At 37.6% G+C, this 102,601-nt stretch overlaps 4 protein-coding genes and 1 long non-coding RNA gene across 7 annotated transcripts; 4 read left to right on the top strand and 1 right to left on the bottom strand.

Annotated features, from left to right (window-relative positions):
* Window positions 1-7,077: 7,077 nt before the first annotated feature.
* LOC145767276 (uncharacterized) lies at window positions 7,078-9,607 on the top strand. 2 transcript variants are annotated; one of them, XR_014288754.1, is made up of 3 exons: window positions 7,078-7,387; window positions 8,151-8,285; window positions 8,559-9,607. It is a non-coding gene; the product is annotated as an uncharacterized LOC145767276 (long non-coding RNA). The 2 variants fall into 2 exon arrangements; XR_014288753.1 differs by having other exon boundaries at window positions 7,079-7,387; window positions 8,699-9,607.
* A 4,321-nt stretch (window positions 9,608-13,928) lies between these two features.
* On the top strand, window positions 13,929-14,531 carry LOC145765991 (uncharacterized). Its single transcript, XM_082577644.1, has one exon. It carries the CDS (start codon window positions 13,929-13,931, stop codon window positions 14,529-14,531), a length of 603 nt encoding a protein of 200 aa, XP_082433770.1.
* Window positions 14,532-16,881: 2,350 nt separating this feature from the next.
* Window positions 16,882-18,733, bottom strand: LOC145765990 (uncharacterized). The gene is made up of 4 exons (XM_082577643.1): window positions 18,560-18,733; window positions 18,080-18,238; window positions 17,507-17,787; window positions 16,882-17,188 (listed from the first exon to the last, which is right to left on the bottom strand). The coding sequence occupies exons 1-4, from the start codon at window positions 18,731-18,733 to the stop codon at window positions 16,882-16,884; spliced, it is 921 nt and encodes a 306-aa protein (XP_082433769.1).
* A 9,185-nt stretch (window positions 18,734-27,918) lies between these two features.
* LOC145765989 (uncharacterized) lies at window positions 27,919-29,845 on the top strand. The gene is made up of 3 exons (XM_082577642.1): window positions 27,919-27,957; window positions 28,244-28,439; window positions 29,315-29,845. The coding sequence occupies exons 2-3, from the start codon at window positions 28,356-28,358 to the stop codon at window positions 29,843-29,845; spliced, it is 615 nt and encodes a 204-aa protein (XP_082433768.1). The 5' UTR covers window positions 27,919-27,957; window positions 28,244-28,355.
* A 3,361-nt stretch (window positions 29,846-33,206) lies between these two features.
* LOC145767362 (uncharacterized) lies at window positions 33,207-93,236 on the top strand. 2 transcript variants are annotated; one of them, XM_082579174.1, is made up of 14 exons: window positions 33,207-33,260; window positions 40,877-40,952; window positions 55,074-55,174; window positions 57,746-57,855; window positions 57,981-58,080; window positions 60,498-60,522; window positions 60,675-60,734; window positions 70,184-72,931; window positions 73,188-73,331; window positions 74,763-74,882; window positions 75,201-75,306; window positions 75,393-75,498; window positions 92,045-92,216; window positions 92,432-93,236. In XM_082579174.1, exons 2-14 carry the CDS (start codon window positions 40,914-40,916, stop codon window positions 92,666-92,668), a joined length of 4,068 nt encoding a protein of 1,355 aa, XP_082435300.1. In that variant the 5' UTR covers window positions 33,207-33,260; window positions 40,877-40,913; the 3' UTR covers window positions 92,669-93,236. The 2 variants fall into 2 exon arrangements, with proteins under 2 accessions (XP_082435300.1, XP_082435301.1); XM_082579175.1 differs by lacking the exons at window positions 33,207-33,260; window positions 40,877-40,952; window positions 55,074-55,174; ... (1 more) ...; window positions 60,498-60,522; window positions 60,675-60,734 and having other exon boundaries at window positions 58,064-58,080; window positions 92,432-93,232.
* Window positions 93,237-102,601: the final 9,365 nt, after the last annotated feature.

The raw sequence follows: 102,601 nt of genomic DNA, 5'->3' as shown, positions 1-102,601 counted from the left end.
GGTCAAGGTAGACAAAAACGTTTTGAAGGGAACTTGCTAAGCGTGACCTTTTAGCCCTGAAAATATACTTTGAAAACTCAATGGACCGCGAGGAGTAAAGAGAAAGTGTTTGCTCTCGCAGATAGGCCACACCCTCAACATGACATGAGGATCAATTCATGGCCTGCATAGTCAAAGTTAATTGATGATGATGATGATGTATCGTTGTACTGGTTTAGCAATGGTATAGAATAAACTGGTAAAGATACACCTTTGCTCCAATAGCATATATAGATTAATACAGTATAAATTTTTGCGTCTGATATTTCAGGAAAAATATGTTTTTGTCGATTTGTGATGGGTGTGATACATTTAGTAACAGCAGAATAGCAGATATGCACATAGACCTTCTGAGCATTGCTAAAAACCAGCTTTCTTGCTTCAAGTTATGCCGATTTTGAAGGTTATGGCATTTAACTCCTTGGACACAGGTGGTAGATGACCGAAATCATTTTGAAAGTTGTTTTAGGCCTAAAAGCCACTTTAAAAACATCTGGTTTTTGATATGAAAAAGATTTCTCTTTACTCTACCTTACATCTAGACACTGTTAGAATCCATATTTTCATTGCTCATGTGGTTCCGGTAGAGTTTATCCAAATTTCCAAATTTTGTAATATTTTGCACTATGGATTTTTTCTAGTGGTAATAGGCTACAGTACATTTTTAAATATTTTGCCTTGGGATTTTTTTTTATAGGGGGGGTGTTGATGCATTCTACTGTGCACCTGTCTGGCACCGTAAGTCCAATGACAGTCTCTAAGCGGCCTCCCCCACAAGTAATTTCTACTACAGCTATTAAGCACCAGAAGTGCATTGGCTTCCAGTATTGTATCGTACTCGCTTCAAAATATGTCTATTAATTTATAAAGTTTTCGATGGTTTTGCTCCGAACTATCTGGACACTTTGCTTGTTCATTATAAAGCTGCCAGAATTTTGCGTTCTCAACATCAATTGCTCTTGTGCAACCCTTCATGTAAGACACAATATGGAAATCGCACCTTCCCAGTTGTTGCTGCCAGTTGCTGGAATTGTTTTCCTATTTGTTTAAAAGAAGCTGAAAATTTGTATGAATTCAAAACTCGCTTGAAAACGTTCTAATTCACTGAATATTATGACTGAAAGTAGGTACCGTATTAATTATCACCATTGTCATGTACAGCGCCCAGGAGCATAGTTTGACTGTGGATGTGGCGCTACATAAATATTGTTATTATTAATATTATTAAGTGAAACCAATGTATTTACCACGTTACAGACACTGCCTCATTGAATGCTCAATTTGTGTTGCGACGATGCTGCCCTATTCCTCAACGTATTAGAGAATCTACTACACATAAACTTGCTTAGGCTAGTTTGTTGATAGGATCTGGTGAGATCTAGATGGCTACAGGGACTTCTATTGTACAACACGACTACTTACAAGTCAAATCTATATACTCAAGCCTCAAATCCTAATTCTTACATTGGCCAATGTAGTCGAAGTAATGGTGAGTATGGGCTACCGTACTCAATTCGTGGGATTCTAATAATTTTCTATAAATTGTTCTTCAAATTCGTAGCCTACATATATTTTGTTCCCTTTTTTGCATTAATTTACTTTTTATAATTTTTATCATTGCTTGTCCAACTAAACAACCTGATTTTCTCTAATATGATCGCGTAGGCATCAAACTTGGGTATTATAAAACAGTTAAACAACTCTAGGAAATGTTGTGTTGCAAGTATGAGCTTTCATGCCACCAACAAATATTCTTACACAATGGCAGCCTATTTGTTTTCTCTTGCCAAAGTTCAGTTAATCAGTAACATACTGTCAGAAAGAGACCACGGCAAAACAAACTAATGCAATAACGAAAGTTTATATCTCTGCTGCAAATAATGCTTTTAAGAGGAACTTTTCATAGGATTCAACTTGGTTGATTAATGACAACCCCTTCAGACATGTAGGCTGTGGCTATTACGTCATATAGTCTAAAAATTAGTAGCAAACAACTGCACAAACAGATCAAGTCCTGACGAGGTGTTAAACAGAATACGAGAAACCTGTTTTGCTTATCTACAATACTTTGTTTCAACCAGATCGATAATTATTTCTATTTCAAGCGCTTAAGTATTATTTGAGTTTGTAATAGTAGCCTACTCAATTTTTGTTCATTTAATTTTTATTTTTCTATGTTCAGAGATGGCGAACCACTGACCCGCGGGTCACGAAGTGACCCACCACTAGCATTTCAGTGACCCACTAGAATTTTCAAAAATTCTAAGAAAGTGTTAAGTGACGAAAGTTCTGCATTTGTAAATAAGTCATGCATTGTTCTAATTCTAGTAACTATAGGCTACTACACTATAGGCAGTGGCTCCGAGAGCGGGGGGGAAGTCGGGCTACTTTCCCCCCTAGCATAACATTGTAAAGGAAAAACGAGTAGTTTTTCGTTTTGTCACTTTTGAGGGGGCCCATTTTTACTACTAAAATAAAAACTGATCAACCTAAAAATAAACAAATTTTTGAATGAAATGCGTAGTTACAAGTATTTTTCGATCATTGTAGATGCTTCTTTAGATGTTTCTTATCAAGAACAAACCATTCTCGTATTGAGTCCGGCTATGTTAAACTGCTTCAACGCATGAAATCTGTTGCTGTTAAGATTGCTGATCTCTGTATCACTGAACGTTTTATCTTGTTCTAACTTGAAAACTAGTGCTGCTTTGGCTAAGCGTGTATTATGTTTGCTTGACCAACTGTACCTTGACGTGAAAAACTGCGTTTGCCAGGCATATAATGATGGATCCAACATATTTGGAAAAGTGTCCAAGCAAGATTGAAGGAAGTAAACCCTTCTTGCCTATTTTCTGCTTAAGGATGTCATTGCTTAAATGCACTAGAGTTGGAGTTCATGGTGTGCAGTGTTGTCCAAATATTATATCTGTTTTGAGTAGTCTAATTGATCGACTATAAGCTTATGTCATTTTCAATTGCAGCCAAGCCAGATAGGAAATTTTAAAGAAAGTTATTCCATTTACAAGCAGCCTACCTGAGCAGTTTCAAACCTGTGCTTCTCTGCATTATGTAGATCACAGTCCTAAGCGAGATTCACTCTACTAAACTATTTATGCAGAGATAAAGAGCTGTGCAATGTTTTTCGGCCCCAAATGAGGCCCACACGACGACGACGAATGGACAATAAGCTGATGGATTTAATGAAGTTAAAGGAAGATGTAATCGAAGTTACTGAAAGCTGGAAAGAGTTGACTACTCGCAAGCTTAAGTTGTTATAGGAACTATGAATTTAAAAAAAATATTTTTCTGGTGACGGAACGCTCCAACAACTCCGCTTCACCAGCTCAATCTTACAAACGAAATTTATTCTACTGTACGCTATGTTGCAAAGGATTCGCTAGCTGTTGGTAGTATATTCACAAATGTATCAACAAACTCAAAAATATCGATAAGTTTGAAGTCCTATGGAAATATCATTGTATGTCTGATGTGTAGTTGCGGGCATGTGGAACAAATTTAAACAAGTTGTACAACAATGACATTTTGGATAAGTTGGTAGGCTACTTTTGAAAGAAAGCTACCCAGCAAACTTGAGCTGCAAACCGGAACGCATCACCTCAGGCTCATGATATCTGATCAAGGAAATCAGTGATTGCAACTTTCGAAACACTTTTCCAAATATTTTTGTTGCTTTGAAAATTTGTTATGTAAACCAGTACCTCCAACGGTTGCAAGTTGAAAACGTGGTTTTAGCACACAGAAATTTGTAAGATTTGTTTATGCTCCACCACGACTCAAAACCGAGTGAACAGTTTATGCATATTGTGCATCAAATTAGACTTTTCAAAATCTTTATTATTTGATGCTGTGATCCGTAACTTTGCATTGCAAAAGGTTCAAAATGGATTGAATGCTTTTTGAGCTATTTTCATTGCCCGCTCTTTGTCTGTGTGTTTACAATTCTTCCTCTATCTACTGTAAGTTATACTAAAATAACCACCTACAACAATTTCGATTCACAACATGACTGAAGCAGATGCAGTGACGCAGACATGTTAAAGGAGGAGACGTTATCACCGACCCAAAAGCGATTCCTTTCAGGATTCCACACAACAAACAGACAAGAATTCATCAGCAAATACGTCCACACTGCCCAAACACCAGAGAGTTTGCACAAACTACTGCATTCTTTGAATATGGTGCATTTTTTTTGGAAGTGTCTTTATTTGGGGCCAGAGAATCGTTTTGGTACGGGACCTAAATTATCCTCCCAACGGCCATGACCAAAGACACCATGTATGAGGTGTGCATGTGAACATCATATAACTTCACTGCAATTCTTTCAAGAGAAAAGATTGAGCAACAATGGCAATTTTGCTGCAAGTGTAGTCGAGTGATTTTTGTTGATTTTCAGATTGAAAGAAGTTTTTTCATATCAATATATACTCTGTTTAAAATCGAAACTTTAAAGGAATTCAATTTCACGATAAGGAGAGTAGCCAAGTTCGGCTTAAGACACATGATGCAAGGCATGATACAAATTCGTCACTTTTATATTTGCTGAAAAATGTTTTTTAGGGCCCACTTTTAGTATTGTTTCCCAACCAGTCATGATTTCTCTCGGAGGCCCTGACTATAGGTACTAAAATTCGCCATTCCTGCATTCGGGCTAATCACCGGCAGGCTAAATGAACAATAGACTACAGTTTTAGACATTTATGACTTCAAAAACGTATTTATGACGCTTTGTGTATACTAGGCTAGTCCCTTGATACTTCATTTAGCACTGAGCGTGGTTGAAAATAGTGACTCCTTTGCAAACATGATTCGCAATAGCTTTGTTAACGATGTTCGGTTTCACATATTCATGCGAGTCCTTGTTTTCACACATGAATTTCATAAAATCGAGTAGCCTACAGGAATCGTCTCAGCTCAGATATAGCCTAAGTGCTGTAGGCTATGTGTTTTTAGGTTGCATCTTTCGCAGAAACAGATAAAACCAAGCAACCACACGGCATTTAACATGATATATTGAACTGAACACAAACTATAGACTACGAACGTTTTCGGCCATACACATGTTAGCCCTTTTCAGGTAACGAAAAAATAACTGATTTTACATCTACATTGAAATAAATAACTGCAATGGAATGCAATACAAATACAAAGCTTGTTTACCAAAGTATTGACAAGTTTTCTTCGCTGTTGTAGTAGAAACAAAGCACATGGAAGACAAAATGCACCATCCAATTTTGCACTGTAGCCTACGTCAGCCATTTGTATATTCAGTACAGTGGCGGATCCAAAACGTAATTTATGGGTGGGCCTAGGAAATATCTTGGTGGGCCTTCACCAATAATGTCACGGTGGGCCAGCTTACAAAAACGTAGTGTTACCGCTTACCGGAGCGTCTACACAAGGCGGAGTCTCCTAGGTTTCGAGTTAAAAAAGTTGATACGTCATTATAATCCGAACTGTCAATGAGTTGGAGCATGGATTATCTCAAGCGCGTTTAAATCCTGTTTGTTGCGGAGAAAAGTCTCTCAACGCTGCAGGACATGGAAGGCAGTGTTATGATGGTCTTTAAAACACTGTTCATGTTTGGAAAAATGTCAGCAAGGCAGCTGTCCAGTACTTTCATTAGGGATTTTATATTACGGGATACGAAACCTCATCCGTTTTTTTCCTTATCCCAACACTAGAAGGGCTAGTTTCAGGATACTTCCTTTTAGTGATTAGCAGTAAGCTAGCGTGCAGCGTATCTGCAAGTGAGAAGTAACCAAAAGATTGTTGCTGTGGTACTTCAATTTGGAGAAGTTAAAGGAAATAAGTTGTTAACTATACAAATTTGTTAAAGTGCTTTTGAGAAGTACGTTAGCCCAAGGCAGGCTTATAGTTTGGTTGGCTTTGGACTTTGCTAAAACAAGTTATAATGTCTGCATTGAATCTATGGCCACCTTTTGCTTATGGACTGTAGCATTCACTAGTAAAGCCTAACACGTTAATTTGGTGTGGGATATATCATATAGGTATCAACTGTGGCAACAATTTGTTGGTGTGACTATTGCACTTCAAACCAGTTCACAGTTTAGCAGTGGAGACTATTTTCAAACTTTTCTTTAGTCTTATAGTCTGCTCTATATTTTAGTCAGTCAGTGACAGTAGTCAATTAGTTATAATAATGATGACATTGAAGGTATGTTGGTATTTGTTAAACCTTAGATGTCATGTCATGTAGGTAATAAATATTATTAGATGTCATGTAATGTAGGTAATAAATATTATTCATTTGTTCAAATAATAATAATATTTATTTGCATCAGACAAAGCTGTCCATATCCAAAACAACGAAATAATACACAAACTGCAAACATCGAACAACAACAACGAAAAACAACGAATAATACACAAACTGCAAATGCACAAAATCTCACTAAATATGCTATCAACTGTTACAAGTTTACAGACAATGGTACGGTAGTGTTACAAGTTAGAAGAACTGAAAGTATTCAGAACGATAAAAGCAATCAGATGACATGGCAGCCATCAAAACTAAATAATAGAATACATAGAATTATTATACTGAAGACGGTAATTTGATTTACGATGGCAGTCGGACCTCATCAAGGAGGCAACAATAGAGTTAGACGATACTTCACATCTTCCAACAAAAGAAAAAACATATTTCCGAAGGAATGCATCAAATGTTATGATGTTGCACAAGACTTGATGTTCATTGTTCACGTACGCTATAATGTTAAGGCAAATTGTGTAAAATTCTAAATTCTATTGTGTAAAAATTGTAAAGTGTAAAAATTGTAAAAGTGTAAAATTCTAAAATTGTGTAAAATTCTAAATAAAGCAGAAATCCTGTTATTAGCAGAATGAAAACTAAGTGGATTGCCCATATACTTTTTAATTGTTTTATTTATGTAAAATCTGTCACTTGTCTCAAATAAAACAGTTTTTATACCAGAAAATGCTTCACACATAAAACCTAGGCAAGGTATTGATGTCATAGGTAATTCTGTAGTTTTAACGTACCGTACTAATCATTCTTATACTTTTAGTACTATTTATGTATAACTATATAATGCATTTGACCATTAATTCATAAAATGGTTAACACTTGCTATGTACCCGGATGTACAACTGGATGTAAATCAAGTAGCGAGGTTAAAACTTCTCTGTTCAAATTTCCCAATGATGTTGAACTGAGGAAAAATGGGTGCGAGCAATACCATGAAAAAATTGGAAGTTGATTGATTGATTTTGATATTCCAACTTCTTGCTTTGAACACATTTTGGAACACTCATGCAAGCCATGTTTTTCTGACACATGCTCTCAGTAAGTCAAAAAGTATGTTTACAGTATTTTTTGTTAATCTAAGTAACTGAAGTTACTTTGTTTTATTTCGTTTTGTTAATCGTAAACTAAAATTTTGACTTGTGCAGATAAAATTGATTTATCACATCTTGATACAGCTTCGGTAGAGAGTTTGTCTTGTTAAACCATAGGCATACGAAGCCGAGCAACGTTATCAAGTTTAGCATATTTAAAGATTATTATATTTACAAAAACACAAAACTACGCAACAATTAAATATCGAACGTTTTCGACATCACAAGATGTCCTCTTCAGGAATAACATACATACAACTTTATGTATGTTATTCCTGAAGTTGTATGTATGTTATTCCTGAAAAGGACATCTTGTAATGTCGAAAACGTTCGATATTTAATTGTTGCGTAGTTTTGTGTTTTTGTAAATATAATAATCTCTAAATATGCTAAACTTGATAACGTTGCTCGGCTTCGTATGCCTATGGTTCAATATATATCTTGGTTAAATACACAAACCGTTTTATTGCATGAGATTCTTGAATACTAAACCATAACACAATTGGATAATCGCATGTATCATAAAAAATTTGACAATTGGACTATGCAATTATCCGGTTTTGTCTATTTTATATTGTAATCTAATATGCTTGTTTGCAATATAAAGAAATATGCTTGCTTATCAATTTTGCATGACTGTCATTTACATTAACTTCAGTGTTCTTGAAAGTTGCAATGTATTAACTCTTAAACATATGACACATTTTAAGACATTTTCCATGAATCAACTAGTCGAGGATTGGAATTTTATGCTGAGGATCACCCATCTTTTCTTGAAACCGCTCGATTTATCAAAATGGTGGAGAATTTGTGGAAAGTGATGTTTGTGAAACATCAGTTTAAAGGTTATAGCAACTTCACATAAATATTATATAACATTTTGCTGCAAAGGCACACATGAAGAAGTATATTTGTTTATTCTTAATTGTTTAATTATTTGTGGAGACTGAAGCTTTCTGGCATGTTACCTCCAAAATTTGTATGACTGATTACAAAGAAAAAATATACATATTAGAACACATTATCTTCATAAAGTACTGTCATTACCCAAAGATTATGCTTATGCCGAAATTAGTTGAAGCTTCTTAGATAGATACTACATTTACTCAATGTTTCAGGTAATAAAATACAAGATGATGCTGTCTTTACTTCAACAAGAAGCTTTGCTAGCTGGAGCCAAATTGTCATCCTTAAATTTCCCAGCGATTACAGCAACAAAAGTTGCATTGTCAGTAACTTGGCTGGTTGATTTTGTTAGGATTGTGACATTAGATGACCTATCCACATCTGACATGAATGTGGCATACTATGTTGCTGGGTATATTGACAGAAGCATTTGTCCTCGTAGGAAATGTAATGCTTGCAAGGAACTTCTTGTTGCCGGTCAAGATGACACTTTAGTGGAAGAAAGCAATGAGTGTTGCAAGCTTCTTGCTTTAGCTGATCGTGGTGGTTTATCCAAGCCAACAGAACTATGTTTTATTGTAACCTCTCTTGCAGTGCACCATTATTATGCTGTGTTATTAGAGTGTTAGAGTGGAAAATTAAAAGGAATTTAAAAGGAGGACTGTTCACTATTGGAAATCAACGTAATATTTTTGTTTCCGCTATCATGGAATGCGCAGTGTCTCAGTTTAATTACCTTCTTGTCATCGTATCTTTAAAGTGTGATTCTGGTCATGCAAGCTTTAAAATGATTGTAGAAACTGCTTTCAATTGTGTCGCAAAGAATGAACTTAACATTTTGAAGACATTAAAAAAGATTTGGTTGCTAGTTCATCGCGAAAAATTCAAAAACTACCTTCAAAAAACTAACTGTAAGCAATCATTAAATATATATTGAGAAGAGGTTGCTTGGTTGTAGAAGAACCATATTTATTATACATTGTGTAATTGTTTACTTATGTTATGTACATGACAATGTTTGATATGTGAATATTGTTTATAATGCTCTGATATGTGAAATGTATGCAACATAGCTTTATATAGCCTGTAGCATACAATATGCATAGGCCTATGTCAGTTTATTAATAAATGTCATATAAGCGTTTTGATACATTTATTACTTTATTAGAACGTTGTTGCCATTCTTTAGTGACAATACATTCATATGTTCAAAATTGATGGTGCTGTTCGATGTGACTGCGTATCTACTTAAATTGTGCAGTGACCCTTCTAGTGTTGGCGGATAAGCGGAGTTTCGCGTCCCGTAATATAAAGTCCCTAACTTTCATTAATACAGGAAAGTTTTCCCGATCCATTTTCCGTCTGATGTGTTGAATGAATACAGCATGCTCAGCATCTGCGATCTCAATGCCATACAGTGCATACAGACCATTTAGAATGTTTTTTTCGCCAAAAATGGAAGATCCAGGTGCGAAAGAGGCCGCTGCTCTCATTAATCTATACGTGTCTTCCATAAAGCGGCAGTTTAACTCCGTTTATCTGCCTGTCAAGAATACAGTTCCAAGAATACAGTTCCTTAAATCCTCTTTGCTCTTGACAGCCGACGTTTTTCCCAACGTTGTGGCGACAACAGACTTGTGAAACTTCGAAGGTAGCTTGCTTTCACGAGAAGCAACCACGTCCCAGTTAGTTCTCATGTTTTACCATCAGTTCTTCTGTCAGTTTGAGCACGTCACCAAAGTCACGTTTCGAATCCTCGCGAAAAGTTGCATATGTAGCTTTCAGTGTGAAATAGTGATACTACAGCCAATTCAGTCCACTTGTGTTCTAGTGTTAAGCATTAATATTTTTTTGCATGAATCTGATTTTGGGTGGGCCCATTGTCAATCTGGGTGGGCCTGTAGCCTACCAATCAGGCCCACCCGGTAGATCTGCCCCTGATTCAGTGTATAATTGTATCGCACAGGTACAAATAACACAATATACTTCGAGACTTTCCTTGTCTGTATCAAACTACAGGAATACATGTAAGCTTCATCGAATTCCAGTGTAATTCAGCATAAAGTAGGCTATTTATCCCACATTAGCCTATCCACTAATAAATCAACACACTTTCACAATTCCGTTGCCTGTTCTCACTTCAACCATGGGAAGCACAAGTTGCAAATGCGGACAGGAGCAAACAATGCAACATCAACTCGAATGCCCTGACCTAAAAGCAAGGTGCTCTGCACAGGATTTGGCCGAGTTCAACGATAGAGCAAGAGTTTGCGTGATGCTCTGGGCTGCCTACGGCCGTGTGACACACGATGAAGAAAATCTTTTATCACGAGAACTGCGTTTATATTTACAAGATTGATTATATAGAATTATCCAGAAGGTAGATTGCAAGAAAGATTAACTTTTACGTAACACTGGATCCGAGAAAATACGGAATAAACAACTTACGTCACACTCGCTAGCGCAACACAAGGCATTATGACGCAGCAATAACCAAAGTTTAGGACTTTACTATTGTAGGCTACTTTCTTTCATTTGTCTTCCAGAAACCTCTTATTCAGAACAATCTGGAAGGTTTCAGCTAATCCTGTGATCGTATGTACACTAACATCTTTTCCAAAATGTGGACCTTTTCGGCTCAAAGGGGGGTTCCCGGGAACCCCGAAACCCCCCTGGCTACGGGCCTGAGTCCGAGGATAAAGATTCCAAACCAACCAGAGATAACCAACCAACCAACCGGCTTTACGTTTCGCACTTGGCGCTATAAGACAACGTATTTCTCCGCAGTCGAGTGTAGCAATGACTCATCGATGCTGATATAATATTATGAAACTTGCGTAACTACACGCCTGAGTGCATAAATGATGTCATCGTCTTGCTTGAGTAACAGAGGTACATGGCTTATGATAAATACTAAATAGTGTCTGCCTTCTGAAGTTGTAAGTGCTTTGTTTTTGGGGTCAGGCTATGACCTTCTTGTTGTGTGCGACGCGAACACAACAGGTGCGGTAGTTAATTGCGCCGGTGACGTCACGATTTTCCTAATCCACCCGGCAGGACTGAGCAACTGTTAAAGCACGCCAACTTGAAGAAATCACTCGGTTTCCAATGACTGCTTCGCAGCAATGAAGTTTATACGGTTTTTCTGTCAAGAAATAACACAACATAAGACACTAGTCACAATTCAGCAAGCACAACAGTCGAACTGATAAACGTACCAAATTTGTTGACAAACAGTTCTCAATCCACTGTACGGTACACAAGTTCCACAGGTTGGCCAATGACGCACTGAATAAATAAATTCGCGATGTTACCTTACACAATTGTTACGTAGGCTACCGTACCGTACAACCATTACGCTAGGTCAATAATCATTAAAAAACAAAGAAACGTGGCAATTCACTTGGCCTAGTTAAGATCGGTTTACGAGAATTAATTTCCATTAGGCTGACAAATTATTGGTCAATAATTCAGTAGTAAACATAAATCCACAATTCACGACACAAATCAATCAATCATACAATTCAGAATAATGAACGTACCGGTAGTATGACCGGATCAGTAATGCCAAATGATGCACTTGTACGCGAAGGATCCTATAGTGATTGACTCTGCAATATTTAAGTTTGAAGTATTAGCCTAACAACAATTTACGCACATCAGAGATACGTTACGTTTGTTTACGGTAGACAGTCAACATTCAGCTACAAAAAACATTATTACATCACAAGTACGCTCACCAGTAAGTTGAACTTTGAGATAGCAAGCTGCAAATATGGAATTCAGCCTACACGCAAATAAGTATTACCATAGCAGTTGTCAAACTTAAGTCCTGTAGAAGTACATAACAGAGAAGCAGCTAACAAAGCATAAACATCACTCAATCAATTTTCATTCACAACTACAGTAGCTAACAAGTTCGGCTGGCTGGCAAACTAGCAGCAAAAACGAAAACGTCTCGAAAGTTCTATAGACAATCTCGTGGTGAGTGTTGCCATTTGCAAAGAGCGATAACATAACAATGAAGGGGAAACGACGCTAGGTGGCGAATACACAAATTAACGGGAGTAATGCGGTAAAACGAAAGGCAGGCCTATCAAGGACCTGTTGAAAATCTAACACTTCTTTTTTAGAGGCCTTGTACATGTGCAATTGGAGGTAATGACTGGATGTGATTAATTAAATCTGACAGTAAGCAGAAACTGTGATGTTGTAAGCGACCTGCAATGTTTGTGTGGTCGCGTACCCTGAGCTTGAAGTGAATACACTTTTGCATCAATAGAGTGAGATAGAGAGAAACCTTTTATTTTGTCTGTTGCAAGAATAGTACGGTACAATTATACACAATACGCATACGCACTAAAATAATACCATAGCAAACTAGATACCACAACAGACAGGAAGCAGCAAAACACTACCATACATCAGTCATCGAGTCAGCTGCTTCCCTGTTCTTAATGTGACAAATCTCAAGCATGGGCAATAGAGCGCGTAAGTGTGACGTCATCACGTAGCAACGCCGCCATCTTGGTTCCAAACAACTTTTATCAGCCATTGCAGCAGTATACCGGCTGATCTTCTTTCGTTTGCTATCGTCGTTAACAGAAGCATGGTTCAATGTTTTGTGCCTGATTGCAATCATCAATCCCAAAGGGATAACTGCAACAAATTTTTTCGTTTTCCAAGCAACGAAAAGGAGAAAAAACGCTGGGTGCAACTGATAAGGCGCAAGGACAAAGAGCCTACCACTTCTTCTAGGGTGTGTAGTTGCCATTTTCGTGACAGTGATCGGAAAAATGGGCCTGAAATTTTTGAAAGGAATAAGAACAAGTTGTTTCCTTTAGAAATAAACCCTAGTAAAAAGATTAGATTAGTAGAAGAAGCACAAGCAGCACCCTCTAACATCACCTTGGACCCAGACAATGTTGTTCCAGGTAGGCGTTACCATCTAGGTTAGACTGTTCTGTTTTTTTATGATGCGACAAGCAAAATAAGCTAGTGAAAGAAATTATGAACAAGGTTTATTAAATGTCGTGATACAAGGCTGGGTAATGTCATTTTTAGTATACGGTACCCTACCATATTTTGTTTTTTTTCTTGATTTTACACTTCAGCATGTTATGCTACTTAAGATTATTTTTTCTTGTAGAATCCAGTGAAAATGTTTCCCCTCAAATAGGATCAAGCAGTGCAAGTATCGTATTACAGATCGAAAATGAACAGCTGACAAAAGAATTAAAAGAGGCTAAGAAAAATCTTGAATATAGCAAATTTCACTTCACTGTTAAGAATCATTCACAGAAAGTGTTATGCATGGAGACAGGTCTGCCAACAAGAGAAGTTTTTGATATTGTGGTGCAATATGTGAAACGTTTTGAATGTTCGATTGTGTATTTCAGTGGATGGAAGGTTGTGTCTATATAATATCTATAGAAGATCAAATTTTTATTACTTTAATGAAATTAAGACAAAACTATACCAACTTACATTTGAGCGAACTATTTAATTGCAGTAGCGCAACAATTACCAACATCACTTTAACCTTTATTCATGTTTTATATAAATTGTTGTATAAAGATGTTATGACCACAGTGCCATCAAGGATGAAAAATAAAACTTCTCTTCCAGGTGCCTTCATTTTATTTGGAAACTGCAAAATGGTGATTGACTGCACTGACATTGAAATTGCCAGTCCTGCATTAATGTCTGATCAGAAGCTGACATATTCTAATTACAGGGGCATGAATTCCTTTAAAGTGTTGTTAGGTGTAGCACCAAATGCCGTAATCACCTATGTCAGTGATTTGTATCCTGGGTCAACTTCAGATAAAGCAGTGGTGCAAAAATGTGGGATCCTTCATCATTTTGTTGCAGGTGATTTAATACTTGCTGACAAAGGCTTTTTAATCCAAAACATTGTACCTGATGGAGTATCTGTTAATATTCCTCCATTTCTCAAACATGGCAAGCTAACAGAAAGTGAAATTAAAATTACAAAATGTATTGCTAGATGCCGTATTCATGTTGAACGAGCAAATGCTCGTATCAAAGAATTTAAAATTTTGAAGTTCATACCAGCCCATCTTAGATGTTATGCTGACATTGTAGTTAAGCTGTGTGCTGCTATTGTAAATTTGCAATATCCCTTGATCCAAGAAGTGAAGGACTCATTGGATTTCGAGTAACCTCTGGTTTTATTGTTTATTACTTGCCTGTGTAATTCTGTGTGTGCCTCCATCCATTGAAAGTGTTTGCGTTTAAGTGTTGTAGAATAACTGTCAGTATTGTATTCCTTTCGTATTGATTACCAATCATAATTTGCAATATCCCTTGATCCAAGAAGTGAAGGACTCATTGGATTTCAAGTAACCTCTGGTTTGATTGTTTATTACTTGCCTGTGTAATTCTGTGTGTGCCTCCATCCATTGAAAGTGTTTGCGTTTAAGTGTTGTAGAATAACTGTCAGTATTGTATTCCTTTCGTATTGATTACCAATCATAGTGTTTGTAGGTTCTTACTTACAGACATAGCTGAGCAACAGGTGCTTAGCTATGTCTGTTAACAATACTTTGTATCTATGTATTTTTGCTTAGCAACAACTTGCTAGTTTGTAGTCTTTCCCCTGTACATGTATTTTTCTCACTTTTTGTTTTTTTCTCATGTAATTCCATATAGATGTGTAACATGTGTGCACATCTGAAGTAAATACATAAATATTGCATCTCTCTTAACTATGTGATGTTACCATTGACATGTAGGCCTACTGTTGTAGTCATATTATTCTAGCTTACAGGCATAGTGTGTTTGCCAAACCTGCTTTTTTGCAAACTATTTCTACGTTCTGTTTGAGTTTTAACCAAAACGTTTTACAGATACTGTGATAATGTACTTTTTTATTTTCTATACTGTATGTGTGACTGCTGTATGGCACACTTTCCTTTATGTATGGCTTGCTTAATTTGCATGCTTTTGTATTACCTGGTTTCATAAATGGCCTAAATGATGTGATGTTTTTATTGCATTGATAACCCTTTATCAATTTTGCTCGTGGAAACAGCTGACTGTTTAACATTATTGATACCTTCAATTCCGCAGAACAATGCAATTTTTCAGTTAGAAATTGTAATGTGGTAACTAGGAAGTCACAGTCATGGACAAGTCTGACACCAAACATACTATATACTTCACAAAATGTAACACGAAGCCTACCAATTGTACCATTGCTTCTTATCTCAGAGTAACACTTGCACCAAGAATAACACGCCATAAGTGTTTTATCAGTTAAAAATAATAGACAAGTTTGATGAAGTTTTTTAGGATTATAAATGCCAAACCAAACATTTGTTACAAATCCGGTTTAACAAATGTGGCATCATATCTTTCTTCATTAACGTACCTATGACAAAATTGACAGTGCAAGCTGCAATAAAAGACATAACCTACCACCATGTCAGTGATAAAAACTTGAAAGGTGTACATGGTAAGGTAGTAACATAGATCGCTATGTGTAGTAAGATACAAGTCTGTAGATGTCATTTAACCAAAATCAAAAAATAAACAAAAAACACATATAATGAACAAGTATAGGTACCTAAAGATGTAATACAGTGAGTTTTGCTTGTATCAGCATGATGGTTAATTATTTCACAATTGTAGATTGAACACTCTCATTTTGGGATAATGCTGTGGTAATAGAGGGTTTATTAAACAGGTGTGCCTATCAAGGGTCTGCTACTATTCGGTGAGTCCGATTCGGTTAGTCCGATTCGGTGAGTTCCTAACCTCTAACCCTAAAACGGCAATGATAATTAGGCTACGGTACCCGATAATTTAAAAAAAAAATTGAAAAAATCCCCCATTAAGGGATCGGACTCACCGAATCGGACTCACCAAAACGGGCCATTCCGGCCTATTAAGCATGGTACGATCTTCTGCCACTGCTACACATTCAAGTATTCCGGACCAAATTGGGCTTAATAAGTGAGTGGGCCTAATAACTATAGGCTTAACAAGTAAGCACTATTACGATACTACAAAACTGCCAAGTAGAGAAAATTACATGAAATACAATTACCATCCACTAAAAACCTCAACAGGCTGTTCACCCTTATTGAGATCATCACAAAACAAGCAAAAAAGCACACATAATAAACAAATACTCTTTGAGGCGTTAATAAAGGACTGTTACAATACTACAAAAATGCCAAGTAGAAAAAATTACATGAAATACAATTACCATTCACTAAAAACCTCAACAGGCTGTTTACCCTTATTGAGATCATAAAACAAGCAAAAAAGCACACATAATAAACAAATACTCTTTGAGGCGTTAATAAAGGACTACAGTATTACAATACTACAAAAATGCCAAGTAGAGAAAATTACATGAAATACAATTACCATTCATTGAAAACCTCAACAGGCTGTTTCACCCTTATTGAGATCATCACAAAACAAACAAAAAAGCACACATAATAAACAAATACTATTCGAGGCGTTAATGGGAATACAATAGTCAGTTAGTCACCCTACATCTCAACAACCGGTTAAAAATGTTGGAATCATGTGGGTCTTGTAGAAATCATGCAATTTGGCAATATTATGCTCCCATCTGGGATCACGATTAATTTCTAGCACCACGCATTGAAGAGGGGTCCAGACAACAAAATAACACGACGACCTTCTGGTAATACATAACTGCCCTTGTATTTGGTGCCAGTACTGATGATTCCCCTTGAGTGAATAATTTCCAGCAGAATCTTTCAATAGATAAAAATCTGCACATTTTGTTGCGTCATCGATCTTTGAATTTCTGAATTTGTAAGGACACTTATCACTTAACCTCAACAATATGACTGTTGCTGACTAAACCATCAGGTGAAGCACCCAAGAAGCCTGACTTATGAAGCCACAGACCCGAGGGGTTGACTTCCACCTTCATTATTTCTTGCATTGCATCTATTGCATCTTTCTCATGGTTGATGCCCCAGTTAATCGCTTGCACTCTGCTGAGGTCATATTGATTAAATATCCTTTTTATGAGAGATGGTGTCACACGTTTGGCATTCAATACTATTCCAAAGTTGCTGGCTGTCAATCTTCCCTTTCTCAGCTGGTGCCAAGATGAATTGTCCCTTTGACCTATTGTGAGAGAGTTCACCTTGATGATAGCCTATCTTCTTCTGATACTGGAAGTTGATCTAACAAGTAGTCTGTTTGACAACTACTTTCCACAAACTGCTTTGAAAGAATTATGTCTTCTACAGTTGGTATAAACAACTTTTCAACTTGGGGTTCTGGGGACATTAACCAAGCTAAACCAGTGAACTGTCCATATTTTTTGAGGTTAGAAAATAGCCAATTAGTATCTTCTGCTGTTGTCTCTCTGCTTATCGCTGTGTACTCCCTTGAAGGTGGGTACATTTCCTGTACACTTTTAACCTGAAATTATATTTCAAAAAAGTGAGATTTGGCTTACGGTAGTGACAATTATTCAAATGACAAAGGTGTTAATAGCCATTTATGCATTGTCTGTTAACTACATTATTGTGATTATTTGTAATGCTATCTTGTTTTGCATGTTCAGTAGTAAATATGGAGCTATTGGTCTGATGCAAATAAACAATAATACTACTGTTAATCTCAATACGGCTTCGAGTTCCTAAGCCTGCTACTTTACAACTTAGCTCACACAATTTTACCAGGAATAGAGTTTTCATCCACCGGTACTTACATCTGTTACTGCTTTTGGCTTTTTCCAAGAACATTCTGTATCAGTGCAACTTATGTTGTGAATGGCATGTATCATTAAAGCAGCACTATGGCTGCATTTATATCCGCCCCGTGGACACTCGCATGATGTGGATACAATTACATCTTCTGATAGTTGAACCTGCAACACAAGGATTTTCTGCTTAGACCTAATAAAATGCAGTTAGGTTTATATGTGAATAAAAAAATAACAGTTAACCTCTTGTTATTAAATGTCGTCAGCTGCGTGTTATTTTTTTATTCACTTGTTGATTCATTCATATCAGTTTGTATCCTCTGGGGATCCTTCTTTTGTATCATGGGCCAATCCTATAGATGTTTGCTGGTACACCCCTTCATTTTCTTTGAAGGTTTATATGTGTTTGGGTATTTGCAATAAATTCTGTGTTTGTTTCAACGTGATGTAATGTCAATAAATGATACCGGTAAGTCAAGTACTTACCGAAGCTTTATAAACCTTGTCTTTCATGCTGGCATGTACACTTCCTCTGAGACAACCTTCAAAAAAGTCTATAGACTGGACATGATTTGATTTATAGTGATTTTCTCCACGGTTTATAGATTTAGGTTCATCAGAAAAATACGTTACAAGAGAAGTAATAGAAAACTTAACCATTTTAATCGAGTAACTAGCAAACGAAACCTCAACTAGTAGCGAGTTCTGTAGCGTTGTTAAGGTAAGAATTTATAGTTTGGAACCAGCAAGCGCGTTGCTAGGGATGTGTGACGTCACAGCTTTCGCTCTCTATTACGCTGATACAAGATAGGTTGATGTTTAGTAAAAATGAAAAAAAAAAGAAGTCATGTGCTGCTGCGATCCTTTAGTGTCCAGGGGTTTTATTCAAATTTAAACATTATTTTGGGTGTTTACAAATAATAGAAAAAAAAAACTTTTGAAATCAAAAAACTCTTGTAGCAAGGCCGTTTAAACTTCAGTGCAACCAATAAGAGTTTAAGCCAATAAATAGCAGTGGAGTATATTCAGGGTGTTCAAGGTGTTCACTGAACACCCCAAGAAATCCAGAAAAAAAGAAAATTTCCATCGGTTGTCGATGTTCTTTACTTTCATGATATTCTAACATCTTGCTGCATGCTGATTGCTTTCTTTTCAATTGCAAAACCCGTCCCCTTCTAATTTTAAAACTCCAACGTTTGAGGTCATTGCCTTTAATTTTTTTCGGTCATTACCTTTAAGCTGGGTGTGCACTGACAGCTTGGCGAGTGCTATTTAAAATAAACAATTAAGAAAAATGACGTCACAAGACAGCGAAACCAGCAATGGTTTTAGTTCAGCCAGGGTGTTCACTCGCTGATCTGAACACCTTGGCTCGTCATTGGGGGAATCCCAGGCAATAGCAAGTTTTAGCTTGTTGGATTAGAGTTTGAGGTGATCAGAGTTGTAAACAAGATAAGATAAAATGTTTTTTATGCACCAAGTGCCAGTAAATTAGGACTAGCTTGTCTGAATCTGCAACATAGCTTATGGCAACAGCCAATATCATTGATGCAGCATTATAAAACAAACTTTCACCTGTTTGTTTTTAATTCGCTTGTACATTTCTCAAGGTGTTGCGACCGTGCCTAATCCTTGCATGAAGTAGCCTAAATCATTTCCATCTCGAGCACGTTTAACTTTCGCGTTTTTTCAGACTCCTGCTGTGTTACGGCAAGTAGGCTAATATTATTCGTTTTGATGGTCGGAAATAAAAACTGAACTGAAGTATGTGACTTTAGAAATGCAACTTAATATTTGATATTAATAAGTCTTTCATTCAATAGGTGCTGTCAAATAAATATCTATTTTGTATTCTTCTCCATTCCGACATTATTTTTGTCAGTTCTGTTCATGTTCAGAATTTGTGCTGAAAATGCTCTCAGAACGCACCAAATTCAATGTTATTTTTAAAAATTTTCTGGGGGAGGCCCCCCAGACTCCCTGCTGTTGCTTTGCCGTCACTGAACACCCTGTCAAAGTGGTCACGGTACGCCACTGATAAATAGTAGCCTACAAACAAAACATTTTCTGGACAGTAGTAGGCCTACAAAATAATTACCATTCAAAAAAGGTATAGGCTTATTGTTCTAAAATAAAAGCAATGGCTGAGTTAATGTGACCTGTTAAGCTTCATGAAACTAGCTCAAATTGATACAGAGTTAAATGAAGAAGTGTAGCCTAATGGCCAGTAATGGGCATGGTAGAGCAGGAAGTTGCGAAGAATCAAGAGTTATTGAAGGAGATGACTTACAGAGTGAACAAGATTTGAACTCAACTGAACTGAAGATGACAATGATTGTTGCAAATGGATGCAACTTAATTTGTACCATGAACAATTTGTACCGTCAGTTCGTAGGCCTTGAAAAAAATCGAGAGAAAAAAATAAAAAAGCCGAAGTCGCTGATCGCACTTTCCGCAAACATTTTAAAATTTTCCGCAAACAGACAAAAACTCTTAGGATCATTACCAGAAGTTTTTAAATGTTTGCGGAAACTCCGATCAACCTTAACCCCTCCCCCTTTTAAAATGTTTGCGGAAACTCCGATCAACACTAACCCTAACCCTTTTAAAATGTTTACGGAAACTGCGATCAGCGACTTCGGCAAACTCTTAGGATCATTAGGGGAAGGAAAGGTAATTTGATACACTTTTAACATTTTTGCCTGTTAACTGAAAATTACGTGACACAAACGATTGGTTTTAAGCTGAAATGAAAGTCTGATCCCTTACACACTTTTTAAAAACATTTTCACTTTTCTATTTTTGTTACTTTTTTTTAATTGAAATTTTAAAAACATCACTCAAATGTATCAATTTATCTTCCACGGAAGGTAAATTGATACACCCGGAAGGTAATTTGATGCAGTAAAGCTAACACAGAAATCCCCTTTGACAGCAAAGCAATAAATGAAAATTTAATATGTGGTTGGCTTGCTTGGGTGCAAGGAGACCTGTTGAGGCTCATGTGTACGGCAAAGCTTCTGCTGCAGTATGGACATGGGAAGGATGATTGGCTGGAGTTCTTATTCAAGGGAGGTGCTATGCGCTGTTCTCATTTTTTGACAGTAGATTGCGTGTAGGCCTACAAAAGCCTATATAATAGTTGTTTCCCAAAGTAGCAGGTCTAGTTAATAAAGAACAACTTTATTAAATCAACTAGATCAATGACAACATTTATAACAGTCACAAAAATAAATTTAACATGCTGTATCAATTTACCTTCTCCACATGTATCAATTTACCTTTTTCAAGAAAAGTTATAAAATTCTGATTTTTGTATGCTTGGATGCCTTGCATAGCATTGCAGAAAAAACGTGACATGCCCTTGAAGCCTTATCAATGAACTGTCAAATGAGTTTGGTTTCATCTTTCAGGAACTTTTCTTTAATTTTCCAGACGGAAATAATCATGAGTTACATAAAAATTTACGAAAATATTCAAAAAACACACTTTTACAATTTTATGCCACAAAAGCACGAGTTTGATGCTTGGTGCAATTTTTGTAGGCATTATTTTCACATATCTTCCACCTAATGACAATATTTTTGACTAATATTTTTTTTAAATTTCTGTAGGGGGGTGTATTAAATTACCTTCCGTATCAAATTACCTTCCCTTCCCCTACCGGAAATTTTAAAATGTTCGCAGGAACTGCGGAAAAAAGGAAACTGCGATCAGCGATGTTCTATTTTTTTCTCTCGATCTTTTCAGTTTGTTTGTTTGCAGATACCGATACTCCGATACCCTAACCCTTTTAAAATATTTGCGGAAACTGCAATCAGCGACTTCGGCTTTTATTAATTTTTTCTCTCGATCTTTTCAAAGTACGAACTGACGATACGAATTGTTCATGGTACGAATTAGGTTGCACCGTTGCAAACTGTATAGCCTAAATTGCAAACTCGTTTTTAGGAACAATATCCGTGTAGAATCAAGGTTAACATGACGTCACAAAACGGACGCAACTACTACATAAGGGGTGAAAAAAAGGATGCTGAAAAGCGGCGGAATGAAGGTGATAAGGCGGAATGGATATGGATTTTTTGACAATTTTACTGTGTTTTTACAATAAAAACATTAAACCAACGTCGAGTGTTGAATATAACTACCTAGAATGACATAAAATTTATCAAATTGCATCAATTCAACCAAAAATTTACCCAATTTCACTTTAAAAATATGAAACGTTTCCAACTAAATGTGTTGTAACTATCTAATTTCTGCTCGCATTTTAATTTTTACAATAAAAGTACCAATCTAACGCAACTGCAAAGAGTATGTCTTGCTTTATGCACGTGGAAAGTTTCAGGCTTATATCTTATTATACAAAACGGGCAATCGTCGTTCAAACGTAACCGCTGGGCGACACTTTTTTCCAATGCGTTGTAAAGGCGAATCGATCCTTATTCAGTATAAGCCACCCCCTGCTTGCAGTGATCGGTAAATAGTGCTTCCACTAAACTTGCTGTAGTTTTCTCGTAACTGCTCGGATTTTAACAATTTTACCATCGCTGGAAAGCAGGATCATACATATATACGAATCAATTAAACAGTAGCACAAAATAAGTACTAGCTTTATCTTGTGATAACTTAAACTTCACAAACTTGTATCGATTCTCAGCAACTTAATTTTTACAATAAATCATTAAATCTTTGCAAACTAAAAGAATATTGTTCCAGACAATTGTTCACCTAATCAAACGTCATATAAAAACCGTTCAAGTCTACTGAATATTACGTCATGGAAGTTGCTAGAAAATGTGCCAAAATTGCACCATCGTTCGTAGACTTGTGTCAAACCTGTTTAAACCTGTTTCAGTTTGAAACCTGTTTAAACATGAAACATGGCATCAGCCTCTTGAACACCTGTTTGAATGACTTCATAATTGTCTTTCACTATTGCGTCACAGTACTGCATACGTGAATTTGAGATATTGATATCTATTCTGGTCATTCGTGAAATGGTTGCTTGAGAGTTAGTCGCACATTTAACTGTTTGCTTAGTGCTTGCTAGCTGGACAAAAATTCCGTCTTTATCTAAGTAGTTTGTATTGTAGTGACAGTTTTTAGAGGTGTACGCGTTGCATCCCGATTTCGATAGCCGCGGGCTAATTTTACAGGAATACACTTTTTGAAAAGACGTTTCGAAGAAGTGTTTCTTTTTCGGTCACTACATACAGACGAACGGATCCGGAAACTTTATGTTACAATTTTCCCACGAAGAGATTATGGTTTACCGCTGTGACCAAATATGTCTTGCTTTATGCACGTGGAAAGTTTCAGGTTTATATCTTATCTATAAAACGGGCAATCGTCGTTCAAACGTAGCCGCTCTGCGACACTTTTTTCCAATGCATTGTAAAGGCGAATCGATCCTTATTCAGTATAAGCCCCCCCCCCCCCCCTGTTTGCTGTGAACGGTAAATAATGCTTCTACTAAACTTGCTGTAGTTTCCTCGTTTCTGCTCGGATTTTAACAATTTTGCCATCGTTGGAAAGTAGGCTACAATTGTATGTCTACCCGAATCAATTCAATGCAAGCACAAAGTAAGTAGCCTACCGGTACTGTACTAACTTTATCTTGTGATAACTGAAACTTCACCAACTTGTACCGATTCTCAGCAATTTAATTTTTACAATAAAATCATTAATCTTTTGCAAATGGAAAGAGTAGCCTATGTCTTGCTTTATGCACCTCAAAAGTTTCAGATTTATATCTAATCTACCAAACGAGCAATCGTCGTTCAAACTTAACCGCCCAGAAAATCTTTTTTTCAATGCATTGCAAAGACGAATCGATCCTTATTCAGTAAGCTATACGCCACCCCCTGTTTGCAGTGATCGGTAAATAGTGCATCCACTAAACTTGCTGTAGTTTTCTCGTTTCTGCTCGGATTTTAACAACTTTGCCATCGTTGCAAAGCACGATCATACATCTACACGAATCAATTGGCTACAAATCCAAATAATTTTAAAATTTAAAATTGATCAAGCTTCCATAAGGTTTTAATGCTGCAAGCTGCAAGCGATCAAGCTGCCATAGCAGACACATATGTTTTGTTTGTGTGGGTAGGAAGCAGTAGCATAGCCAGGAATTTTGAAAGGGAGGGGGGGCTTTTGATGATCGACGGGCGAAGGCCGACGGCGTGTTTAACAATGGCGACATCCAGCGGCAGAGGGTTTGGGGAGCCTCCCCCATAAAATTTTGAAAAATTAATTTGAATTTGCTGCATTCTGACAGCATTTTGAACAAAAATGTCCGATGGCATGGCAAAAGGATAAGATGATGTTTTCTTAGGCATTTTTTGGTAATAGAGCTAAGTCGCTATGTTTTCTTGTTGCGAATTCCTGGTTGAGATATTTGAATGTTTGGTATTGGCAAAACTCGCTCTTTTAATGCAGTTTCGTTTAAAACTAGGCAAACGTTGTTTTAGAGATATAAAGACTGAAAGCATCATTTTCAATATCGTGACATCACACTCGTGCTAAAGGGGGGGTTGTAACCCCCAAACCCCCCTCCCCTTGGCTACAGAACTGGTAGGAAGGCTATGAGCTACCCTTAAAACAATCCCAATTCGAAGGGTTTAAATTGTGTTGCGTGTTCTTTGAACAGGACGAATGACAAAAACGGCTAGCATCTTGCTCTTTTCCTAGATGTGAGATGTATCAGTGTTGTCCAAATACGAAAGACGATTGCTCGCTTTATAGACAAGACATAAACCTGAACTTTTCAGTTGCATAAAGCAAGACCTACCCTTTCCATTTGCAAAAGATTAATGATTTTATTGTAAAAATTAAACAGGGATATCTAGAGAAGGGGATATGAAGGCTAGCAGCGATTGCCTTATTCTCATGACACTACCAGGGCGGTAGTTTGTAGTGCTTTAAACATGTGGTTCTTATTAAAATCGCAAAAAGTTTTGTAGTGCACCTGGTACAATGAGCTACAGAAGACAGTTAGCAAATGTTACGTAGAGCATATTTAAAGAATACTTGTTTACAAAGACAGTTGAAAAGTTACCAGTAAGCTGTTTTTTTTTTTAACAAAGCCTTTGCAGTAGGCTAGATGTAAAGAAAGCATATGGGTAGTTGAATTAACAAGCAACCATGAGCATGCTGTGAATATCCAGGCCTGATGCTAATAGCGCAATGCAAGTTATCATAACAAGATTTATTAAACTACTATCGGTGCCAATTGTCATTTTACGATAAACACAGATTATTTACGATAAACGAAATCCCTTCTATTGTCAGACGTAATAAAAGCCTTCGTATCCCCTTCTTTAGATATCCCTGAAATTAAATTGCTGAGAATCGTTACAAGTTGGTAAAGTTTAAGTTATCACAAGATAAAGTTAGTACTTACTTTGTGCTTGTGTTTAATTGATTCGGGTAGATATATATTTGTACTTTCCAACGATGGCAAAATTGTTAAAATCCGAGCAGAAATGAGAAAGCTACAACACTTTCAGTGGAAGGACTATTTACCGATCACTGCAAACAGGGGTAGCTTATACTGAATAAGGATCGATTCGCCTTTACAATGCATTGGAAAAAAGCTTCGCTGGGCGGTTAAGTTTGAACGACGATTGCTTGTTTGGTAGATGAGATATTAATCTAAAACTTTCCAGGTGCATAAAGCAAGACATGGTCTTTCCATCTGCAAAAGATTAATAATTTTATTGTAAAAATTAAATTGCTGAGAATCGGTACAAATTGGTGAAGTTTACGTTATTACAAGATAAAGATAGTACTTGTTCTGGATTTGTAGCTAATTGATTCGTATAGATATATGGTCTTGCTTTGCAACGATGACAAAATTGTTGAAATCCGAGCAGAAACGAGAAAACTACAGCAAGTTTAGTAGAAGCATTATTTACTGTTCACTACAAACAGGGGGTGGCTTGTAGCCTACTGAATAAGGATCGATTCGCCTTTACAATGCATTGGAAAAAAGTGTCGCAGAGCGGCTACGTTTGAACGACAATTGCCCGTTTTATAGATAAGATATAAACCTGAAACTTTTCAGGTGCATAAAGCAAGACATATTCTTTTAGTTTGCAAAGATTTAATGATTTTATTGTAAAAATTAAGTTGCTGAGTATCGTTACAAGTTGGTGAAGTTTAAGTTATCACAAGATAAAGCTATACTTATTTTGTGCTACTGTTTAATTGATTCGTGTAGATGTATGATCGTGCTTTCCAACGATGGTAAAATTGTTAAAATCCGAGCAGTTACGAAAAAACTACAGCAAGTTTAGTGGAAGCATTATTTGTCGATCACTGCAAACAGGAGGTGGCTTATACTGAATAAGGATCGATTCGCCTTTACAATGCATTGGAAAAAAGTGTCGCTCAGCGGTTACGTTTGAACGACGATTGCCCGTTTTGTAGATAAGATATAAGCCTGAAACTTTCTACGTGCATAAAGCAAGACATACTCTTTGCAGTTGCGTTAGATTGGTACTTTTATTGTAAAAATTAAAATGCGAGCAGAAATTAGATAGCTACAACACATTTTGTTTGAGATAATTATTAAAATAAAGTTCAACCAGCCTCATGTTTAAAAAGAATATATATTTCGCTACATAATGAGCATTTTCAGTTCTTATTCAAATAGAATCAACAAATACAACACATTTAGTTCATAGACATCTTATTATAACTAGACCGCGCATCGTCACTTCTCTCGTTTACGATTTTTGAAGAAAGCAGGTTCAGACGTCAGCCATTATTAGTGTACCTATTCCGCGCGTTTGCCAATGCTTTTGTAGGGACCCGTAATGAATTTTCATTGTTTTGAATTCAATTCAATTTATTTTTCCTTGTCAGAATGCAAAAGAAATGATATTGTGAAAAAGAAATACAGGAACAAAACCAACAAAAGGAAAAGGTGGCAAAACTATAATGGTTTAAGACGTGCATGAAAGGATCTAATATTGCGGTATATGAATCGATAAATATACAGTAGTTAAGCACGGCCACCAAACCTGATACTTTAAAACAAGTAGAAGTAGATGAGTTAATTAGTTAAGAATCAGTCGCCTCCTCGTTCCTGAAACAACTGGAGCGCCAATTCTTAAAGCAATGAGAACACGACTGAACACAACTTAACTTTCTACAAAATGTAATTCTCCTATAATATTTGCGTTTCTTAAAAAACTCAGTTGTTGTGAACAAATAATTGACAAAACAAATAGTTTTCTATGCAACAACACAACCGCAGCTTTTACCAGGATTCTGTTCAATAGAGATTGATGGCTTTCGATTTTCTCCGTTGTAGCAAAACGTTGCATTATGACGTAAATTCGTGTGATTTCATCAATAATAACTTTTAAAGAAATAGCTTCAGTTTCAAGTTGCTGTGAAATAACAACTAATAAATATCTCCGCAATTCACCTAGTATGACGAAATCTTTATATGATTTCACCTTTGCTGTTCTACAATCGCAAACATATTGTTGGAATTTGTTAATTTTAAATTACGTAATTGCTTGCTTTTTCTTTTATTTTGAAAGTGCTTTATATACCTCCGCACAAACAAGTTTTACATATAATATAGTAGGCCTATAGTATAGTATGACAATTACGATAATTCTTACGTTTCAAATTCAAAAATCTATTCATTCTAAAAAAACGCTAGTTCAAAAATTAGTGTTTCAAATTCTGGGGTTAATAAAATTTCATTAAAAACCTTAAACCCCTGGACTTTGGATATGGCGTGCTGTGCATAATGGATGTAGCAAACGAAGAAAATACAATTCAGATGATAAAAAGAGTAGCAGTGAAGGCAGCGAGGATGAAGAATCAATAGCGAAGAGAACATTTCCGCGTTCATTTCACAGGTATGGAAATATTGTGATACTTTTAGCGAGCTATGAGAAAATAGAAAATACTAGTATTGTAACGATAACACTGGTTGGTTGGTTTTGAATCTTTATCCTCGGACTGACACTGACTAATTTCTTTTCCTTCTAGGCGGAGATTTTTGTAATTTTTTTGTTATATTTTGGACAAAAATTGTGGCGCTTTTCTTATAAAAAAACAAAACAAATGTGAAATCGGGCTTTCAATATATAGCCTAGCTACTACATTAGCCTATAACGTATCATGCTATTTTACGTTGCTTAGATTTCCAACCAATGAAGAACGAAGAAAATTATGGATTGCGAACGTCAAGCGTGCCAATTGGACACCTTCTAAACACACATTTATTTGTTCTGATCATTTCAAGGAAGAGTTCATGTATCGCTGTGGTGAGCGAGTGACTTTACGAGACAACGCTGTCCCCACTCGTTTTAAGGCATTTCCAAAGCATTTGAACAAGGTAATCATTTGAAAAACGTACGAAAAGTTAACTGCCGCAATGGGCTTAAATAAAAACACGACTATTATTATTATGATTATGCGCACTGTTGGCCAATGATAGGCTATTTTTGAATTTAGTTCCTGTTTTCAAATAGCCTATAGCCAACCTTGTATTTTGTATCTGCTTAATGAAGACAGACGCTTAGGCCTATGTGCATTGCGACTTGTAGGCTATGCAAGACGCATAAACATAACTCCAAATAAATAAAATTATTTGTAGAGTGACATATTGTGAATTTTAATTGGTTATATAGGCTACCATGAGATCGCATAAGCTCTGTCGAGTAGAGGGGTTCAAGCAGACGTAATCCTAATCTGCCACCATTGAGACATGGAACATTGGGGGGCCGAGTAGTTAAAATATCAGACTTGTCTGGCTGTAGACACCAGGAGGTCTGGGTTCGAAACCTGAGTCTGTCTGATGTGCTCTAAGAAGAGCGAAACCGGTCACGGAATCCTTGTTCACTTGAAATAATGTGATTTGAAAGCTGGGATGCTTAGACATGATAATATTTTCATAAAAAATTACGATTGGTATGCTTGTAAATTTTATGCTTATAAAATTAAAACGATGTAACTTCAAAACTTTTTTTGAAAAATGAGACTTGGTTTTAATAAACGTTATGCTTATACAACTTTAAAATCAATGCAAGCTACTTTGCTTTAAGCTGCACATGCTGTGGAGTTCCCAGTACGGTAGCCTACCGCTATTTGCTGTTTCCAATAGCTTTTATGTCTGCTTTGTTGTTGCTTTTTTTTCTTGAGAGTTAAATATTGTATTGTTGAGACATGATTACCCTGCAGTTTAGGCAAGCTAAAATATGTCTTTTGTAGGTGACCAAAACAAGACCTTCGCCTTCGAAACGGAGGAAGAGTATATTACCTTTAATGGTCCGCGATACTGGAGAAGATCTTCCTAATGCCTATGAGGTTGTCCAGCATGATCACAGATACTTCATACAGGACTCACCACGGAAACTAAAAAAATTAACCAACGAAGCAAACGAGAGATGCAATGAGCTTCAGAAGAAATTGAAAGTATCAAATCAAAAGACTAGACGACTGCAAGTTAAAGTTTCATCTTTAAAAGAACTTACATCATTGCTTCGAGACAAAAACATGATTTCTTTACGTTGTACGGATGCATTGCATCATTCTCTTTCCGGAGTATCTCGTGATATTGTGAAGGGAATGTTTTCAGGGAAAACTGGAAAAGGTTTCAAGTACTCCAGTGAATTGCCATCGTTTGCCTTAACATTACAATTTTATTCTGCTAAGCCATATGAATATGTGAGGCAAACATTCAATTTAGTATTACCGCACCAGTCCCAAATCAGGAAATGGTATGGCAAAAGTCGCTGCTGAACCTGGATTTGTAAAACCTGCATTTGATGCAATTAGTGAAAAAGTAAAACATGCACACGAAAACCACAGGTCCGTTATATGTTCATTGGTACTAGATGAAATGGCTATTAAAAAGCATGTTGCCTGGGATGGGAAAAGATTCAGAGGTTTCGTTGATATGGGAACTGGCATCACTGATGATGACTCTCTGCCACATGCAACTGATGTTTTAGTCCTCATGGCTGTTGCCATAAATGATTGCTGGAAAGTACCCTGTGCGTATTTCTTTGTAAATGGTCTTAACGCGGTTGAGCGCGCTAATGTAGTAAAAATCTGCATTGAAAGACTTCATGCTGCTGGTGCTAAAGTCGTTTCTGTTACTTGTGATGGACCTCATTACCACTTAACTATGTTTTCAGAACTGGGTGCATCTTTAGATCTCACTAAACTGAAAGTTTCGTTTACACACCCTTGTTGTCCTCAGCAAAATATTTACACTATGCTTGATGTTTGTCACATGTTAAAGTTGGTCCGAAATACATTTGCAGACTGGAAAATGCTACTAGATGGTGAAGGTCACAAGATTAAGTGGCAATACATTGTAGATCTGCAGAGACTTCAAGAAGAAGAGGGTTTGAGACTCGCAAACAAGCTCACGAAAACACATAACTTATACAATATTGGCAACAAAAAATGAAAGTAAACTTAGCATCACAAGTGCTAAGCAGTAGCGTTGCCGATGCTTTGCAATACTGCACAGAACATTTACTTCTGAAGCAATTTCAAGGAAGTGAAGCTACCGTAAAGTTTATTCGCATTTTGATACTTTATTTGACATGCTGAACTCCCGCAATCCTATAGCAAAAGGTTTTAAATCGCCTTTGCGCAAAGGAAACAAAAACATCTGGATTCCATTTTTTAATGAGTGTTTCAATTACATCCTGCAATTGAAACGTGCAGACGGTACTCCGTTGTGCAATTCTCGTCGAAAAACAGGTTTCTTAGGTTTCCTAATTTGTATTGAAGCAGTGAAAGGTCTTTTTGCAGATTTGGTTGGGGACAACGAGCTACCCTTAAAATATCTATTGACTTATAAGTTCAGCCAGGACCACTTGGAACTTTTCTTTGATGCAGTTCGATCAGCAGGTGGTTGCAACAACAATCCAACGTGCCAGCAATTCACTGCTGCTTTCAAGCGACTCCTAGTAAGAAGTCATATTAAAGGTGGAAAAGGAAACTGTGTCAGTCAAGAGGATACTGACATTCTGTATTGCTTGACTGACACATGCAATACAGACCAGGGAGAACTGTCTTTAACCACAACATCTTTGGTGAAAAAGTACGATCTGCAGAAGAGAACACCCGCTCAAATGGATCATGATTATGCTGACATTCCAAACATTTCCGTTTTGTCAGTTTACAAAAAAGCTGCAATTTCGTACATTGCTGGTTATGCTGCCAAAATGTGCGCAAAGATAACGTTATGTGCAAGGTGCCGCTTTGAACTGAGTTCACACACTTTACCTGTTCAACCCAGCTTCTTATCGTTTAAAGATAGAAGTGGACTTTTTAAACCTTCTTTCAGTGTTGTATATATTTGTGAGGAAACTGAATTATGCATTAAACGGTTACTAACTACCACAGCTGGGAGATTACCTCTTCGTTCAGGCATTGTGGAAGCTATTGCGGTAGCTGTGCTTGGAAATATAAATCATTCTAAGTTATTCTCACGGATCATGTGTTTGAATGCACCGTTACCGATAATCACATTTTTACGCTAGTCAAAACTGTGTCCAAATGTTATTTAAAAATTAGGTTTTACCACATTGGTAAGGAAACCTGCAAGCAAATACAAGGCAAATTGGTTCGTAAAACGCTTAACAAAACAGTGCTTTTCAAACACCAATAAACCACTTCCTTTCGACATCACATCAGTATTGGTGAATATTTAATTTGTTTTGATTTTGTTGAGCTATAGGCCTACGTTATAGCCGCTATAATATAGCGTATCATTCGCTTAGGTTTGATGTAATAAACTGTTTGTTGCTATTTTTACAATAGGCTAATCATCAGCTCAGCTGTAACGCCAAATTGAATACGGTAAGAGTTCTGCTGAACTGCTGGAAATGATGCATTCAGTGTATCGTATACGTGCTCTCGCATCGCAGTGTTTTTGCTTTATATTATAGACTGTATAATTCTGTGCAATTTAACACATGCTTTTATTCATTTCATAGATGAATAAAACCTCTATTACACCAAAGTTCTAAATTATAGTTAACAAGTTAGTTTTCTGCAGAAGCGCAACCAGCTCAGAAATGTTATCGTTTACAGCGCAGCTTTCACGCGAGTTTGAGACACTAACAATGGCCGCCGCCTTTTTTCAATTTCTTCAATCGAAATACGAGAAGCGCAGTCTAGTTATAATAAGATGTCTGTGATTTAGTTGGAAACGTTTCATATTTTTATTTTTTAAGTTTAATTGGGTAAATTTTCAGTTGAATTGATGCAATTTGGTAAATTTTATGTCATTGTAGGTAGTTATATTCAACACTCGACGTTGGTTTAATGTTTTTATTGTAAAAACACAGTAAAGTTGTCAAAAAATCCATATCCATTCCGCCCTATCACCTTCTTTCCGCCGCTTTTTTACCTTCCTTTTTTTACCCTCCCAATAATAATAGTTGCGTCCGTTTTGTGACGTCTTATTGACCAGGGAGGCGGAAGCGGATTCTATAGGCTACTTTCACCCAATATCCTATAGAGTGGTGAGAACACTGGAACGGCAATCGAAGGGGCGCCGGTTCGACACCGCTCAAGAGCATGCGGCTGTGTCTTTGGCAGGATACTTAAAGATGTGCCTGAAGGTGGACACGAAGATTGGCTTCCTTGCCTTCCTGTCCACTTAATCTAAATCTTCAACTACCGGGTTTAAGCCTGGATACGACAACAACAACCCAATATCCTATATTATATCACTTACAAATTGTTTGTCCAAGTAAGCATACGGAGTCATTCAATGCCAAATGAATTATATTGTCCGCCCCTTTAGCTCAGTGGTCATGTACCCGGCTCAAGTTTGACTCGGGGTGTGCGGCTGTGCGCTTGAGCAACACATTTTCAGGACTGCTCTTCATTCTACGGCAGCCAGTAAATGGAATAATTCCCTGTCAACAACTCTTGAACAATTGGAAAACTTTACTCTGCCAATCTCGGCAACCGGCCCTGTGTCAAGAGCCTCTACAAGTATCCAAACTACCAGGAACAACCAATCAAGGTTTTGCCAGTATGAGGATAAAGGTTCAAAACGAACCAACATCATGTGTTGTGGATTTTGATGAATTTTGGCATACTTGTAGGTGTCACAGCAATAATTTTGACATCCGGAATGACCCATGGCCTACAGAATCCTCGATTAAAGTTAGAAAGGGTTAAGGTAAGGGTTTGAGTTAGGAATAAGATTGGCTGTGGCTATATTTACACTATATAGTGTAACAATAGCCTCAATAGTGTTGCCAGATAAGGAATTCTGCCCTAATTTGAGAAAAGTTTAAAGCTGTTGACAGGGATATCTAAAGAAGGGGATACGAAGGCTTTTATTACGTCTGACAATAGAAGGGCTTTCGTTTGTCGTAAATAATCTGTGTTTATCGTAAAATGACAATTGGCACCGATAGTAGTTTAATAAATCTTGTTATGATAACTTGCATTGCGCTATTAGCATCAGGCCTGGATATTCACAGCATGCTCATGGTTGCTTGTTAATTCAACTACCCATATGCTTTCTTTACATCTAGCCTACTGCAAAGGCTTTGTTAAAAAAAAACCAGCTTACTGGTAACTTTTCAACTGTCTTTGTAAACAAGTATTCTTTAAATATGCTCTACGTAACATTTGCTAACTGTCTTCTGTAGCTCATTGTACCAGGTGCACTACAAAACTTTCTGCGATTTTAATAAGAACCACATGTTTAAAGCACTACAAACTACCGCCCTGGTAGTGTCATGAGAATAAGGCAATCGCTGCTAGCCTTCATATCCCCTTCTCTAGATATCCCTGGCTGTTGAAAACAAAAACTTGTATTGTATATATAAATTTTTTTAGTCCTTGGAAGATCAAAACCCTAATCTTATTCCTAACTCTAATCCTTACCTTAACCCTTCCTAACTTTAATCTTAACTCTGGCAACACCTGATTGTGAAAAAATAGCCACTTCCATTAAGATTAGGGTTTTGATCTTTGCCCAAAACTAAAAAAAAATTTTCAAAATACAAGTTTTTGTTTTCAACAACTTTAAACTTTTCTCAAATTAGGGCAGAATTCCTTTTCTGGCAACACTATTGAGGCTATTATTACACAGGGGTCGATCTTAACTTTTTTTTTCACTAGGCCACCGGACTAGTTGCTCTCCGTTTTCACTAGCCCGCACGATTTTTCACTAGTCCGACCAGTTTGTACGATTTTTCACTAGGAGCATCAGTTCGTACCTTGAAAAGATCAAGAAAAAAATTAAAAAAAGCCGAAGTCGCTGATTGCAGTTTCCGCAATCATTTTAAAATTTTCTCCCTGAAAAGATCGAGAGAAAAAATAGCTCAAAACCGAAGTCCACTGATCGCAGTTTCCGCAAAAATTTTTCCGCAGTTTTCGTTAACTCTTACCCTAATTCTAACCATGGAGTAATCTATGCTTTAACCCTAACCCTCGCTGATCGCAGTTTCCGCAAACATTTTCCGCAGTTTCCGCTAACCTTTACCCTAACCATAGAGTAATTGTGACTTGCGTTACGTCAGAGCTCTCGGGCGCCGAGGCGTCCGCTACATAGTCTATGCTCTAACCCTCGCTGATCGCAGTTTCCGCAAACGTTTTTCCGCAGTTTCCGCTTACCCTAACTCTAACCATGGAGCAATCTATGCTCTAACCCTCGCTGATCGCAGTTTCCGCAAACATTTTTCTTGTTTAAGGAAACTCCAATCAGCGACTTAGGCTTTGTGCTATTAAACTACGATCAGCGACTTCGGCTTTTTTTAATTTTTTCTCTTGATCTTTTCAGGGTACGAACTGACTGTACGAATGGTTCAAGGTACGAACTAGGTTGCACCCACGTTGAATCAGCATTTGATCACGATATATCAACAACAAAAAACGTTAATTTCGCTAACTGTTGCTTGCTGGGATGCTGGCTTCGTGCTGGCGACCTGCAGGGTTGCCAACCTGTCTTCACCAAAAAAAGCCAGACCTAGTCACAAAAAAAGCCAGCAAAAAACAGCTGAAAAAGCCAATTAGTATTCATTAAACACACACCAGGGATACCTAAACAACCGGGATGCGAAACTCCGTTTGACCGCTTAACAACAGTAGGGCTAACGCCAAACGGCGATGCAGCTGTTTTTAAGCGTATATCTGATGCAGAACTTTCTGCAGTTTCTGTTTAAAACATGCTAGAAACACTAATACTGGCATTACATAGACTGGAAGCAATATTGGTTGACTACATTTTCTTTTACACGATCAAACTATTACAAACACAATAATTCAAAAGTCAAATAAGGATGAAAAATCACTTCTTAGAAAATTAAAAACACATAATAACAAATCGAATACCAAAACCTAGAGGTTTAAGCGGCAGTTTTGTTGGAGCTGGCACTCGTAACTTTTCGAAGCTTTCTAGCCATCATTGCTGGTGCTTCATGTTTTGGTTCATAGAGCCGTTTGAGTTCGTTTTTGGCAAAACAGTTACAAACTATCTCCAAAATTAGTCCAAAATTACAATGTTATCCTACGCAGTTACGGCGTAGCATAGCACAATAATGGGAAGACTCATGTGCAACATTTTTCACTGCTGCTATATGCCGAGCGCTGATTAGCAACTGACATCATTTTGGATTTGGCCAAGTTACAGTTCCTAAAACTGCAATGAGTAGTCTTACCAGTACAGAATCTTACCAGCCCACTACCTGCTTCGGTATTGAATTTGTGCTGGTCAAGTAGGCTACTAACTAGCTTGTTCGACCTAATCTGCTGTAGCTTTTAATTTATTCTTGTGATCTTCCAGTACAGCAGTGAATAGGAACAACGAAACGTGAACTGCTGTCTAGCATCTGCTTACTGTTGACAAAATCACATGTCACCGCGAAGTGCGCACTCCACGACATGAAGATAGCCCTACTGTTGTTACGATCAAAGTGGATAATCCGTTAGTTTCGCATCCCGGTTTGTTTAGGTATCCCTGACACACACACATAAAAAGTGCACAACCAAACAGTGTCCCACCAAACTTTGACTTCAGCGGCAACGCAGAAACCTAGTTAATGAAAAGACAAGCAACTAGAAAATTTTCTAGTTTCGGCTTCAAAACGAAATTCGGTCGGACACTACAACCAAATATAAGGTAGAAATTACTGCTCGAATTGATGCAGACCGAATTTTTTTCCTAAAAAAAATCGCGAAAGATAAAATTAAGCCAAAAAAAGCCAAAATTATGTTGACTTTTTATTAATTTGACAAAAAAATCGATAAAACATGAAAAAAATAAGCCTTGGAAGCGAGTTGCAAAACAGCCAGATTCTCAAAATCTGGCTTCAAAAAAGCCGAATTGGCAACTTTGGCGTGCTCACTACTACCACGTGTCTAGGGAAAATGCGAGAAAAAGTAGTCACGTGCTCAGTTGACCGACTTTGCAGCCTTCTTCATGCAATTTCGCCTCTGGCAAGCAAATTTCTGCAGTATTTCAGAGTGAGAGTGACCAGTGCCGGATTAACCATTAGGCAAAGTAGGCACGTGCCTACAAGGCCAGTCAAAAATCCAGGCCACTTTAAAATCAGTAAAAATTTAGTCATGTTTTTAAAATACTGTAATTATTTTCTAAACTAATAAGTATATATTCATCTTAATAGCTCTGTTTTTCCAGATGAATTGAAGGTTGCAAAAATCGTAATTTCGCAAAAATTTTCCATAGACTAGTGTTATGGTGCAATTGAAGCTGTGACTTGTGAACCGTTTCTTATCGGACGTTTTATGCTTCTTAGAAGAAAAAATGTAAGTTGTTAGTTCATTATTGATATGAACTTTCTCGGAATGGCCCGTTTCGGCGAGTCCGATTCGGCGAGTCCGATTCGACTAGGCCGATTCGGCGAGTTCCCTATTCGGCGAGAGCCTTTTTCGGCGAGTGCCCTATTCGGCGAGTTTTTGAAATTTTTAAAAGGAAATTATCGGGTACCGTAGCCTAATTACAATTGCCGTTTTTACATCGTTTTAACGTCGCTAAACGTTGAAATCGTGCAGAAAGGAATAAAAATAAAATGTTTGAACTATTAAATTAAAATTCGTCATGTCAGTTCAGTTATTTTTGACCATCATATCAAAAACAATACACGTCAACATAGCAAAGGTAGAAGCGACAATGCACGTCAACATAGCAAAGGTGTAGAAAAAGGTAGAAGCGACAAAACGCGAACGTTAAAACGTGCTTGTGACCGAAGTAAGTTATTGAGTTGAAAGAAATTTGGCAAGGTTGCATCACCTTCAGAAAAATTTAAGATATAAAGGAAAAATAAAACAAAGAAAATGTTACAAAAAAAAAGAAAAAAAATAACGTTTATGTCTATAAGTTAGTACTTTTGAATAGTTAAAATCATAGGCGCCTAACTATTTTTTTGGCCGTGGGGGCGAAAGCGTGTTTCATCAGCAGCAACGTAAATTCAGCGAAATGTCACGCAGATTGATGACGTAATTATGTCGTCACACTAGGATTGCTTATATTGCCACACTCGGAGTTATCGCTACGTTCGACCTACCGTTAATTATTACTATATAAACAAAGCTCGACCAAAACACATGCTATGCGTCTGCGTTGGCTAGCGGTTGATGGACTGCGACTCTTTAAGCTAAGCGCAACATAAAGTTTAGCAACGAACTAGATTTATTAGCATGAAACAAGAGACGAAAAGGTTTACTAAAAGGTATACTGTAAATAAAATGAAAATACTAACTTAATCATATGCTTGAAAATATACCTGTTGAAAGCAAAATCATTCATGTTTACATCAATTCAACAGCACGTCACCTTTAATAAATTTAAAAGTTGCTGACATCCGTAAACAGCCCTTGAAAAATAGTTACAGAGAGACGTTTGATTAAGTTTTCGACTTGACATTGCTCCCTTTTCACTACAATATCGCAACTTATGGCTGACCAGCTTTCAAGTTTCAATTCGCTGTAATATGCCAGTTTTCGTGTTGCAGATGAAACAAAAGATGCGCATTGCGCATATTCCCCGCCTTTGATCGGGTTTCTATGGCAACGGACGTGTGTGCGCCATGCAGTTTGCGCGAGTCCGTTGTTGTGTTGATTATGCCGCTTGTGCGACTGTGGGCAGTGCGGTTTGTACCAGCCCTTGTTACGTTGGTTAGTGGTAACCTCGGGCCGAGACTTCAAGTTCATTTTCACAGCAACCGATTCACTGCCGCGACAATTCTCTGCAGAGGTTTCGACTTTCGAAAGCGACAGCGAGGCTGTTTGCAAGCGCATTAAGTTAAACGCACGCTGCGTTAACGTAGCAAATTATGTTGTTTTTGGGTGCATTCAACATCTGATGACATTAAATCGACGCAAAATGGTAGATTTTTGCTATGTCACAGGCAGCAAAATCAGTCATTTGTACATTGATTCAACGTCTGCAGACGTTAAATCAACGTAAAAATGACAGCTTTTTTTGTCTGGGGTGTGATTGTAGCATCGCTACTCGTTCTAGTGATTATTTATTGCGAAGCTGTTGCGGTTTGCATTTAAAAATGTTTTCCTGCTGCCGATCGCTAGTTCATCTATTGTTTTATGTATCAATGCCGCATAAAAAGTTGCTCCCACGCGGAAATATGCGTGGGGGCCTGGCCCCCACGGCTTAGGCGCCTATGGTTAAAATGATTAGTTTGGATCAACAAATGTGTGACGTACACTCCTACAGCTTAGATTGAAAGGAAATTATCGGGTAGGCTACCGTAGCCTAGTTATCCCGACCAGCAAAAATTTGTTCCAAGAACCCAGTTAGCCTAACAGTTCATATTTACATTGTAGTAACAGAATGAAAAGGCTAACCAAATGTGTGGCCTATCGTTTTAACGTCGCTAAACATTGAAATCGTGTAGAAAAGGGTGCTTTTGCTGACTAGGATACGTTGAAACGGAGAAACATTTACAGAAGCCCTACGATACGTTGCATTTTTAAGATAATGTATTCAGACGTTGAATCAATGTACAAATGAAATGTTATGCTAAATGGGTTCTTGGAACAAATCGTAGGGCTTCTGTGAATGTTTCTCAGTTTCAAAGTATCCTAGTCAGCAAAAGCTCCCTTTTCTACACGATTTCAACGTTTAGTGACGTTAACACGATAGGCCACACATTTGTTTAGCCTTTTCATTCTGTTATTATTGTAAAAATGAACTGTGTTCTTGGAACAATTTTTTGCTGGTCGGGGTAACTAGGCTACGGTACCCGATAATTTCCTTTCAATCCAAGCTGTAGGCCACACATTTGTTGGTGCAAACTATTCATTTTAACTATTCAAAAGTACTAACTTATAGACATAAACATGATCTTTTTTCTTTTTTTTTGTAACATTTTCTTTGTTTTATTTTTCCTTCATATCTTAAATTTTTCTGAAGGTGTTGCGACCGTGCCAAATTTCTTTCAACTCAATAACTTACTTCGGTCACAAGCACGTTTTAACGTTCGCGTTTTGTCGCTTCTACCTTTTTCTACACCTTTGCTATGTTGACGTGTATTGTTTTTGATATCATAATCAGAAAGAAAAACAACTGAGCTGACATGACGAATTCAAGAACGTTTTAACGTTCGCGTTTTATCGCTTCTACCTTTTTCTACACCTTTGCTATGTTGACGTGTATTGTTTTTCATATGATGGTCAGAAATAAAAACAACTGAACTGACATGACGAATTTTAATTTAATAGTTCAAACATTTTATTTTTATTCCTTTCTGCACGATTTCAACGTTTAGCGACGTTAAAACGATGTAAAAACGGCAATTATAATTAGGCTACGGTACCCGATAATTTCCTTTCAAAAATTTCAAAAACTCGCCGAATAGGGCACTCGCCGAAAAGGGCTCTCGCCGAATAGGGAACTCGCCGAATCGGACTAGTCGAATCGGACTCGCCGAATCGGACTCGCCGAATAGTAGCAGACCCGAACTTTCTAGCCTAATGTTGTGATTTAGAGCAGGGTGGTCTAACCCAAACGCAATGCAAAAATCGTAATTTCGCAAAAATTTTCCATAGACTAGTTTTGTGGTGCAATTGAAGGTGTGACTTGTGAACCGTTTCTTATCGGACGTTTTATGCTTCTAAGAAGAAAAAATGTAAGTTGTTAGTTCATTATTGATATGAACTTTCTAGCCTAATGTTGTGATTTAGAGCAGGGTGGTCTAACCCAAACGCAGGCCGCATGCGGCCCGCGGACATATTTTGTGCTGCCCGCAGAGCACTTTTGATGCACAAGAAACCATTGGGTACCACAAGTTTCAAAGTGCTCTCCAGGAAATCTCTGGGGATGCTACTCAGAATGGCAGCACACGAAATGAAGCAGGTGCATTGGCCAAACACATGAACAGTTGAACACCCTTGAAGTTGCCCTAATGTGCATACTTTGGAACAATATTTTGCAGCGCTTCAATACTAGTAGCAAGTTGCTTCAAAGTTTCACTATCAAACTGACACTAGCCATTGGTCTGCTGAAGCTTGGATAAATTCTTGGATGAGTGCAGAGAGAATTTTGACTGTTATGAGCAGCAGGCACGTGATCGCTGTGGCAGCAGCATATATAAATCTGAAAGTCGGCGAGCACCAAAGCGGCAGAAGCATGTCAGTGATGGAGCTGCTACAGATGATGTGGAAGGAATGACGGCCAGAAAAAATTTACAATCAACAGTACACTATGTAGTGTAAATATAGCCACAGCCTAATTTTAAAGTATTTGGTAGTTAGATTTAGTTATAGTTTAGTCTGTCTTCATTTTGATCATATCATATTTTCTTGCAGGAAAATTGTCAAATAATGCCTTAAAGCTTTCCAAAAAATGAATAACTTTCACAAATTGACACTTGCTATCAAATCAGTAAGTAATTATTTGAATTTAACAAAAAATATTTAAAGTCTGTACTGGTAATCTTATGATAGAGACTTCTTGCTACGGTATGCAGATGAAATCAGTTAAACGTATATTAGGGTGTGACAGCCGCCCCGACCTTTTCAGAATTTGCCTACCTTTTTTTTGGTGGTGAGGTTTTACCTGTATAACATTCCTGTAAAGTTTCAAAAGAAATGGTCAAGGTTTAGAGGTGGCCCGTGGCCACTAAAGTTTTTGGGGGGTGCGTGATGCATTTTTAGGGGTGTTTTTGCTATATCTCGGCTCCTAGACATGATAGAAGGTCGTGCTATAGCTCAATCGATGCAGAATAAGCAAATTTGTATTAGACTTGTGAAGAAACTATTTGCCTAAAATGTGTAGTTTTTGAGTTATTTGAGAAAAACCCGTTTTTTGTAAAAAATTTGTGAAAAATTGTTACATATGAATTGAATGTTTTACCATTTTCACTTTTTTTCTTAGGAACACCTGGAGAAGTACAGAAGCTGTAACTCTTCAAAGTTTAAACTTAAGTATATAACCTCATGTTTTGCTTTGTTAGAAGCATAGAAACTGAACACTAACATGGTGTTTAGGCTACTGTTTATGCAATTTCTATGGTGGTAAGTGCTAATTTATATTATATGCTATGTCAAAGTTTAAAGATCCAAGGTATTATTTGCTTGACACAATTCCTGGTGAAGAAAATAAGGTCATTACTGGTTTATGACTCCCTACTTGTAGTCAGGTCCTGCTGTGCTTTCTTGCTCATCATTCCACTACAACAAATACCTTGAGAAATGCTGCTAACGAAGCTGTTAAAGCAGTACTACCCTTTTACGAACATGCAAATGATGCAAGAATACCTCACTTGCAATCTCATTAGATGGCGGAGGAAGTGATTAAGCTGTTTAATGAAAGCTATCCTAAAAAGAGAAACCAAGTACAGGATGGACGATTTACAGCAACAGAGAATTAAGGATTACAAAGAGAAACTAAACTCCACAATAAAGTTATGGCCAAAGAATGTGTTAGAACTTGAGTAATAAAGAAGACAAAGCATTTTTACTGAGTATGATGACAGACAGGGTTGCAAGTATGAGCAGTGTTGATATGGTTCTCACTACCACAGAAAGGAATGTCAATGAAAGTAAGGAGTCGGAGAAAAAAGGAATGTTTAAGACGAGAAGCAGCTGAAAAGCCATTTCATATTGTTGAGGATGATGTAGAGTAGACAACTAGACATTGAGGATCAAGATGATTATGAAGAGATAGCTCACTGCTCCCAACAGGCCACACAAAAGGACTGTGAAGACTGGTACAGCAGCATTCTGGCCACATGATGACCTCAATTCTTCCACAGTAGTGGAAGCAGCTGTACGTAACCGCATCAGCCCTCCATCTTAAGCAGCACTTACACAGTCTTACATTACCGCTACATGAGGTGATGTTTCCAAAGTTAATCTCAGCTACAGAACAGCTTACAGGTAGGAAAGTTAACATTGCATTTAATTGTAGTGTTTGTTAATAAATGACTTCATTCACTACATCTGTTATCTTGCTTCAAAGGTACAAGTTGCAGTCAGTGGTTACGATAGCTTCAAAGATAAAAGAATCGTGGTCTCCTCATTCAACTTGTTGTATATTCATATGTGCCATGGTGGCTAACCGCTTCTGTGTCAACTTCTGCTCCTTGCAACGACCTAGAACTTATCAACAACCTCCTTGAGCATAAAGAAATCGAAAGCAGTATGGCCAAAGCAGCTCTTAAAGCTCTAAAGGGGCACATGTGGTATCTTAGTGAAGAACCTATACCCCTTACCCTTTTCGATAGCAGTGTGTCTGACAAGACAAGGCAAAAAATTGTTCAAAAACTGACAAGCTTCGAAGATCCTGGACATTCTTTGAAAAGAGAAGGAAGTGATTTTGGCAAACCCTCCCTTCCTTCCGTTCCTACAAAACCAACAGATGACTTGAGCTCCTTTGTTGGAGAAGATTCTTGGAGCTTCTTCAGAACCTTGAGGATTGATACGACCTTTTTAAGTGTTGGTGTTGTCGATTGGTGCCAGAATGGCAGCTACTGTGAAGCAAGGAAACGGGTTTCAAATCTTTGTGTTGTTAATGATGCAGCAGAAAGGGGTGTCAAACTGTGCCAAGACTTTATTGACACTACTAAGACACAAGTTTCATTTCAAAATGTTCTTCAAGTAGTTGAGAACAGCAGAAATTCTATGCCCAATCAGCGTAAACAAAAGTTACATCCATCTCGGAGTTGGTTTCTTACATTGTGATTTTTATCATCGCTGTTCCTCGCTCTCAAATGTATTTTGTGATTTCGTTTAACATTAAGTAAACATGTGAGTTCATCATTTCATTGATTTTCCATGTGTTTTAACCCAAGAAGAAAAGATGCTATGAACATTTTTCTCACAAATATGCAAAAAACGGGTTTTTCTCAATAACTCAAAAACTACACATTTTAGACTGAACATTTGTTCACAAGTCTGATATAAACTTGCTTATTCTGCATCGATTGAGCTATAGCATGACCTTCTATCATGTCTATGAGCTGAGATATAGCAAAAACACCCCTAAAATGCATCGCTCACCCCCCAAAAACTTTAGTGGCCACGGGCCACCTCTAAACCTTGACCAATTTTTTTGAAACTTTACAGGAATGTTATACAGGTAAAACCTCACCACCAAAAAAAGGTAGGCTCTGTGAAACCAAGTTTCAAAAATCATGGGGCGGCTGTCACACCCTAACGTATATATATAGTATATACTACTTAAACATTTTATTTGAATAAGATAAGATTTAGATTCTATTTGAATAAGACCTTCTGATGGTCCGTTAGGTGAAACAATTTGTAAAGGCTTCAGATAGTAATAACTATATTTGATTTACTACTTAAACATATCAATCGTTTTATTGCATCATAATTCAAAATGCCAAACAAAAACTATCAGTTTAATGTATCCCACTTAAAGGAATATATCGATGGTCGAAAACCAAAAAGTTGTAACTGCATTTTTACACTTTGGAGTAAAAGGCCAAAAAAACATTTTTTTATTTCTTTTATAAATTTTGTTAATGCTTTTGCTTTGAGCATTAATATCTGTAACCATAGTAGTAGATAGCCCCTTAAAACTCATGTTTTTTTCTGGCAGCCATCGTGGCCTACTGAGAGCTCCTTCTCGGTGGCCAAATCTGTGTGCTTGGAGGCCAAAATACAAATATCGATAGCACAAGTAAATAGAATTAAACTTGCAATGATGCCAAAATAATCACTTGGTGTTGTTGAAGTCTGGGCGATGTACTGCTATAGAATCGTTGTACCACGCAATAACTGCTTTATCGGGATTGTAATCCGGTATTGCGGGACCATCTAACGACACTAAATTGTTTCAACTGCTCGCTGCTCAGTAAATTGTTTCAACTACATATATACCGCCTTTCATAAAATCCAACCATTTATACCCTCATGATGTCACCATTGAAGGTGTGAAGTCACTAACCCACAGCGGAAATATTTCTCAACTCTGAAGACACGTGTTTTCCCCTCGGATGTCAACTAACCTATCCAGACAACAAAATCCGTCATTTTTACATTGAATCTACGTTTGCGGTCATTAAATCACGGTAAAAATGACGAATTTTGTTGTCTGGGTAGTTCTCCTTTTTAACAACGATTCAATGTCCGACAACGTTGAATCGACATAAAAACGACAATATTGCAAGCCGATGTAAATTAGCACTTCGGATTAACACTTTGTTAAACTAAACGTCGGGAATTACAAACAAAACTTATAGCTGGTGATCGCAGCTGGATATTTTCCATACAATAGCAAATGTTTCCACACAATACAACAGTGGTGATTATGACGCGCTGAGCTAATTCTGCGTCACTCTTTGATACTAGTATGATACTACATATTTTCAACAGTTAATCCACAATCTATTGCGAAACTAAATAATTAGCTAGAAGAAACCAGCGGTCAAATTGGCCGACTGAGGAAGTAGTACCGGCGGCCATTCAAGCACTACTTAGCGGCCATGGCCGCCGGCTGCTTTAAAGTGCAACTGCACGATGACTTTGACCGCACTTTATCTGAAAGAGCATGTTTCAATCTATAAATACCAACCTCGCCCTTACTTTGTAAGACTATATTTATCTCAATAAAAATTATCAAAACTATGGTTGATTACTGAAAAGTTTGGGTGTTCATCAGGACAATTATCGTTTCTAGCACTAGTTGCTACGTTCATCTGATGAAATTGAAAGTAAAATTAACAACAAACAAGATGGTTTATTGCTTCACTGACGTTTCGCACACCATGACAATGCGCATCCTCAGAGCGAATAACATACAAAATAAAATTTCACCAGGTTATATACTGCAGTGCGATTGAAGGCAAGAAAAAATAGAACACGCAATATTTAAAAAATTGGCCAATGATGTGTGAGCGGTTACTTTCCTCGTTAAATCACGTAAAAACTTCCAACAATAGACATAAAAATTCGAGCGGTGACGACCAACAGAAAAAGTGCGATAGAAGGCAAGAGAAATAGAACACAATGTTTTAAAGATTGGCTAATGATGTGCGGTTACTTTCGACGTTAAATTACGTAAAAACTTCCAACAATAAACATAAATTCGAAGCACTGAAGACCACTAGAAATTCGAGACAAATTAGATTGCAATAACGTTTCCAACTGTGTTTAAGTGGGCTTGAAGCCTGCACGTCGAGACAATAATGATTTATAAGGTTTTGGTAAAAAGTTTCCGTCGTTCCGGTTGAGTACATTGCAATGTTTGGATGTGATGTTGATAAAGCAACTTTCTGCGGTGGTGCGTTGATAATAATTACTTTCATTTTTCAAAATTTTTGTTTCGGACCAGTTAATTTTGTGATCCTCTTCTAACATATGTGAGCAAAGGGCTGACTTTTCATGTTCCATATTTTTGACCGCTCTGCGATGTTCTTTGACCCGGGAATTTATACTACGTTCAGTTTGGCACTTGTATTTCACGCGCTTGTATTTTTGGCCACGTTTCTGTAATGGCGGATTGCATTGCGCAACACGCGGATTATGACGTCAGTTGGAGTCAGACAGAAGCGACAATCGCTTTTGCAAGTCCTTTAGTTGTGTTTGTTCTAGAGCAGTGGTCGGCAACCTTTTTTAACAAATGAGCGATTCTGTTACATATTTTGGCAGAAATGACCAGCTGAGAGCCACAAAACGTAATATATGTGTTTCAAGTAGATCAGACCACAGTTTCTTTGCTACCGAACAATTTTTTTTTATGCCGTCATCTCTATCTGTGTACGGCTTTCCTCGCTTACAATCTATTGAGCTGCCACAAAACTAGCAGCATTGGTGTGGCATGGGGCAGTTATCCATTTATTGAAAGCTTCCTTACTCTGCTCCGATCTTTGCATAAGTTCCGGTAGCCTACTGCCTACTTTAACTAATCTCCAAAATGGGAAAATGTGCAGCAAAATTAATGCTCTATGGCTGTTCTGACAGTGCGTTTTGAAGTCATTTATTTTAGGATTTTTTCCCACATAGGCTATTAAGCATGCAGATATGCCAACATCATTTGCATTGAATGCAAAGTTCATGTTTATGTCCAATTGTCTATGCTGAGTAACATCTCTGTTTTCGCCTAAAACTTTTCTCTTTTTTATTTGTGCATGGATACTCATAAAAAAAGGGTATGATGTTCAGTGTTCACTCCAAAAGCTGTAAACTGACCTGATAAAGTCAAAACCTGGATAACAAACATTGTAAAAAAAAGTATATTATTTTCTGACAAAGTATCACTCGATCAGAGTTGGCTCGTTGCTGCATCATCTTGCACAACTGGTAAACGACGTTGTTTTTTTTTTCATTATTACAGTCGAACGCATAGGCTATACCAAATCATGTCAAATCTGGAGGGAGCGCTTCAGAGGAGCTAAAGAGCCGCAAGTTGCCGACAACTGTCCTTAAGGAAGGAGTTTTTTTTTTTGCTGCTTCGATTTTGTTGCACGTGCTTTTTATGTGAAAGCAGGTAGTATAGGCTCTTTGCAATCTCAAGTTTGAAAAAAATAAGCCAGGTCTGTTGACTTATCCATTAAAATTGTTGGTTAAGGGACAGACCAAAGCTGTCATAGGCCCATGCGAGGTAGTACGGTACGTCTTAACCAATGTTATGTGACATTCGAACTACGAAATCGAGCAGTGTGTAAGGGTGCTTAACGGCATGGCGGAGAGCACCTCTTGCATCACTGTGTTGGACGAATCCCATGTAATGGTAAATCCAGCAGTCCTACGACCTACAAACCTTCTTCAGGGTTGATAGGAAGAATTGGGAAAAAGATGGCAAGCTCAGAGGACGCGATGGAATGTTGTCAAATGAGTGAGTTTACTTGAGCTTGTTTACTGTTCAACAGCCTTTCAAGAGCTGGTTGCGTAATTGTTCCATTCATTATTAAACGAAGCTGTTATATCTCCCAGGCAATTCAGGCTGGTCGCTTATAGGCACGTGCTGGAGTGGCTGTTGGTGTTGGATGGAGAAGTTCTGGGCAAGTCGAACAGGGTCGTGCTGCCATCCTGCATTGTTTCTTTCATCCGCAGAAAGTACCCCAGCGACGATGGAGATTATGCTGGGTTCCGAAGACCAGTGTTACCATTTTAGTCTTTTTAAAACGAAATCTGGTTTAGTTGCAATCGTTTGGTTTATTTTTTTCGATTTGGAGTGTTTTTTTGGTTTGGTTTGTTTTCGATTTGTGTGTCGTAATGCGATTTGTCATCAGTATTGTATGTTGGTTTATTCTTTTAGTTTATTTCTGCTTCAATTTGGCTTATTCTGGTCTTTTTTGTTTAGCTTCATGTGTCGTAATGCGATTTTTCATCAGTATTGTATGTTGATTTATTTTTTAGTTTATTTCTGCTTCACTTTGGTTTATTCTGGTCTTTTTTTAGCTTCATCAAGAATCTAGATTATTTTTAAAAAACCTAGATGCCAACACTGCCGAAGACAGTCCCAATGAATGCTAAAGCGTTATCGCATGATAGTCGACTGTAATATGTCCTAACTTACAATACAAAATGTTTTCGATATAACCAAGTTTGCCTGTTGTAATCTACGAAACTAGCCTTCGGCGATGGGCTTCGCAAACCACTCCTGGCACACAGGCATGAACAACTAAATTTGTATAATGCTGGCTGAAAGATGCGTCTTCATTATGGAATGGATGCCTTATGAATTTGCGCATTCACTAGCAACTAAGCCTATCTCGGCTAGTTTGGTCTCCACTAAGCTCGACTCCAACTGACGTCATATCACTAGGTGGCGTTGACGAGTTTACCACTTCCAGGTAGCGTGAGAGAGAAGCGCTAGAGAGCGTGGGAAAAGGGTCGGTTTCTCGGCTGTGGGCCTCAATTGTAAGGAAGTGAATTTTTTAACAGGTACCGGATGTCATGGCAATGGATTCTAGCCAATATTAATTCGATCGTGCAGTTGGTTTTAAAAAGGCTTGGTTTTAAAAATGCAAAAAAGGGAATTTCTCAAAATTTCACTTACGACTTTCTTCTTTTCGACCGTCGATATCTGCTAAATGTATCAGGATTTGCTTCTCGTTTGCTGTTTGCATACTTCATTCATTTAATTGTATCATTGTTTTGGGCCACATATGTATATTGTTTAAGCTGCAGAAATGAGTGTCGCTACAAAATTTATCAGTAAGCGAAAGGATGTCCTTTGTTCTTTAGCACAACTTACTGACATGTGCAAAAGTGAAGTTGAAGGAAATAAGATCTCTAGACAGATACGTGCCATCAAAGGAAAAACAAATGACTGTAATCTCATGTGCAATACATCACGCCACAAAAATCTAATCTTTGCACAGCTGGACTTACTTATAGCAAAAAAAATTGACAAATATTTATATAATAATCACACTGCAACAGATCTAAAAATAGCATGCTTGAAACAAAGACACAGACAGTAAAAGTTCTTGTGATGTCACAGAGATTGTTAAAGATACAAGGAGTCTGATTGCCACAGTTTATGGAAAAATGTTGTAATTGTACAACATTGTTTGTCGTATCTAGGCTTACACCCGGTGCTTGAAGATTTAGATTAAGTGGACGGGAAGACAAGGAAGCCAATCTTGGTGTCCACCTTCAGGCATGCCTTTAAGTGTCCTGCCACAAACACAGCCGCATGCTCTTGAGCCATGCATGCCCAAGCGGTGTCGAACTGGCACCCTTTCGATTGCCGTTCCAGGGTTCTCACCACTCTTGTACAACTGATTGCAAGCAATGCACTGTGTTGTGTAACAAAGCACTGATAAACTCTTACAAATTTAATCAGACTAGCATACAGTTGTTAGATTAAACCACACAGTTGTACTGTCTAATGCAACTGAGTTAATACACAGTTACACACACATTCCTAACAATAATGTCTGTTAACAATAAACCTTTTTTCTGAAGCAATTTGGTTAAATGCATCAATCGGATAATCGTATCAAAACCTCTGGCTAATGGGTGATGCTAATAACTGATTTTGTCTATCACAAACATATCAAACCAAACATCCACCCTGATAGCTCAGTTGGAAACTTCAAAATCAAGCGTTGCTGGTTCGACTCTCCGGGTGTGCGCTTGAGCAATGCATTTTAAGGACTCCACTCCATTCAGTAGCACCTAATGCATACGTGCCGACTTCATGGAGTGACGCCCCCCATAAATTTATGTTTGAGGGGCAACAAAAATTGCTATTACAACAAGTGGTGTTTCAAAGATAAAATACTTTGCAAAAGAGATATATCATTTAAATTAAACAGACGCGAAACAGCAGCTGATTGCATGGCTTTCTCTGCGTGAATTACTCCTGAGATGCGCACGCTCACAGTGACAGACTGCTTATCTTCTCGCGCGTGAGGAGTAACCTCAAATTCAAAACGCGTAGTATCGAAAAAGCGACTGTGAGGTTGAATGTTTATTCTCATTTCACAAATTATGCAAACGTCCTTTAGATTTTCTGTGGCTTCAAACATGAAATCGATTTCAGCAAATTTTATCGAGTTGAAACTACGACTCAACGAACAATTACATGAATACAGCTTAGAGTTAAAGAAAAAATGCATTTTTCAAAACTGTCATCCGTGTTTTGCTTCAATAAGCACTGTATTGATGTATATATTGTGAAAATATGTACAATTGTACATCTCGTACACTCATCAATATACACTCCTGCACCACCATATCGCCGCTTTAATTCAAGACTGACTTAAGTCCACTTTTCATGATTTTGACTTTTTTGCATTTTTTTCCTAATTGGACATAAACCCATATTATGAGCAAATCTGCTAAGCTGTACCTGCCTTAAAAACAGAAATACCATAGGCTTATGTCCACATATTTTTCCAAGTTTCAATTCCATATAGACTTATGTCCATGCATGGACACAAGATAAATTTTTTTATAAAAAATTTGGATTTAAGATATTTTTTTGGACTTATGTCCAATGACTATCCATGTAATTTTAGTTGTAAGTCCATGTCCAATTACTGGCAAGTAGTGAAGTTTGCATTGTATCAACATCATAATAATAACAATCACTTTGCCTTGCAACAAAGCTATAGCAGTTGGCCTGCACTTCAACTGGCAGCATGGCAAGTGCGGTTTAATTGAACAAGTCGTATGCACATTATATCTATGCGTTCGGAGCTTTAAGCAACTTTCAGATTACTGCAATATGTCATGTACAGTTGTACACCTGTACGTAAGATACGAACAGAAACCACACAGTCTTGCCATGATCTCTTAGGGAATACATATTGTATACCAACATAGCATCAGAAAAGATTGTTGGTTATACCTCCTAGCGAGGAAACGCACTTTCATGACAGTACACGAAAGAATCAGTCATTTGTTTGCCACATCTTTAACATTTTTTGAACAATCATTTCCACTTATAGCAGAGATGCACAGAATGTATATATATTGAATGGTGCAGTGAACGCAAGTTTCAACCAGATAATTATTCCACATATTACCAAGTATTAACCCAACAATTCCATCTGAAATTTCACAAACCAAAGAAGGATCAATGCGATAGCTGTTTTGTTGCTTTTGATAATACTCCAGAACATCTTGTTACCGATCAAATGAAAGCTGATTAACAAAAACAACTTGCAAAAGAGCATAAAAAAAAAATGAAGAAGGAAGCTTCCAATAATGCATCTGTTCTTACTGCAGGATTCGATTTCCAGAAAAGATTGCATTCACCTCATGGAAAACCATCTTCATTTTATTACCGTTTAAGGTTGAAAAATTACAACTTTACTGTGACTAATTTGAACTCTATGCAAACTGCTTGCTTTTTGTGGAACGAATGTCATGCAAGAAAAGGTTCTTGTGAAGTGGCATCATGTCTTCTTAGTTTTTTATCAAAAGCAAACACCTATGGTGTAAAGAAAATTCACTTGTTTTGTGATCGATGCTGTGGCCAGAAAAGTAACTGCATGGTTTATATCATGCTGGCTATTGCTCTCGAGATTCATGGCTTCGATGAAATCACCTTGAACTTTTTGGTATCTGAGCATAGCCAAAACTAAAATGACACAGCCCATTCAATCATAGAACGTGCTGCAAGCAAAATGACCATTTACACTACTGCACAATGGGAAAGTTTGATTATGACTGCCTTCAAAAGGCATCAACCAATTGATGAATGCATGCAACATAGTGATGTGATTGATTTCAAATGTTCAGTTTCCGAAAATGATGAAAGCCAATGTCAATGATTGCAATGGAGAAAGAATCTACTTGTCCAAAATCATGTAACTAAAAATCACCAAAGCCGAACCAATAACATTTTTTTTATAAAATACAGCTAACAGTGAAAGCACATTCAGAAAACTAGACCTAATTTTCGAAAATACAGGAAGACGAAGCTGAGCACTACCACTATGCCAAGGTTATATAAATCATTTCCTGGCACTTCAATGGATAAGAAGAATGATTTGAAAAAACTCTGCCTCAAAGGCTTGATTCCAATTCAACATCATGACTTCTTTCGAAATCTTCCAGTCACTCCCAACAAAGACAGTATTGAAGTATAATTTCATAAACTAGGCTCAGAAGTAAGTGACAGCGCTTCTTTGCAGACACTTTTCATTTGAAGTTATGCATATTGATGATAACAACATCAAGTCAGCAATGATAACGCATCATTCTGTTATGTCCAGTGAACTCGTCAAAGCCATTACGCATTATGGTGGTATATATAAGTTGTTCCAGTTCCAGTAGTGAAGTGAATGAAAGTGCATTGAATTTAGCAAATATGATAGTAATGGAGTAAATTTAATAAGAGGATTGTGCTGGTGAATTGTAATCGAGTTGGCAATAGTGGTAATTAATGAAGTGCATTGGATTTGAGAAACAAATTAAGTGCAGTAGTGACTATGTGCTATACAGTAGTTGAGTTAGCAGTGGTAGTTGTTTAAGTACATTAAATTTAATTAGTGACTGAAGGTTCAATTGCACTAACTGTATGAAACGGCAACATGTTAATTGAACAGAAAAAGATAATTCAGCACAAATACACAGCAGTTTTACTCTCTTTTGGGAAAAAGTTGCAAATTCACAGTTTAGTGTAAGAGTTTGTTAAGAAAAAGAGTTTTTTGGAAGAGTTTGTGTCGGTGTGATTAAATAATTAAATTTGTGATAAAGAAATTTTGAACATCAAAGTTTGAGTAAAAATTACGTTATTTTGCTGTATGCTGTGATACTTTACCTCTAAAAGTGATTCATCAAATGAAAATGAATGATGCTGCACTGGTATTAAACAATTCATTCGTGTTTTTCAGCATGTATGTACCTTAACCTTCAGGATAAATTAGACTTATGTCCATTTACATAAAAATGAATCAAAAATATTTCGGAGCAAGAAAGACTTAAGTCCAACAACATACAAAAAAATATAAATGGCACCACCTAGTGGCAAAGTATTCAGTGATTTTTGTAGACCAACATATTGCCTATCACTGGTAAATAGTAAGTCTCTGTGTGCACATCCATGTCAAAGAAATTTGTTCGCTTGTACAGTCAAGTGCAGTTATTGGCAATTATCTCAAAACGCTAAAAATGGACTTAAGTCAGTTTTGAATTCAAGCGGCGATATATACTCGAGTATAGGTCGATTTCGTATATAAGTCGAAACCCTACTTTTGAGCTGAAAATCGGGAATATTTCCTTCTGCGTATAAGTCGAATAGCTTATTCCCGACACTACCATTCAATAGTGCATCAAAGTATTGGCATTGATATACGGTGAGGAAATTTCAAAGTAGAGCATAGAGTAGCTTACGCTGCTGGAATAGTCATGAAACTATTCAGCCAAATTAGACGCGCTATTTTCATCGCGGTCTTCCCCCTGTAAGATCAATTATGATTCAACAGAATGAATTGTTTTGTTTGCAATGTGTGAAAATCGATAAAAGAATGCTCTTGGTTGCAGATATTGCCTTGCCGGCATTAACGACGACTCTTACCGCTATTATCACCTAGCCAACCTGACATCATTGTTATGCGGCTGCTAAGGTTTGACATCGACTTCACCAATCATGGAATGTAACGTAATAAGAACGATTATATCCTACACGCAAAAATAAAAAAAATGATCTCTTAAAACAGCTCCTTCTGCTGTTTTGTCTCGTGAGCTTTGCATATTGCTTACCATGTGCAAGAAATCATTAAATTCGAAAATTAAGTTTAAATCACTGCAAATAAACGTACCGTATTCAAAACTTTTACTTCGGTCGTCGCCATTTCACACTCCATAATCTACGTCGGAAATGAATTTACCGCTGCGTTCATTTTGAAAACTGCCCAACTAAAGACAACAGCTTGTCCCGTGTAAAAGTCAAACTTGTCTTTTTGAAGTGAAAATCACTTGCGAACATCTCGACCTATACTCAAGTGTATACGGTATACGCCTACGGCAAAAGACTATAAAGACTTCGATAAAAAACAGAAGAGAAAACACTTCGCCGTTGTTTACGTTGAAGGTGAGTAATCAGCAAAACGAGGTTAATAAAACTGATAGCGGGTTTCCACTCTGCTTGAGATCATGATTTTTTGCGTTTTATTTCGATAACTTCATTCTGACTTCACTGTGTTGTTATTCACACGCATGAAACGGATATGAATCGGCTTGTTTTCAAACTTCTAATGAAGAGCTAATAATATCAAAATTTTTACGACTAAGTCGTACTGCATGCATAAAACTAATCGCTTCAAGCAGCGGTTCAAATAAGTTCAGTTTGCGACCTAGGTGTCAATATACACAAGACAGTAAGCTTAATCAAAGACTATTTTAACTGAGTAAAATATAGTGTTATGGTTATGACGTCATCACCTTTCTCGCCCCCAAGATTTTTTGAAAAGTCGGCGCCTATGACCTAATGGATGGAATAATTCCCTAGCAAAAACATTTCAACAATCGGAAAACTTCACACTGTCAATCTCGTAACTTGCCCTGCGTCAAAAGCCTCTACAAGTATGTGAAACTACCAGGAATAACCTATCCAGTATCCAGGCTTTGTCAGTCTGAGGATAAAGATTTAAAACCAAACCAAGTTACACCACATGTTTTGACATTGTTTTAATCCAAAGAGATAAATCAAACATTGTCCACACTCCGGGTCAATCGCATTCTCTGACCAGGTTTCAGAAAAAATACAACAGAATCAGGCAAAGAAAGTGATTTGTTCTTGATATTTCATATTTATTCATACAACCAGGAGGAGCTAGGTTTAACAATAATGGAAAGAAGTTAGCTCATGTCCACCTTGTTCAGTCGCTATACGCTCGATTCAAGATTAAGTGGCGCTGGTTCGGCTCTTCGGGATGTGCGCTTGAGCAATGCATTTCAGGACTGCTCTCCTTTTAGCGGAACCAAGTGGATAGAATAATCCTCCAGCAACAAGACTTCAACAACAAGAAGAAACTTCTCTCTGTCAAATAACCCTAACCCATTCTCTCAGATACTTTGAAAGTAGTGTTAGAATTATATCTAACCTGGGTCACATATTGCTATATTTCTACAGTTACAGGTCGAGTGGTGTTTGAATAGCAATACATCATTCAAGAACGACAATCCATCAGTTCAGGATCTATTGATATGTTTAGATGAAGTTTTTGGCAATGGGTAAGCATAACAAGTTGAGCCATTACTGTTTATTACATGGCTGTGGAGTCGGGCAAAAGTTGTATGACTCGACTACTCGGTTTATAACAGGCCAACTCTGGACATGCCAAAATTGCTCCAACTCCGCAGCGTTTATTGCACTTAGGTTTAGAGATTACAACGGAATGTGTGGCTCACTGAGCCTGTTGGTGATTTTTGTCTGTTCAGTGTTCATATCAAGTAAACTCCGTTTCCTGCAACATGTTACCTACAGGATGAAGTGTTTTCTTCTGCAATGTTGCCAATCTTCACCTAGTAGATTTACTATACTGTAGAATTTGCCTATGTTGACTTTGGTTATATGTATGGTTCATCTATAGTAGCACTGTTTCATTGGTTCTTGCAGAATTCCTATCTCATGTATAGAGTTTAGTAGGCAACCTAATACCTATTTCAGGTATATTATATTGTCAGTTTGCGTTGTTGACATTATTTATCACACCCGAAAGCATTTTGTTTGCTTATAATGACAATTTTGGCACTTATTTCCACTTTGAAATGTAATCCTACCAAAAAATTTATGCAGCAATTCAGGCCTCGAAATTCGTTTTTGTTGACGGCACGGACAAACGTGTCCGGTCTGAGCAGCTATCTCGGCGGACAAATTAAGTCTCACGGCGGACACACCAGTTTTAGCGTCGGTCGTCATGCTTTATCTTGATAATTCTTCGCCATTTGAGAACTGTACTGTAGCTACGGTTTAGAAGGCTTTTTAAAATTTCGGCAAAGTAACTCTGAAAGGCTTTTATCTGACCAACGACGTGCGCTTGAAGAGTCAAAGCGCCGTGTAGCTTCTTAATACGCCGCATAACTGATTAACTTCCACCGAACGAGCCTCAACGAGGTCGTGTGGATTCTTGCGTCACAATGCTCTGGGCACGAGTCGGAAAACTTCTACACTAACGCTACTATTTTGTGCTGTGCAAAGTTTCACAGGCTTTTTCTTTAAGTTTATTTTTCGTGTCATGTGAGCGAAAGTGAATTTTCCCTGAGCCTTTTTTTTTCTCACCGTAATACCAAAGCTTAACAAATTTTGCTGCATCTTCCTATAATAGCCTACTCTTATAATCTAATTTTGTAACCAACCTTGCCTTATCAATATTAGTATATTACTCAGAGATCAAAACCAGCCATTGTGACGTAAGACTTGAACTCAGTTGCGCTGATTAACGTAGATCTTAAGTACCCGTACTCCCATCGATTCTTAGCGAAAAATTCACCAGTTCCCAAGTTACGCTGATTCAATGTCATTAATCGTTGAAGCAACGTAAAAATCGAAAGTTTTTCTGCTTAAATGCAAGCTAAGAGATACAGTATTTACATTTTCCAAATGCACGGGAAATTATATTCTCGCAACAATTGTCCGTGCTATGCAATGACGATTTGTATCGCTAGTTCCTGTGTTATTTCTTGGTGGACATTTATGACCGATCTAGATGGTACTTCCCGCGGACATCACATGCTGTGACGGCGCACATGTCCGCCATGAATTTCTAGGCCTGAGCATAGTCTACAGCCTATGACAAAAGTTTAATGACCGCATAGACTTTTTGACAATTTTAAGTTCAAAACCCCATAGCTTTTGTTTGACTACTCTTACCAGTACATACATATCTTGTTTGGTTATTAATTTGGTCAACTGAATATATGTCGGCTGACTATAGTTGGTTGACGTAATTATCAGGGGGCACAGCATTCTGTCGCGGGTGACCTATCACGAGACAACTGACCGCAGCCGACCTGTTGCAGCGATCTGTCTAGTTCGGAATGGCCCGTTTCGGTGAGTCCGATCCCTTAATGGGGGATTTTTTCAATTTTTTTTTTTAATTATTGGGTACCGTAGCTTAATTATCATTGCCGTTTTAGGGTTAGGAGTTAGGGTTAGAGGTTAGGAACTCACCAAATCGGACTCACCGAATCAGACTCACCGAATCGGACTCACCGAATAGTAGCAGGCCCGTCTAGTTTCACCCCAAGTTACCTTGGTTTTGGGCAGAAAGACCGAAGTTTTCCATTTGCTCAATGGCAGTTGTGCTCAAAGGATATAAAGTATAATTTGTGTCAAGTAGTCTCGTGAGATGGACCTGTGACAGGTCGGCCGTCACAAAATGTTCTGATCCTTAATTAACAATGAAAACAAGTTTCTATAAAATTTAATGTTTACAATTGATTGGCTATTAAAAAAAAACGACTTTTTTTAGTCCTTGGTATATTAGCGAATTCTATATTAGTTTAGAGACTCAAGGTACAATGTACATAAGTTGTTTTTACTTTATATATAAAAATGCTGAAAGTGTCGTTGTCGTGTGAGCGTCTAGGGGCGAGGGTCTATCCTTTTACCACCCCAGATTCACGATGTTCCTGGACTACACTGGAAGGCTACTAGAGAGCAGCCAGTCTTTGGTTTCATCATCCATGACACGCAGACCTTCCACTCCGTTAGGTGGCTTAAAATCATTTCAAAAAGTGTGATCATTGTTTTATGACCTTATATCCGTTTTTATCATATATATTAAAATTTATGTAACATAGAATGCGTGGTCAAAGTCGTTGCTATTGGACTGCAGTGAAACAGTTTACTCCAACGTATCTTGTCAAACAAATACAAATGATGCAACAATTGGATACTGAAAACAGCAAAGGTAAGTTTTGCATTCCAGTGAAGCAATAGACCACTCAATGAGAATATTCATTGCATCTGCACATGTCACAGTCGGTCTGCACCAGACAGTCTGTTTCATCACAGTTATATATTATTTATGTTTAGGATATGCATGGCTTCATCTGATATTAAATGAGAAACTGTTGGAACCCATTTTGTCAAGTATTGAACAAAATGACTTTCTGGTACAAACATTCTATGATAGGTAATTCTGTTTAATTCATTGTCCGATTAACATTTAGCATTGTGGTTATTCAACTAAAGTTGCAGTTTTGCCTATGCGCTAGCACTATGCACACAATATGCCATGCTCATGGCAGGTTTGCTTAATCTGAATGATGCAAAAGTACAAAAGTTTGCTCAATCAGCCCACCGCTTATTTAGACATCTTTTGGTGGTCTCGAATCCTTTTTGTTTGGCGTAATTTTCATCACTAAACCAATAAGCCAATGCTTCAATGAGTCGGATGTAAGAATCGTGTTGCATTTTTGCAAAACTGGTTTAAAATGAAGGCAATACAAACTAGGGTGACCCAAAAAAAATCGGGTCAAAATCGGCCAAACCGGTAGGGCTAGAATGATAATGTTCAACTTTTAGTGTGTAATAATACACTAATAACACAAAATTAAAAATACAAGCAACTTTTGTTTAATCACAGACAAGTTTTATTGTTTTTGCACTTTCGTTAAACTAGAAAAAAAAACTGTCTTTGATTATTTAATGGGTAATTACTAGCATACTAATTGCAGTGGTCAAAAACAATAAAACTTGTCTAGGCTTCAACAAAAGTTGCTTGTATTTCAAATTTTGTGTTATTAGTGTTGTATATTACACTAAAATATAGTTTCGGGAGAGAGGTTGCTTTCTTGTACCAAAGACAGGCAAGACACAACAATACAACAGGGTTGAGCATTACAACAATATATTTTACATATTTACAAAAAGTTTTAACAATCGAACGTTTTTGCCTTAACCTAAGCCTTCATCAGGATCTGAAAATATTTATAAAATGCAATAAATTTCCACATATTGAAGGTAACTAGCTAACTGATTACACTAAAAGTTGAACATAACAGGTTTATTGGGGATCTCATTAGGTCAAAAATATGTGTTTTTGCATTTTTTCATAAACTAAATGTTTTGGACCCCAAAACCCTCTACAAGTTAGATAAGAAACCATGTATTCTGCTTCTTCAAAGTCAAGTTTGAGTGTTCTAGGCCTACTGGTTGCTGAGATTTAGCCAGATTGGCCGATTTTGACCCGGCAGGCAGTAGGCCTGCCGGCCCACTGCTAGGGCGTCAAATGTGGACCAACCTCAACAAAATTTGGCAAGGTGTCATTTTGGACCACAATGCAGAGGTCTAAACAAGAAAAAGGTTAAAAATTTATTTATTTTGGGTCACCCCAATACAAGGTCAATTTTGACCAATTATTATATAGTAACAATGTTGCAGTACAGAAATAGCAAATGTTTTTTTTTGTAGCTAGATGAATGGATGCTTTTAATGCCTGAATAAACATGCCTGTTCAAAGTAAAAAAAAAAAATTACCGGCCTTCAGAAACGTCAGATAGGAATTTGGCTGAGACCTGAAATTATTGGTTATCAATTAATAAAAATGAACATAACTTGTGCTAGGCTACTCACTTAATTGAACCATCCGCTGAATCTGATCAGCACGGAAATCTGATCTTGTCGGCTGCATAGTCGAGTGGTGAGAACGTCTGCGCGACGTTTGAAAGGATGTGGGTTCCACACCACTCCAGAGCATGCGGCTGTGTCTCGGCACAGACACTTAATGGCAAGCCAAAATAAGGGGAGCAGCTGACTCGAAGACTACGGTATATGTCACTTCGCTGCTTCCTGTCGTCTGTTGTATCGCATCTGTGATCCCAGTGTTCTGTATGTTATCGCAATGGGCGCAAATAAAATCACAATTATTATTATGATCAATTGATCATTTTGGCCTTGTCCCAGTGTGGTACGATTAAACGGGGTTCAATATATTAATCATAGTTGTATCAGCTTCGCGCACAGCGCTGTGGAGCGTGACGCTCACGTTCTGATAAGATTCTCTTTGTGAGTAAACGCGACCTGGCAACACTGGACACACTCAGTAGATTTTTGCAGGACGGTTTACTGTGGAATAACAATACAACGAACATAAATACATATAACAACGAATTAGCGGTTACCACCAAACATGCCAGTGCACTTACCAAACTTTTATGTGCTCCACACGTACTGATCACATCACAATTCACAGCCTAATTGTCTTGAAAAATGAATACAAAATAATTAGGCTAACTGTACAGTGCACTGAAACCGAACACAAACGGATTTCACTAACAAAAACTACTGTACAATATGTTCACTATAAACTTAAGAATTCTTTTACTACCTCAAATCGGCTGCTGATATTTATAGATAAAAAACTGCACATAAAAATATTAGCTAACTTGTTTACAAAACAATTCTCTCACGGTAAACTTCGGAAGGTTTCGCAGCAGCACACGTCAACTAAAATGTGGTAAACGCAACTACAGAACAATAATAAAAAATAAAGGGCGTAAAATCTCATACAATAGTAATTATGCTTAACTAACAAGTTAATTGTTTTAGGTCATCCTGTCTTAGGACCAGTGAGGTGAGTGTCAAGTGTTTCAGTTGTGCTGATTTCGGTTGTCGTAATAAGTTTATTAAACGTAGTGTAGCCTATGCAAAAAGGAAGTTATTAAATTTTATTTGTAATTGGTTATTATTAAATCAATTTATTATAAAATTGTTTTATGCATTCAGATTCAGCTGGCACAGGAAATTTTACATGGTTTGGAATACATTTCATTTGATTTAGAAGTAGTAAGTCTATCAACAGCTTTGTTGTCCGATTCTTCGTATATATATATATAAACCATTATTTGTTCAACTACAAAAAGTTTGCGCTACCATTGGTTTCATGTACTGCAAGGTACAATCATCAGGCGCATACTGAAAAACACATAAGCAGAAAATTAAAAGCTATACGTCAAAGGCAATTTTTTATCAAGCAAAATTTAGATATATTTTGAAGATGTTGCTAAGCAAAAGCGGACAATCATTCATTGTGACGTCTAAATAACAAATTAAAAATAATTTTTTGAAAAAGGAAAGGGAGTAAAAAAAGAAAACTAAAGGCAATGGTTAAGAAAAAAATATTGCAAATATTCAAACTATGGAAAATTAAGCCTCGGATACTCACTGAAGAACATACCACTACCAAGTAAGCAGACATACTTAAAATGTATGGTTGAAAAGGTTGAAAGCTTTATACGTAGACTTAGGTGGAAGGCTTTCTTTTTTGAGCAAGACCTCAGCAGAAATTCTTTTAATAATTCAACTAGTGATTTAAGTATTGCATCCGACAATGTGAAGACATCATTTGGGTTTAAATCAGAAAATTCTCCGCCTACGAATGAACATTTACGAGCATTTGAAAGTGATTTGCACTCGTTAGTGAAAGCCATTGAGTTCAAAAAGATTAATGTCATCTATTCAATCGTCACAAGAAGTAATTGCTTTTGCTGACAAGTCGACTAACTTATACAGAATGCCAAAGACACAATATGACAAACTTCTTCAGGAAAATATAACCAGATCATACGAAAAAGCTTCAGATTCTGATATTAATTTGATTAACAAAAGTGCAAAAGAAACGGCTCAATCTTTAAATTTGGACGATAAAATGGAAGTTCTTGCTTCAAAAAAGGCCTTTATTACTATGAAAGATCATAAAGCCAATTTTCAAAACAATATAAAATGCAGGCTAATCAATCCAGCTAAAAGTGAACTGGGCATCATTAGCAAGAAATACTTGGACTCTATCAATAGCTCATTAATTGCCAGTACCAATATAAACCAGTGGCGTAATTCGTCCATGGTCATTGATTGGTTTAAAGCTGCAAACAATAAGCACAAAGCAAAGTTCATCCAGTTTGACATCGTTGATTTTTATCCTTCAATTACTCCTGCCTTATTGAAAAATTCCATCGAGTTTGCTAAACTTCACACAAAAATTACCCTTCACCAAGAGGACACAATCTGGAAAGCAAGGAATTCTCACTTGTTTGATTCTAATGGTCCTTGGGTTAAATCTAAAAATAAAGGCACATTTGACGTAACTATGGGAAGCTATGATGGTGCTGAAATTTGTGAATTAGTGGGGAGTTACTTGCTGAGCAAGCTTACCAGTATTTTTGGCAGCACGAACGTTGGACTATACCGAGATGATGGTCTTGCAATAGTGCACAACTCTAACGGCAGACATTTGGATATATTAAGAAAAAATCTCATTAAAGTTTTCAAAATGAATGGCCTCAGCATCACAGTTGATACCAATCTTTCTTGCACAGATTTTCTGGATGTAACGTTTGATCTAAATCTCAACAAATATTGGCCATACAGGAAAGAAAACAACAATCCTCTGTACATTAATATCAAATCTAATCATCCTCCTTTAATCATAAAACAACTTCCACAGATGATTAACAAGCGAATAAGCAGTCTGTCTTCTGATAAAAAAGAGTTTGACAAGTGTAAGACCATTTACGACAATGCATTGAAGAAAAGTGGATATGACTTCTCATGGAAGTACGAAGCTATTTCTCCGGAGAAAAACAAAGAAAAAGAAACGTCATCTGGTTTAATCCTCCCTTTAGTACCAATGTAAAAACCAATGTTGGAAAACAATTTCTATCTCTTGTTAACAAACACTTCACATCTCATCACAAATATTTCAAACTTTTTAACCGTAATACCATTAAACTCAGTTATTCTTGTGTAGGGTTTTTAGCTAACTTTGTCCCCAGCGTAGGGTTTGGCTTTCTAATTTGTTGTAAATTTTGTTAATAAAAAGAAAATAAAAAGGATAATTTAAAAGAATATTGAGAGACTCTAAGTCTCTAATTAAAAAGGATAATTTAGGCTCTCTGTAAAAAGCAAACGTATTAAATAGTATTAAACATTTTTATTAAATCAAAGTTACAATTCGGGAAATTGAAAAATATCTCTAATCAATATAATTTATTTGCGACCGGTGTCAGAAGAGCGACATTCCCCAGTCATGAATTTAACCTTCTTGTTCTAAAGTTCAGTCCGTTCGCTTGCAAGTCTAATTTCGAATTGGATGTCCTTTTTCAATTCCCCGCTTACTTCATAATATACCGGTAGAGCCTTTTCATCAATAATAGCTATCGTAAGAATCAAGGGAAAAGCTATACCGGTTTCATAGTTATGTCGCATTAGAAATACAGATGTGTTGAGCTAGATTCTGTGTGAGTGGCGTTTGTTAACAGGAAGCGTGACTTATGTTCTGTGAGAACGTTAGGTTTTGAATTTGCAGCATTGAAATGCATTTTGCAATAATGATAAATTTCGGTCAAATGTTAAAATATAAATTTGTTAGTTAAAACATGGTACATGGTTACACTTGCATGAAGAACATATCAGACCTGATCCAAAGCCACAACTGCAAAATTCTAAACAACCCGGATACACCAGCAGCAAAAACATGCAATTGCCGAAAAAAAGACGATTGCCCATTGAATGGTAATTGTCTTGCTGAATGCATAGTCTACGAAGCTACAGTTCTCCATAAACCTGACGTTCAAAAGAAATACTACGGATTAACAGAGGGACAGTTTAAAACTAGATTTCGTAACCACACAAAGTCTTTCAATAATATAAAATACAAAAATGAAACTGAACTTTCCAAATTAATTTGGTCATTGAAATGTAATCATCAAGAATACAAAATCAACTGGAAAATTATTGCCCATTCGAAACCATACCGCTGCGGATCGAGAAGATGTGATTTGTGTCTTACTGAAAAAGTTTTAATTGCAACTGATGATCAATCAATTTGTATCAACAAGAGAGGTGAAATCATATCAAAATGTAGACATCGCAACAAATTTAAATTAAAAAATTATCGTTAGTATTGCTTGTGACGCACTTTTCATATTCTTTCCATCTTCACAATTAGCCTACGCTCAATTGCTGCTTCCTATCGAACATGTCTATAACTTTTTGCATTTGCTTTAATTTATTTATCATAATATCGCATTTTTCTTAACCATTGCCTTTAGTTTTCTTTTTTCACTCCCTTTCCTTTTTCAAAAAATTATATTTAATTTGTTATTCAGACGTCACAATGAATGATTGTCCGCTTTTTCTTAGCAACATCTTCAAAATATTTCTAAATTTTGCTTGATAAAAAATTGCCTTTGACGTATAGCTTTTAATTTTCTGCTTATGTGTTTTTCAGTATGCGCCTGATGATTGTACCTTGCAGTACATGAAACCAATGGTAGCGCAAACTTTTTGTAGTTGAAAAAATAATGGTTTACATTAGCTTTAAACATTGAGCACTTTTATTTGCAACTGCTGCAATCAATTTCTGGATAATTAAAATAATTTAAAACAATGAAAACTATTAATACTACAAAAAGTGCTCAATGCCAAGCAAAAAGGCAAAGCAGAGCGAATTAAATCAAATATAGTTATTACTATCTGAAGCCTTTACAAATTGTTTCATCTAACGGATCATCAGAAGGTCTTATTCAAATAGAATTCTATTTGAATAAAACCTTCTATTTTGAATAAAATAGATTCGCCCAAAATAGATTCGCCCATGCGAAATTACTACAAATACATTACCAGGACATAAAAGATAGTGACGATTTTTCGTTGTTCTGTCTACTGCAGCAGACACTGCGTACGTTTTCGAGCGAACGTCATTAGTAATAAAATGCCATGGTTTTCCTTTGAAATGTAGATTAAGAGCCTGTTTCACGGTTATAGGTGAATTGTTCGTAAACAGTTGTTCATAAAGCAATTGTTGGTAAAATCAATTCTTTGTAAAGCAATTCTTCGTATACGTGAATTGTTCGTAAACAGGTGATAGGTGAATTGTTCGTGAACAATTTTTCGCAACGTTAAGGTTTGTCTTGCAATTTCCGATGAAGGTGCGTAATGCAAATTTTCCTGAATAACCAAGTTAGGACGACACAAAGAAAAAGCACAATGAAAAAGCGCATTTTTTGTTATTTATTGGAATACAACAATTGTCTGTGTTTAGCAATTCTTTGCTTACACTACCAATACTACTTTGAGCAACTTCGTACAAATTGTTTAGTATGAAGTATTGTGTGCAATTCCACGCAAGTAATCACAAATTTCATCATCTTGAAAGTCTTGACGCCAAGTTTTGACAACTCTAGTTAGTCTTTCTGCGCTGTCCTTGTACTTCTTCTTTGGAGGGGGTCCTGCCTGGCCACTGACATACTGTTCAATGCGAACCTCATTTAGGTTTTGCTCTCGCTTGATTGCAGATATGAACTTCCAAATATCTGGATGATTTGCAGATACCTGGAACATGAACCCTCTGTGCCATCTTTCAATGCTATTATTAGTTTTGGAAGGCCACTGAGGACGCCATCATAGCAGTTCCACATTTGAATTGCAAACATTGGAGGACGGCGCTCTTGACGACGATCTGGGCGCCCAACCCAAGTGTCTTCAAAGTAGTCAATTACTGGCTGAGCAACATCTGGTAATACATTCCCATCAATGAGAATGTCAAAGGCCTGGCTGACTTCATCAATAGGCACAAAGGCCAGAGACGACAACATGCGCAGCCTCAGAGCAAACTCTGCACTTGTCTCGTACTGCTCCTTCAGGCCACTTGATTGCGTCTTTCTCCAAATGCACTGGCACAAATGGAAGAAACAGCCACGGTGAGTTGAAAGTGGGTACTCTCTGCTTACTGCATTAACCATGGCCATCTCAAAGTCAGTCATGATTGTCTTTGGAACAGCTACAGCAGGTAACAACTCCTTGATCTTTTGCAGCAGATGAATGTATGTCCCTCTCCTTTTGTCCCCCAGCAGGGCATACACCAGAGGCACTGAAGTGTTTTCCTTCAGTCCGTGTATTGTGTAAAGCTGTTCAAACAGTGAAGGCACTGTCTTGAAGGTGCCGTCAGCATACCAGTGCTTTGAACGGGCAGGGAGCTGCAGATTTCTTTCAGTGGCAAAGAGGACCATACGGTTATCTCCAGGCCCAGAATCATAGGCCAAGAATGTTACACCAGCAAACGTTTGCTTGTACTCTAACGGAAGCACAATGTCACAGAGAGAATGTGGGATTGCCGGGCCTGCATTTTCCTTCAATCGCACTTGGGTGACTGCCCTTTTCATGCTCTGCACACTTGGCAGTTTTGCTGCCGTGGCTTGACTGAGTCCAATAGCTTTTGCTGAGACGAGGTAACTTGGGGCATCACGACTGTCTTTTGCTGCACAACGAATATTTTCCATAACCTTTGCTGCTTCGACATGACCAGCATCTCCAGCATGATTGTGCTCACCTCTGGATTGTACAATGGCTGCCATAGCAGTTGTTACTCGTGCAGGATATTTCTTATTAAAATGCTCACATTTCCAATAAGTAGTTTCTTGCCGTGCGTTAAGTGCACTAGAATCTTTGTAATAAAGCTGGCCACTATACAAAAGTTTTGGCTTTCCTTTTTCGCTGCTCACAAACTATAATGCCATTCTGAATCAGGGACTCTACACTAGGGTGATTCATAAATTGAAATTTTTTTAAATTCAATGGGGCACCCTCTTGTAGCGTGTCAATACCTGAAAAAATAATCCTGTCAAATTTTTAGAGCAATCGAAAGCATTTTTAGGTTGCTACCGACTTTGAAAGCTGCACATAATACACACATATGGGTCATTCCCTGTCAACTCAACAGGGTGTGCATGCTCGATCCTCTTAGATTTTCTTGAAATTCACACTAAAGTTTCATATTGATGTATAATGAACACAAAAAAATTTTCAGCTCATTATCTCAAGACGTTTAGAAATTACAGCCCTTCAAAGTCACCAAGGTCCCTCAAAATGTGTTCGCATGTACATTTTCCTCCATGTTTGGGTCTTCATAACTTTTAATCTAAAGTATTTACAAAGCTGAAATTTGGTATTCTGATTAAGAAGCAGCCCTAGTTTTCATATCTACCACCAAAATTGCTAATTTCGGGTTATTTTGGTATTGGTTTGGTATTTGGTTATTTTGGTGCACACATTGCATGCCATATATCTTCAGCCATGCTATCACCATCGTGTTTGGCTACCGACTCAACACTCAATGAAATAGCTGTGAGAAGGCTTGGCATGCCTGGCGTGAACAGGATACCTGCGAACATTTTTGTCCAGTACGACGTCTAGTGGTAAGCTTATCGGCGATGATACCCAATGACGGTAGATTGGATATTGCATCAAGTAATTCTGCCTAGTAGTCTTTCACCCTATCATCGATTTGTTTCTTAACAAATATACGATAAATGGAGTCTGATTAATAACATCAACCCCAGAAAATTGAGATATTTTGGACACATAGCAAGAAGCAACTAGTTGGAAAATTCAATGTTGACTGGGAGGGTGCAAGGCAAACGAACAAAAAGATGACAAAAAATGAAATATTTTGACAATATCAAGCAAATTACGAGCATAAAAAGCATGCTGGATTTTTTATTAACCTGATTTTTACTAACCCTTTAGATATTTTTTAAGTTAGTGAAAGCAACTGGCTATTCCAAGCAAAAAGTCATAATAGAATACTCCAGCACCACATCAAACACTAATGTCGGTAGAACAAGCATCACATATTAAAATGTTGTCTACATCCATGGCAGACTTGGACAACTAGAATTTGTGTAGTCTTACGAAATTAGATTAGAATTAAGAGTAATTTAAGCTTTTACAGATTAGACTAGGGTTTGAATTAGAGCTACATAAGTTTTCACAAATTAGAGTAGAAATTAAACTAGATTAGAATTAGTTGGATGCAATACGGAAATATTGAGACGAATAGAAATAGCAAGAAACAACTTTGTAAAAATGAAAAAGACATTAACAACACGCAAAATTAACATCAACACTCGAAAGCGAATTGCGACATGCTATATATCAGGGGTTCTTAACCTTTTTTCCCTTATTACCCATTTCTGTCCAGATCAAAGTCCCATTACCCAAAATTTAATTTTATCTATTTTGACATATTAAAAATATAAAACAGCGTTATTCAACAAAAACAACGTTTAATGCAAACAAGGACATCAATAGTGCCAGTAAGACATTTGCTCTTGTTTTATGTGTAGCCTACAATCGGTGCAATATTTGGTGCGATTTTGAATAATTATTGCACAACGCAAATCTGACTCCAGATCTAACAGCTTGTCTGCTAGGCATGCCACCCTGTTCTGAAACATTGTATTTGAAATATCCGTCTTCAATCCTTGTTTATGTTGCATCTCAAGAAATTCAGTAACCTCTGGTAAGAAACACACAAGCCGAATCAACATGTTTCTATTTGAGAGCCAGCGTGCAGAAGTATGAAACAACAGAAAATCATACTCCACTTGCTTATCTTGACATAATTTTCACAAGAGTCGTGTATTAGGCTAAGGCCACTCGCTTTTATATAGTTCATAACTTTAATAACACAATCAAGTGCTTGCGTGGCTGTGACATAGTTCTTGAACAATCGGAAACTTCACTCTGTCAATCTCGGTGACCGAGCCTGCGTCAGTGGTTCAAAGCCTCGACTAGTATGCGAAACTGCAAGGAGCTCTGCAAGAAGCTTTCCCAGTCAGAGGATAAAGATTCAATCAATCAATAGTGTTGTTGCGAAGATACCAAACAAACACCATCAGTTGAGAAAGATTTGCAACATCAACAGACTCATCAAGCTGTATTCCAAACACAGGAGAAGCTTTGATATTTGTGATGAGTTGTGATTTGTTTGTTACATCTATAATTCTAAATATTCTGGTTCAGCTGATTACCCACCTGCTATCCTGAAATTACCCACATGTGGGTAATTACCCATAGGTTAAGAACCACTGCTATATATGGACTACGTTACTCTACAATGCAGAAACATGGACACTGTCATCACAGATGGTTAAACAACTTGAGGCATTTGAAATGTGGATTTATAGAAGAATGCTTAAAATTTACCCTTTACCTTTTTTGTATAACGTTGATAAAAACGTAGTATCCTTCCATTTACCAAAAAATACTGTTGGACAAACTACAATTTTTAGTAAAACTAGAGATTGGATAAGAACTACAATTACAGCAAACAAGTTTTTACCTAATTAGATTCCGACATTTCGCTCTAATATATCGAATTAGACCACTAGAATTATCTAGTTGTCCAAGTCTAATCCATCCCATGGTAAGTTTCGCATTTTTGCTTATAAATTCGTTGAATAAATTTTCAACAATTTGAAGTAAAATTTTAACAGCAGGAACTTCGTAGTATATTCCAGATTTTATTGCAGCAACTAGAAGCAGATTTCACAACATATTGCGTAACTAAAGGTTACTATCGGTCAGTGATCGACTAATCGTTGAAACAACACAACAGAATTGCGCAATTAAACAGTTCACCTAATCTAAAACAAAACTTTAGCTTGCCGCCCGAGCTACACATGTTGATTGTGACAAGCAGTATTCATGTCCGTGAGCAACGGTGCATTGCAGCCTAATCAAACTCACCATAAAAAGCTCAACTATTTTTCATGTCTTGCCATTTCATCAAACTCTGTTTGGACTCGCGTCGTATGTGCTCGCGGCATTCGGATCGTGCCACACCCTTGTGCATATTATGTGACATTTTAAACAATAATAATATCATTTTCATTAAAATAGTCATTTATTTGCATAATTTTTCATTATCTTTTCACATTTCAATATAAAATATGACCACATTTATTGTCTATCACTTGCAAAACTCGCTGGGGCATGGAGTTGATTAAATTTTTGCAGTTTTTCTGTATTTATTCGTTGTAGTACCAGACCTGAATTATGGCCCCTGTCAGCTTGGTTTTAGTTGTACAATCTTTTTTACGGAGACAAGTCTTTACAATTGACCATAAATTTTCGATAGGATCTGATTTGTTTCCAGGCCAGTCCAATACTTTTATCTTGTGTAATTTTAAAAATTGGTCACAATTTTCGACGTATGCTGGCATGGAGCAAGGTCCTGTTGAACCACCCCTAAACCATCTGGAAACGCCTAATGTGACGCAATAACGTGTAATCTCTGTAAAATACTTTTAATAAAGTCTATGAGCTAACATTATCAAACAAGGGCGCTTCAATATTCATAAGCTTAAAATAGATTTGGAACTACTGAGATATCTGTGTTTTTTTTATCATATATTTTGTTAATATTAAATATAAATCTATTTTCTCTGTTTCAGAATGCAACTTCTTTGGCAAGCTTCAATCATAGATTGTTGAAGTTCTCAAGGGTTTGCTCATCACCAAGTAAATACAAAGATAATGAAGTTGGTTCGACCGTATATCTTGACCCAACATTCTTGACAAAACATGGCAAGAAAGTTGTGCAAAGTATCAGTAAAGTGTTGAAAAAGACAGATACTGTGAAAAAACAACAGCAGATTCCGATGACTGACTTCAAGCCATTGCAGTTACATGGGAAAGCTTCAACTTCACTCTTGCCTGATTTAATTGATTTCAAAGGAGATACTTTTACTCCTGTAAATGAACAAAAATGTTTGAGCTCTTCTGAAACTTTTACATTTTGCCAAGACCCATGGGACTGTGTGCTACTTAAGAGCAACCACAGTAACGATGATGATCTAACTGGTCAAGATCTGAATCCCCACGTCACTGATACACCTATTGAAGTTATTCATCAGAGAAGATCAAGAAGTCACCGCAAAGCTTCAAATAGGACTGAATGTCAAAAAGATGCTTCTGTATTGTGTAGAAGCATCGAGAAGCCAGTTTCATGTTTTGCTCAATCAAAAGACGTTCTTAACAGAAGGTCAACTTCATCTTCTGTCACTTCTGTTGATTTTAATGCAAAACAAAAACCTTTCATGTGCAATAGCATATCACACACCCGTTTTTCAACCTGTAAGTGCGGATTAAGTAATGACTTCGACATGTCATGTCTAAAAGATGTTTCTAAAGACTTATTATCACCAGCAAAAAATAAATTCTTATTACATGACCAATATGCTGCTGTCTTGGCGAAGAAATCTTCTTCATCATCTAACAATTTTGGGAAACCGTCACATTCATACTCCGAAACAAACCCAACAGATGTATGCTTTGCAGACTGCCATCACAACAAGGCACTTGCAGTTGATGATTCTTACAACAAATCACCCAATGGTGTTATCCTTTTCCTGGGTGATAAATGCAATGCTGCCTCTTGTCATTGCATCAGTATTGATTCTCCAGAAAGTTTCAATGAAAATGAAGCAATGGTTGATTTATATGCCATTGGTAAATCTGATGATGTTTCGTGTCATCAGGTGCCTGATGATATCTTGTCTCATGACGGCATCAAAAGCTGCTGTCAACTGTGTGACACGGGAAAAGTTCAATGCAGTTATGAAAGTTCGACCAAAAGTATCAGCATTGCTTTAGACCCCTCGTTCAGCAAACAACACCAAGCCCATATGGCTGATGAGTTGGTACTAAGTCTTCCCAAGTCATCAATAGAAAATAGTGCTGCGATTATATCTGACTCATCATCAAAACATTGTTCTCCAAACCCTCCTAATGCGTCTTTCAAGGAATATTCCCCTATTGACTCTCATTCATCATTAACTAAGAGTTTTGCAGTTATTCCCGATACATTGCTGAAAGAATGCCACCCAATCACCGCTGATACATCATTGAAAAAGTGCCACCCAATCACCCATGATCCATCATTAAAAGAATGCCACCCAATCACCCCCGATACAGCATTAAAAGAATGCCACCCAAGCACCCCTGATACATTGTTGAAAGAATGCCACCCAATCACCCCCGATACATTGTTGAAAGAATGTCACCCAATCATCCCCGATACAGCGTTAAAAGAATGTCACCAAATCACCCCTGATATATCATTGAAAGAATGCCACCCAATCACGCCCGATACATTGTTGAAAGAATGCTACCCAATCATCCCCGATACATTGTTAAAAGAATGTCACCCAATCATTCCCGATACATCGCTGAAAAAATGCTACTCAATCAACCCCGATACATTGTCAAAAGAAAGTCACCCAATCACCTCCGATACATTGTTCAAAGAATGCCACCCAATCATCCCCGATACAGCATTGAAAGAACGCTACATAATCACCTCGGAGACATCATTGAAAGAATACTACCCAATCATCCCCGATACAGCATTGAAAGAACGCTACATAATCACCTCGGAGACATCATTGAAAGAATACTACCCAATCATCCCCGATACCTCGTTGAAAGAATGCCATCCAATCAGCCCGGAGACATCATTGAAAGAATGTCACCCAATCACCCCCGAGACATCCTTGAAGGAATGTCACCCAATCACACCCCAGCCATCCTTGGAGGAATGTCACCCAATCACACCCGGTGAATTGTTGAAAGAAGACTGTCACCCAAATACCCCTGATGCATCAGTAAAAGAAAAATGTTACCCAAATATCCCTGATGCATCATTAATAGAAGAATGTCACCCAAATATCTCCGATACATTGTTGAAAGAATGTTGCTCAAATTATTCTTATTCATCATTGAAACAATGCCACCCAATTATCTATGAACAGTCGTTAAAAGAAAGTAGTATTCCCATTACTTTAGAACCATCATCCACTGAAAACTCTCCCCTTACTTCTTGTTCGTTATTAAAAGAATGTTTTACATCTGACCTTGTGCTGAAAGAAAGCTCTTCAAATTCCACTCTCCTTTCATCGACTGAAAGTTTCCCAATCGTTCCTGGTGTGCAAGTTGCTAAGGATAACTCTGAAATATCCAAGACATTGGCATCAGATAGTTATTATATTGTGTCTGATATGAGTTTACGAGAAGACACTGCTATAAATCTTGATCAATTAGAGTTTGAGGTGTTTCGTCGGTTTGAACTTCCTTTGAGCAATAATTTAGTTTTGAAATTTATGTTGGATATTCTCAAATCTGAAGATGAAAAAATATTAAAGGTTTGATTCTGTTACACTTGAGTGAATGTATCAATTGTTGGTTAATATATTCCATATACATATTTCAAAGTATTTACATTTGCTGTGATATAGCTGCTCTGCTGGCCACCACCTTTTCTGCTGCCGTAGGTTATGTTGTCTGTTTAATTTGAGTGAGGTAACTCTTGACGAAAACATATTTGAGATTATTTGCACGGATATTATATTATGCTATTCTTGGTTTCAAAACGATTTGTTTCGTTTTCTTCCATTTCAGTTGATTGATGTGGCGTTTGAAAACGTCTCTCTTCTCTTCAGTGACGTAGCGATGTATATCGTAAGGAAAGTTGACGGTTCGTTCACTTCCATGTTCTCACTACCACTCCTGACATCTTCTGCATCACCAATGCTAGATGACCAGGTATACCGACGTTGGTTGCTCGTTTTAACCGTATCTGTTACTGCTTCCTATTGGCGGCAAGAGTTACTGGCCGAGACCATCAGGTCGACGTCTCTCTTATTGCTAATTACTCCGTCGGCTTACATTAAACAACAACGGGAAAATGTATGCCGTTGGTCAAAAGCCTTATCTATCACTTCAATCAATTTATTTCGCAAAATATATTCGTGATTGTGTATTTTAGGTTGAAAAGGTGATAAAGACTCGGTTTTTGACCTATTTTCGCCATTTCTTGGTCAAATTTCTCAGTTCACATTTTATTTTGAAAGTCTTCTTTTATTGAACACAAAATTTTATCAATTTTGTTTTTCCAATTCTGTGCAAACAGTATTCCATGCACTTTTTGTACTACAAAGCAATTTGCGCAAATAACAAATTACCTTCTTAATTATTGTCTGCCAGCAATGAATGACTCACATCGCGTCACAGACCGACTCCCTACCCAGACAGCAAAATCGACGTTGAATCAATGTAAAAATGACGGATTTTGCTGCCTGGGTAGAAAATAAAATTTTAGCGCCGTCGCCAAACACAAAATGAAACCGCACGCCGATAGTAAACTGTCAATCAAGCTATTGAATATTAGCAAATTTCTTGCATTTCATAACTGGCTGCGACAAAAGGTTTATTGTGAAGTTCACAATTATCCGATACCAACATAATCGGGATTAAATATTGGGGCAAGAAAAAAAAAGTGAAAGTCAAGAAATCTCAGGTTTCTAGAGTCACTGCTTCTATGTGAAATCGCTGAATTAGCAGAGAGCGAGACCATAGGGTCTACGCCAGTAACAGGTACGGTTAAGTGCTTTTATGGCACTGGTCTCTGAGGTTCGTGACCCCAGGGGTACAAATGACACTCTGCAAAACATTTGCAAAGGTTTATAACCAAAGTTCATTCATCAATGTTTCAAGTTATTCTCGATGTTTTAGATATTCAAGATTATTAGAATGACAAAGCTGTGGCTCATCTTGAGGTGGAACAATTTGTCATATTTGGTTCAGTTAGATTATTATATTTGTTTAGATAAAATAATCACTGCAATGATTGATTTATATCATTAAGTGAACTATTAGTTTCACCAGCTTAGCTTTCCAGCTATACATTCATTGATAAGCAAATTTGTGACACTCGACGGCACCTTTATGCAGCCTCAGAGCATATCGCTGTGTCTTGGCAAGATCTTAAAGGGATATGCCAACGAAGCAGCTGTCTCGATGACTAAATGTCTGTTATCTGCTTCCAGCTGCCTGTTGTCGCCATGGGGACAAAACACAACATAATTGTTATTGTACAATATACATTAGCCATTGTTCAAAACTGTGCTATATTAATTTCTTGTTATTATAATGCTTGAATGCTTCACTAGTCTTTAAAGCTTTTGTTTCTTTAAGGGTGTCGTATTCTGGGAAGGAGACTCCCCCATTCAATGTTGTTACACTCTAAATGGCGACCTCACACAATTCATTCTTGCTTCATTCAATACAATAAATGGGAAGAGAGAAGAATCGCAGGTTCAGTGTTGCCCTTGTTGGCTCAGTGATGTCATCACAGGTTTAGTGGTGTCATCTCAGGTTCAATGGTGACATGGCTGGTTTGTGGTGCTATCGCTAGAGCATTAATGGTACATTTGTAGTAATACACTTTGCCACACATCAGTATACACTTCATCAGTTTATGGCAAAAGTAACATTATCACGGCGCATTCCCAGCATCTCGTATGCCATGTGAAGCAAAAGCTCTTCTGGCATATTTTCTGATGTAGTTTCATACCCCCTCAAACGTTTTCAACTTGCGGATTAAATTTGACATGCACACTTTTTTACTTACAGACAAAGCACAAAATTTGGTTGCAAAATATGGTGGTAGGATTGGTGGGCTCAGTGCACAATGACATTACAGCGTGTTATGTTGCTAAATGGCAACGAAAAGACGCAGGTATGGAATCTACTGCAGCAGTGAAATTATAAAACACCTGAGTGCTAAACAGTTGGAAAGTTTCATTTTATGCATTATTGTTGCAGGAACATGCGCTGGATTACTCAAAGTCAAGTCTGGAAAATTACTAACCAGATGGATTAACTTTTACGTTGTTCTGGAAGATGGGATTTTATATCATTACATTAACAAGTAAGGTTCAATGACGTAGTTTAATGGGTTATAACCGAAAAGCAGTCAATTAAATTCACGGATAGTTCTACTAGTGAAATGATATATGAACACGCTTGAAGGACTTCGACGAATGGTTCACCACTTCCAGCAATTAATCAAAGTAACAGTAAACAGCAATAGATTCCAATACTTGCGACTATTGATCGAGTTTAACGTAATCCACTCACAGCTTCTCATACGTTTCTAATTTCAATCAGAAATTATATTATCATCAACTTTGCTTTACTCGTATTTAATAACTTCAACTCTTGATCAACAATAATCTTTGCATCTACTACCAACTGCCACCACTACAACAATGATCTCTCACAATCAACTCGTAATAATAATGATTACGCAAATTACACCACTATTTATAGAAGGTTGTTCGGTCTAGTAACTTTAAATCGTAAACAAGCAGAAGTTTCTAGATTGTCACGTAGGGTAACGGTTCTAGAAAATACATTACAAAATAATGATTTCGCAATCAGTGATCCATTGGTATACAACCTTGTGACATCATGACAAACGATATTGGCAATTGTGAAAACAACAGAATGTTCCAGATTCGCATCTTACAGAGTGATCTAGAATTACGTTACATAACAACGATTTCACAATCAAAGGTTACTACTGGTCATTGACCGATAATAACATACCACTCAAGAATTCCATAATTAAAACAGCGCGTTTGGTCAAGATACAAAGCAGCTTGTCGCGAGACCTCGCACATTGATTGTGACATTATGACTTAACCTTGCATGAAAATTTGTAAGCTTCACTGACACCGAAAACTTGCAGTGTTTTCCATGTCAGACACTCAACACTTGCAGTGTTCTCAATGTCACACAAACCGAATATTTGCAGTATTCTCAATGTCACAGACACCGAACACTTGTAGTATTTTCAATGTTACAGACACTGAACAATTGCAGTATTCTCAATGTCACAGACACTGAACATTTGTAGTATTCTCAATATCACAGACACTGAACACTTGCAGTGTTCTCAATGTCACAAAAAACGAATATTTGCAGTATTCTCAATGTCACAGACACCGAACACTTGCAGTATTTTCAATATCACAGACACTGAACAATTGCAGTATTCTCAATTTCACAGACATTTGTCGTCGTCTGAGCTTCTGGGGCCGAGGGTCTATCCTTTTAGGGGGGGAACTTAGACCAAAAGTTCTGCTCTAACCCCCTGAAAATATGGAGAAACATGTAAAAACACCAACCATCTTACTTTTAACAATTAAAAATAACGTTTACCCCCTTGAACATAGGGGTTGAAAGTTTTGGAATTTTTTAAAAATTTTACTGTTTGTGGTACGTAAACACTACTTTTTTGATTCATTCACAATTGTTGTGATTGATTCACTGAAGTCTTCCATTGTCACATCAGTCTTTGATACAATATTTTCAAGGTATAGTTTTAAGTTTGTTATTTATGTGTTAAGTGGAAGCTTCTTGTGTCCTTTTTTCAGCTTAAAAATGTCGCTAGTTTTGGAAATGGATAACGATGTGTCCCTGGCGTAACGTATTTCCCTGTACAATCTGTCTGTCTTGGTTCTTTCTGCTTAAATTGAATTTGCGTAATTGTCGAGTTCCATTGGTGAAGTAAACGGTCCACCTAAGGATTTGAGAGCTGCAAGATCTTTGTGGCGTCTTTGGTCTAGTGCAATATTAGCGGACATTTTGTTTTCTGATATCGTTTTCTGCAAGTTATCTTGAAGTTTTCTACACTCTAGCTGCAATTCGGGAAGAAGGATGTTTTTTTTTTGGTATAACTTTTGAAAGATCCAGAAGGCATACTTTCAATTAGATCTTGGGATTTATTTTTTACTTGTGATGACGAGGCTGCTGGTAGTTCTCTGGCCCCTCTGCGAGATAGATCATAGTTAATGAAGCCAACACTTCTCTCAGAGTCAATGTTGTGGATAGGCACTTTTTCCAGTTTTTCCTCATCCATGTGGGCTAAGGATATATTTGCCTTTGGGTTATGATCTCCGAATCCAAAAATGTGTCCTTTTGGTCTCTGGAATGCTTCAGCGATAGCTGGAAGAAGAACTTGTAACATGCTTTTAAGTTGTGCTTTGTATGTGGATGTCACTTGTGCAATGCTTGCACATATTTCTGGGTTGTACTTTGTGGCATGAAAACGATCGGATGACACGAATTGGAATGCAGGATTATCAAGGTCGAATAGCTTTTCAGGATTTGTGTTGTTCAGATCCTCATAAAGTTGATGGAATGCAGGTGTTAGTTTAGAGTATGTGATAGTTTGGGACAGAGTGAGTGACAAAAAAGGTTCAACCAGATGTAAACCCAGAAGAGCTCCAATACAAAACATAACCTCTAAAAATTCGATGTCAAGGAAAGACCTAACAATGCATGCTAGCTGATTTCAAACATGAAAAAATTTACGCAAAAAATCAGCTACGTCTTCCATATGATACAATACAATAGCGCAGGACAAAGTCAAACGATTAAATCTTTCATCTTTGAGGCTTACTGATAGATTTTTTCTTGGGGCAATGTGAGGGTCAAAGTCTCTGGCTTTATTCCATGGTTTGTGATCAAAATCATGATTAATTAGCCTTGCTATGCAATTAAGAGCTTGTTCAGTGACACTTCTTGCTGATGAGGTTGCATTAACAAGAAAGTTTGCATAAATTTTGTCTCTTCCAATTGCGTTTTCCAAACTTGCCCAGTGCTTACTTATTTCACGATTGAACATCAAGCTTGGATGAACATTGCAGAAGACATGATCTGGTAGTTTTTTTGTTTGAAACTTTTCAGCCACTGTGTGGTCCACTTGAAAATTATGTGAAGTTTCATCAGTCAACACAAAGTCAATCTTTTCATATACATATCTTTAGCCTCCACATCACTAGCCACAGAGAGGATCCGTAGTGTATTCATTTTCAAGTCTGCCAAATTAGCTCTGCTTTCTGAAACAATGGACAAGGTAGGCAGTGCTCTATATTTTACATTTATTATTATTTCCTGTACAATGAAAGAACCAGCTCTTTGTTTTTTTGATCCGTCATTATCATATGTAATGGCTGCATTATTCTCAGAAAACATAATTTCTTGAACAATGGAATCAGGAGCCATTGTTTCGATGCTTTTGCCGGTTTTCTTTATAATATGTCTGTCCGGCAAAGTGTCCAAATCGAGTTGATCCGGGTCACTACCATGAAACTTCCAAGTTCTTCCAAACATCTTGTTTGCTGTTTCCACGATAGCTGCCTCCGCTTGGAGCTGAGACATATGATAAACACTTTTTAGTTTGTCCAAGGTTTCATAAAATTCACGGCGAACATTTCGCAAAGTAAGTCGAACACGCTGGTATTGCTTTGCCATAGTGTCATCAACCACATGATTAATAGCTACTTTTCTCCTTTTTGGCTTAGGCTCTTCATCATCAGTTGGAGTGTCGTCTGAAGTGACCTCAACAGCACTAGATTGTTCAGAGTCTGAAAGCATCTCATTTAATTCAGTTAAACCTTCATTATATTCTTCCGTGATTCTTTTTTCGGAGCACCTCAATCGTTCAAAGGCCTGAAGATCTTGCTTTCGCCTTTCCATTGTTTTACACCACTGTTTGTCAATGTAATCCTCACAATACATTTTTCGTTCTGAGCGTTGATCTTTCAGAAAGTTCCATTTTATACTGGTCATCGTTACTCCATGGAGAGCTTCAAGTACAATATATTTTCAAGGACTGCCTTTTCTACAGGAAGGGTTCCTGCTGGAAAGCCAGCTGCTTCAGTGTAAACAACATCACCTAATTTCTTTTTTGCTTTGGACCGAGTTTCAAAAGCAGACATTATTAGGTGTAAATAGACTGCTAACTGCCCAAAGGGTATAATAGTACACTTTCAGATTTCTGTATCTTCAATATGTTATAAGTTTATAGTAGGCTACATCTAAAAAACAATAAAAATCAATGCTTGCTCTGGGTCTGTTTTGGTTATGGTATACTTGACTGCAATATTACAACACACCATCAAGGTGTTGGCCAAACAAAAATTGTTTCAAAGAGCAAATTAAAACTTATCCCCAAAATAAATCAAAAAATCCAAATAAGGTTAAGGGGCAGTGGCCCCTGCTCCATCCCTCTCTACACCATAGTAAAACTCTGTAGATTTAAAACTGAACCAAAATAATCATTTCATTGCAACTATTGTACTGATAGTCACCAGTGCCTAGGTTGGTTTCGCCACAAGCTATAGCCTAGGCTTCTACAAGATTGTAGGCTAAGAACTGTCAGGCATTAGCCTAATATGGCCTACTACAACTTTGAATTGTATCTAAATCAGTACTCTCTTCTCAATTGGAAAGGCTTTATACTCATTGATCAGGCAATATTCCAATATAAAGTAGCCTAGTTGCCTTGCACTATCACTCATACTAACGTGTACAATCAATCAAAAGGCACACGCTTTTATTACATAGTCTCCAAAGCAGAACACATGTTGCCATTCACAAAAAAAATACCATTTTTTAACTTAAATTCAATAAAGTGTGTCACTAAACAACTAAAATATCTTTCTACATACTGGTAAATTATCAAAAATTGCTTAAAACTACAAAGGAACGAGTTTTGCGAGATAAAATGTGTTAAGACTTAATCGTGTTGTTTAATATGGCAACACTGCAAGAAAATATCCAAAATCTCAAAGTGGTCATCTTCAAGGGGTATGTTCAAGGGGGTAAACGATCTTCCAGAGGCATAAATTTGGGCTTGTTGAAGTTTTTATATCTCGGTCCATATTTTTAGCCCATTAGAGAACCGTTTTTCGCCAAAAAGCGTTCTAAGTCCCCCCTAATCCTTTTACCACCCCAGATTCACGATGTTCCCGGACTACACTGGAAGGCTGCTAGAGATCAGCCAGTCTTTAGTTTCATCATCCATGACGCGCAGACCTTCCACTCTGTTAGGTGGCTTGAAGATGGTACAGTCATTGATGATGTGGTCTGCGGTCTGTTCCTCGGCACCACATTCACAGGAGGAGGAAGAAGCCATTCCCCATTGGTGCATGGTTGAGCGGAAAAACCCGACGCCCGTACGGAGACGGTTGAGGCGCACCCATGCCTGTCTCTGTAGTGTCAGGCCGATGGGGCATGTGTCAGCGTCGGGGATGAATAAATCGAGTCTGGTGGTGCTTGACCTCCATTCAGAATTCCATTTATGGTCCGCCCAAGTAGCCGCAGAGATGTCTTGTTCATCAGCTTTGTTGATCAGAAGCCGAGCGGCTGGCACAAATGGGTGTCTTGATTTCAGTCGGCGGGGGTGCTCGTTTGGGAAGGCAGAGATCTTGTGGTGGAAAAGATGGTTAGGCTCCAGTGCCCGTCAACAGAGGGACAGAATTTCACAGACACTGAACACTTGTAATGTTGTCAATGTCACAGAACACTGAACACTTGCAGTGTGCTCAATGTCACAGACACCGAACACTTGCAATATTCTCAATGTCACAGACACTGAACACTTGCAGTATTCTCAATGTCACAGACACTGAAAACTTGCAGTGTTCTCAATGTCACAGACACTGAGTACTTGCAGTGTTCTCAATGTCACAGACACTGAACACTTGCAGTATTCTCAATGTCACAGACACTGCTGAACACCTGCAGTGTTCTCAATGTCACAGACACCGAACACTTGCAGTATTCTCAATGTCACAGACACTGAACACTTGCAGTATTCTCAATGTCAGACACTGAACACTTGCAATGTTCTCAATGTCACAGACACTGAACACTTGCAGTATTCTCAATGTCACAGACACCGAACACTTGCAGTGTTCTCAATGTCACAGACACCGAACAGTTGCAGCATTCTCAATGTCACAGACACTGAACACCTGCAGTGTTCTCAATGTCACAGACACCGAACACTTGCAGTATTCTCAAGGTCACAGACACCGGTCACAGACACAGACAGTTGCAGTATTCTCAATGTCCACCAGGACAAGAAACGATAACTTAAACTGGATCTCGCAGTATCTTGCAGTATTCTCAAGGTCACAGGTCACAGACACCGGTCACAGACACAGACAGTTGCAGTATTCTCAATGTCCACCAGGACAAGAAACGATAACTTAAACTGGATCTCAATCGTCGTAGGCTACTGTGTGGGTCTGCTACTATTCGGCGAGTCCGATTCGGAGAGTTCCCTATTCGGAGACAGCTTTTTTCGGAGAGTTTCTTATTCGGAGATTTTTTGAATTTTTTTTTTTAAATTATTAGTAATTATTATTAATTTTAAAAATTAATTATTTAAAAATTATAGGTTTACTCTAAACTACCACATTAGGTTTTAACTTCATCTTTTATGGCAAACGCTATTTGGCAACTGTCTTGTTTTAGTTGACACGTTTTCGCTGAGAATTTATCTCATTAACCCTTATTGTTAATAATGAAAACTGTTGTTTTGATGTAAAACACATATTTTGAACAAACCCAGACAACAAAATTCGTCATTTTTACGTTGATTCGGACGTCTGCAGACATTGAATCAATGTAAAAATGACGAATTTTGCCGTCTGGGAAGGCACTCAAAAGTAAACACTGGATAAGGTGCAAGAATGCAAAAGAAACGATATTGTGGAATAAAATACAAAATTCTCTAAATAAACAGAATAATCGGACATCTCTGTTATCATTTTTAATGTAAAAATTCCTTTTTTGGTCCCTTTGTCTGGAACAAATAAGAACTGTGCTGTTGCAATTTCCGATTGTAGTTTTGGTCTCAATCTCATCATCATGATTCGGAGTAAGATGTTTGTTAGGTGATTCACAAGGCTAATTGTTCTGTAGAGTGAGCATTTTGTTGCTCCGGTTTTCTTTGGTAAAGTTATGAATATGGAACACACGCGCCGACTTACGGGGGGGGTGCCCCCCGTAAATTTTTGGTTGAGGGGCAACAAAAATGGCTATTACAAGTGGTGTTTCAAAGATAAAATACTTCGCGAGAGATTTAGATCATTTAAACGGACTTAAAGAATGCCAAAAGCGAAAAACAGCCTGCGTTGCTCTTGCCCGCAAAACAGCAGCTGATCGCATGGGTTTCTCTAGAGTCTAGAACGTGAATTACTACAGTAGAGAGATGCGCACGGCACGCACGCTTACAATCACACACTGCTTATCTTCCCGCGTGTGAGGAGCAACTTCAAAGTCAAAACGCGTGGTAGCGAAAAAGCGAATGCGAGGTTGAATAATTACTCTCATTTCACGAGTTATCCAAACGTCCGTTAGATATTTTGTGACTTTAAACATGAAATCGATTTTAGCAAACTTTATCGAGTTGAAACTACGACACACCGAACAATTACGTGAATACAGCTTGGAAACCATACCGTATGGAAATTTCAAAGTAGAGTGTAGAGTAAATTACGCTGCTGGAATAGTCACGTAACTATTCACTGCAGTATTACGTAAACCAGCTAAATTAGACGAGCTATTTTCAACGAGGTCTTCCCGCTGTGAGATCAATTATGATTCAACAGAACGAATTGTTTTGTTCGCAATGTGTGAGTGTCACAATCAAGGTGCAAATGCCTCGCGATGGCTTGCTTTGTTACTTCAACAAGCGTGTTGTTTTCATTATGGAATTCTTGAGCGGTATGTTATTATCGGTCAATGACCAGTAGTAACCTCCAATTGTGAAGTCGTTGTTCTGCAACGTAATTCTAGATTATTCTGTATCTGGAACGTTCTGTTGTTTTCACAATTGCCAATATCGTTTGTCATGATGTCACAAGGTTGTTTACGAATGGACCTCTGATTACGAAATCGTTATTATGTAAGAATCTTCTTGCGAACGTGACCTTCTAGACACTTCTGTTGTTTACCTTTTAAATGCTACGTGACCGAACGATGGTTCTTTATGATGTAACCTTCTCGAAGTTACTGGACTGAACAGCCAACTATAAATAGTGGTGTAGTTTGTATTTCTATATTATTCTGAGATTCTGAGATTATTATTATGGGAGTTGTATTATGATGAGTTGGTGATGAGAGTTCATTATTGTAGTAGTAGCAGTTGTTAATAGACGCAAAGATTATTGTTGATCGAGAGTGGAAGTATTGAATACGAGTACTGTAAAGCAAAGTTGATGCTAATATAATTTCTGATTGAAATTAGAATCGTATGAGAAGCTGTGAGTGGATCACGTTAAACTCGATCAATAGTCGCAAGCATTGGAATCTATTGCTGTTTACTATTACTTTGATTAATTGTTGGAAGTGGTGAACCATTCGTTGGAGTCCTTCAAGCGTTTTTATATATCATTTCACCAGTAGAACTATCCGTGAATTTAATTGACTGCTTTTCGGTTTGACCCATTAAACTACGTCATTGAATCTTTCCAAGTCTTTTTCCTGGTAAGAGATAGAAAGAAATCGTGACATTCTGGTGGTGACAGAAGCGGGATTCGAACCCGCGCCTCCATTGGAGTCGACTTCAGTCGACAACTTCTCATCATGAGCAACTAAGTACTGTTCTGCCACACTGGCTATTTCTTCTAGATTCTTTGGACTTCTCTCCATTAAATAAACAGACAGATCTTTTGAACATGAATCTGTGAATTGTTCCTTAACTATAAGGTTTGCCAATCCGTCCAATGATTGATCGGCCCCCGAAAGCTCAAACCACTTTAACAAAAGGTTTCTTAAACGTTCAATAAATTGACCTGGGCTTTCGTGTTTTTCAGGCTTTGCCTCACGGAATCTTTGACGGTATCCATGCTCGGTAAAATTGTATCGCTTTAACAGAGCTAACTTCAATCTGTCGTAGTTCATGGCTTCTTCTTGCGAAAGTCTTGAATATACATCAAGAGCTTGTCCCGATAATAACATGCTTAGCTGGGTAGCCCACGTCGACTTCTCCAATTTGGCTATTGTAGCATATCTTTCAAATCTTAACAGATAACTATCCAACTCATCTTTTTCTTCAACAAATGATGGCAAATCTGGACGTCTAACTTGCGCCACAATAACATCTCGAGCATTATCATTACTAGAATTAGATCGCTCACCAATGTCGCGCTGCGCCCGCTTCTCCTCTGCTTCAAGTTGTGCTCGCTTTTCCTCAGCTTCAAGTTGTGCAGCTTCAGCTTCACGCTGTGCTCGTTTTTCTTCAGCTTCAAGTTCTGCTTTCCTTATTTCACGAGCAGCTCTTCTATCTTCTCTTTCGTCAGCTTCTCGCTGAGCTTTTTGGTCCATTATCTTGTGATACTCTTCCATCACAAACTGAGACTTCTCATTACCAGTCAGCCCCATTCGTTCAGCCATGCTCCCTAAGTCTTCAATCATCTCATGTTTGACAGTATCCGCCATCTTGACATTAAATTATTCTTTCAATAAATCTTCGGTATTCTTCGGTTTTTCGGTTATATTCTTTTTCGGTTTATTCCCGGACGAGCCCCCAGAATGTCACGATTTCTTTCTATCTCTTACCAGGAAAAAGACTTGGAAAGATTCAATGACGTAGTTTAATGGGTCAAACCGAAAAGCAGTCAATTAAATTCACGGATAGTTCTACTGGTGAAATGATATATAAAAACGCTTGAAGGACTCCAACGAATGGTTCACCACTTCCAACAATTAATCAAAGTAATAGTAAACAGCAATAGATTCCAATGCTTGCGACTATTGATCGAGTTTAACGTGATCCACTCACAGCTTCTCATACGATTCTAATTTCAATCAGAAATTATATTAGCATCAACTTTGCTTTACAGTACTCGTATTCAATACTTCCACTCTCGATCAACAATAATCTTTGCGTCTATTAACAACTGCTACTACTACAATAATGAACTCTCATCACCAACTCATCATAATACAACTCCCATAATAATAATCTCAGAATCTCAGAATAATATAGAAATACAAACTACACCACTATTTATAGTTGGCTGTTCAGTCCAGTAACTTCGAGAAGGTTACATCATAAAGAACCATCGTTCGGTCACGTAGCATTTAAAAGGTAAACAACAGAAGTGTCTAGAAGGTCACGTTCGCAAGAAGATTCTTACATAATAACGATTTCGTAATCAGAGGTCCATTCGTAAACAACCTTGTGACATCATGACAAACGATATTGGCAATTGTGAAAACAACAGAACGTTCCAGATACAGAATAATCTAGAATTACGTTGCAGAACAACGACTTCACAATTGGAGGTTACTACTGGTCATTGACCGATAATAACATACCGCTCAAGAATTCCATAATGAAAACAACACGCTTGTTGAAGTAACAAAGCAAGCCATCGCGAGGCATTTGCACCTTGATTGTGACAGTGAGAATTAAATCGAAAACCGATAAAAGAAAAGGTGTTTAATGGTCTTGATCGCAGATATTACCTGCATTAACGACGTCTCTTACCGCTATTATCACCTAGCTAACCTGACATCGACTTCAACGATCATGGAATGTTACGTAATAAGAACGATTACAGCCTACACGCAAAAATAAATAAATTGATCTCTTAAAACAGCTCTTTTTTCTGTTTTGTCTAGTGAGCTTTGCATATTGCTCAACAAGTGCATAAAGTCTAGAATTGACAAGAAATAATTAAATTTGAAAATTAAGTTTAAATCTTTGCAAATAAACGTATTCAAAACTTTTTACTTCTGCTGACGCCATTTCACACTCCGTAATCTACGTCGGCAACAATTTTGCCGCAGCAAAAATGCGTTTATTTTGGAAACTGCCGAGCTGGGGACAACAGCTTGTCCCGTGTATAAGTTGAACCTGTCTTTTTGAGGTGAAAATCCCTTGCGAAAATCTCGATCTATACTCGAGTATATACGGTATTCGATAAAAGACTATAGACTTTCGATAAAAAAACAAAAGAGAAAACACTTCGCCGTTGTTAACGCTTTGAAGGTAAGTAATTAGCAAAACGAACAAATCGAGGTAAATAAAACTGATAGCGGGTTTCCACTCTGCTTGAGATCATGATTTTTTGCGTTTTATTTCGATAACTTCACTGTCTTGATCGCTGTAAGTAATTCACTCGCACGAAAAGGAAATGAATCGACTTGTTTTCCAACTGTTCCAATTATTATGAGCTAATAATATCAAAAATTTTACGATTAGGCGTACTGCATGCGTAAAACTAAACGTTTCAAGCAGAAGTTCTAATAAATTCGGTTTGCGACCCAGGTGTCAATATAAACAAGATAGTAAGCTTAATCAACGACTATTTTAATTGAGTAAAATAGCGTTATGGTTATGACGTCATCACCTTTCTCGCCCCCAAGGTTTTTTGAAAAGTCGGCGCCTATGATATGGAATGTACCATATCACTAGAGTCTTTCCGGTGTCATAAATATGATTTAAGATCTTAGTGGTTAGGTCTAAACCCCACTCATCTAAAGCTTCGATAATTTCAACTATAAAACAAACGATATTGTTCAATATCCTAGTATGCGTATCCTAGTCAGCTAAAGTTCTCTTTTCTACACGATTTCAACGTTTAGCGACGTTAAAACGATGTAGAAACGGCAATTTCTGCTGGTCGGGATAACTAGGCTATGGTATTTCAACGTTTAGCGACGTTAAAACGATAGGCCACACATTTGATTATCTGTTACTACAATGTAAAAATGAACTGTTAGGCTAACTGGGTTCTTGGAACAAATTTTTACTGGTTGGGATAACTAGGCTACGGTACCCGATAATTTCCTTTCAATCCAAGCTATAGGCCACACATTTGTTGATCCAAACTACCGGTAATCATTTTAACTATTCAAAACTACTAACTTACAGACATAAACATGATTTTTTTTTTTGTAACATCTTCCTTTTTTATTTTATTTTCATATCTTAAATTTTTCTGAAGGTGTTGCGGCCGTGCCAACTTTCTTTCAACTCAATCACTTACTTGGTCACAAGCACGTTTTAACGTTCGCGTTTTGTCGCTTCTACCTTTTCTCGACCTTTGCTATGTTGACGTGTATTGTTTTTGATATGATGGTCACAACAAATAAAAACAACTCAACTGAACTGACATGACGAATTTTCATTTAATTGTTCAAACATTTTATTTCTATTTTTTTGCACGATTTCAACGTTTAGCGACGTTAAAACGACAATGATACATTAGGCTACGGCACCCGATAACTTTCAAAAAAAATTTCAAAAAATCTCCGAATTGGGAACTCTCCGAAAAAGGCTGTCTCCGAATAGAGAACTCTCCGAATCGGACTCGCCGAAACGGGCCATTCCGACTGTGTGATGTGCAGTCTGAACATAGAAACACTTGCTGTTTATTGTATGCCCGGTTGCCTTTCTCCATCCTATTATTATTATTATGACTGCTCAGTTTGGAAAGGTTCAATGATGCAGTTCAATGGGATATTACTGAAAGTAGTCAATCAAATGGTCGGATAGTTCTACTAATAAGATGATAAACAAAAATTCTTGAAGGATTTAACGAAGTTCACTCACAGCTTCTCATGTAACTCTAATTTCGATCACAATTTATATCAGCTTTAACTCTCATCTACTTGTATTCAATTACTTCAACTCTCTATCAACAATAATCTCTGCACCTATTACCAACTACTACAACAACAATCTACAATTCATAATAATCATGCAAATTACACCACTATTTATAGCAGGTTGTTTGGTCTAGTAACTTCGAGTAAGAACTCATTGTTCTGTCAAGTTTTAGTACTAATAAACATCTTTGTGACGTCATAAAACCTTACATCTGGTAAAATGTGAGAAGCAAGCTAAAGAAGCTTCCAGATTTGCACGTAGCAGTAGAATGTCTGGAAATACGTCACATAATAAAGATTTTGCAATCAGAGGTCACTACAGGACAGCAAAATGATAATAACATATTGCTCAAGAATTCCACAATCAAAACAGCACGTTCGGTCAAGATACAAAGCAGCCCGTCGCGAGGCTTTGCATATTGATTGTGACATACGTACAATTTTACCAAGTAATAGAATATTGTTGCAAACAATATAACAACACAATCAATACAAAACACACTACAAAACAATTAATTACTCAATTAAACAGTTCTCAAATGACTCATTGATCTATCGTTGTATGATCTATCGACGACAGCGTTTCTCAAAATACTAATTATCACGTTTACTATGAAAGTTTCCACCGTTCTCAATGTCTTCAGTGCACCGGTGAGCAAGATGACCGCTCTTCCTACATCGGAAACACGTCCTCTACAGACAGTCCTTGGCCAGATGACCTCTGTGACAGTTGTAGCAAGCATTTTTATCAATAGGGCAGCTTCTGGCTATGTGTCCAATCTTCCCACATCGGTAGCAGTGGTTGTCACGGCAACGCCTGTTTTCCGAATGTCTGCCGTTAGCAACGCACTCCCTGGCGAAGTGTCCGCGTCTACCGCAGCGATAGCAAACTACAAATGGTCGTCGCCTGTCTCCTCTTCTCGATTCTTTGCGCTCGTGGTCGTGAGATCGTCGCTGATTATCTGCAGAACAATTTCGAACAAGGTGACCTTTCTTGCCACAAGAATAACAAGTAACTTCAGAATCTCTCTCAGTAACATTTCCGATTACAAGATCAACTAAAGGGTTTTGTAAACATAATGCTTTCACAGTCCCACTACAATACGGAGTTTCGATATATATCCTTGCTAACGGTCCTTGGATTAAAGTGTTAATATTGACATCACATGGCAAGTTTTTCCCGTTAGCTGACTTTCTTTTACTAAATCTCTCCTCACCATTTTACCCGTAGAACCAGAATCACGTAAAACTTTTACCTTTTTGTTTGCAACTGTCCCAGTCACTACTGGCAGGTAATCTTCAAGTATTATTTTTTCGCAAGCATCTTTTTTTGTCTTCTTTCCCGTTTTCTTCTCCAATTGATCATCTTCATCCGGTCTCTCCTCAAGCTGTGGTTCATGAATCATTATCGCACAACCGCCTCGATAAACGTCTGTGTTTTTCCCGTTCTTCCCAGACTGATTGGATAGGGAAAACGACTTGTTCTTGCATTCCTTTGCTTCGTGTCCTTGCCTACTGTAACGATTGCACCACTTCCTTGAATCTTGATGATTCCTGTTAGTCTTACTCCGGCAGTTAAAAGCCTTATGACCTAAGCCATTACAATTAAAACAACGTATTTCTCTTGGAACCGCACCTCCTTTAAAATTATTTGTTTGCTCCTCGTCATTATCGCATGACAACGTTTCTTCGGTCGACAACTTCTCATCGTGGGCAACTAAATACTGTTCCGCCACACTGGCTATATCTTCTAGAGTCCTTGGACTTCTCTTCATCAAATAAACTGAAAAATCCTTTGAACATGATTCCGTAAATTGCTCCTTAACTATAAGGTTTGCCAACCCGTCCAATGATTGTTCACTGTTCAGCACCGAAAGTTCAAACCATTTTAACAAAAGGTTTCTTAAACGTTTGATAAATTGACCTGGGCTTTCATGTCGTTCAGACTTTGCCTCACGGAATCTTTGCCGGTATCCATGCTCGGTAAAATTGTATTGCTTTAACAGAGCTAACTTCAACCTGTCGTAGTCCATGGCCTCTTCTTGTGAAAGTCTTGAATATACATCAAGAGCTTGTCCCAATGACAACATGCTTAATTGCTTAACTGGGTAGCCCACGTCGACTTCTCCAATTTGGCTATTGCAGCATATCTTTCAAATCTTAACAAATAACTATCTAACTCATCTTTTTCCTCAACAAATGATGGCAAATGTGGACGTCTAACTTGCGCCACAATAACATCTCGAACATTATCGTTAGCAGAATTAGATCGCTCACCAATGTCCAGTTTTTGTCTTTCTAAATCCAGTCTTAACTTTTCCAATTCATATTGCGCTCTTCAGCTTCTGCTTCGTGTTCTGCCTTACGTTGTGCTCGTTTCTCTTCATCTTCTGCTTCGCGTTGTGCTCGTTTCTCTTCAGCTTCAAGTTGTGCTCGTTTCTCTTCAGCTTCAAGTTGTGCCCGTTTCTCTTCAGCTTCACGCTCTACTCTCTTCTCTTCAGCTTCAAGTTGTGTTCGTTTCTCTTCAGCTTCACGCTGTGCTCGTTTCTCTTCAGTTTCAAGTTCTGCTTTTCTTATTTCACGAGCAGCTCTTCTCTTTTGTCAGCTTCTCGCTGAGCTTTTTGGTCCATTATCTTGTGATACTCTGCCATCACAAACTGAGACTTTTCATTGCCACTCAGCCCCATTCGTTCAGCCATGCTTTGTAAGTTTTTGATCATCTCATTTTTGACGGTATCCGTTATTTTGACAGCTTGGTGTTGATTTATTGTTTTTTCGAATTATCCCAGACGAGCCCCCAGAATGTCACGATTTCTTTGTATCTCTTACCAGGAAAGAGACTCGGAAAGATTCAATGACGCAGTTTAATGGAATATTACCGAAAAGCAGTTAATCAAATGGTCGGATAGTTCTACTAATAAGATGATAAACAAAAATTCTTGAAGGACTTTAACGAAGTTCACTCACAGCTTCTCATGTAACTCTAATTTCGATCACAATTTATATCAGCACCAACTCTCATCTACTTGTATTCAATTACTTCAACTCTCAATCAACAATAATCTCTGCACCTATTTCCAACTACTACAACAACAATCTACAACTCATAATAATCATGCAAATTACACCACTATTTATAGCAGGTTGTTTGGACTAGTAACTTCGAGAAGGTTACGTAATGTTACATCATAAGAACTCATTGTTCTGTCAAGTTTTAGTACTGCTAAACATCTTTGTGACGTCATAAAACCTTACATCTGCAAATACGTCACATAATAAAAATTTCGCAATCAGAGGTCACTACAGGACAGTAACCGATATTAAAATATCGCTCAAGAATTCCATAATCAAAACAGCACGTTCGGTCAAGATCAAGAAAGCAGCCCGTCGCGAGGCTTCGCGTATTGATTGTGACACTGTCATTTATAACTACATGAGTGCTTCTCTCTGTTTTTTTTTATTTTTTGCTATTTGTTTTTTGGGTTTTGTGGCCGTGCTAACTACTGATATATAACCTACTACATGATTTTCCATTCAGGCACGTTTTAAACCTTTCTACGTTTTACCACCTTTTCCTATTCATTAATGTGCTGATAGGCATATATCGATTTTTCTAGTATTTTTTTCGTCCCGGATGCGTTAATGACGAAAAATGATTGATTGATAACCAATTTTTTTGCACTATTGTTTTGACCCCCCCCCCCCCAAGATACACTGGTTGAGAGCATCCATCTATCTCAGCTCGACAAAGTAGTTTTCCACGGGAGTGTGCTACTTTTCATTTGTAGCAATGAGCAGAGGAATCGTTGTTTTTGTAATTTGAAGCAGTTGCCTACATCTTATATCTGACTCTACTTGTTTGGTGGTACGTGGTCTTTCACTGCCAAACTTGGAGATGTTCGAGTCTACTTTGCCATGTACCATACAAAGGCAATTGCATGTGTGTTTTGTCGATGACTTGTAATTTCAACTGTTTTCAATCATCATTTCAGGGCGGCCAACAAGCCACATGACACAATTTTTTTATTCGGCTGTTCAATAATTGTGGATGACCTCGACATTCGTGTAATGCACCAACATCAGACTGTTGCACACTATCGTGCTAGTTCCTGCGATGATGTAACACGGTGGGTTGACGCCTTACAATGGACAGTATCTGGACAGGTGTGTAGATTTCTGGTTGTTCAGGAAGAGAAGTCCACTCATTTGTTTTGTCCATTGCAAGGAATGGAAATCTGTTTGTGCAGCCTATACAGTAGATCTTCTTAACCCTTCTTTCTTTTAAGACCTGTGATACTTCATAGACATTGAAGCCAACCTTTGACTTGGAGACGGCACACGGTGAATGTTTTCCACTAACCAAACACATATTATTGCAGTCGATTCAAGACTTGTCGTGCTCCATTATTCTTGCATCTGGATCTATATTTGTTGTTACCTTCAAGCTTGTTGGCATGGCTCGTTTGTCAGACGTTCATGTCAAGAAGGAAGGGGGGACTCAAGTCGCAGTCGCTGTTCAACAAAATAGCTCGCAGAACTGCGTGTGGATTGTTTCATTTGTGGATGCAGTCGAATGCAACAGATTTTATGAGTTTATTGGAAATAAAATATGTTGATTTTTAATTTTAGTAAACAACTGAAGCAAACATTTTTACCTTTTGTCTGATTTATAAAAGTTTCTCATGATTTTTAAGCAAGTTTTTTACAGCAGTATTGCCATAACCTGGTAAGAATCCATTTAATTATATCTTGTTGCACTTTCAACACAACAATGTGAGTTCGACATACTTATCTATTCGCAAGTCCACTTCGGGATTGTCCGGAATCTTGACAACGATACTATTTTGAACATCCCTTTTATTCCCACAAATAATTTGGTTACTTGTGCAATTTTTGCTTGAAAAATCTGAAACTGTTTTTATGTTACAGTTTTTCATTAAATAAACACACAAACACAAAAAGATCTGTATTTTTAGCTTTGGGTCTGTAACAGATATAATCGATGCTGCCTCCAGCGGCAAGTGTACGTCATATCCGCATCATGTTAACTCAAGTAGTTGTATCATGAAGAAGTAAGAAGTAGATTGTACTAATAGTTTTCTTGTTCTGTATTCATCGCAATCAACCAATAAAGACTAGACAAGCCATCCGTTGTCATACACAAGAGAAACTATCACATGGTGTCAGAACTGAGATTCCAAGTACTTGCCTAGATGACAGACTTTAAGCAGCCTCAGCCCATGAACTTTGCTAGCAGCAATCTAGCACAAGCATGGAAAAAGTGGGAACTTGGCTTTTCTACTTATTATACAGCGGCAGAACTGTCGAAAAAATCCAATGCAACTCAAGTGGCAATTCTACTTCACTGTGCTGGGATGGAAGCACAGGAGATATTCCAGGACTTTGTATTTGTTAATGATCAAAGTGCAGACAATTATAAACATGTCTTGCAGAAATTTAGGCTTTACTGTGAACCTAAGAAAAATGAAATATTCCAAACTTATAAGTTTTGGAAAAGAGACCAAATGCCAGGTGAATCTATTGACAAATGGGTTCATGAGCTACGACTACTGGCAGATGAATGTAACTTTAGCAATGCAAATGAAAAAGAAAGGAACCTGAGAGACAAGATTGTTTGTGGAGTTCATGATATCAGAATCAGAGAAAGATTATTGCAAATGCAAGATTTGACCCTTGCCATGGTCATGGACATATGCCATGCTGCAGAAGCCAGTAAAGAGCAGATCAGAGTTATGAATGAATCTGCATCACAATCAGTGAGTGTAATTCATAAGACTGGTAAAGTAAAATCAAAATCTGAAAGTACATGCAAGTACTGTGGCACCACACATGCTCCACGTCAGTGTCCAGCATATGGAAAGACATGCAATAAATGTGGGGTACGCAACCATTTTGCAAATGCCTGTCGCAGCACCACAGGAACCTTGAAGAAAAGAATAAATGAACTTGAACCAAGGTCATCATCACAGATCACTGAAGGTGAAGAAAGCTTCCTGAAGATTTCCTCAATCAATTCGCAGGACGACAGCGGTAAAGAATACCAAACAAAAATGAGAAAGAAAATGACAATCATTGACGATAAGTTGCAAAAATTTTCAATTGTATTTAAATTAGATACTGGTGCTGAAGCTAATGTCATTCCTTGTCGTTATTTTAAGCAAATGAAGCAAAAGCTAAATGCATGTAACACTACGCTATGTGGTTTTGGAAATACGAAAGTAAAACCAATAGGGACAAGTGTTATCAAATGTGTTAACGAGGATAATATTTCATATGATATAAGATTTTACATTGTAGATCTACCGTGCATGCCCATATTAGGTGAATATGCATGTGCTATGTTGAATCTTGTGAAGCGTGTAGATACCTGTGCAAACAAATCAACTCTCACATTGCATGATGTTAAGAGTGATTATGCTGATATTTTTACTGGCACTGGTACATATGAGAAAGAATATCACATAAAGCTCAAATCTGATGCTACAGGTGTAGTTCAACATCCTCGTAAAATTCCCTATGCAATACGCCCTGTGTTAAGAGAAACCTTAAACAACCTAGAATCCCAAGGCATAATAGCCAGTGTTGATAAACCAACTGACTGGGTTAGCAACCTTGTCATTGTAGAAAAAAAGAATAAATCACTGCGCATTTGTCTTGATCCTAAGCCCTTAAATGAAGTGATAATGCGTGAGCGATATAACATACCCACTCCTGCTGATGTTCAGTCTCAGCTATCAGGAAAAAAGTTATTCACTGTCATTGACATGAAGGATGGGTATTGGCATGTTAAGCTTTCTGATGAATCATCATACTTGACAACTTTTCACACCCCTTGGGGACGTAAAAGATTCTTGCGAATGCCATTTGGTATCTCATCAGCCAGCGAGATCATGCAGAAAAGAAATGAAGAAACCTTTGGAGATCTTCAAGGTGTATATGTCATAGCAGATGACATCATCATTGCAGCAGACAATGAAGTTCAACATAATGATACCCTCCTGAAAGTGCTAAGAAGAGCTAGGGAGAAAGGAGTAAAGATCAATGAAGACAAAATTCAATTCAAAGTGACCACTGTACAATACATGGGAAACATAGTTACTGAAAACGGTCTCAAGCCCGATGACAGCAAGATCAAAGCCATTGTCGAAATGCCCAAACCCTCAGACATTCAGTCTCTACAAAGGTTTTTGGGCATGACAAAGTACTTGTCACAATACATTCCAAATGAATCAACAATCACAGCTCCTCTGCGTGAACTATTGAAGAAAGGAGTTCCGTGGGATTGGACAAACAAACATGATGATGCTTTGTCTAAACTGAAAGATCTACTATCCAGAAAACCTGTTTTATCATTTTTTGATGTAAAGAAACCTGTAATCATACAGTCAGATGCTTCGCAATGTGGTCTTGGAGCCTGTCTGATGCAAGAAGGCAAACCAATTGCTTATGCCTCTCGATCAATGACACCGGCAGAAGTAAACTATGCCCAGATTGAGAAAGAAATGCTCTCAATTGTCTTCGCGACAAAGAAATTCCACCAATATGTATATGGTAAAGAAGCTAACTCTGTGGAGTCCGATCACAAACCCATTGAGTCTATAATGAAGAAGCCGCTATGCAAAGCACCGCCGCGACTCCAACGCTTGATGCTTCAACTTCAACCATACGATCTGAAGATTAAATATGTTCCAGGAAAGCTCATGTATATGGCTGACACTTTGTCACGTGCATATCTTGAAGTTGAGTCAGATAATTCGTTAAACGATGAATTGGAACATGTGATTCATTCACTTATACAAAATCTTCCGGTTACAATACCAAAGTTCAAAGAAATCCAGCAGGCAACAGCCAATGACAATGTAATGCAAAGAGTTAAAGCCTACTGCAAAACTGGATGGCCAAAAGCGAGAAAAGATGTCCCGATAGAAGCTCGTAGCTATTGGAACAGACGCGATGATTTGTATGAAGCCGAAGGTGTACTATTTTTAGAGGATAGGATTGTAATGCCCCAAGCACTCAGACCTCAAATGCTCCGGCTCATTCATGAAAGCCACCTTGGCATGGAGAAGTGCAATTCTCGTGCGAGAGAGTTACTTTATTGGCCACGCATGTCATTCGATATTGAAGAAGTTGTTGCTAGCTGTGATATTTGTAATAAATACCAAAATAACAATCAAAGAGAACCCCTCATACCACATGATATCCCTGATGGTAGGTTTTCAAAAATTGGTGTTGATATTATGACTCTTAGAGGTATTGATTACCTTGTTGCTGTTGATTACTATTCAAAATACCCGGAAATTGTGCAGCTTTATGATAAAACTGCTAAAACTGTTGTCACTGAACTTAAACAAATTTTTGCACGTCATGGCATCCCGAGTGAAATTGTTTCTGACAATATGCCCTTTTGCAGTAAAGATTTCTTAGAATTTACAACTGAGTGGTGTATTAAAACTACCACTTCAAGCCCTACATATAGTCAAAGCAATGGGCAGGCTGAAAGAATGGTTCAAACCCTAAAAAAGCTTATGATGATCACAACGATCCGTACATTGCTTTGCTTGAGTATCGCAATTCACCTGTGTCTGGATTACAGTATTCTCCTGCTCAAATGCTTATGAGTAGACGATTAAGAACCAAGTTGCCTGTTGTGACGAATCTGCTTGTGCCACAAGTCGTTGATGCCTACAGGGACTTGTGTGACAGACAAAGTCGTCAAAAACGTTATTATGATCGCGGCACCAAGCCTTTATCTTCGTTAAAAAAGGGAGATGTTGTGAATTATCGAAGTAAAAACAAGCAATGGAACAAAGCCATTGTAGCTAACAAAAAACATGAGCCTCGTTCATATGTCATCAAAACTGCTCATGGTCATGTCAGACGTAATCGCCGTCACTTGTATAAAACATGCAATGCTTCCCCGTGTTTCGAATATGATTATGACTACCTACCGGACGCAATGCCTTTTCAATATACAAGTAACCACAATGTTCGTCCACCGCAAAGCAATAGCAACATAGATGCTTCACCTGCAGAAACATTGTCTGATGCTAATGCTCACATTCGTACATCAAGATTTGGGAGACCCATAATTCCTCCCGTAAGATATCGTCACTAAATTGTATTTTATTTCAATTCAATATGTTGAAGTGCCGAGTAGTCAATGTGTGTTACGGTGCATTGAGCATGTGTCGATTATCATTGTTTTAGGACTTGCGACTTCACCACCGTTCAGATGCATCCGTACATTTATTATCCATTTGATATGATTGGTCAATGTGTATCTCAATTGATTTATTTTATGCATGATGCTTAAGAAGAAGAGGGATGTAACAGATATAATCGATGCTGCCTCCAGCGGCAAGTGTACGTCATATCCGCATCATGTTAACTCAAGTAGTTGTATCATGAAGAAGTAAGAAGTAGATTGTACTAATAGTTTTCTTGTTCTGTATTCATCGCAATCAACCAATAAAGACTAGACAAGCCATCCGTTGTCATACACAAGAGAAACTATCACAGGGTCAGGGTTGTCGACCTCTAGTGGTTGGTTGGTTGGTTGGTTTTGAATCTTTATTCTCGGACTGACAAAGCCTTGGTAAGTTATTCCTGATAATTTCGCATACTTGTAGAGGTTCTTGACGCAGGCTGGGTAGTGGGTACCGAAATTAGCAGAATGAAGTTTTCCGGTTGTTGCTGGGAATTATTCCATTCACTAGGTGCCGCTGAATGGAGAGCAGTCCTGAAATCCGTTGCTCAACCGCACCTTCCGAGAGTCGAACCAGCGCCTCTTTGAGTCTTGATTGTGAGCCGGGCGCGTAATGACTGAGCTAATTGGGCGGACAGGCCATGACTTGTGCAAGATTTGATGTGACTGAACGCCTACTTGATGTCTTTCACATGATGTTTTAAGTTGAAGGATAGTTAAGGCCCTTAGGGGAATCTTTAGGCTAAACGTGTTACACGTTGTTTTTTTGCAGTTGGTCAACCCAACGTTGATTTTAGTCGGTGCCGCAACTTCGACTACAATAAGTAAAAAAAAATAATGTTATGACGTCATTAATAACATAATTTTGTGTGATTTTTATCTCGTGTATTTTGTAGTGGCAGTCAGTCCAAATATATAAAAATAACGTATCTAAATTGCATAGAAATGCCGTAAAAAGAGCTCAAAATTGATTTGGGGGTGATCACGTGGCCCAAAAAGTTGCGGCACCCACTAAAATTGAAGTTAGATTCATCAACTACAAAAAAACCAACGTGTAACACGTTTAGCGTAAAGATGCTGATTTTTGCCCCTAAGGGCCTGCACTAGGAGTGATTAGGCCTAATATGTTTATTTGGGTTAGGGTTCAGATTTAGGGGTTAGGTTACGGTTTGTTAAGGGTCGAGTAAGAGGTTAGGTTACGGTTTGTTAGGGGTGAGGGTTAGGGACCACCGTCATTCTGGTAAAATAATTCTGCGCAATCCGCCTAAAAAAAATGATCCGTAAAAAATGCGATGAAAGCAGCAACACTCGGAAGCTGATAAAATAACTTCACGTTACCATATCAAAGCAAATGTTATAGTTTTTCCATAGGCAAATGCACAGTGAACACAGAATTTTAAATAAAAAACACGACTTGTCAAAGATAAAGGAATTGCGAAAAGTAAAACATAAAATCGTTTATTATGACTGCTGTATTTGATTGGGCAAGAAAAGTAACCATCACAAAATCGTCTATAAAATACTTTCCCGGAATATTTTTCGGAATTTTTGAATCGTGTTCAGAATTAAATTTCCTTTCCAGGGGTGTCAATCTCGTGGTGCGGCAGACGAAGGAAACGCGAGCAGAATGATTTAAAAATCGGGTAAATATCTTACGTATTTGAAAATAAACAGAGATTTTGACACGCCTTCAATTAAGCGTCTATAAAAATACTTTCCCGGAATAATTTTCCAAATTTTCTTTTTGAATCGTGTTCAGAATTAAATTTCCTTTTCAGGGGTGTCAATTTCGTGGTGCGGCAGACGAAGGAAACGCAAGCAAAATGATTTAAAAATCGAGTAAATATCTTACGTATTTAAAAATAAATAGAGATTTTAACGTTTATGGACGCCTTCAATTAAGCGTCTATAAAAATACTTTTCCGAAATAATTTTCATTTTGAATCGTGTTAAGAACTAAATTTCCTTTCCAGGGGTGTCAATTTTGTGGTGCGGTATACAAAGGAAACGCAAGCAGAATAATTTAAAAATTGGGTAAATATCTTACGTATTTAAAAATAAATCAAAATTTTTACGTTTTGACACGCCTTCAATTAAGCGTCTATAAAAATACTTTTCCAGGATAATTTTTGGAATTTTCTTTTTGAATCGTGTTCAGAATTAAATTTCCTTTCCAGGGGTGTCAATTTCGTGGTGCGGCAGACGAAGGAAACGCAAGCAAAATGATTTAAATATCGAGTAAATATCTTACGTATTTAAAAATAAAGATTTTAACGTTTATAGACGCCTTCAATTAAGCGTTTAATATGGCAGAAAAATCGAAAATAGCACAAAATAATGCAAAAGACTTGTACAAAAAGAAATTCCTTGTTTTACATTTGTTTGTTAAGTTATTTATTGTTGTAAGGTTTCCCACCGCACCTTTGAGGCAACCTTATGCGACCGTTAGGTTTTTTGTTAATGCAGGACCTGTCGCCAATAGCCATATTACACCTGCCTATACAGCACATCTTGAGTAATGCAAAAAAATTGTACAGAACAGTTAATGCCTTATCAATAATGAACTTTTCAGAATTTGACAAATTGATGCGTAAATTGAATAGATCTTAATTTGAAAACTTAAATTTCTCTAGAAAGCGATTATATACAGTACGTTTCGAATGGGTATTTTTTAAGTTTTTACAGATTACTTACATTTACAATGATTTGATTTAGAAATCAGTAGGTAACCGTTAATGAAGAATAATTTTTATTGTTTGAGCACAACATAAACTTCTAAACATTTGTTCAGCAAATCGAGTAGGATGCTGTGGATTCTTTCGTTATTTAGGCTTTAGCTTTTACGTAGAAAAACAAGTATCCGCGATCCTGTATTACCTTTGTCATTCCGCAGAACGAAATACTGTTACGGACAATTTTCATATCAAACGTCATATAAAACCGTTCAGGTCTACTGAATCTTGGCGTCTGACGTAATGGACTATTGCTAAAAATGAGCAGATTGCAGAATCGTTTGCAAGACCTGTAAAACATTTGCAGCTGCAGCATAACATTACATCATCGTTAAATCTTTAATTACTTGAACAAGTGTAAGCCAAACTTGAGCAGGTGTGAGCTAGACTTGAACAGGTGTTAGCCAAACTTGAAACAGGTGCTTGAATAGTTTATCATTGCTTATCATTATTACGTCACATAAGATGTTTATAGTTGCTTACGTGCGATTTGGAATATTGCAAATTATTCTCTCATTCGTAAAATTGTTGCTTGAAAGTTAGTCGTATATTTAACTGTTTTGCTTAGTGCTGCCAGCTGGACGAAATTTCCGTCTTTTATCTAAGTAGTTTGTATTGTAGTGACAAGTTTTTAGTGGTGTATCGCGTTGCACCCCATTTTCGACAGCTTTGAGGCTATTTTTACAGAAATGCAATTCTTGAATAAACGTTTCCTGAAGAGTGTTTCTTTCGGTCATTACATACAGACGAACGGATCCAGGAACTTTATGTAACAATTTTCCCACGAAGAGATTATGGTTTACCGCTGTGACCATAAATAATAAAAGACGTTACTCTGTCTAGTGTTTGGTACAGAAGCAAAATAATAAAAGACGTGGCTTGTTAGTTGGTAGGCCAAGAAGAACTTGAAGCACGAAATAATAAAGACGATTTGTTGCTGGTTGGTAGTCTACAGAAGCACAAAAGTATAGACGTTTCTTCTCAGTTGGTATACTGAAGAACTTCAAGTTGAAAATTAAAGACTTTTCTTTGTTGGTTATCAAGAAAAACAACATTGACATTCATTGGCAAGATAGAAGATTAAAGACAATCGATCTGTGCTTGAAGATTCAAGTGGACGAATTCAAGCAAGTTTTGTGGAACTTTAGGACTTCATATAGGCCTACAACTACGGTGTTGTGCATTTAAATTCTTTTTTTTTGTATTTTTATGGTCTTTGCAGTCAAGTTTTTTTTTTATAACTTAATATTTTGTGTGTTTGTGTAACCTAATTTTTTAATTGTTAAATTTAGCCCCAACATTTAATATGTCTACACTAGGTGGCGACAGGGACTCGACCGCCGTCGACTCGACTGAGTTTAAGCCTGATGATGTTCTTTGCGGTCGGGCAGGCCATTCTGGGGAGGGACCCAGTAACGATGAGGCTAAGTCAGTTCGAGAGGCCCGGCATCTTAGAAGAGATATTTTGACTCAAATTGGGGAACTTTCTGTAGCCCTAGGTTCTTTGAGTGATAAGCAGGAACTGTTTATTTTTCAATCTAACTTATCTACTTTAGAAAAGGAATTACGGCATTTTCATGCTCTTTTGAGTAAAATTTTTAACTCTGCAATTTTGGCAGAACTTCGTGAGAGGGTAGATCCCGAATTTAACTCGTTGAAAAATAACTTCGAACAAAAAGTAAGTGAGTTCTCAGATATGTTGGTTGCTGACATACATCCTGAGGATAGCGCCTCAAATGTAAGCACTAGGATGTCTAGGACTTCGTATCGGATAGTTGCACAAATTAATCTACAGCTAAGACGAGAGGAGCTCCAGATCCAAGCCGAGGCCGAATCGAGAGCTGCTGAGGCCGCCGCGAAAGCTGAGGCCGAAGTGAGAGCTGCTGAGGCCGCCGCGAGAGCTGCTGAGTTCGCACTCAAAGACGCACAGTTGAGGGCTGAACAACGTAAAGAGGTAGCTTTGGCTGAATATCGATCAGGTGCGGGCTCCCGGCGTAGCTCTAAGAAAGGCTCTTCTAGGCATTCCAGAAGGGAACATCAATCGCGGTTAAATTTACATAACCTTTTCCAGACGCCTGTTCAATCTGTAAGTAGACCAGTACAATCCACATGTTTTCAAGCTGTTTCAGGAGGTCTCGGAGCCGCAGCTAAGGATCTTCCGAAGGATTTAAAGCCAAGGCCAGCGAATTTTATCCGAACTCCTCCCCCAGAGAGTACAGGTCACGGGGCCGCTATCAAAAGTAATATTTTGCCCTCTTCACAGTTTTATGCGCCGCTAGTTTTTGATCGCCCAGCTACACGTAATTTGAGTGGTTGTGAGAGGCGTGTCGCGTCTACTAATTTTAACGTGTGTGAAGATCGTAAGCGTGCTGTGCACGTGACTGAGCCCCTTAAGGGATATAGCTTGTCTTCTCCGGCTAAATCGAGTTCTCAGCAGCAGGATTGCTTTTTTGAATACCAAAATAGTAGGACGTTTTTTGACAAGGCGGCCTTGATTGGTTACGATGGTAATAATATGCCATTTATCTTCTTTAAAAATCGTATTACGGCCTTGATGGCAGCTTCTCCCTTTAAAGGAACTCGTTTGA

Source organism: Aplidium turbinatum, chromosome 3 (genome assembly GCF_918807975.1).
Source record: "Aplidium turbinatum chromosome 3, kaAplTurb1.1, whole genome shotgun sequence".
Taxonomy (NCBI): Eukaryota; Metazoa; Chordata; class Ascidiacea; order Aplousobranchia; family Polyclinidae; genus Aplidium; species Aplidium turbinatum.
The sequence above is the reverse complement of the archived record's forward strand: the minus strand, read 5'-3'. Positions and strand labels throughout refer to the sequence as shown.

Excerpts from the sequence above, each read along its gene's own strand:
- LOC145765991 (XM_082577644.1), top strand. The coding sequence starts at position 13,929 with ATGACCACAGTGCCATCAAGGATGAAAAATAAAACTTCTCTTCCAGGT.
- LOC145765990 (XM_082577643.1), bottom strand. The coding sequence starts at position 18,733 with ATGGTTAAGTTTTCTATTACTTCTCTTGTAACGTATTTTTCTGATGAA. Across the intron at positions 18,239-18,559 it reads ACAAGGTTTATAAAGCTTCG|GTTCAACTATCAGAAGATGT; the intron begins GTAAGTACTTGA and ends CTTGTGTTGCAG. Across the intron at positions 17,189-17,506 it reads GAAGATAGGCTATCATCAAG|GTTAAGTGATAAGTGTCCTT; the intron begins GTGAACTCTCTC and ends CATATTGTTGAG.
- LOC145765989 (XM_082577642.1), top strand. The coding sequence starts at position 28,356 with ATGTATCGCTGTGGTGAGCGAGTGACTTTACGAGACAACGCTGTCCCC. Across the intron at positions 28,440-29,314 it reads TTCCAAAGCATTTGAACAAG|GTGACCAAAACAAGACCTTC; the intron begins GTAATCATTTGA and ends TGTCTTTTGTAG.
- LOC145767362 (XM_082579174.1), top strand. The coding sequence starts at position 40,914 with ATGAATAACTTTCACAAATTGACACTTGCTATCAAATCA. Across the intron at positions 73,332-74,762 it reads CACCAATGCTAGATGACCAG|GGTGTCGTATTCTGGGAAGG; the intron begins GTATACCGACGT and ends TGTTTCTTTAAG. Across the intron at positions 75,307-75,392 it reads ATGGCAACGAAAAGACGCAG|GAACATGCGCTGGATTACTC; the intron begins GTATGGAATCTA and ends TTATTGTTGCAG.